General features: G+C 43.6%; 1 protein-coding gene across 2 annotated transcripts; it reads right to left on the bottom strand.

The window, feature by feature from the left end:
- Positions 1-20,161: 20,161 nt before the first annotated feature.
- Positions 20,162-89,392, bottom strand: TUT7 (terminal uridylyl transferase 7). Of its 2 annotated transcripts, none has more exons than XM_063454978.1 (29): positions 89,277-89,392; positions 69,226-69,728; positions 68,135-68,313; positions 67,376-67,492; positions 66,243-66,420; positions 65,533-65,621; positions 63,108-63,159; positions 61,224-61,293; positions 60,097-60,223; positions 59,132-59,251; positions 58,902-59,033; positions 58,131-58,311; positions 56,953-57,992; positions 52,450-52,600; positions 51,937-52,023; positions 51,197-51,297; positions 49,375-49,432; positions 39,041-39,144; positions 38,754-38,843; positions 38,551-38,664; positions 38,112-38,186; positions 36,172-36,349; positions 35,462-35,509; positions 35,278-35,369; positions 34,380-34,495; positions 27,362-27,675; positions 27,178-27,254; positions 25,327-25,384; positions 20,162-20,791 (listed from the first exon to the last, which is right to left on the bottom strand). In XM_063454978.1, exons 2-29 carry the CDS (start codon positions 69,698-69,700, stop codon positions 20,724-20,726), a joined length of 4,491 nt encoding a protein of 1,496 aa, XP_063311048.1. In that variant the 5' UTR covers positions 69,701-69,728; positions 89,277-89,392; the 3' UTR covers positions 20,162-20,723. The 2 variants fall into 2 exon arrangements, with proteins under 2 accessions (XP_063311048.1, XP_063311049.1); XM_063454979.1 differs by having other exon boundaries at positions 27,362-27,672.
- Positions 89,393-141,493: the final 52,101 nt, after the last annotated feature.

Below are 141,493 nucleotides of genomic sequence, written 5' to 3'. Positions count from 1 at the left end.
GTATGTTATGGTATACTGGAAGCGAGACTGAAATAAGGACCACCTAGCTGTCACATCCTGTTTTGTCTTGTATTGTTTTGTCTTGTACTGTTTTGTCTTGTATTCCCAGTTCATGTACAGTCCTGTCCTACCCTGTTCATGTTTCCCTCATGTCTTGTGTACATATTCTGGGTTCTGCTTTCTGTCCTGCTCCGGTTCTGGGTTCTTTTAGTCTTGTTTTCTTGTTAGGTGCCTGTTCTAGTCTTGCCTTGTTTCCAGTACTGGATACATATCTGCCGCAGAGCCTCCCTATCCAGTTCCTGGGAGATCTGCTTATCATCAAGCTCCTAGCTCTTGGGATCCGCAGAAGCTGCGTCAGGGCCCTGGTATGTGGTCGCACAAACGCTGGTGCTCAACATCAGGGGGTGTGTGGTTACCCTGCACCAGGCCCTGATAGTCTATTTCCACGCTGAGACTCCTCTCATCATCAGGCACTCAGGGATCCCAGTTTCCGAACCACCGCCCGTGACACTAGCCTGGTGAGAAGACAGACGTCTGGCCTCTTGTGGTTTGTGATCACCAGTATAGGGTGTTTGGAACTATGGCCAGCAATTCCCTGTTCCCCACATTATAGTTTCTCTGCATCAGACAGTTTCTTGGAGAAAAAACAACATGGGTGAAGAGGATCGTTGTGGGTTTTTTCTCTGAGAAAGTATTGCACCAACACCTGATTCAGATGCATCAACTTTGACAATAAAGGGCAGCAAAGGGTCAGGGTGGTGTAAAACAGGAGTTGATGTTAACGCTTCTTTAAGTGATTCGGAAGCCTCAAGGGCTTCAGAACTCCAAACACAGGGATTAACCCCTTTTTGGTCATCTAGGTTATTGGGGTTACTACAGAGGAAAAATTCTTTATGAATTTTCTGTAGTAGTTAGCGAAACCCACAAATCTTTGTATGGCCTTAAGTCCCTGTGGAAGCAGCCAATTCTTGATGGCTTCCGTTTTCTTAGGGTCCATACTCAAACCCTTTTCAGATATGATATACCCCAAGAACTGCACAGAGGTCTGATCAAAGAGGCACTTCTCTAGCTTGCAATATAGACTGTTTTCTAGCAGTTTCTTTAGTACTGATCTGACATGTTTTTGGTGCGTTTCCAAATCAGGTGAGTATACCAATATGTCATCCTGATATACTACAGCACATACATGCATGTAATCTCGGAGGACATCATTGATGAAGTCCTGGAAGACAACAGGGGCGTTACACAGGCCAAAGGGCATCATTAAATATTTATAGTGGCCACTGCCAGTGTTGAAAGCGGTTTTCCACCCATCTTGTTCTCTTATCCTGACCAGGTTATACACCCCCCTGAGATCCAGTTTAGTAAACCACTTGGAACCTTTTAAGCGGTCAAACAGTTCCGTGATAAGCAGAATTGGATAACCATTCCGCACCATTATCTTGTTCAGACCCCTATAGTCTATACAGGGTCTGAGATCACCCTCTTTCTTCGATACGAAGAAAAAGCCAGCACCTGCCGGAGATGAGTATAGCCTGATAAACCCTTTCTTTAGGTACTCCTCAATATACTCTTCCATGACTTTATTCTCAGACAGGGGATATACCAGACGTTTAGGTGGCATAGTCCCTGGTAGTAAATCAATTGCACAATCATAAGGGCAATGGGGAGGGAGTTTATCTGCCTCTTTTCTCGAAGACCTGGGCTAAATCAGCGTACTCTAGAGGCACGAGGTAGAGAGAGGAGGGGCTGAGGGCAGGTTAAGTGAACAAACAGGATGCATAGGTATAAGACACTGTAATAGACAGGTAGAACCCCAAGACACTATGTCCAAAGTGACCCAATCTATAACATAGAAACATAGAATGTGACGGCAAATAAGAACCATTCGGCCGATCTAGTCTGCGCAATTTTTAAAAATACTTTCAATAGTCCCTGGCCTTATCTTATAGTTAGGATAGCCTTATGCATATCCCACACATGCTTAAACTCCTTTACTGTGTTATCCTCTACCAGCTACTTCAGCTGGAAGCCTATTCCATGCATCCACTACCCTCTCAGTAAAGTAATACTTCCTGATATTATTATTAAACCTTTGCCCCTCTAATTTAAGACTATATCCTCTTGTTGTGGTATTTTTTCTTCTTTTAAATATAGTCTCCTCCTTTACTGTGATGATTCCCTTTATGTATTTAAATGTTTCTATCATATCCCCCCTATCTCGTCTTTTTTTATCCTGCAATCCATGAACCAGTTTAGTAGCCTTTTTCTGAACTCTCTCTAAAGTATCAATATCCTTCTGGAGATACGGTCTCCAGTACTGCGTACGATACTCCAAGTGAGGTCTCACCAGTGTTCTGTACAATGGCATGAGCACTTCCCTCTTTCTACTGCTAATACCTCTCCCTATACAACCAAGCATTCTGCTAGCATTTCCTGCTACTCTATTACATTGTCTGCCTACCTTTAATTCATCAGAAATAATCACCCCTAAATCCCTTTCCTCAGATGTTGAGGTTAGGACTCTATCAAATATTCTGTACTCTGCCCTTGGGTTTTTACATTCAAGATGCATTATCTTGCACTTATCCACATTAAATGTCAGTTGCCAGAACTCTGACCATTTTCTAGTTTACCTAAATCATTTGCCATTTGGCTTATCCCTCCTGGAACATAAACCCTGTTACATATCAGAGTACCATCAGCACATAGACATACCTTACCATCAAGACCTTCTGCAATATCACTAATAAAAACATTAAAGAGAATGGGTCCAAGTACAGATCCCTGAGGTACCCCACTGGTGACAAGCCCATGCTTCGAATATACTCCAAATGACTACAACCCTCTGTTGCCTGTCACTCAGCCACTGCCTTACCCATTCAATAATATTGGAATCCAAACGTGAAGATTGCAGTTTATTGATAAGCCTTCTATGTGCAACAGTATCAAAAGTCTTACTGAAATCTAGGTGTAGCGGAGCTGCAATGGTAAAATCCACGATCTCCGCTGGTACAATAGGTAATCCACAGTCAAGCGCTGAAAAGTAAAGCAATATCCCAAATCCCCTAGTAACCGGACGAAACACAGTTCTGGGAGTCAACTGAGGTCTTTATTCACAGCTTCCAGTATTTATGCAAGTCCCCATGCAAGGGGTTTCCTTACTGACATAGCAGGGGTAATACAGTAGGGGACTACATGGGGGACTTAACATATGGAGCATTTCTCCCATCAGGCACATCTGCGCGAGAGGGACACCGTTCAGTGGATTATCCCTCCGTGCAGCAGAACCGGCAATTCACATGAAAATCTATAACTTCCATAATATTCACTTTATTTGCACGGACGGATGTTCGGTAGATAGCTGGGGTCTGAGTGCACATTTCGTGAGAGTATCGCTCAGATCCCAGCTAAAACAACCGAACGCCGCACGAAATACACTTTATTACTAAAGTCGTCTGAAAGTACCGAACACCGATGGGGAACCACAATAGGGGAAGACCGGAGCTCCCGAACGGCCTGGAAGTACAGTGGTGTTTGTGCCGCCGAGTAGCCGTTTTCAGTTCCAGGCACTCGACGACAAAACACCGCTGGGGAGACAAAGGATCCAAGATGGCCGAACGCCGCGTGGTCGGTAGTCAAACGACGGACACCCAGGAAAGCACTTAACTACCGATTGCAACAATGTTGTAATCTGTTAATTGGTGCCACACGACCCTCAGTGTGTGGGCTTGGGTTCGGCACTTAATTTGTTTCACGAATAGCCGGTAAAGTTGCTGTTCGTGAAACAACCAGGTAAATGCTAGCGGCTTTCGGCTGCCAGCATACGAATGCTATAGGAATACAGGTAATCATACGGTTCAATACAGAAAGCAAATTACATTTAAACACAATATGGCAGCAGTGTGTAGGACAACCTTTAGAGCCACAGTTCTATCATCTGAAGTGGCTAGGTTTTGCCACACTAGGTAAGCAATGTGTACTGCACCACCCTTATCTATTATATTAATTACCCAATCAAAAAAATCAAAAGATTAGTTTGGCATGATCTCCCTGAAGTAACCCATGTTGTCTCTGATCCCAAGGACTATGGGACATAAAGGGGAACTCAAAATGTGAAAGGCAATGCAGTTGCACCTTCTGAGTTTCGTGAGTCACCTTAGGGTTCGTAAGTGGCTTGCCATTGAGTGCTTCCACGGCTAGATGTGAGGCCTTGCATACCAAGGTCATGGCATGGGATTCAGTGAAGGACTGGTTTATAAAGTTGCCAGCTGCACCTGAGTCTAGTAGGGCCTTGGTATGCATGGTCTCCCCGTTAAAGGTGAGGATAACCGCTAGAAGCAGTCTAGAATATTTGTTGTGATGGGATAACTCCATAATACCCAAGACCAACCACTCCTCTGGTCTTAGTTGCTGGCATTTCCCTGCAGGTCAGGACATGTTGTCCTTACATGCCTCGTTTTGCCGCAGTAGAGGCATAGGCCTTCTCTCTTTCTGCGTTGTTTCTCCTCTTCGGGTAACTTAGTGTTCCTATTTGCATAGGTTCTGGTGGTGGACCATAGGGAGGCAAAGCAGGTAGAGAAGTATAGGGCAAGGTGGGCAAGGTTTGATCCTGCATCTAGTTATAATACTGTCGCTGAGAGTATCTCTCTCTAATGCGATTGTCTATAACAATGCAATAGTCGATGTGATACTCTAATAAAACGGGTACCTCTCTGGATGTTCTCTCATCGAGTAGGTAATCAGTTAATCCTAACTGAAAAGCTGTTACCAGAGAGTCGTTATTCCATGCCACTTCCGCCATTAGAGTACGGAATTCTATGGAATAGTCTACCACTGTTCTGGAACCTTGTTTGATGCGTAACAAGGCTTTCCCAGCCAAAGCTATCCTACCAGGCATGTCAAACGTTCTCCGAAAGGACGACAGGAAAGATGATATTGGGACCAGATTCCCATATAGGATTTGCCCATGCTAAAGCCCTGCCAGAGAGATGGTTAATGGCAAAGGCTATTTTTGTCCGTTAATAGGAAAGGAGCTTGGGTTCATAACCATGTGTATATCAACCTGGTTCAGAAACCCACGACAAAGGGCAGGATCACCATTATACCTTTGGGGTGGTGTCATGTGTACCAAGTGAGAGCAACCTTCCTGTACAGGTATGCTAACAGTGGCCAGTGGATTGTCTTGTTGTGCCCCCTGTTGGAGGTGAGCGGTGCGCTGCAGAATAGTCTAATGCCTGGGCGAACTGATCCAAGCGGTGGCCTTACTCCTTCACCGTGGAATTCTGAGCAGCTAACTGCTGCGAGATGTCTGCTAGGTCCATTTGACCGGTTGTAATGTAACGTTCACTAGGGGACCCTAACACGCAGACAGGACAGAGTAGAGAGAATTGCAATACTGATCCTTAAAATGGTCGGGTTATGCAAAAAGGGATAGTCAAAACACGAGCCGAGGTCAAGGGAAACAGAGAGACGGAATAACGAGAGACAAAGCCAAATATCAGTAACCAGGAGATCCAAATAACAAGTGCTTAATGGTGAACCAAAGACCACAACAGGGCACTGAGGCAAGGGACCTTAGCTTATATACACACAGGGTGTGTCTGATTGGCTAATCTCCAATTAGTGTTAACCAATTGTGTGCCAGGTTACATGACCGGAAGCATATAAGGAAGCTGCTCTGGAGCGTGCAGCGTCAGACACACTGCCAGTTTGGAGACAGGGACCAGATGACGCTGCTCACTGTGATGAGGTAAGCAAGGTCGCCGCGAGCGGCGCGGGGGCAGGGGACCTGACAGACAGAGTTAGAAAAGGTGAGTGTGACAGAATTAGGGGGGTTAATTTGAATGTGGCAGTGCGAGGGCAGGTTTGGAGGGTGTGCGGTTAACAGGATTAGGAGTGGTTAATGTTAGTGTGGATAAATGAAAGTGCTGAAAGTGTGGAGGGGGGATGACAGTGTGGTGACAGTTGACAATGTGTGGTAATGTGACAGTGTGAGCGGAAGATGACAGTGTGTGAGATTATGGTGACACTCCATTGTGAGGGGTGATAGTGTGTATAATGGATGGTGACAGTGTGTGTAAGGGGGATGATACTGTGTGTGTGAGGGGTGATATTGTGAGGGATCAGGGTAGTGTGTGGGACAAAGGGACGATAGTGTGTGGGAGGGGTAATACTGTGAGGGACGGGGTGATTCTGTGAGGGAGGGGATATACTGTGAGTGAGCGGGGTCGTGGTGTGTAGGAGGGGGGATACTGGAAGAGAAGGGGGTGATACTGTGAGGGAGCGGGGTCCTGGTGTTAAGTAGGGGGGATACTGGAAGAGAAGGTGGTAATAATGTGAGGGAGGGAGCATACTGTGAGGGAGGGGAGTGGGGTGATATTGTGTGGGACAAAGGGATGATGGTGTGTGGGAGGGGGTAATACTGTGAGGGAGCGGGGTCATGGTGTGTAGGAGGGGGATACTGTGAGGGAGGGGGAATACTGGAAGAGAAGGGGGTGATACTGTGAGGGAGGAGGGTCATGGTGTATAGGAGGAGGGGTTAATGTGTGTTAGGGGGTATACTGGAAGAGAAGGGGGTGATAATGTGAGGGAGGATACTGGAAGAGAAGGGGGTAATACTGTGAGGGAGCGGGGTCATGGTGTGTGTGTGGGAGGGGGATACTGGAAGAGAAAGGGGTGATACTGTGAGGGAGGGGGTAATGTGAGGGGGGAGGGGGGTGATAGTGTGTGAGACAAAGGGGCAATAGTATGTGGGAGGGGGTAATACTGTGAGGGAGTCATGGCGTGTAGGAGGGGGAGATACTGTGAGGGAAGGGGGTACTGGAAGAGAAGGGAGTAATACTGTGAGGGAGGATACAGTGAGGGAGGAGGGTAATACTGTGAGGGAGGGGGTGGGATACTGAGAGGGGGTAATACTGTGAGGGGGAATAGTGGGAGGAAGGAGGGTAATACTGTAAGTGTGGAAATACTGTGGGGGGTGATACTGTGAGGGAGGGGGGATACTGGGCAGGAGGGGGGGTGATAGTGTGAGGGAGGAGGGATACTGGGCGGGAGGAGGGTGATAGTGTGAGGGAGGAGAATACTGGGAGGGAGGAGATTACTGGGATGGAGGAAGGGAGTGGGGAATACTGGTAGGGAGGGGGTTGATGTCTGGTCTGCAGCTCCGCGCAGTGTGCAGAGCTGCAGACCATGTGTCTTGCGAGACCCAGTCAGAGCGTTGCCGTGGTAACCCGCAGCAATGCTCTGATTGGCCAGATCTCGCGAGACACATGGTCTGCAGGTCTGCACACTGTGCGGAGATGCAGACCAGCGGCTAAAGGCGCTCTCCGTCCGGGCAGCCTGAAGGGGCCTTGCACCCGGTGGCATACTGAGCAAGCCGCCGGGTCCCCGGTCACTGCCCGAGGACCTGACAGGCTGCCCTAAGGTGATTTAGACAGCCGTGAGGCCCCAACCAGCTCGAGGCCTTAGGCAGCCGCCTCTGCCCTAAGGAATCCATGTATAAAGTGGATTTATGAGGCAAAAACTTGGTTCTTTGTGGAGCTCATTTGCATACGCCTACCCAGAATCCCTTGCAGTAGTGCGAGCACTGTTAAAGTGAGATTTCTGTGGGTAAAGCAAATATTATGGCTTGACTGGTTTGTGTTTGTGTTTAGCAATGCATTATCTATATATATTATTTTTTTTCTCCTCAAAATACCAGAGTATTGCAGTATGTAATGAATGTAATGATACTTTTTTTTATTAGACTAATATAATAATTATAAGACAAGTTTTCAGTGTTTTTCCTCTATTCCTCAGGTCTGAAATTTCCACCATTATGGCATACCAATTTCAATTCAGAATATTCCAATTTGGGTATTTCCGTTTGGTGTAGCTACTTTATTACAAATGCTGTAATATATTTTGTGGTAATACTTTCATTTGTGTTTTTGTTCATATACATTTATTACATTTCTACAGAAAGTTACATAATAATTTTACATAAGAATTAGAAATATATGTTAGTGGAAAAAAGACCCAATATTTTTACAGGGTATTCTCTTACAAATATAACCATGCCCCCATGTACTTGTTTTCCAGTTTTTCTCTCTTCCTCTCGTCAGAAGCAATACTCAGTACTGATATTTAAACAATGCTTTCCTAAAGGGGAAGACCTAACGCAAGCGTAGTATTTACTGTGCATGTGCAATAGGTCTCCCTGCTGGCTGACATTGGTGGGGGAGGAGGGGAGGCGGATCCTGAACCAGCGCCAAGGGACACCGGTGCTGGAATCAGGTGACAGAAGGGGGTGCCGCAAGGGACGGGGGCACTATAGTTTCTTTTTAAATAGAGAAATACAGTGATTGGTATCCAGGTTTGCAGTTGAGGTGGTGTTCACCCACAAAGGACAACAGTCCTTTAAACTTTAGAGCCAGGGATTCATAGGCTCTAATCAAGGTTAGCATAAGAACCCCCAACACATGTGATTTTAGCAGCCTGGAACTCAGTTCCAGACTGCCAACTGTCAATACTGTGCAGAAATTATGTTAGTTGCCAGAGCGCACGGCACAATAGCAAGACGTAATATAATTCATTTGCAGGCAGCACTGGAAGTGCGCATGCAAGTGAAGTCTATGGACCATGTATAGGAGTGGACAACCCTTGAATGGAATTACAAGTGTTGATCTGTCTGATTAGAGGCTCTAGACTAAGTATAAAGATAAGAGATGAGAGGGGACAGCCTTGGCGTGTGCCATTTGAGATCAGGAAGGCAGATGATAGAAAGCCAGTATTAAATACTTTAGCTGTTGGACGGGAATATAGCACCATTATCCTCTTGAGGAACGCCTCTGAAAACGCTAATAGGATTCCCCTTTGAGAGCTGTGGTGTGCCCAATCTAACAAGTCGATAAACCCCCCCCCCCCCCACCCCCCCCCCAAAAAACCTTGTATTGTCCCCCACTTGTTTCTTCGGAACAAACCCTGCTTGGTTGGCTCTGTAAGCTGTGGGGATATTTATGGGATAATAATAGTAAACAGTTGAGAATTGCCCACCATTTCAACTCTCAGATCCCAAAGATCGTTATCGTGTAAGTGAAATGTATTCCATATAAATAAAATCACAATTTGTTATAAAAATAGATACAATTTATTGTGACAATTTAAATAATAATAATAAGTAACATGCGTGACAATAATCAATGAATATTCAGTATAACATGAGTATGCAATACAATATGGTAATGTAAAAACATCTCCCAATGGCTAACACAGCCAATTGTCAAACAAGATTTATGACTGTACTTCACAGAGAAACGAAAGTGAAACTTACACACAGAGCTTGCAGCTTAAGGCCATAAAACTTTAGCTGACAGTTAGAATAACCCTTTCAATGCTGGCTAGACCTCCTAGGTAATTAAGAGCTATTCTCATGTAATTTTAAATAAAATAACATTTATACCAGCTCATTAGTCATTTCCTGGAACCATGTAATAAGAGTAATCTACCATGTTCTATAAGCAGAATTTTAACTTGCCTAAACAGATATTTTATCTTATTTTAGAGCAAATCAATACACCTGGATAAATATCACGATATGCTAACGTGTGAAATGTCACATTAATATATATAATTATTATTTTCCCATCTGCAGATTGGGATATTATAACTATATATCCTTTAGTTAACTAAGATTTCTAAATATCGAAATCTGATCGTGATTTATCCAGTCATATATCATGCTATTAGAAAAATTTAATTAAATTAGATTAATTAAATGAAACCAGTAAAATTACCAGTTGAGTAGATTTTCTCATCATATGAGTAGGTAGTAGCCAGGAACTGAATGAATGTGTGATTGGTGTGTAAGAAATTCTGAGTGCCCTGGAGTGGATATCTGTCTGCATTGCCCTCGACTGCTCACCTCTTGCTTCTTTGCTTCCTTTGTATACCTCTCTCTTCCCTTTGTCTTCAATTTTAAAGGGAATAATTCTCTGTTCTTCACTAGGTGATAGACCAATAGAAAACTGGAGGTGTGGTTACCTTCCAGATAGCAATTTAAGTATTTTGTCTATAGAGGGCAGTCTCGTCCCACTAAACATTCCTATCCAGGAAAGAGTTAACTTTTCCTGGTGGCTATTTTGACGTCATTTAGCTTATCTTTATGGTTATCTATAATTTAAGTTTACTGTCAGATCAAATAGTTTCTTTGGGCTTTCTTCAGACTATGTGTCTGGCAATTCTGCTATAATTTCTAAAATGACAGTTATAACTAAGTATGACCCCTAAACTTACAATGGGACGTTATACAATATCGAAAGTAAAATTAAATTATTTAATCTTCTCTGTCATAAATGTCTGGGTTTAGAATTGATTATATTCCATTAGCATTTAGACAGTCTGTCCATCCCCCGTTCTCATCTCTTATCAACAGGTTTGTATATACTAAGCATTCCTTTAGCTCTGGCAAAGTGGTTAGTTTTACAGAAAGGATAGAAATCTTGTGTCTTTTGTTAGCTTGAATATAACAAAATGGAGTCTGCTCTGTTCAGAATGATTTAGGCAATATACACTTTAATTTCTATCATAGCACAAAATGTCTGCCGATATAAATACCCTGACAAAGCAAGTTATCAGAGTATGTTGAGGCAGGAGATGGAACCGGCGGGTCACCGCCATCTTGGATCTGTTTGTGGAGGTCTTTCTTCTGTGAACGAATTGAATCCGTTCATTTAGTTTGTTTGGATGGTGCCATCATGTCCTGCACTAAATCCAGCAGTACTATAGTCGTTCTTCACTCAGTACAAGCTAATAAATGCATATATCGGCTTCTGAGGGCTCAGGAGACTTACTCCATGCATCCAGAAGTTGGCCACACCCCCTGTTCAGTCTATTTCAGCATGCCTTTTAAGCTGCCTGGGGAATAGTTTTTGCGGCATAATTTCAGAAACTAAGATGTCTGAAAATTATTGATATATAAAGAAAAAAAGTGCGCTGTGTCTTTAAGTGCTAATTTAACAATTTTAACAATCTGTGAACAAATATTAATATGATGAAACAATATTGAAATAAAGTGCGAATAAATGAATCCAATTTTTATACACTATGTAATTTTAGTGCACTTTGTGAAATGAACAGAAAAACACTTACTCCTCAGAGTATAGAACCAAAAGAAGGTTTGTCTTGAAATCACTCCACATATAGGTAAAAATTAGGGAAACAAAAAGAAAAAAAACACAATATAGTGTAAATCTGTATAATAGGTATAATCAATAAAGTAGATAAATTGGCAACTCACAATGGTAGAGCAGTATGAAGTCTGCTATAACTTTTAGCGCTTTCAAATCCTATCTGCTGGATTCTGTTGAAGCAGTAGGATAGAGTACTTGAAACAAGCAAGACGGCACCGGAATAAAAATCAAAATTTATTGGTACAAAATAAAGATAAAAATAAAAATATTTTGAAATATTACAGCTTTCCAGGAAGAAAGGAGAGGTCTTTACTTTATTTTATCTTTATTTTGTTCCAATAAATTTTGATTTTATTAAGACACGGAGGCTCCTATTATGCTGCACTCTTTCTTTATTTCCCTCAGCAGCAAAAACTCTATAAACATAACCAATAATAACATTAACAGTCTCAGGTGTATTCTTCCTAGTAACAGGAACAGCCAATCAGGTTCCACTTCTCCAGCATAATAGGCTCTGTCAGCCAATCCTGTTCCTCTTTCTTTGCTGCTCCCTCAGTTAAGTATATCTGATCCCTCAGGCTCCTTAACTGTGGGATTATTATTATCATTATTATTATTATCATTATTATTATGAATTATTAATTGTTATTATTATTATTAATTACTATTCATTGTTATTACTACTATTAGTTTTATGACTGTTTAGTATTATTACTGTTATTTTCTAATTCATTTATTGATTCATTACTGTTTTCACTTTTCCGCTATATTTTTCTCTGCCTTTAAATTTTCCGCGGTCCAGCCTATCCCCCAGAGCCTAATTTACGAGCGGGCTCGGGGACGTCGGCTGGAGCCGCATTCGGCGCTTTGCGCCCTTTTTCATTACTGACGCCGTGAGCGGCCGCCACCCACAGAGCTCACAGAGCTCAAATGCCGGTTCCCTGCTCGCGGCGCTGGAATGTGTACACTTTATAGTGATTACACATCTTAGAGATCCCTATGACTACCCCAGGCTATGTGAGCAACCTATTCTTAGTTGCCAAGAAAGGCGGCGGCGTCCGCCCAGTGATCAACTTGAAACAGCTCAACACTTTTGTTGCCTACAACCATTTCAAAATGGAAGGCATACACTGCCTCCAAGATCTCCTCCAACCGTCAGACTGGATGGTCAAGTTAGACCTACAGGACGCCTACCTCACAGTACCAATCGCACGTCAGCACCAAAATTCCTCCAATTCATATGGCAAGGAAGAAAATGGAGATTTGCCTGCCTCCCATTCGGACTATCCTCAGCCCCATGGTGTTTCACCAAGCTCCTGAAACCCGTGGTGGCTCTACTTCGAAGTCGAGGGGTTCGTCTCATAATCTACTTAGACAACATCCTCATCATGGGTCAGGCCAACCACATTATCAAGACCCATCTGACGTGGACTCAGAATCTTTTGCAGAACCTGGGTTTCCTTATCAATGGGAAAAAGTCCATCCTGACCCCTACACCACACAGAGTTTTTGGGCCTCGTAGTGGACTCTACTCTACAGACACTACGCTTGCCGACTGCGAAATTGGCCATCATAAAGAAGGAGATCAGACGCACTCTGAAGATTCCCCTGATCTCCCTAAAACAATTGTTGAGAGTGATTGGCCTCTTGGCGGCCTCCATTCAGGCCATCTTCCCGGGCCCTCTACACTATCGAGCGCTACAGCGCCTGCAAGCCTCTCATCTGAGAGACGGGTCTTCATACACGGACATGATCTCTCTGGACACAGAGGCAAAAACAGAACTCAGATGGTGGCTCTCCCATATGGAAGCATGGAATGGCCGGGCCATTTTCGGCACCACACCAGACATAGTTATAGAATCCGATGCGAGCTTGCACGGTTGGGGTGCACGCTGTGGCAATATCTCTACAGGTGGCAGATGGTCCGAAGTGGAATCAACGCTTCACATCAATTGCTTAGAACTCCTAGCCGGTTCTTTTGCAATCCGCAGTTTCTCAACGACTCAAGCCCGATGTGCCATCCTCTTGAAAATGGGCAACATATCAGCAGTCCGTTATATAAATCACTTGGGCGGCACGAAATCCAAGATCCTGGCGAATCTGGCACAAGACTTTTGGCAGTTCTGCCTGGCACAGGGCATTTCGGTCACAGCGCAGTACATCCCGGGCCTCTGCAAAACGGCGGATTGGTACTCAAAGCACCTCAGGGATTCCAGCGACTGGCACTTGGATCCCAGGGTCTTTCAAGACATCCAATCCCTATGGGGCCCTCTGGACAAGGACTTATTCGCCTCCCGTTTGAACAAACAACTCCCCAGATTTTTCAGTTGGAAACCGGACCCAGAAGCACTAGCAACAGATGCCTTTACCCAAGACTGCTCCTACACAAGGAACTACGCGTTTCCTCCTTTTGCATTGATTCCCCGATGCCTAATACATCTACGGCAACAGATGGGAACGACAGTGCTCGTGGCACCATTATGGCCGTCTCAACCATGGTTTCCTTCTCTGTTGGAAATGGCGGTAGACATACCCCGCACTCTCCCACACTTCGACTAGAGACCCGGACGGGTCCCCTCACCCCCTGATTCAACAGGAATTACTACATCTCACGGCATGGCTGGTTTCCGGGAACCCTACTCAATCAAAGGAATTCCAGAATCAACTCTCCAACTTCTCGAGAGCACATGGGCACCCGGCACGAGACAAGCTTATAAATCTGCTTGGAGCAAATGGCACAATTGGAGCATGGAACAGAACTTGGATCCCATATCGGCTCCTCTGAATTCGATCCTGCAGTTCTTAACTTCATTATTTGAAAGCGGCAAAGCATACCGCACGGTGAACCTCTACAGAGCGGCCATTTCTGCCGCACACCAAGGCATCAATGGCACACCGATAGGACGCCACCCACTGGTATGCCGACTCATACTCGGCATCAGATTCGCATGACCCCCGCTGCCACGCTATTCAGTGCTATGGGACGTCTCCATTATCCTCCTTTTCGTCGAATCTTGGCCGGATAATGCAACACTATCTTTGAAACAACTGTCGGCAAAACTGGTCATGCTCCTATGTCTCATATCCTGCAAAAGGGTCTCAGACGTTAGAGCTTTAGACATCACCGCACGGTCCTACACTCCAGAAGGGGTCACTTTTGATATATCACGGAGAACAAAAAGCTCAACAAAGAGAGTGACATAACCAGCCTTTCCTGACAAACCTCTCTTATGCCCGGTTAAATGCCTACAAACCTACGAAATGCACACCATGACGTTGCGAGACCCAAATAAACATGAACTCTTCATCTCTTTCCAAAGACCACACCTACCGGTGTCTACTCCGACCCTGGCCCGCTGGGTCAAATGGATCATGACTACGGCAGGAATTGACACCTCCATATTTTCTCCTCACTCCATACGAGGAGCAATGGCTTCCAAGGCCTCTTCCATGGGTTGTTGCCTGGAAGACATTTTGAAAGCAGCCGACTGGTCCTCAGAATCTACCTTCCGTGATTTCTACTTCAAACCAATACACCACTTCGCAGGAACGGTAGTTTCTCAGCTTTAAACCAGCATAATAGGAGCCTCCGTGTCTTAATAAAATTCAAGGATTTTACTATTACCATGACGTAAAGTCATGATTTTATTAATGACACGGAGGCGAGTATTATCCCTCCCTCCCACCCGGCGGCGGTGGAAAAGTAGACGGAAGTTGGGTAAGTTGACCTACGGTAAGTCATTTTAACAGACTATTAAATTACAGTTATACTTGGAACCAGGTAAGTCTTCACTATGATAGTCATTTGCCTATACGGTCACCAATATGTATAGATTAAACAACAATATTCCCTTTGACAAACACTGGCCAAACACTCTCTCAAATACCTATGATTATGCGTATACCCAGTTTTATGCTAAGGTATTACCATATTTCTCCTCTTTTACAGCCTAATCTACCCCCACATCGAAAGGGAAAACCCCTTCCTGTACAGTTCAATGTTTGGTTGGATAATTTTACTTCTTCGGGACTGTAAATAAAGAGGAACAGGATTGGCTGACAGAGCCTATTATGCTGGAGAAGTGGAACCTAATTGGCCTGTTACTAGGAAGAATACACCTGAGACTGTTAATGTTATTATTGGTTATGTTTATAAAGCTTTTTCTTTGCTGCTGAGGGAAATAAAGAAAGAGTGCAGCATAATACTCGCCTCCGTGTCATTAATAAAATCATGACTTTACGTCATGGTAATAGTAAAATCCTTGAATTTTTATTCCGGTGCCGTCTTGCTTGTTTCAAGTACACTATCCTACTGCTTCAACAGAATCCAGCAGATAGGATTTGAAAGCGCTAAAAGTTAGAGCAGACTTCATACTGCTCTACCATTGTGAGTTGCCAATTTATCTACTTTATTGATTATACCTATTATACAGGGAGTGCAGAATTATTAGGCAAGTTGTATTTTTGAGGATTTTATTATTGAACAACAACCATGTTCTCAATGAACCCAAAAAACTCATTAATATAAAAGCTGAATATTTTTGGAAGTAGTTTTTAGTTTGTTTTTAGTTTTAGCTATTTAAGGGGGATATCTGTGTGTGCAGGTGACTATTACTGTGCATAATTATTAGGCAACTTAACAAAAAACAAATATATACCCATTTCAATTATTTAATTTTACCAGTGAAACCAATATAACATCTCAACATTCACAAATATACATTTCTGACATTCAAAAACAAAACAAAAACAAATCAGTGACCAATATAGCCACCTTTCTTTGCAAGGACACTCAAAAGCCTGCCATCCATGGATTCTGTCAGTGTTTTGATCTGTTCACCATCAACATTGCGTGCAGAAGCAACCACAGCCTCCCAGACACTGTTCAGAGAGGTGTACTGTTTTCCCTCCTTGTAAATCTCACATTTGATGATGGACCACAGGTTCTCAATGGGGTTCAGATCAGGTGAACAAGGAGGCCATGTCATTAGATTTTCTTCTTTTATACCCTTTCTTGCCAGCCACGCTGTGGAGTACTTGGACGCGTGTGATGGAGCATTGTCCTGCATGAAAATCATGTTTTTCTTGAAGGATGCAGACTTCTTCCTGTACCACTGCTTGAAGAAGGTGTCTTCCAGAAACTTGCATTAGGACTGGGAGTTGAGCTTGACTCCATCCTCAACCCGAAAAGGCCCCACAAGCTCATCTTTGATGATACCAGCCTAAACAAGTACTCCACCTCGCTGGCATCTGAGTCGGACTGGAGCTCTCTGCCCTTTACCAATCCAGCCACGGGCCCATCCATCTGGCCCATCAAGACTCACTCTCATTTCATCAGTCCATAAAACCTTAGAAAAATCAGTCTTGAGATATTTCTTGGCCCAGTCTTGACGTTTCAGCTTGTGTGTCTTGTTCAGTGGTGGTCGTCTTTCAGCCTTTCTTACCTTGGCCATGTCTCTGAGTATTGCACACCTTGTGCTTTTGGGCACTCCAGTGATGTTGCAGCTCTGAAATATGGCCAAACTGGTGGCAAGTGGCATCTTGGCAGCTGCACGCTTGACTTTTCTCAGTTCATGGGCAGTTATTTTGCGCCTTGGTTTTTCCACATGCTTCTTGCGACCCTGTTGACTATTTTGAATGAAACGCTTGATTGTTCGATGATCACGCTTCAGAAGCTTTGCAATTTTAAGAGTGCTGCATCCCTCTGCAAGATATCTCACTATTTTTGACTTTTCTGAGCCTGTCAAGTCCTTCTTTTGACCCATTTTGCCAAAGGAAAGGAAGTTGCCTAATAATTATGCACCCCTCATATAGGGTGTTGATGTCATTAGACCACACCCCTTCTCATTACAGAGATGCACATCACCTAATATGCTTAATTGGTAGTAGGCTTTCGAGCCTATACAGCTTGGAGTAAGACAACATGCATAAAGAGGATGATGTGGTCAAAATACTAATTTGGCTAATAATTCTGCACTCCCTGTACAGATTTACACTATATTGTGTTTTTTTTCTTTTTGTTTCCCTAATTTTTACCTATATGTGGAGTGATTTCAAGACAAACCTTCTTTTGGTTCTATACTCTGAGGAGTAAGTGTTTTTCTGTTCATTTCACAAAGTGCACTAAAATTACATAGTGTATAAAAATTGGATTCATTTATTCGAACATTAACTACAGAACATATTGTATTTGCACTTTATTTCACTATTGTTTCATCATCAATATTTGTTCACAGAGTGTTAAAATTGTTAAATTAGCACTTAAAGGCACAGGGCACTTTTTTTTCCTTTATATATTATTGGGGTGTTTTTAGAGCAATTTTAACTTTCATTAGTGTTTGCTAGCCTTTTCTGTGGTTTTTAAATTTATCTTCACTAATTTTATAGCGCCATTTTTTACTTGATTTTTATATATTGAAAATTATTGATGAAAACCTTTTTACCTTCAACTTTTTGTCCCCAGCTTATATATAGATAAAAACTCATGGTCTAAAAAAGTTTATTAAAACCCAGCAAGACTTTTTTTTCACCTATATGTAAAAGACGGCAGCTTGCATTTTTTTTTTGTAAATCTTTATTTTTGGTGCTTTTGTAATAATACATACATGGTCAGAAACGCCACAACAGCGTTTGCATTTGGTTCAATATCAGTTGAGTTGTTGTATTATGCGGGTTACAATCTCCTTTGCACAAATTTTTTTATTTTTAAGACAGGGACTGTGTGTTCTAGCGAGGTATCTTGCTGTACCAGCGGTTAGTGAGGCGGGTATAGCTAGTGTTATCCCAATGGGGCGCTTAAGCCGCGTCGGGGCCCTGGTACAGGGTGTGAACTTATAGATCGCCTTGCCCTGTACACCGTTTAGGCTATGTTGGGTGTAGTAGCGAGTGAGGGACCAGGCGTCAGTGTTTCATCTGTGTTAGAATATACTATGATACGGAGCTTAGGCCTCTGTGCCTTTATAGGGTTGAGACTATGTCGTTGCAAGGCTATTTTGTGAGGATGCTCTTCGATATGTCATGCCTTGTAACCTTAGGCATTAAGGGGGGTGAGTATCGTATTCTAGTCTACAAGTACCTTTCCATGGCGCTATGCGACTGTGTAACTGAGTAACTTAGCAAATGAAGCCAAACAAAACAAACAACGGGAATGACATTACTGTTTAACTATCAGTATAGTCCGCCTGGGTGTCAGGACGTGGGCCCCGGGTGGGCAGCGGTTGGCACAGCGGCGTCGGTGGGTATTACCAGCGTGGTCAGTAAGGCTGGGCCTTCTTTCAGAGTGGAAACCTTGTAGTGTTGGTCGTTCTTGGTCACCCACAGTGTTCTGGGGGTTGCCCATTTGTACGTGATTCCTGCTGTTTGCAGGGTGGCAGTGAGGGGTTGTAAGCTCTTGCGCCACAAGAGAGTGTCTCTGCTTAGGTCCTGGAAAAAGTGAATTTGGTGCGTTTTGAGGTTGTATGGCGATTTTCCTTTGATGGCTGTCATGAGGGCAATTTTATCCGTCAAGGATTGGCATCTCAAGATGGTGTCATGTGAGGCTGCTTTTGGTGCTTTCTGTGGTTTGGCTACGCGGTATACACCGTCAAAGGTGAAGTATTTCGCCTGCTTGTTAGGGAGGAGTGAGGCCACTAATTGACTTATAAAGTGAGGCAATTCTTCCAGTGGCACCGCTTCTGCTATGCCCCTAATTTTAACGTTTTTACTCCTGCCCCTGTCGTCCAGTATGGAAATTTGTCTGCTGGTGGTAGCTTATACCGTTTGCATCTGAGTGACTGTGTTCTTAAGGGAGGTGAGGTCTTGGCAAAGTTCTCTCACCTCCTGTTCTGCTGCTTGGGTGCGGGCCGACACCGTTTGTACCTCCGCCGCTAGCCCCTTCAGCTGAATGTCCTGCTTAGTTGCCGGTTGTGATTCAGTAGCGGTTTGTGCGTGTGTGGCGTCAGTGCTTGCAGCAGCCATGCCGTGTGTGGAGTCCCCTGCTTCCGATCTCTCCGGTGATACCGCCTCAGCAGCTTGAGTCCGTGCAGGAGGGGGGGGATTGAAGCATGCTGCCTATGGACCGGTGCAGTTTGGGAGCGCTCGAGGTCTGTTTGAGGGTTCTCCGTCCCATTTCTTCTGGGGTGTAGAAGTCCTCCTCGGAGTATTGGGAGTTTGCCCCGAGCCACAACGGCAGCTCCCTGGTCTGGAACTGGTCGCGCATGCGGTAGGCCCCAGATGCTTTGGTGCAGCATTTTGTGCCAGACGTCTGAAAGAAAGGCATCTATGGGTTCCGCCAGGTGTCGGGAGTCAGATCCCGTAGCTTTTGTTTTGCTATTGGTCCGTTTGCGCACTGTTTTTCGGTGATTTGTGCGCTGGAGAATCGGAGCGGTGGTAAATGGCGACCGCCGCGTTGCTCCGCCCCCGCCTTTTACATTTTTATAAAGGTTTTCAACCACTACCAGTGTACAGTTTGGGCCCATTGCACTCTATGGGGGTGAATCTCCACATTGCACCAAGTTCCCGGTTTAAAAAAAAAAAAAAAAAAAAAAAAGGAATATTGCTGGCATTATATTTAGTAACATGCAAGCTTACTTTGCATATATGGCACTTAATGAAAGACAAATGGGAGTTCCTTTTGGATGCATAGTGCAGGTACGAATTATTATGTTTTGAGCGAACGTAAGCTTTTGTAATTTCATTCATTTGGAGGTATGATGTAAACAGAGCAGTGCTCAGGTTTAGTGCTTCCATCATGGATTTTAATAGAAAAGCAGGATCTGACAGATAATGTTGCCTATTGATTGAAGTAAACCTCAGCAGACAAACATCAGAAGTAATGGACATTCTATCTCAAAATTTTAAAGTGAGGAACGTTTCCCGATTATTTTGATTAAGTTCAATTCTAAAAACCAAAGTTGAGGAGGGGGCGGAGATATGCTTAACATCCAAAATCCACACATTCACCAATGTATGCACACACCCACACAGCAAAAAAAAAATGGACAAAACACAACTTTTCTCCCACATAGCGTTCATTATAATAAAATCATGTATGTAAATACATCAGCAGTCCACAATTTTACATAAAGTAAACAATAAACATCATTTACCTTTCAAAAATATTTCTGTTGTGGAGGAAAAAAAAAAAAAAAAAAATCCAAGAAATTATTTAAATCTGCGCACAAAACAGAGGACATTTTATGATTTACTCTGCAATTAAAATTGAACGAGCCAGCGATGTATACACTCTATGAGCCAACCATCAGCTTTCTTTGTAAACAAACATGGATGTCATGGCTTTCTGTTAAAATTGTCAAATAAAAATAAATTAAGAACAGTTGTCACAGTAAGAGGACTGCATTAAAACAGGGATTCTCAATTTGAAAAACTCAATGTCTTTAAAAAGTAAAAATTAAAAGTTTAAAAAAAAAAATTGTTTTAGTTTTAATTAAAGTCTCTTCATTACTGCTGCCCAATAACCGAGATGCTTTACAAAAGTAAACTTCATTTCCAAAAAAATCCACAGAGGCATACACATGGACGGATAAATCAATCTCTGGCAGTAAACTTCTCCCTTCAAGATTCTTGTATTGCCCTCTTCTGGGAGGCTTTTCCCTGAGACATGTATTTACTTGAGAGGCTGCCTAAAATAGAGAAAAAGAAAGAAAGAATGTAAAATCAATTGTTATTTATGAAAAGGTCATCAAGCACAAGTGTAAAAGGGCATGGTGCTGAGAGTACCTTTCACCCACGCTCAGTGTTTAGTGCCAGGTGTATTCACTAGGGGTGAGAATTTAAAATGTAAGGCCAAAGTAGCAGAATTGGAAGCATGATTGTACTGGAGATGTTTTCCAGTTTGGCTATTATGGCCTTACTTTGGGTTAGTAAAGTGATAATTCAAACTACAACTAGCTCCACAGCCCAACCTCCTCAGATGAGTCACAGCAAAGGGTTTTTTGATTAGTTTATTAACTTGGAGTATTTTTGGGGTATAGAAGAGCCTTCCAACTACTGACACCTGTTGTGCAAAAATGCAATAAAGGTAATGCAAAAATGGTCTTAAAATCATAAACCTGTTAATTTTGTTCTGCACCATCTATGAAAATATGATTAGGACAATTCACATTTATAACACTCCTCCCACCCCGATTTATTGAATTCCCTTGTGTATTATTAGGGTTATCGATTGACAAACCAATATCTTTAATGCAACCACAACTTGCATTTGGCTACATAACCGGTAAATGAATTAAAAAAATATGCCAGAAAAAGCAAAACGGCTTTAATAAGTAGACGATCGGGGGTATCTTTTGTATTTATGTATAGGTTTGCAAAAATGTTAAGAAAAACACAATGTGTTAGCTGAGAGGAGTGGGGCTTGATTGTCCTAGCAAGCTTGTGCTCCTGGCAAATGACCAAAGAGATTTAGGGGCAAAAATACCCTGCCAATCGATTCTTTTGCAGGCACCATGTTTGGTACCTCCTGGGCCTCCTTGGAGAGGGTTCCAGGTCTCGCCACTCCTGAAATCATGAAACGGCGGTCTCCAGTGTATTGCGGCTTGGTGTCTTTCCTCGGTGGGAGAAACAGTCGATCTCTAATTTTTGGATACTCAGAGCCCCTAGCAGCCAATTAGGGTTATCCTGGTGCCCCCCCACAAAGCATTGATCCTGGACAAAGTCTGTGCAGGTGGCTCCCACAAGACTTGCCAAAACTGTAGATGGCAGCACTGATGAGCAGGCAACTGTCTGAAGCTGGGAAGGCGGCTTTTGCAGGGTGTTTGATGCCATTTGCTAGAGCATTTGGAAAATCTGGTAGGATCACAAGAGGCAACCTAAACTGTTCACTCTTATGGTACAGCTTAATTTAAAACTCCCCGCCCCTTCCCCTTTTAGGTGGGGAAACAAGAAGTTTAATGCAACCGTGCGCAGTCCACACACGTGGGGAAACATCACTGCTCATGACTTAGAGGCTCAGCCCTGGTTGCGGTAAGAGAAGCATGTGGACATTGGGGGCAGGTTTCGGTCAACACTTGGGGCTGGAGTGATGCTGCAAACCACTGAATCTTGGGAGGGTCAATCTACAATATAAACCAGTCTGGACACTACCAGACCCTTTTTATTAGCACAGACATGGGTTAAGTGGGCAGCTTTCATGGGGTCACTTGATCTGAGAGAGTAATTTGGCGGTTTCCTTTCATTCCTTTACAATACCATTAAGCTGCAGTTTGAAGTTTCATTTAAGTTTTCTTTCTCTGAGCTTCTCACTTACTGTAACAGTCATGGCAAGCATCTTGAGTTCAGCTTGCAAGTAACCTGGTGGTTCTGCTCTCATGTTTTATTCCTTGTAATTTCAGCTAGCCTACTCTGAAACTTATTTTGCTTTATTCTTATGCTTTTTCTTCCCCCCAGGTTTACACTCATTTAATTTACTTTATAAAAAGTGCAGTATTTGACTTTTCATGTTACATCCGTAACCATACATATTCTTGTTCAAATGTCAATGCAATCCGGTTTGTAAATATGATTGTAGGAACCGCACTCAATCCCAGCAGCCACCGGTGCACTGGAACAGGACCAGCAATCACAACATGTTAAGGCAAAAAAGGATTGCAGGCACTCCGTGTTAAAGCTGCAGGCAGATTTTAATGGAACAAAAAGAGCAACAGCGTTTCAACCTTCTGAGATGTCTTTTTCAAGCTAAAAAAGACCTCTCAGAAGGTCGAAACGTTGCTGCTCTTTTTGTTCCATTAAAATCTGCCTGCGGCTTTAACACAGAGTGCCTGGAAATTTCTTTTTTGCAATCCTGTTTGTTTGATTCTGCACGGCAAAAATAATGACACCCCTCCCCCCACACCCCCCAAAAAAAACTCAAAACAAAAAACCCACAAGAACTGACCTGACATATAATTACAATATTACAAAATGTTCACAAAACATCTGTACTGAATAATTGTGGCCACTGTAAATGAATACTTGGGTGGATGATCAATACCTCGATGGATAAAGAAGCCCATTGTTACACAGATCTCATTTTTTTTTTTTTGTCAATCTTTCTTTTATTAAAGGCATGTAAGATGGGATACAGAAGAGAAATTGGAGGAAACGTTTGAGTGAATTACAGTATAGGGTTGATACATATATACGCAAAAATTAGATTACATTTTCAGAGTTGCGATGCCTCATTTTTAAATTTTTTGTCGTTAAACTTTCGTTGAAAACACAAGCTATGGACCATAAGATCCGCTAGGTAGGTAGATAGTAAGCTAACCGTTTAAAGAAACACAAGAGTAAAAAAAAACAAAAAAAAAACGAGTAAGGTATTAGGCAAACGCATTAGTTTAAGTAAGATTAAATGGGAACAGGCGATCTGAGCCCATGCCTACTGAGTGCTGCAGAGGATTATAAAGCATAAACGTGCAATATAAAATATTCCTGCTGGGTCTGGGTAAGGAGCTTTGTTTTAGCATGAAAAAAAAAACTAAGAATAAACAGGCTATGGGACATCTGCCGTTTGCAATAAACTCGCCAGGTTACATGTATACATAGTAAAAATATTCACGCTTGGTGGTATGGTTAGATGCGCAGCTCTGTAAGTTATGGCAGATTAGTATCTCGCTGTATTAAGTACGTCTGTCGCATTAAGTCTCGCTGGTATGTGAATGCTTGTTTGTGTGTAGCTAAATAATTAAACAAAGGCTATGCTGGCTGACTATTTGAGAGTAAGCTTTAGGAATAGGCTAACTGGTTTAGGCAGTGTTATAGCATATTACTTGCGTGTCAAGAAACCCTATAGGGTCGTGCTAGGCTGGTCAACGGAGGCAATGTACAGGAACAAACTTAAGGAACTCAATAGGCATTGTTCAAATTTTACTTCCCAGGTCCTAGCTAAGCGCTAGTCATGTCGCCAGGCTGTAGCCGACATGTCCGTTAGTGTCTATCAATGGGCTCAGCCCACTCCGCAGGGTATGAGTGCTGTTCGGCTGCCGGGGGCTCGTCTGCTGTGCCTCGGGGTGGTAGCCTCGTGGAGCTCTGCCATGTCGGAGGTCCGTTCCGGTCTGCAGATGTGTCTTCTCCGATGGTGAGGTCGGCTGATTTTCGTCGATGCTGCGGTGTCACTGTGCTCAGGGATCGCCTGTCTTCGGCCTGAGGCCTTAGTAGGTGCTCGAGCCCGTTTGCCATTGATCCCATCAACAGGATCGTGGGCCCAGGGTTCCGCCGGATTCCGATCGTTTCCCTGGGTATATGGCTGGCTATGGAGGAGTTCCTCCTGATGAGCGCCCAGCTCAGATGAAGGACGAGCGGTCACAGCAGCAGCTTCAGCCGCGTGGTAGGTGCGTCTTGTGGGGACACTAGTGCCTTGCATTCGGTGTGTCTCCGGACTTGGGAGCTGCTGTACGTTTCGGGTTGTCTGCTGATGCCTGTTCCCTAGGTTCAACGGCGGCTGTATCTTTGCTGCACGGGCTTCAATCCGGCCCCAGAATGCTGCACATATTCTGTCAAAGGTTGCGTTGAACCTTGCTTCCCATGCTGACATCTGCGTGTTCCCTTCCGCAGTCGCCATTTTAGTTTCTGCTTGTTGGGAAGGAGTATCCTGGGGGATTAGGGAATCACTCGTGCTCTGTAGTTGCTGCGTCCCCAGGTGGGACCGGGATAACCCCCACCGGTCTTGGGGGGGGGATCGGGTCGGTTATGGTGCTGTGACGGCGGGTGGCTGGAAGACCGGCCGTGTCTCCCATCCATGTGGTCCGCCATTCAGGTAGGCCGCTGTGAGTATTTCTGGTCGCGGATAGTGGACGGTGCTCCTCAGTCGCTTATAAGAGTTCCCCTTCAGTGTGCGATTTAGGTTTAAGTGCTTTAGCCTCAGTTTAGCGGTTTCTGAGCTGTCTTTTTGCAGATTTCGCTTTGATTGTGTGAGGAGCTCCCCTCAAACACGTCCGTCGGCCATGTTAGCTAGGCCCCGCCCCCCCACAGATCTCATTTAAACTGTGCCAAGCACACAGCCAGTTCACCAAAGAACTTTGAAGATATGTCTTGTACATTATTAGTTTCAGTGGTGTTACAGAGCTTGTCCTCAAAACTAGTCTAAAATAAATCAAACTTATGTACAAACATAATAAGTAACAACATTTTACCCATTTTAATTATGTGGTACACATGTTTCTTATACAATATATTTTACCTGACTGAGGAGTGAATACTACTTTCTGGTTCTTTTTATCTTCTTGTGACGACATCACCTGCAAAACAAAAATATTCAAATTTTAATCAGTTTTAAACACCATATATAACAACAATTTGTCCAGTCAGTAATGAAGTGCCATACGAGAAGTACATGATTTGCTTCTATTTTTTCTATTTACTTCTATTTCCTGTACCCGGCCAGACCGGAAGTGCTCACTGAGAGAGCACTTCCTGTCAGTCCGGCCAGGTACAGAAGTCAGAAGCTCCTGTAGCGTGGCCGAGCGGACCGTGGTGCAAGATTGGTAGGAGGCATGCAAGAGAGTGAGGGAAGTGGACCACTAAGGGACAGGGAGGGGAGGGGACGGAAGATGAATACTAAGGGGCAGGGGAAAGGACCACTAAGGGAGGGGAGAAAAGAGCAGAACACTTAAGGGACATTGAGGGGAGAGGACCAGTAAGGGACAGGCAAGAGAGGGGAGAGGACCACTAATGGACGGGGAGGGGAGATGAACACTAAGGGACATGGAGGGGAGAGTGGCACACAGGGCGCCTGAGTGGAGAGAAACACACAGATGGGGTTGGGGATGTAAGAGGGCTGGGGGTATAAAAATGGGCTGGGGGTGAAAGAAACACACAAAGGAGCTGGGAAGAGTAAAAGACACAATGAGGCTGGGAGAAGGAGACACACGGACTGGGGGGGAGGGGGAGGGAGTAAGACATTTAAAAGAGGGTGTTAAAAGGCACAGAGTAGTGGTTATGAGGTGAAGATTTTTTTTGGGGGGTGCCAAAATCATCTTCGCCTGTGTATACAAAATATCCTTGCACCGGCCCAGTCTGTCTACATGTGACAAGCCTCCAGCAGTTTTGCCTGTGTAAATGCTTCTATTCTTTAATAGAAGTTTCCCTTGTTTATGTTACATAAAAACTTGTACTAAACAAGACACATAGCATCTACACAAGACTGTACATCAGTCAATATACAAATCTAGATAAATATGCAATGGATAAAAGTGAGAAGAGCCATGTTAAGACACAACTAGTTTGTAAGGTGATGAGACATCACTTGTCACATTCTAAGTAATCCAATAACCAAGCCTTTTCCATATAGAGATTATGACTAGAAGGTATACCATATAACATGCAATAGTTTATGCTTTTTCATTATCTAGAAATTAAATTGGCAGCAATTAAAGATAAAGTTACAACTTGCAGGTGTTTTAGGTGGCTAAATCCTTAGAACAACGTTCAACAAGAAATTAGGTTATTAGGAAACCTCATCCCACTGGGAAGCAATATCAACCATATATTCAAAGAACGTGTATCCACATATATTGCTTTGAGTAGTTATGGATTTGGAGTTTAGGCAAGAGATTAAGGGGAGAAAATAAACCTATTCTTTAAAAAAAAGTCAATTAGGAATATATAGAGACTGCACTATAATATAATAGCAATAGTTTTAGAATGTTTAGGCTTTATACCCGAGGTCTGCTGAGAATATCTCCTCGCTAATTGAAACCTAGACAGTACAACCCCAAGGAAGCACAGATCTCATTTATTACTCAAGAGCCTTGATTCCTACATTGACAAACAGCGACAAAAAGGGGCACATGCACTCCTACACCCATCTTTTTCCACAACATCTAGAAAAAGTGCAATAAAGAAGCATGCTTTAAATAAATAAATTACCCATAAGCATACATAGTTTACAGTTCCATTTTTCAATTTGAAGGTTTTGCAACTTCATAATGAAGCCAATTAATCGTATTTACTGACGGTTTCTGTAGCTTCAATGCGCTAACAGAAATAACAGTTTCTCTAAAAATGTAGTCAAAATAGTTTAAGTACTCACCTGATTGAATCTGGCTTGATTTTTTAAAGGGCTTGAAGCAGAAGGAGATCCACACAGAACATCAGACTCAGGACTTCCTGCGTTACAAAAATGTAAAAAAAAAAAACCAAAACATTTATTTGGTGACATCACCAAAAGCGATGACAAGTGAATAGCGGCAAATGATAGAGGGTTTTTTCCTCACCTGCTAACCCTTTCAACTGAGGACAGTCTTTCTTAATGTGGCCTTCTCTTCTACAAATAAAGCAACGCTTCTCCCTAAGTTCTCTATCTTCTTGCCACCTCCATTTTTCATTAGTGGTTTTTCTATCTCTGGAAGTTTCATGTGTTGCTCTACCTCCAAGCCAGGGGCTTTTCTGATTGCCGTTTGGTTTTCCATCTATACAAAAGTTTTCACTGGGTATATTTTTATTTCCCCCATCTTCAATTTTCCTTGGTGTCCTTTTATCGATATATCTTTGGTTTATAGCACCTTCATTTTGTCGCCTTCTTACTCTGCTAAAAAACAAACAAAAAAAAAACATTGTTTGGCTAAAAAGCTTTATATAAAAATTCTGCACCAATACCATACTGAACACATTGTTATCCATAAACGTATGGAGGATCTTCAAATTAATATAAATTTTCATCTGCAATAAGGTTTCACCTACTTACCTTAAAGGGACACTATAGTCACCTGAACAACTTTAGCTTAAAGGGACACTGTAGGCACCCAGACCACTTCTGCTCATTGGAGTGGTCTGGGTGCCAACTCCCACTACCCTTAACCCCGCAAGTGTAATTATTGCAGTTTTTCAAAAACTGCAATAATTACCTTGCAGGGTTAACTCCACCTCTAGTGGCTGTCTACTAGACAGCCACTAGAGGTCACTTCCTAGTTTCTAGCACAGGTTTCCTGTGCTAGAGCGTCGCTGGACGTCCTCACGCTGTGTGAGGACCTCCAGCATCGCTCTATTCCCCATAGGAAAGCATTGAAATGATTTTTCAATGCTTTCCTATGGGGAGACGTAATGCGCACGCGCGGCATTTCCGCGCATGCGCATTAGGTCTCCTCGGCCGGTGGGCGAGATTACTCTCGCCCACCGGCCGACGTAATCACCAGGAGGAGCGTCGCGGAGGCAGCGGCGAGGGACATCGCCGCTGTCCCAGGTAAGTGACTGAAGGGGTTTTCACCCCTTCAGTAACCGGGGATTGGGGGGTGGGAGGGAGAGGGACCCTCCAGTGCCAGAAAAACGGATCGTTTTTCTGGCACTGGAGTTTCCCTTTAATGAAGCAGTTTTGGTGTATAGAACATGCCCCTGCAGTCTCACTGCTCAATCCTCTGCCATTTAGGAGTTAAATCCCTTTGTTTATGAACCCTAGTCACACCTCCCTGCATGTGACTTGCACAGCCTTCCATAAACACTTCCTGTAAAGAGAGCCCGATTTAGACTTTTATTGCAAGTTCTGTTTAATTAAGATTCTTATTTCTTGCTATGTTAATAGCTTGCTAGACCCCGCAAGAGCCTCCTGTATGTGATTAAAGTTCAAATTAGAGATTGAGATACAATTATTTAAGGTAAATTACATCTTTTTTTTTTTTTATTCTTTATTTTGGTCGTGCAGGTGGTTACAGTATTTCAATAAGCGCCACAACAGCGTGGTTCAGTTTACGTACAAGTTAAACAGTGGCATGACAGTTTGCACATTTTTTTTTTTTTATATAACATGCTTAACTAAACAGTTGTCGCCTATGCTATGGTAAAGATTGCATGGACACGTTTAAAACAGAGCAGTATCTGGCTACAAAGTACAGAAAGGTACCTGAGCTATGAATGTTGAGGTTATAGAAATAATAGTACATGCATTGAGGAATTCAGTATACCATACATGTGGGCATAGCTTGGTAGATTGGTAACTATTAGCAGTACCTCCTTATTTGTATTAATAAAACAACGTTAAACAGTGGCGGTAATGCACTTAAGAAACAACATATAAACACAATAAACTACTTGTGAGGCTATATTGACTTGAGCATGCACAGTGAGTGCAAGGTGAGCAACCGCTTAACATTTTAGTTTGAATGTCACACTGTAACAGGTCAAGGCAATTGTGTCCAACATATTGGGCGAGAAAAGCAGGTAGTAGAAGGCATACTAAAGGAATAATGTATAGGACAAACTTAAACAGTCAAAACAGGAGCAGTATCAGGATACACCTGAATAAGTTCGGCTGTGGCCTGTCGGTGACCTCTAATGTTAGGGGTCTTGCAGCGTGGATGGCAGAGTTGCAGTTTAAAATAACAGGACATGAAAATAACATTGCTTTTCTGTGAGATTCTATATATGTAACAAAGTGGTATGTGTTGTAAGGTTTGTGTAACAGTGCGACTACCTGGTAGCGTTTTCGGTGCTAATGTGGTAGTTTGTCATAGTCAAAGAAAGGGTTAATGCGTCCTAGTGAGATTTGTTGTGAGGGTCATAGGCGGCCTTTGGCCGAAAAGGGGGTGGCTCAGTGGCTCATCGTCTCCATTTAATGAGGCTGGTGGCAGAGCTACGGCTTATTTCTTCAAGCTACAGCTGAAAAGGTTGTGTCCCAAGATTAGGTGCAATTGTAACGCAATAGCATATAATAAGAGACTGGTACTTGGCTAGCGGTAGTACTGCACATTTTTGTATTAGTACTTAACAGGCTAATTAAACATTTCTAGATCAAGAAAACATTTAAGTTGTCGTAGGCGAACAATTTAGAATGGGTTATTCGGTCGGGCAAAAATTTATGCGGCTACATCCCATACGTGTGAGAAGAGTGTTCAAGTGGCATTAAAAAAAGAGAGGACATATAAACCTATAGCAAACATGGAACGTGTGGTAGTGCTAGTTGTAGTTTCATCGTGTTAGTATGTAAGTGTTACCCTATATTACCTATTACCGTAAGAGTAGGCTCAGGTTGGCCGCTGAGTGCGATGTGCGTCTTAGGTTGGGCTAGTTTAAGAGCCCTAGAGGCAGGCTAATGCTGGGGTGGATTACTTAGATTGGGGTCCCAGTATCTGGCCCAGAGGTGACCCGTGGCAGGATACCCTAAAGGTCAGCTGGATGTCTGTATTGAGCTTAAGAGCGGGTTGAGATTTACCGCCAGTGTGTATGCCTGTGCATGTCCCCTGTGTGGTGTTGTTTTGCCATGTTTGCTTGTGTGTTATGTGCTGCAAAGAGGGTGTGTATGCTCATGGGCATTGAGTTGTATAGAGCGAACTGATGCGGTTATTTGAATATTAGTATCTATCTTACTGTAGTGGCAGCGGCTATGGTACTAGGTGTAGTTTGCACATCTAGTTGTGTGCTCAGGAAGAGATGCAAAAGGTTGTGTCCTCTGGGGTCAGTCCTGCAGCTAGGTTGTGGCTAGAGCGTATGAGTCCGGTGTAGAAGTTCTTGGGACAAATGTGGGGGCCCCTGCCGGGTTCCATGTGTGCCTTTTCCTGGGCCCTGTGTTCTGTTCTTCTTGGGTCAGTGCTGCAGCTGGGAGTCCCAATTTCTGGAGGAGAGTCTCGCTGTCTTGTGGGTCGTGGATCGTGAGCGTCTCGTCACGTGCGGGACAGAGCTCGGGAGGGTCGCCACCTGTATTGAATAGCGTGTTGTCGCAAGAGAGTAGTGAGTGGGAGGAAGGTGCGTCTCCATGCTAGGGTGTTTGCCGAGAGATCTGTGAAGAGTGTCAAGTCCATCCCCTCAAAATGATATGGGGTCTGCCCTTTTGTGGCGGCCAGCACCACGGCCCTGTCTCTGCTCGTTTGGAACTGGAGTATAACATCCCCGGAGGCAGTGGGTGGCGCTCTGGTTGGCCGGGGTACCCTGAACAAGTTGGTGAGCATTACTGTTTTGGCGGTTTTTGGTGGCAGCAGGGTTGAGAGTAGGCGCCTCGCGAAGTGTGGTAATTCAGTTTCAGGTACTTTGTCTGAGACTCCCCGCACTTTAATATTGTTTCGGCGCCTGGCATCCTCTAGGGCAGTGAAGCGGTGATCATGATTTAGGTTCTGTTGTTGCAGCTCCTTGACTGCTTGCTGTAGTGATTCTATCTGCTGGGTGCCCTTGGAGGATGTGATTTCTAATTTGCTTATCCTGCCTGTTAAGCCCTGCAGGTCTCCCCTGAGTGCTGTCATATCTGCCGAGATTTTCCTGTGTAGGTCTGCCAGCAGGTCTTTTAGGACCGCAGTGGTGACTGGGGCAGTATCTGCTTCTGTGCCTGTTTGTGGGGATGCTGTGTGGGGCTTAGGCTGCTGGATTGGGGTAGGGAGAGCGTCCTCTACCTGTTCGTATAGCAGGTCTTCATAGAAGTCGGAGCTCTCATCCCCGAGGTACGCCATTTTGGGTCCGCGTGCGTCTTGGGCCTGCCGCCACAGATCTCAAATTGTCGCCCCAGACCTGGGTTTATCAGGTTTCGTTTTCTTTGTTTTTTTCCCCATCTGGTCCGGTGGGGCTGTGGGGGTCCTGGGCAACTTGTTTGACGGGATTCATAGTGGGGAACAGGCTTAAAAAGGCTTCTTTACCCGGAGCTCCGGAGATATGCGGCCGCTCGCTGCTGCTGTTAAGCCATGGACGCGGTCTGTAGTCTCGTACGGCCCATCTCTGCCCCAGGGGGAGTCGTTTCTGGGTCGGGTGAGTAGTAGGCCCAGTCGGCCAGAGTCTGCGCACGTCCCGCAGGGCTCCAGAGGTCGCTAGTCCTGGGTGACCGCCGGGTATTGCGGGCAGATTGGCTTGCGAGCGGTAAAAAATAATGGCATGTGTCTGCTCCTTAAGTCAGTGCCCAGGTGAGGCTGGCACTTTTGGGCTTGGATGGAGCTTGAAGGTGGTGGATTTCCTGAGATTTCGATTTTCAGGCCCGGAGCTTTGAATTATGGCGTCCGCTCCGCTTGGCTGCTTGGCCCCGCCCCCCCTAAATTACATCTTTTTGAAAGTGAAACCAGTTTTTTTTTTTTTCATGCAGGCTCTGTTAATCATAGCCAGGGGAGGTGTGGCTAGGGCCGCATAAACAGAAAAAGTGATTTAACTCCTAAATGACAGTGAATTGAGCAGTGAAATTGCAGGGGAATGATCTATACACTAAAACTGCTTTATTTAGCTAAAGTTATTTAGGTGACTATAGTGTTCCTTTAAAGAAAACCTTTCATCCTTAACTCATTCGAGCGATGTATGATGTGCAAATATTTAATAACTTACCGTACATTTTATAGCTTCCAAATGTGTTTCGGTTACATATAAAAAAATTCATCCAATATGCTACATCATGCTCAACAACACTTCTCTATAAGAAGCATTTCACTGGACACTACCTAGCAGCAAAAAAAACAAAAAACAAAAAAAACAACAACAAGGTTTCTGCTGGGCAAAAGGCAGTGCAGATTATCTTAAATGAACAAAGCAATGCTGGAGCCTTGAATTAATTCAATTGCTGCACGCCACAAGCCAGTTATGTCATGAAGCCGTACTGCACCCCTACAGTCCAGAATGAACGCTGCCGCTAGACTGATTTTCCTCTCTAGTCGTTTCTCTCACACCTCACCCCTCTGCCAGTCCTTACATTGGCTTCCTGTATGCTATAGGAGACAATTCAAGGTACTAACTCACACCTATAAAGCACTGAACAACTCAAGCCCCTCTTATATCTCCTCACAGATCCAGAGGTACCGTATTTATTGGCGTATAACATGAAAAATAGGGGGCAAATGATGTGTGCGTGTTATACGCCGATATACATATTTTTCGCTCCATAATACGCACTTTTTTTGTGGTGCGTCTTATGGAGCAAATGTGAAGGTTTACTTACCCGTCTTGAAGCGTGGGCCGGTGTTCAGCGCGCACCGCGGTACTGGAACTTCAATTTCAGGTTCCGGTTTCCGGCGGGACTGAAAGGAAGTGCGCACTCAGTGTGCACACTTCCTTTCAGTCCCGCCGGAAACCGGAACCTGAAATTTAAGTTCCTGTACCGCAGTGCGCGCTGTGAAGCCGGCCCACGCTTCAAGACAGGTAAGTAATTATGGGACGAGGGAAGGGAAAGTGCACTATGGGACAAGGGGAGGGGGGGGACACTATGGGAGGGGGGGAGAACACTATGGGATGAGGGGGGGGAACACTATGGGAGGGGGTGGAAAATACTATGGGAGGGGGGGGAGAATACTATGGAAAGGGGGGAAACTATGGGATGAGGGTGGGGGAACACTATGGGAGGGGGGGAAATTTCCTTCTTAAAATGAGGTGCGTGTTATACACCGATAAATACGGTATGTCCCTTCTCGGTCTCTCTGCTCTTCCCGTGACCACCTCCTGTCTGTTGTCCGCACCCGTACGGCCAACTCACGCTTGCAAGACTTCTCGCGGGTGGCTACCTTCCTATGGAATAGCCTGCCTACTGCCATCAGACTCTCCCCTAGTCTTGCATCTTTTAAGAAGTGCCTTAAACCCATCTCTCTAGGAAAGCTTATGGCCTCCAAGACTAACCCCTACCTCACATACCTGTCTCTTGCCCTCTCCTAAAGGGCAGCCCACCTTATTTGACTTCAAATTCCTGCCCTAATGTGTTTTACCCCACCTCCTATAGAATGTAAGCTCGATTGAGCAGGGTCCTCTTCAACCTATTGTTCCCGTACGTTTAATTGTAATTGTCCTATTTATAGTTAGATCCCCTCTCATAATATTGTAAAGCGCTACGGAATCTGTTGGCGCTATATAAATGGCAATAATAATAATAATAATAATGAATGTCAGAGAGTCAATTTCGTATTGAAACAGCGTACTGCGGCAGCAGCATAGCCCTAATCTTAAAGGACTATTACCTGTAATTTGAAGTGGTCATTATACATGAGTTTATATGTATGCTTAACTCCATCTCTAGCAGTGTCATTAACCCAGAACGAGAGTTCCAGACAGGCTAGTGTTAAATTGATGGCACACTGCCCTAACAATCACCTCTAGTAGCCATCGGAAGAGTGGCCACTATCCCTAGGCTGTAATGTAAACACTGCCTTTTCTCTGAAAACACTGTTAAATAAAAAAAAAAAAAAGTCTGAAGGGACTGATTACACTCACCAGAATAAATGCAATACGCTGGAGTTGTTCTGGTGACTATATAGTGTCCCTTTAAGCACTGGATATTTATACGGCTGTTCCGAGTTCAACGTCTATATAACTAGGCTTACAGAACAGGGGTAAGTACAGACCAAAAATAAATCTTACTTTCTTCTTTTAGGGCATTCTTTCATAAAATGTCCAATTCTACCACAAATTCGACAACATCTGTCATTGGGAGCAAGTTCCCCTTCAGTCAATACTTCTGGATCGAAAAAGTATTCCTATGTAGAAAGGCAAGAAACAAGACTATTAATAGGGAGAACTCCCATTTCTGTGGAGTACAACGTTTGAAATGACCAGAAGGACATATTTAATGTATTGCTGTTCTAAACAGAGAGTATAAATTAATGTTTTGTTTATGGCTCAATGAGCAGTACCACCAAATAAAATTCTATACTTGCTATAGTACAAAAGTTTATTCAGCACACATTTTAGGTTTTAGATCTATAAATACAAAAATGCCAACACTCATTTTTGTTGTTCTTTTAACCCTCGGGTGCCCAAAATGTAGATCCTAGATATTTTATAACTTCAAATCCTATGATGCTTTGCATGCCTTTAGATTGATAACTTTTGCACCCCTGTTTTAACCCCTTCATTTAATTTAAAATGGCAGTCAAAAAAGCAGATCTGGCGATACTATTGACAGCAGGGTGCACCTCTGGCTGAATGCATCACTATACATCTAGACACACCTGATAAATGACTGCACATTGAATAATTTATATGTGAGATTATAGACTATATGGGGAAAAATGTGTTGCAAATTGAGAAATTTGTATTATTAAGCGTCATTGTTGGGTAAAAGATTTTATTAATTAAAAAAAAAAATAGTTCTGAACCTCCAAAACATATTTTTCAAAAATATTTTCAGATTGACTCCACATATACAAAAATTTGATTCTAGAACCCTGTAGAGCTTGGGTGTTTTCAAATCATACTTCAGACTCTCCAAAATAATTGAAAACAGACCAATTTATTAGATAAAAGGAAAACATATCACCATTTTGCTTGGATATTCCTTGGGGAAATCTTTTACAGTAGTACCAAATACACGCCTTCCATTGATAAAAGCCTTCATAATAAAATTTGTCACTAGAAGGAAAAAGACCAAAATTATAAAAATAACAGTCAAGCTATTATAAGTCACTAAACTGTATTTAAAGTTAAATTAAATCAAGACTTACTCTTCCGTGACAACCCAGCCCCAAGGTTATGGTTGAGATCAAAAGGGTCTAAAAGATAAGAAACCAAATAAATATATATGAATAAGTCCCACATTCTCAAACTTTAGAACAATTATTTTTATAGTTCTTGATAAAGACACGATCCAAGCAGAGGCTGATCAATGTATTTGTACAGAGCATAAACAAAGCAGAGGCAATAGGTTCAAAAAGGCATGATCAGCTTCTGCTTGTGGTATCTCGTCTGTTCCCATCACTTGTGATGGAACAGGCATATAGTGTGATGCACCTTGGATGCATGTGGTATCTCATTATGTATACAGAAGATCAACAGAAAATTCTGAACCATTAAGGTACCTTCCCAGATCCACATTTAAACACTTTTGAGCACAATCCAGATTACAAAAATGACCCGGTTCACCCACTTGTTCTACCAAGAGCTGTAGATTGTGGCAGCTTTAGGTAAAGCCATCTCATTCTTCTAAATCCAGACAGCACTATGCAATCAGACATCTCAGTTGAGGTGGGGATCTTATAGATTGCCATACTCACTTCCCTCTCCTCCCCCCCAGAATTTAAATAAGTGTTATAAGGTGTTAAGTGGAAAGTGGGTAGCACCACAATTTTAGATAGAAACACAAGAAAACTGCAGAAAAAAAAACTGAGCTCTAATGGAATTTGGAGTGCTCACTGATAGAAATAGTCACATATACCTTCAATAACAATATACTTTGATGTCCATTGCTTCTTAAAGGTAGTCAGCAAGCTTTTTCTTCTGATACAGATGACATGCTCTTTAAAATCAAAATCTTCTGTATAGTAACGGAGAAGGCCAAGCCACAATTCGCCAACAGATTCTTTGTTTTTTCCAAAATCAGGCCAATAATGTCTCTTTAAGGAGAAAAGGCAGGGACAAAAATGGACAACATAAAAACTTGATTAAGTGTTTGATCTTTTTGCACTTCTGATAGATTTATAGTGCAACCCTAAAGCAGATAAGTATACACCGATTTTACTTAAAAGACCACTATAGTGCCAGGAAAACACTCGTTTTCCTGGCACTAAAGTGCACTGAGGGTGCCCCCACCCTCAGAGACCCCCTCCCGCCGGCCTCTGGGGAGTGGAAAGGGTTAAACACTTACCTTCCTCCAGCTCCGGGCGGGGAGCTCTCCTCCTCCTCCTCTCCACCTCCGATCCTCCCTTTCGGCTGAATGCACGGCATGAGCTGCGCCCGCATTCAGCCGGTCGCATAGGAAAGCATTTACAATGCTTTCCTATGGACGCTTGCGTGCTCTCACAGCGATTTTCACAGTGAGAATCACGCAAGCGCCTCTAGCGGCTGTCAATGAGACAGCCACTAGAGGATTTGGAGGCTGGATTAACCCATTTATAAACATAGCAGTTTCTCTGAAACTGCTATGTTTATAAAAAAAAAAGTGTTAATCCTAGAGGGACCTGGCACCCAGACAACTTCATTAAGCTGAAGATGTCTGGGTGCCTAGAGTGGTCCTTTAAAGTCAAGTGAGGTCTCCACCAGTATAACAACGTGCCAACTTAACTACACATTAAGAGGGAAGCCTTCACTTCTCAGGAACAGTACATTCAATGATTTAAAGCTACTCTATAGGCACCTAGATCACTTCAGGTGAATGAAGCGGTCTGGGTGCCAAGCTTCATCAGTTATTACTCAGCAGCTGAAAACATTGCTTTTCTGCAGGAATTAACCTGCCTCAAGTGGCTGTCTCAGAGAGAACATCTGATTGAAGTAGCATTTTGCCATGAAGAAGAATACATAAAAATTAAGTTTTAACCCTGGCTGCGGGGGCAAGTGAGCTAAACTGTGACTAGGGAAGTATGTGAAGTACTACTTACTGAAACAATTTTCTGATGATCACTGTATATAGTTTGAGGCAAATCCAGAAGTGTGGATTTCTACATGTATTTTGTTTTCACATTCAAGTTTATTTTTTTTTATTTTTTTTTTTAAGAATGATGGATAAGCAAACATAAGTCATGTGATAGGAGGAAATAGACACCATTTTTGCAGAGGGTCATAAATATCTTTCTTAAGAGCAGAGTGAGGGGGGAGAGGGAGAAGAAAAACAAACAAGCTGACAGTGAAGAAGATGGTACACTTTAGACATACACACACACTTAAATATGTATATGCGAACGCATGAACACATGTACTTATACACAAACACATATGTGTTTATGTATATGTACGTGTGTTCATGTGTTTGCATATACATAATTATGTGTGTGTATAAAGTGTACCATCTTCTGCACTGTCTGCTTGTTTGTTTTTCTTCTCCCTCTCCCTCCTCACTCTGCTCTTCAGAAAGATATTTATGACCCTCAGCAAAAATGGTGTCTATTTTCTAACAAACCTGTGTCTTATCTGCACTCATGTCGCTTTAACCCCTGTATCACAACTCAACTTTGAATTCTATGTGTCGTCTTGATCAGAAATGCTTTAGAATTGAGAAAGGGAGGTTCTCCCGAAAGCTTGTCATTAAAAAAATTCTGTTAGTCCAATAAAAAAGGTATTACAAGATACAAATTGTATCTGTTTTTTTACATCACTGGACTAATACGATATACACACACCTTCCAATAAACTACAAATCACAAAATAGAGGCTCATACTTACCAATTCATCTAGTTGTGAAAAAAAGTATGCATTCCAACCATCAACAAGAATTTCTGGCTTTTTGTCTTTGTAGATCTGGAGTCAGAGAAAATATATATATAAGTGTTATGAATTGTGCAAAAGTCATGCACCATCCAGATTTGGTAAATAAAGTTTAGAGTTGGAATGAATAAGATATGCATTCTTTAATACCAACAAAAGAAAATTTGGTAACTAGAGTAGAATAAAGGAAAAGATAATTTCCCTCTAATCTGCTATATTTAGCAACATAAAAATGTAGTCTACAGATAAGGAGACACATAAAAAAAGGTTTTAGAAAAATAGAGTTTGTGCACACTATGCATAGGTCTACAATCTGCTGCCTTAAGAGGTTGCATCAGTTATTTTATTTGTAAGGGAATAGACAGTTACCATAGAATACAGAGTGATTGCTACTTGCCTCTTGGAGAACAGGGATGACGGGTGGATTCCTTTGTTGAAGGAAAAATAGCACCATTAGAGTATATGCATAAGATGATAGACTGCCTCTTGAAGCATCTCCAATGTCACAGATCTGTAAAACATGGATTTAATACTTTTCAAAGGACCTTAAGTTTTCTTACCAACAGGTTAAATACATGTTTATTTTTTAACAAACCTTACTTTGGTAAAGACCTTCATGGTGTAGCAAAGGTATTTGACTCGTGGATCAATGGCAGCATAAGACGCGAGTAATTCAGTGTTATGAAGAGCCTACAAAGTGGGGAGAAAACACACGTAAGAAGAGGAAAAATAAATAAATAAATAAATAAATAAATAAATCGAATTATCAATACGGACTAGAATACATTTATTTTATTGGCCTTTAGGTTTCCAGCTATTTTAGTATGCAGACTATTAATAAAATGCATTTCCTAGATATTGCCATGGTGCAAAATTTCACAACTCACCAATGTATTGTACAGACTGATGTCTCCTTCAAGGCCACTCCTTCCATGGTAGAATTTTACAATTGGCACTTTAGCAGATGTAATAGGCAAAATGTTTCGGAGTCCTAGAAACAACAAAAACAAAATAAACTTGCGTAAAAGAGCCTTGTGGCTTCATGTTGCCATAACAATTTGTCAAAGTTCTGGATGGAATCAGAATGCAAGTTTACTTGTAGACATAGGATGGATTTTCCAAATATTGCAGAAGGTCTTGATGGTAAGGTATGTCTTTTTTCTGATGATACTAAGATATGTAACAGGGTGCATGTTCCAGGAGGAATAAGCCAAATGGCAAATGATTTAGGTAAAACTAGAAAAATGGTCAGAGTTGTGACAACTGACATTCAATGTGGATAAGTGCAAGATAGTGCAACTTGGACGTAAAAACCCAAGGGCAGAGTACAGAATATTTGATAGAGTCCTAACCTAAACATCTGAGGAAAAGGATTTAGGGGTGATTATTTCTGATGACTTAAAGGTAGACAGACAATGTAATAGAGCAATGGGAAATGCTAGCAGAATACTTGGTTGTATAGGGAGAGGTATTAGCAGTAGAAAGGACGTGCTCATGCCATTGTACAGAACACTGGTGAGACCTCACTTGGAGTATTGTACGCAGTACTGGAGACAGTATCTCCAGAAGGATATTGGTTCTTTAGAGAGAGCTCAGAGAAGGGCTACTAAACTGGTTCATGGATTGCAGGATAAAACTTACAAGGAAAGGTTGAAGGATCTTAACATGTACAGCTTGGAGGAAAGACGAGACTGGGGGATATGATAGAAACATTTAAATACATAAAGGGAATCAACACAGTAAAGGAGGAGACTATTTTTAAAAGAAGAAAAACTACCACAACAAGAGGACATAGTCTTAAATTAGAGGGGGGGGGGGGGGGCAAAGGTTTCAAAATAATATCAGGAAGTATTTACTGAGAGGGTAGTGGATGCAGCCTTCCAGCTGAAGTGGTAGAGGTTAACACAGTGAGGGAGTTTTAGCATGCATGGGATACGCATAAGGCTATCCTAACTATAAGATAAGATAAGGCCAGGGACTAATGAAAGCATTTAGAAAATTGGGCTGACTAGATGGGCCGAATGGTTCTTATCTGCCGTTAAAATTCTATGTTTCGAGCAGTAAACTGACTGTTTTATGCATGAGAAAGAATAGCCATAAGACAAACTAAATTTTATTGTAAATTATTTTTTCCTTCATATAGCAGCAGTACAGCACCGGTGGTATTTGTACTTTCTGTGGACAGGATACTCTGAATAATAAGCTTAGTAAAACTTGCACTTTAAAGCAGCAAAAAAATTAATTGTGGACATAATTAAAAATTGAATCATTTGGCTGAACACCATGAAAACATTTATGATCCCTACACAAATCAATGAATTTACTCCATAACCCAAGGTAAACCTTGGATGTAGATTTTCTTGTGGAATTAAGGCTGTCTATCATGTTCTTCTGAATCCTATGATTTTGAAGAATTCACCTTTTCGTAGCCAGGCTGTCAGTCTCATCAGAAGAGTGTTTGCAAGATCTTAATTTTTCACAAGAGGAGCAGAAGCTCCAAAACAGTCGGTTCAAGAATTGAGAAAACTCGTGAGTGAACAGGGATGCAAACACCAGAACTCTGTTTTTTCCGCAACGCCATCAAATCTACTTCTGGTAGACCAAACTTTCTTACAAGAAATGCAAAAACCTTGGGGTGTAGTGAACATTCTGCTTGCGACCATTGAGCCCTACTTAGATTGTCTGCAATGACATTATCTGTACCCTTTAGGAGTGGCTATGGAGAGATTCAAACTTGTTGCGCCCAAGTCATAATCTGAACAGAAAAGCTGAAGCGCTCAGACAATTGTTCCTCCTTGCCTGTTTAAATGTGTCACTGTAACGATGTTGTCAGACTTTATCCCGACGACCTTCCTCAAAATCCAGGTTTTCAAAAGAGTAGAAGACGGCCTGTAATTTGAAGACTGGTTTGACTTCCTTGTGGACTAAATGCCCTGGTGGGTGAAGAAGAGTGTGTAGATGTGCACCCCAGTCAAACTTTGATGTGTGTTATAAATGAGCCATTCTCTTTGGGTAATGGTAAACCTAAGGACATGAACCTTGATTGCTTCCACCATGCCAGTCGTTTCCCACAACTGGTAGACAGACTGAATACCACATCTAGGTCATAGCCCTTTCTTAATTTTCTAGAATGTCCCATTGTAGACTTCTTATTTATGCATTCCCCATTTTACAGCTGGTATGGAGAAGGTGAGGATACCCAGAATACTCCTAGCTCCTTTTGATTAAAGGACCACTATAGGCTCCCATACCACTTCAGCCTAGTGGAAGTGGGACCCTGAAGGTGGGGGGGACCTAAAGATCCCATAGTGCCAGGAAAATGAGTTTGTTTTGCTGGAACTATAGTGGTCCTTTAAATACGTTCGTTCCTTTTGAAGAAAAAAATCTCCTTTTTTGAAAAGGCAGACGAAGGGAAAGAATTCAAATCCAGTAACAGACTCAGGAACTGAATCTCTGTAGAAGGCTAAAGTTGAGACTTTTCTCTGTTGAGTAAACCCCTTGGTTTAGCCTAGGACACCACTGATGTGCAGCTGACAAGGAAAGATTAAAGGGATACTCCAGGCACCCAGACCACTTCTGCCCATTGTAGTGGTCTGGATGCCAACTCCCACTAACCTTAACCCTGCAAGTGTAATTATTGCAGTTTTCATTGCAGGGTTAAGTCCTCCTCTAGTGACTGTCTACTAGACAGACACTAGAGGGACTTCCGTGTTCATATAACACGAAAAGTTTTTCAGCGACGCTGGACGTCCTCACGCTATGTGAGGACCTCCAGCGTCGCTGAAATCCCCATAGGAAAGCATTGCGCATTAGGTCTCGGCCAGCTGACGTCGGCGTGGGGGGAGAGTAAGCGGAGCCTGACCCAGCGTCGAAGGACATCAGTGCTGGGCTCCGGTAAGTCACTGAAGGGGTTTTAACCCCTTCAGCAACTTGGGATGGAGGTGGGAGGGAAAGGGGTACTACACAGTCCTGCAGTACCAGGAAAACAAATGTTTTCCTGGCACTGGAGAATCCCTTTAAGTCAGACGCACAACGTTTCGCCCAGAGAACCAGAAACCTGGAAATTCATGGAAGGCGCTGTGAACTTTAATGTTAGTTTGGACTTAATTTTAGGAGACTATCAGATAGATGAATCATGCACCTTGAGGAAGACCTGCGAGTCGAAACGCTTTGTGCGGCATGTGATTGTGAGCTTATTCTTTTATGCTTTGTCTGTTGTAGTTCTAACACAGATTTTTTTGCTGCAATACATTAGTTATACTTGCCTTTACCATTTGTCTCCTATGGTTATTTTATACTTACCTGTACAGTATTATGCTATGAGAAGTGTTTTTTATTTTCTAGAAGTTTTAGGTCTATCTGTATCTCCAACAGTGGATCAAAGTGATCAAGTATATATTTTTACATTTGTTTCTCTACATTGTGCCCCTGTTTTTTCTGGTATTCTTTATTGAAGTGTGTCTAGTTAGTCGTGATAGACACCAAGGAGCTGTATTCACTTGAGTATGAGATACTCCATGAGTATCTTATCTTGGGACAGTGCTTTCTTTATTTCATACATCTATATGATGATTTCTTGCAAGGGATCACCAAATAATTTGCTTCTTTCGAATGGTAACTTGCATAATGCCGATTTTTATGTCATATTAGCTGTCCCTGCCCTGAGCCATAAAGCTCTTCTGGCAACCAAAGATAAATCCATTACTTGCACAGATAATTTTAGGACTTCAGACAGGTCATTAAGGTATACATTAGCCAATTTGATGTTATTTAGTAGAGGAGCCATATTGTGCTCTGAACCTACATAACCGACAATCTTCCATCGACTAGCCATAAATTCTGTGCCTTCACAACTGATGCTCTAACCATAGCTGCTTTTCAATTAAATTATCCTGAAACAAAAACATTCTCCTGCAGGATGTTACTGCTCTTTTATCCATAGGGTCTTTTAATCCTAAAACTTCATGAATTGGGATTGTGGCTTTTTTGAGAGTTGTTCCACTTTAATATCCACTAGAGGCAACTCTTACCATTTCTCCTCTTCCTGCAGCTTAAAAAGGTTATAAAATAAATAAATACAAATAATGAGTTTAAAAATGAAAACCCATTTTTTTTTCTGGCTACTTCCACTCCCTGTGCACCAAAACAGGAACTTGGGCTGAATTGGAAATGATTTACCTCAGCACTTAGAGGGTTCGTCTTCTTGTAGAATTGATGCAATTTCCTTGATAAGCTTCTTAAGCTAATCTGGTGGAAAACCTGCATCCGTACGAGGTTTGACTGGGGAAATCTGACAGTAGAACCAGAGCACTAGCTGGAAGATCACCCTGAACGAGAAGACCTCTACTTGTCTTGCATCGTATTGGCATGGTCTTGAACTGCCACAGGTACACTGGATCTTGCAGTGATTCAAGTGTCTGGGCAGGATTATCCTGAAACCAACTGAGAAAAGACTGCATCTCAGGTTTTGATTTCTCCAGCAATTCAGCCAAACAGTTGTTGCATATCTTTTCTTACACCCATATGGGAGTGGCGTAGCACACTCACATCAGGATATAGATTTAGCTTTATAATATGCCTTCTTTGGTGCAGGGAAGAGCATTTTCTCTTTATCCTGTGTTTTTGGCAAGGCAGGACTAAACATCTGAAGAAAAAACAAATCCACAAACAGAAGCCTTTAAAGACAAAAAAACAAAAACTTGCCTTAAATACTTCAGAATGTTTGGAATATGATGAAAAAAAAAAAAAAGAGAGAACCACTGCCAAGGAAAATAATAATGGTAGAAAAAATGTTAAAACATAACTTAATAGTGAATCGAAACAAGTGATTGGATATATCAAAACAGATCCAATTACTCTCAATAGACCTCAATATACAAATAGGGAATATATAGAGAAATATAACTAGAGAGATAAAGTGTAAAATTATAAGATAGACAGATCTAGTGAATAGTAGTGGATTGTCCAACTCTAGATAAGCTATAATATAAAGCCGAGTTAGGACCCATCAATCATATTGCAACATAAAAGATATAAACTGATGTTGCAATATATATATCAATGGTTGCAAATTAGACACTTATCTGGATTGTAACACTGTACAGAGAGGTGTCCGTATAGATACAAAGGTTAGGACATTATATTCTGTGATAGGCCTGTAGATGTAGGCATTTCTTTAAACACAAATGAATAAATGTACTAGACCTAAGGTAGTCTGTCTCTTAGACTTGTTTTTTCATATTTCTTTTACTTATATCCATTTATATCAGTTTGCAGCTGTTCAAGTCGAATGTCTTTTGCCTAATGTAGTTAGCAAAGGTCTGCCCTAGAGTAATTGAATAGATGCATATAAGTAGATGTGCCTACAAGGGCACCTAGTATTATATAACATATATTATATACAAAATAACTCTAGTATTAGTGCAGACTTGGCAGAGAAAGAGAGAGGTAGGAGATTTGTATCAAAATCTAACTGTGCCTTCGAGGGCACCTACCTCTAATGAGGAGACTGAACTAGCTGACTGCAAGGTGAGAAGAAAGCCCTGATAAGCTAAGAATAGGATATCTAAAGTAAAGCTCTGGTAGGCATGTGATAGTTCTCTAGTCCTAATGCGCTATGCGCAAATGCCGAGAATTTTAGGCATATATAAAGAAAAGATACTCAGACTACCTTAACCTAATATCGAAGAGAATCACAAAACTGTTGTATAAGTGACAACAGGTAGTATAGTAGTTCTAAATAAAGGCTAAGGCTGTTAATGATCGAGATGAAAATCTCCCAGAAACCCCGACACGCGTTTCGCCGGTAAAGCTGCTTTTCAAGGGGGACTGTATGACTGTCGGCTGAAGTTTTAATAAGGCGCTCCAAATTGTGATTGGTCGTCTGAAAAATGACGTCATGGGCTGTAGCTGACTCAGAACGGTGGTCAGCGAGGGACAAAGCTCTGTTGTAGAGATGTTAAATGTAGATTTCCATTTTATGCCTATACACCCATTAAGGACTAGTATGTAACGAAAAAAAACTTTATCATGATTGTGCCAGCCTGTTATACAATCAATCCATTCAATGTTATATATATATATATATATATATATATATATATATATATATATATATATATATATATATATATATATATATATATATATATATATATATATATATATATATATATATATATAGATAGAACAAGTAGAAATTGTAGCCATATTAGTCCAGTGATGTAGATGTAAAAAACAGATAAAATTTGTATCTTGTAATACCTTTTTTATTGGACTAACAGAATTTTTTAGTGACAAGCTTTCGGGATAACCTCCCTTTCTCAAGTCTGAGCATTTCTTATCTACACTCATGTCGCTTTAACCCCTATATCACAACTCAACTTTGAATTCTATGTGTCGTCTTGCTCAGAAATGCTTCAGACTTGAGAAAGGGAGGTTATCCCGAAAGCTTGTCACTAAAAAATTCTGTTAGTCCAATAAAAAAGGTATTACAAGATACGAATTTTATCTGTTTTTTACATATATATAGAACATAATTGTATCAAAATTAATGACATATGAATTAATAAACAATTATTAATCTACATCTACTTATATGCATCTATTCCCACTGATCTATTCAATTACTCTAGGGCAGACTTTTGCTAACTACATTAGGCAAAAGACATTCGACTTGAACAGCTGCAAACTGATAGACTTGTTTGTTCATATTTATTTTACTTATATCCATTTATAAGAGACAGACTAACTTAGGTCTAGTACATTTATTCATTTGTGTTTAAAGAAATGCCTACATCTACAGGCCTATCACAGAATATAATGTCCTAACCTTTGTATCTATACGGACACCTCTCTGTACAGTGTTACAATCCAGATAAGTGTCTAATTTGCAACCATTAATATATATATTGCAACATCAGTTTATATCTTTTATGTTGCAATATGATTGATGGGTCCTAACTCAGCTTTATATTATAGCTTATCTAGAGTTGGACAATCCACTACTATTCACTAGATCTGTCTATCTTATAATTTTACACTTTATCTCTCTAGTTTTATTTCTCTATATATTCCCTATTTGTATATTGAGGTCTATTGAGAGTAATTAGATCGGTTTTGATATATCCAATCACTTGTTTCGATTAACTATTAAAAGTTATGTTTTAACATTTTTTCTACCATTATTATTTTCCTTGGCAGTGGTTCTCTTTTTTTCCCCATCATATTCCGTTCTATTTAGGGTTAACCCCTTCACTGCCTTTCTTACCCATCATACATTGCGCTTCCACTTTTCTTTGTTTTCTACTTCAGAATGTTTGCACCAAAACTGAAGTTCCAAGATGCGTATGCTCAATAGCACCGACTTTGGAACTCAAGACCTCTTGGGCTTGAGCTCCACCATTGTGCGCAGTCTTGAAATGTCTTTTCCCTTGGCACACCACCCAGAACTGCCTGCTATGTGCTGGGAATAATTGCATAAAAACATGCAAGCAAACAGTGCTCCGCAACCACAAGGTTTTTGGATTATGTCCATCAGCTCTCTGCCCAGGAAGCTATCGGACTCTGGATGCTGCAGGCTTGTGAGGCATATGGGTTGCTGCCTGGGGGACAGATCGCTGAGGGCTACTAAAATGTATATGGCGAATAGGAGGGATTTAACTCTTAAGTTTTAGTTTTTTTCAGTGTCTTGTCCACAATGAGAAAGTATATCCCTACTTGTGCTACACTGCCACTGTATGCCAGGGAGAAAAAAAAATTATATATAAGAAACCAAGTTAGACATTTATTAGCAGTACATTATGGGTCTTGGATAAAGGATAAGTTTATCTTTTTGGTTCTGGTTTTAATCAAGAAAGTTTCACTTATTTTCTCTGAGAAGCAGCAGATATCTGCTCCCCCACTCCTCTAAAGCTACATTTCTCTGCAAAAAAAAGAAAAAAAAGAGATAGACTTTAAAAGATTTCATTCTGAACACCCAAGATTTAATTATTGGGTGAAGTCTTATATTTGATCAAAGTGGTAAAGAGAATTTGCACTCTAAAAATTATGGCCCAATCAATATGGTAGATTAGGACAAATCCAAATGCCACATGCATTTGCTTTTCCCCCCAGATGGATTGCTAGAGAAACTCTGACCCACTATAAACACTCATGGATTTCCAGTTCACCCCTAGAGCGATAAAATGGCTTAAACTATGCAAGACTGCAGAGGGTGTCGCTGTCAATCTCTCATTCCTGCACATGGTGTCAAAATTAACATCTACTTAGGGAGTCATATAAAGATTTAAAAGCATGTGCCCATTTAAGATCGCTTTCTGCATCTCATCTGAATCAAAAATACTCTTGAAGTTTTTCAGTTGGTATCTAAGTGTAAGCATTAACCATTGATGTTTTTCATGGGAGATCAATTCCTAGGAATCAATTACACCTTTCCTCATTTTCAACTAATGCCAGAGTGTTGGTTCTGATCTCTGTTAAAAAAACAAAAAAAAAACGAAAATGCCTTGATGACAGTTTAGGGGGCAACACCTCATTGGATTCCCTCATCTTCTAGGTATGGCAATAAAATCTACTACCGGTACTTAAAACTAGGATAGATCCTCAAGAAAACCCACATCCTCCAACAACGTTAAAAACAACCAACTCTATTAGCTTCAAAAATAACTAAAATGGGAGCTGAAATATATGTAAAGGAGTAACCCCAAGTGTGTATTAACAAGAAACATGAGAGGAAATAGTCCAGACAGTTGGTAGTAATAGGTAAAGTTAAAAATTAAGTTTTATTAAAAAGTTTAATAAAAGCACATAACACAAGTTAAAGGGAATCTCCAGTGCCAGGAAAACAATCCACCCCCCAATCCCCAGTTGCTGAAGGGGTGAAAACCCCTTCAGTGACTTACCTGAGGCAGCGACATGTCCCACGTCGCTGCCAGCTCCTCCCCCGCCGCTCCACCTTCTGCCTACGTCGGCCGATGGGCGAGACTGATCCCGCCCACCGGCCGAGGAGACCTAATGTGCATGCGCGGCAATGCCGCGCATGCGCATTAGCGCACCCCATAGGAAAACATTGAAAGCGATTTTCAATGCTTTCCTATGGGGAATTGAGCGACGCTGGAGGTCCTCACACAGCGCGAGGACGTCCAGCGACGCTCTAGCACAGAAAACCTGTGCTATAGAGCGGGAAGTTCCCTCTAGCGGCTGTCTAATAGACAGCCACTAGGGGAGGACTTAACAGTGCAAGGTAATTATTGCAGTTTGAAAAAAAACTGCAATAATTACACTTGCAGGATTAAGAGTAGTGGGAGTTGGCACCCAGACCACTCCAATGGGCAGAAGTGGTCTGGGTGCCAACAGTGTCCCTTTAAGTTTTAACTTTACCTATTACTACCAACTGTCTGGACTAGTTCCTCTCCTTTGTTAAACTCTGGTAGCTTGGCTTATTATAGATTTCAACAGATGCAACACATACGGTTTCACAATCACTGGCCCCAGGTAATGAATTATATAGCACCTAGGAAATGTAGGTTTGTTGTCGAACAGAACAAGATTTGAAACCCATGTGTCACTGACTTTACCCATATCAAAATAATGAGATAAATATAAAGCTTACTAAAATTATAATAACTTTTTCCACAGTGGTATATGATATAGAGTGGAGAGCTAAATAAAATTAACAATTTACAAAATTTGGCAAAAGGAATATGTTGAGAAGGACCCTGCTCAAACAGGCATATAATCTAGAAGTGGCGTATAACAACACAAGATGAAGGACAGAGTGGGAGATCGCAACCAAGAGAGAATTGGAAATTGAGTGATGGGAGTGTAGACCTACTAATTAAGTTGAGAGAGTAATATAGGTCTGAGAACTGAATTACTCAACAAGGCTTTTCTAAAGAGATGTATTATGAGGGACTTCTTATAGGGTCACTCCAAACCTCTAAAGCACTTCAGCTTGAAAACTCAGCAATATCAGCAGGCACATTACAGATTATTGTTATTTATATAGAACAAAAATTCTACACAGTGCTTTACAATATTATAAAGGTGGAAATGTAATCAATGAGGCAATTACAAACTGCTACAAGAATAGATTGATGAGGACCTTGGTCGAAAGATCTTACAATGTCACATAAGTGACATTTTAGATTTTTTGCACTTCTTATATTTAAGAACAGTACTGATCAATACTCCCAGTTGTATTCCGTGTCAGTCTTTGTACCTTGGTGTTTTCGAAGAAGTCTTGCCAAGTCTTCAATAGTTTTTATGCAATCCAAATCCTATAAAACAGTAGAGGGTACATAAACACATAGCCCTTCATTTGAGCTTCCAGTGCAAAGTAATGTTTTACACTTGTGACATTCAATGTATGGTCCAATGTCACAAATGTCACCTTGCTCAAACAATTGTGTAGCCTTTCTGCATTGTTCTAAAATGTGGAAGATAATCCAAGTATGCTGGAGCAAAGTGGAAGAGGACTCAAATAGTGCTCAGCAACTTTTTTTCAAGCAACTTTTAAAAATTAATGGACATCCATTAAAAAGGGACAGTCTGAGTTGAGTTGCTAAATAAATATTTAAAAAGGAATTTAAATAAAAGTATGTAATATTTTATTTAGTAAGTGACCAGCCTTCTGTTTTGTCCAGCATGAACTTCCTTGTTCATATGCTGGGCATGGTCTTAAATGCCTCCAATATAAAAGCATTGTGTTTGACCGCTATTGTCCAATCATCCAATTCAGAGATGCTTTTGATTAAAAATGAGCCAAGAGGGAGCAGGATGAAGCTGTGTGGCCTCGAGCCATCCTAAAATAGCAGAAACAGTCATAGTACAGTGTCTGTGAGTGTAAAGACTGTTCTTCATTAGCATACACTGCATGCAGTCTGTGAATGAACACAAATATTGCACATGAATTCTTGTTCTGGACTGGCTGATAACAGCTGCTCAAAGTGGAGTTACACCCAGCAGATAAAATAACTCAGCATTGGCAGCATTTCAAAAGAACCACTGCACATACAGCATCCTTGCATCATAAACATTTCAACAAGCAGAAGTAGTAATAATGCCTAGAGTAACCCTTTAGATTTGCATCCAGTCACCCGTGATGTAAGTCCAGGGGCAACTATTTGCATGTATGCAGGAGAAGACAAACATTTCCACAGTCGAGTGCAAAAAGTAAATTATGCATTAACTATGGGGATCATGCAGTGTTTGTGGCAGATTTTTTATGTACTTGTTGAAATGACATTATAAGACAGGGCTATGGGGGATGGGGAGGTTACTTTACTACACTTTAATTAAGCCGATACATTTTTAAATACCCAGAAGATGAATTGACTAGCTTACAAGAAACTGCTTCGTGGAGGACTTTGGACTGAGACAACTAATATTTTACCCTTTTATCGTCTAGTCTTTTTTAGGATTTGAGATAATATGTTTGCATTAAATATTTAATTGTTTAGTGAATATACCCCTTTTTCTTATTTAGCCTTTAATTAGTGGATTTATTCCTTTAACACCATTTATCTCCTATTCCTGGTTTAAGCAGTGAAACAACTTCTTGCTACTTCTTTTCTTCTAGCCTCAGGTGGGGGCTTTTTATTACTCACCGGTTGTAATAGGAGATTTGGTACATGTATTGATTTTAATACTGTATTCATTGCCCACAATCTGTTCTATCCTCTACTTTGCACTTTATTGCCATATCCTATATAGCCTGTCTACTCTCCCTACCCAGTACTATACCATTGTACCAAGGATTTCACTAATATTACTCTATAGGGGGTGGGAGTGAGGGCTGGTGTGTGGTGTGTGGTGTGTGGCTTTCCCCTAGCTTGTCTCAAAATTTGAGAAACTGTTTAACAGAAAAACAGGGTGCATGACAAAACAAAAAAAAAAAAACTCATAACTCCTAAATTAGTTAAGTGTAAATTATGGTGTACACACATACACAAAAAAATAATAAATGAATAAAAAAAAATACCCCACAAGAAACTTTACCAGTTTGTAGATCATAAAAAGAAAAACAAATTGTAAGCACATACCTCTGCATTTTCAATGCCATCAATAGTCATGCAAATATCTAGGTCACTCTGTTTAAACCCAAATCCATTTTTGGAAGATCCAAATAAACTAAGTCTTGCTCCTGTAAGCGAGTCATAAAATTAAAAACCAAAAAGACACAAACACAAAAAACATTGGGAAAAAAAAAAGACATTTTACAATTATGGAAAAAGTTATGTTTTGCAAGCAACATTGTTAGACGCCTAAAATGGACAACAGTAAGATGTCTAGTAGACAAACAGAAGCAGTAAGTTTAAACATTCTGGAGTTACAGGTAGGTCTCGTAGCCAATCTAAGAGATGGCAGAATTAAAGACCTATGTGAGTAGATAACTTACTTTTATAATTATTAGAATTCAGCTTTACAGAGAGCACTATTTTTTGCCTTTTGTATCTTTCTATAAATCCACCTACATACCGACTTCCAGAACATCATAACGGTCAGTGGGTATTGTACCGCTGCACGCTGTTATATTGAGAGCTAGGTTTATAGCTCTACTAAATGTTGCGGCTACATCATAAACCTCTTTGTTTATTCTGCACTTGGTACTAGATACTCTTCACTATTACATATACCTGCCACCATCAGAAGCCTGGACAATTTACAAAGAATACTCCAAGCAACCGCTATTCTATTGGACTTTTTACTTTGGCGCAAACTGTACTTTTAAAAAAAATACTAAATATAAACACCATTACAATGATTTTTCACCAACACTTACCTTGAAATTCACGCTTAATTAATTCTTCCAAATCCAGACGGATACGTTCACGCGCTGTATCCTCTAGGGCTGACGGGGAGAAATCATCTGCAATATAAGATTGGAAAGCATAATAAGGCAGGGCTGAAATTGTACCTTATAAGGAAGTAAAGAGTACGTAAGAGTAAAAGGCATTTTCAATACCATGAACATTCATGCAAATATCTAGGTCGTTCGTTTTATATCCAAATCCATTTTTGGAATATCCAAATGAACAAAGTCTTTATGACACCGTCAAAATACTTAGCTTATATAGAAACCGTCAATGTTTTGTTGAAGTCGGTTCAGGTTTAATTTTTTTTTTTTTTTTTTTTAAAACAAATGAATAATTTGCATCCAGCAAAATTTGGTTAGGCAAAACATAAGAGTGACTAGCACTAACTGGGTTGGTAAGACACTTAAAACGTGCATCTATTTGTCTGTAAACACAGAGATAGCAATAATAGTCAATAGAGTCATAGTCTGTATATTTACCATAACACTTGATGCAAACGTGATCCAAAAGCTTTCGAAATTTATCTGTAAGTGGAGGCAGTGGGTCAAGCTCAATTTTTTTAAAGTCCTCTGGACAATCTTTTCTTCGGTGACCTTCGCGTTTGCACACGTTACACACAACTGTAGGCAGCTAAGTTAAGAAAAAAAATTCAAGTTAAAAAAACTCAAAAACTATTGAAGGTAAAATTACTATATATGAAATCTCTGATCTAGAGAATCCAGGGGGGAAATCTCAAGTATTATAAGAGAGACAGCAATAGGGCAATATAGAAATACTCAATTAAAACAAACTCTCAAAAGAGGTGCGCTTTTGACAATGACAAACCAGGAAGATGACGCTTTAAAAAAAAAAACCAAACAAAAAAAAAAAAAACTCGAATCAATCCAGCTTGTTTTTAGAGAGGAAAAAAAAAAAAATCTCTTTATACTATATAGGGTTATTCACACATTAGCAGAAAATAAAATGGTGGGCAATAAAGACTCGACTAATATCTGGATTTTTATACCATGTCAATTGTAAATACAATCTCTGTATTAGAGAGGATGTAGGCTGGATTTTAGTCCGTCCAGATGCAACTGAATGATGGCAACCCAGAATTAAATTATATACGCAACCAAAAACACTCCTATATAAACATACATATACAGAATTGGCAGTGGTCTGCTTTTAACTTGGTCCAACTAAATTTACACAATTCACTTGGACTGAATTTTGCAGGCATGCAGTTGCTAATACCAATGGTGTTTCTCTTCAGCACTATTTTCACAGCCAATTTGCCTCCATAGATGGGTCCAGTAAGCCTCCAAGAAAAAGGTTTAAGCCCTTCAACAGCTAAATTAAAATAATGAATTGTTAAAGTGTTTTATTAGTCTGGTTGCTTGCCCTGCCAGTAGGCGAATACTGCTTGATTTTTGCAGTAGAACTCGGACTTATAGGATTTGCACAATAATATACCAAATGGTACTGAACAAGATGTGCTATTTTTGCTGCAACAGGCAAATTTAAATATGACAATTGCATATTTGTTTGAATTTATTTGAATCATAGACAAGATTTTTAAGAACAACTCTGCATTTTCTTTTTGCTCAACCTTTTTCTTTCCTTCTTAATAAAAAATAAGTTCACAAAACTAACAACATGCAGGATTTTCCTTTATCACAATAAAGGTATTTGAGGTAGCACAAAAAACACCCCCAAAAAAGCCAAAAACAAATCATCCATTAAAAGGTACACTAGTCACTAAAACAACTTTAGTTTAAGGCAGTTTTGGTGCATAGATTATGCCTCTTAAATGTAACTGCTCAATTATTTGCAATTTAGGAGTTACATCACTTTTGTTTCTTTTATGCAGCTTTCGCCACACCTCCCCTGGCTGCGTGACACAGCCTGCAGGGACATAAAACGTTTTTTTACTTTCAAAGTTTTTATCTCCTGCTCTGTAAATTTAACTTTAATTACATACAGGAGGCTAGCAAGCTATTAACAGGGCAGGAGATGAGAAATTCAAAATTTAACAGATTCTGCAATAAAGGAACCGTAAACATTACATGACTCTTTAAAGCAAGTGTTTTGGAAGACTAAGTCACATGCTAGATGTGCCTTGGATTAACAAAGTGATTTACTATAAAATGGCAGAGAATTGAGCAGTTAGACTACAGGGGCTTTATCTATAAACCAAAATGGCTTTATTAAGCTAAAGTTGTTTAGGTGACTATTGTGTCCCATAAAACCAATGCTTTCCTATGAGGAGTGTGAAAAGGTTAGACGTTGGTCCAACCTAAATTTCGTGGAGTAAAACGATTAGGTAGCAGAAAGCGCCTCTAGTGACGGTCTTCCAGCTCTATCAGGAAAATAACCATGAACTAAAAATAGAAGAAACGTTATGAGAGTCTATAGTTGGAAGTTTCACCAAAATGCATGCCAGGTGCAGATATTATGCCAAGCACTCTAGTTATCTTTAGAGTGCTTAAAGGACCACTATAGGCACCCAGACCACTTCAGCTTAATGAAGTGGTCTGGGTGCCAGGTCCATCTAGGGTTAACCCTCTCTGCTGTAAACATAGCAGTTTCAGAGAAACTGCTATGTTTACATTAGGGTTAATACAGCCTCTAGTGGCTGTCTCATTGACAGCAGCTAGAGGCGCTTCCACGCTTCTCAATTATTTTCACAGTGAGAAGACGCCAGCGTCCATAGGAAAGCATTGAGAATGCTTTCCTATGAGACTGTCTGAATACACGCGCAGCTCTTGCCTCGCATGCGCATTCAGCCGATGACATCAGACGAGATAGGAGAGTCCCCAGTGCCGAGGGAGCCCGGCGCTGGAGAAAGGTGAGTGTTTAACCCCCTTCCTTCCCCTTCAGCCTGGCGGGAGTGGGACCCTGAAGGTGGGGGCACCCTCAGGGCACTATAGTGCCAAGAAAATTAGTTTGTTTTCCTGGCACTATAGCGGTTCTTTAACATAATAGCTGCGTCTGACATGTTTTGGTGCTCCTAATTGCACCTTCGTCAGACTCTGCAGAATGTGCCATAAGAAGCACAGAATTGAGCTTTTTAAGCGTGTCATGGTTGTTTCAGATATCCCTACTCCTATGAGGTGCTACAGAAACTTTAGGTTAGTCCTTTTTATTTTATGTGTATATGTTACCTTTTTCTTTATTACTTTCTCATTGCAATTTTATTAGCAGTTTTGTACAAACAAATACATTTTCACTCTGTTTTGACTAGCACCTCAGTTGCTGCTCTCATTTCCTTTTTAGACCTGATCCAGTTTCTATTTTGGGTTAACAGGTTTAAAAGCTCAGCCTCTAATAACATGCATTTATAAACCAGAGCTGGGGAGACTACATAATCAATGAATCGATGCGCTCAGAAAACCATATAATTCCCTAGAGCCGTAAACTAGCCTCTTGTGGAGCGGAAGACTGCCTCTCCTCATAGCACAAGGTGACAGACTAAAGTGTAACACAGATACAGTGCAGGGATTTAATTCCACCCAAGTTAACACTTTAAATGAAACCATATAACAATGATAGATGGCTCTGGTATTACATGCACCAGGAACAGGATGTGGTCAGTGAATACTAAATGCAGGTATTGGCATACATTTAGGGTAGAGGAGTCCTTCCAGAAGTCATTCTCTGCTCTCATGTGAGCAAAAAGTTAAACACTGTAGTGACTGGAATACAAACCAGTTTTGCAATCACTAGAACTGTAATAAAACAATGTAGACCCTCAGCTCCCTTGTTTTTAAAGCAAAGAGGAGTTTACACCCCTTTAATCCAGCGCTGTGCAAGCCCGCCGGTGCTGGCCCTGCCCCAATCTGCCTCCTTGGCTGACCATTAGAATTGACAATCTCAATTGTGATGATCTCAGCCAAGGAGGCACGGTGGGGAGCAGAATCACATGCAGCCCTTGCCAATCAGCATCTTCTCAGAGATGCATTTCTATAGGGAAAGTTCAGTGTCTCCTTGTAGAGTGTGGAGACACACTGACCCAAGAAGCAGCTCTAGTGGCCATCTGAAAGACTGCTACTGAAGGTGTCCCTAGGCAGCAATGTAAAGACTGCCTTTTATCTTAAAAAAAAATAAAAAAAAAAAATCAGTGTTAACAGCAAAAAAACTGCAAGGACTGATTACAAGCACCTGAACAACTACATTAAGCTGCAGCGGTTCTGGTGACTAGTGTCCCTTTAATGGCTTGTGTTCGAATAGGAGATATGGAGAGGAAAAAAAACAAAACATAAATTAGAGCGACAGCCATACAGCCAGTGGTGTATTTAGGATTTGTGCTGCCCTAGGCAGGACGGTGCTCGGGCACCCCCCTAATTTAACATTTCCCCACCCCTTCCTGTCAAGGCTGCACTTTGACTGACAGACGCACACTCACAATTAAATTATTTTATTTTTAAATTTAAATCCACCCAGCCTCCCTACGTTTGGGATAGCTGGGTGGATTTTTCACCTGGGGTCCAATGGGGCTGCTGGGCAGGAAGGCAGACGGAAGTGTAGTTTTCAGCGAGGGAGCACTTTCCCCTGAGATCTCTGCTCAGCTCCCTCGCGCACCGCAGAGTGATGCCGGCTCCTGGCATTATTGCGGGTCGTGTGAGGGAGCTGAGCAGACAGCTCAGAGGAAAGTACTCCCTTCTGCCCGCCCGAGAAACGACTGCCTGTTGCCCCAGGGGAGCCCTAAAGGTGGCCAGCCGGCCAGCTCTTGGGCTCCCATAAAACGAGGCAAACAAGGTATTTGCCTGGGCATTTTCGGGCACCGTTTTTTGCCACCCCTTGGAAATTGCCGCCCAAGGCAAATGCTTTGTTTGCATCGCGGTATACATCCCTGCATACAGCCATACTCACAGTGTGTCTCCATGGCTGTCCTCTTACTGCAGTCAAAGCCCCAACACAGCTCCCACTAACTAGGGATGACCTAGCTTTTATCACCCCCACATAAGGCATGATAAAGTTGAAGGAAAATATTCACCTACCTTGCCTTTTGTGAAGATTGGTTTGTTAAATTCATAAAACAGCGTGTCCTTATCCAGAGGCTTTGCGGTTTCAATTTGTATAGACTCTGTTACTGGAACATCCACGTCAAGGTGTAAAGGAAGGTCTTTGAGGCAAGTAGCAGTGATGTTTTCTGCAAGGTCATCTTCAGATAAGACGTCATCTGCTAAACCAGTGAAAGTATAATCAAAATCAGCAGTAAGACTATCAAGATGAGGTCGCTCCAGAACCACACCGACTTCATCAGCCTCAGAGATATTTAGATCTGTGTGGCCAAAATCTTGTGTCGCCAAGTCGTGAGAAGGATCTTCAAGTTCATCTAAGCTTTCCTCGTCTAAATCAATTTTGCCTGCAAGTCTTCTGCATCGATCTGAACCAAATTCATCGCTCTCTGTTACAATGTTGGCAACAACCTCACAATCAGACAGGCTGTCTGTCTCCTCATTAACTGCATCAATGTCTTCTCCATTCTCACTATCGTCATCTAAACTTTGAGCAGTTCTTGGGAAATTTCCTTTACGGTTTTCATTTGGGATATCGTCATCTTCAGATTCTTCGGGATCACTTTCTAATTCTTCACAACTTAGAAGAGACTCCTCAAGATTGCATAGGTTAACCTCTTCAGTAATGTAGTCATCATCCTCATCAATTGCAGAACTAAGATTTGTTGAATCAAACACCTGATTTTCCTTTATGAGGCCACACATGCCATCAACCTCACTTAGCTGTGATTGTTGGACTGTCTCACTTATGCAAGAAGAAGCACCACCCAGCACCAAGTTTTCCAGTTTTTTATTTATAGCAGTCATATTGTTGGTATCTGGTGTCTGATTGGGAACTTTTGAATGCCCATCTTTGTTGGAAACTTTACTACGAGTCACAGGCTTTGCACTGGACTGTGCAATATTTTTTTGGGGCATAGCAAAGTATTTGTATGTTGCTTTCAAGCAGTGAATCATGTAGTCATATACAAGCTGACTGTTCATGGATCTAGCCACATTTCGTTTTACAGAGTACGGATCTAGGATTTAAGATTGAGATCTTATGAACCATATTTTACATAAAATCTCACCTTTACAATTTTTTTGAGAACATAAAAGTGGTGAAAGATGAAAAGAGGAGATGAAAGTGGTGAGAAAGTGAAATAAAAAGAAATTACCCTCAACAGCAATTCGTTTTTTCGGCCAATCCTTAGATTCCCTAGAAAGCTTTTCCTTGACACGAATACTGATAATAAAGTCTGCCACGTTGAATTCCAGTGCATAGAACCTCAGCATTTCAACCCAGAGTTGCCCAATTGATACTAGACACAATAGGTCAGCAGCAAAAGCCAAGGGAGCCTGTAGACAGTTATAGTATTATCAAGACAGGTTTCATATGATCTTTGGGTTCATAATCAAATAAACTTTCTAACACACCAAAAAAAAACAAAAAACACCCAAACACATCAGATATTACTAGGATGTGTTTAGGGGCAGTTCTGTGGGTGGCCAGGGAGGGACCCTCATTCAATATTATCCTGCTCGAAAACGGCTTCACACTTAATGGAGGGACAGTGCCAGGGGACAATATTCACTATAACCCATTTAATGAGATAAAAAAATAAATAAACAAACAACAAAAAACACACAGTAATAGTACTGTATATGTAGCTTGAGAAAGACACACATACGTGTCAAAACATTGGCCCTTCACTTTGATTGCTGAACAAACCACCTAAATTTATTGCAGAGCGCTGAGGACCTTTATTTTTGTTTGCCTATTACCATGGATCCAGGTGAACAGGAACCTAGCAGTGGCACCATAATTTGGTATTTGTTTTGGAGTGCCTGCAACACACTATTAGTTAAATATTACAGTGCCTGTAATATACCTTTAACACCCCACACCTGACCACCACAACTTTGCATGCCAAATTATATTTCCTTACATTTCCCTTTGTAAGGTATTCATGGGAAGGATTCTCTTGGTCTCCATTAGCAGTATGCTCCCACACCACAGTATTCTCCTCTGTTTTTACCAGGTTAAATTGGCTTAGTTTGGGAATGGTGAATCCTTCAACCTACAAGAATATGGGAAAAAAAAAAAAAAAAAGCTTCTTACTAGACTATCTTTAAAATTAGTTTTCTCAGCCTTTTCTTCTAGAAAGTGTACACATACCCATGTTCCAAAATATACAGGGAGAAGAGGTTCTTTTCTTTGCTGCAGGAAGAAAACCACCATGAGGCCAAACACATATGGCGGTAACCCCCCTTCCTCAGGTTTATCGATACAACATAGCTGTAAGAGAAGAGCAAGGATGGAAACAGTAATATGTGCAACATTGGTAGATCTTGATTATATTTAGTACTCAGAATATTATACCAACTCATTCACTATATTACAAAAGCGGTTTCAATGATTAAAAACCTAGCCAAGAAACTTGTGCAAACTTTCAGAAAAAAATTAAATAAATAAAATTAACAAATGCATGTGGTTTATGGAAGTATTTAAATTTGCATTTTCTCTCCAAATGCCTACTTTCTGCTCCAACCTAACTTCCAGTCAGTAAGGAATTTGCCTTTTGCTAAAAAAGAAAATAAAAAAGAAAATAAAAAAAAAATATAAAATTGGAGAGCTGATCGGACACAGTTTAATGTAGTTCTGAGCAAAATTAATGTTATAACATGCAAAATTAATCATCCATAGCTTGCAGCTTTATGGCATTATTGTAAGCTCCAATATTTCTGTATTTCCACTTTAGCGGCTCTTGATTAAAGTTTGTGGCCTACTCAACATGGGCAAGAGTGAAGCGGCTGATCCCTCTTCCCTTGGATTCCCTGCCATCAGCAGAGACCACTTGAGCTTAATTATCGTATAATAAGTAAGCATCTATTTTCCTCCCCTTCTAACCTTAGCCAGCATCAAGCAGACATATGACCTAGGGGTCTTGGCAAAAAAAAATGCAAGCAACCCAAAACTGACAGAATTGTGATCTACTGCAATATTAGTTTTTTTGCCATCCAAACAATGATCCTATTACAACAGTTTGTCTATAACCAGTTATAAAAAAATGTTTTAAACAAATTAAATATATATATATATATATATATATATATTTTTTTTTTTAATAAAGCAGAATATACCTTTGCCCAATATCGGAAAGCAACAACCAATGAAATAAGTCTTGGTTCTAGTCTGCCCAGTGCTGCCAGCAGTTCAGTGGTCAGACAGGTGTTTTCATTGCCTGCACTCACTTTACACAGGAGACCACTAAGACAAAGAAGATAGGTTGGTTAGTTTTGGAGGAATGGTTTATACTTACAGTACTAACAGACTTCTGTAAAAAGGTTTCTGTAAAAGCAAGATATTTCAAGATACCAAATTCGACTTGGATAAGCAAAAGATAATTTATTCAAATATTACAGATTTTAAACTTCTTGAATTGGCAAAAAACAACGTTAATAACCAAATAATACCGCTGAAGAACATTTATAAGTCAGGTGGTCTTGTTTTATTCTGATGTAAAGAACAATTCAGGAGACAGGTCCTAAATATTTAATTAATGCAAGAGCTGACCAATAGCCAGGTTCTCTAGTGTAGTTTGAACTAGGAAAAGATCCTTTGCAGAACTCAACTATGAGGACTGTATGGGGACCCCTACTGGTGACATTTTGGAATTGTGAAATAAAGTATTCTATGTTGAAATAGTGAGGAACATATGTGTTTTAGAGTAATTTTGAGACTTTGAGCACTTTCAATAAAAAAAATATATATACAAAAAAAATGGATTTTGGGAGGTTATGGCCATTACATAATGTTTTGCAATATTTGTAATACAATTTCCAATTGTGCCGGTCTTCATTTATATTTGTTTACAGGAATTTAGAACATGTTTTTATGTTCCCAATGAATACCTTGGGAGTTAACAAAATTAGCAAGAAAATGAACACAGAACTAACCCTGACCAGTAAGATAGCTTTCCATGCCCTTTCAATAAATGCAGAGATTATGAACATACAATTGGCATCTATAAATATAAATAACAGCATAGCAAGGCACTATAGAATTAAATTCTTATCGAATGACCACCAAATAGAAAAAATAAAATTAGATTTGTCATATGTCAACTATGGCATATGAAAAGTAATGACTGGATTTCTGATCAGGGTACTGACCAGTCATGCCCCAAAAATGAATAGCATGAATAACACCTTTTAAAATAAAATAAAAAAATAACACACGACAGACATTCTATTTTCATTGTTCATACCTTTTCCTTTCCTTGAAGACCACAACAGGCACTCTGGCATGGTAATCCACCTCAAAGTCTGTAAACATATCTAGAACGGTAATCAGAGTACAAAGACATTACAAAAATGTCTTTATATTGCAATATATGGTTTCCCCACCCTCCCTTTTTATATAGATATATAACTTAGCCACCTAAAAGTGTCAGAACCATCCCCTCATTGCAGTTTGATCCGCCTATGTAATCTCACCAAGACTGAGGAATGTTTCTCCAACTAGAAGCTTCTCAGAGAAATAAACAATGAGGACATGCTGTGCATGCATGGCATGCTCAGCAATCTGCCAATTCAGTTCTACTTATGAAAAGTAGTAGAACCCAGTACTTGTCAGAAAAGCAAGGCACTAGTAGCATCCAGAATTAGCACACAGACACTGGATATTATCTAGACTTAACAGCTAAAACCTTTTAGCTTAAAGTTCTTGGTGGCTTCCAGAATAACAGGTGCCAATAGGTGTCAAATTGGGCGGTGGGGGGGAGATGAAATTCATGGATTGCTCAAAAGTATATTTACAGTGAAATTCTATTTCAGATAAGTGATCTATGGGCTCAACCTGGATTTTCTTCTACTCTAGATAGAGTGGGTCAGAGATCTGTGTATACCATACACATGGTAGATGTTTCTATGTATTTTCCATCCTCCCCCACCCTCTAAAGAGTTGCCCAAGGAGCATCCATCCTTCATATCCCCTTTGTAGAGAGGCGCATGAGTGCCTTTCTAGGCCATTAAAGGAACATTCAATGAATACATCTTTTTCAAAAAAAAAAGCAGGCAGTCAAAGACAAGTGAATATTAAAGTGCTTGCATAGAAACATAGAATGAGACGGCAGATAAGAACCATTCAGCTCATCTAGTCTGCCCAAATTAAAAACAAACAAACAAACAAAAAAAAGCTTTCATTAGTCCCTGGCCTTATCTTATAGTTAGGATAGCCTTATGCATATCCCACGCATGCTTAAACCCCTTTACTGTGTTAACCTCTACCATTTCAGCTGGAAGGCAATTGCATGCATCCACTACCCTCTCAGTAAAGTTATCCTTCCGGTTTTTATTTATAAACCTTTGCCCCTCTAATTTAAGACTAAGTCCTCTTGTTGTGGTAGTTTTTCTTCTTTTAAATATAGTCTCCTCCTTTACAGTGTTGATTCCCTTTATGTATTTAAATGTTTCTATCATATCCCCCAGTCTCGTCTTTCCTCCAAGCTATACACGTTAAGATCCTTTAATCTTTCCTTGTAAGTTTTATCCTGCAATCCATGAACCAGTTTAGTAGCCCTTCTCTGAACTCTCTCTAAAGTATCAATATCCTTCTGGAGATACGGTCTCCAGTACTGCGTACGATACTCCAAGTGAGGTCTCACCAGTGTTCTGTACAATGGCATGAGCACTTCCCTCTTTCTACTGCTTATACCTCTCCCTATACAACCAAGCATTCTGCTGGCATTTCCTGCTGCTCAATTACATTGTCTGCCTACCTTTAAGTTATCAGAAATAATCACCTCTAAATCCCTTTCCTCAGATGTTGAGGTTAGGACTATCAAATATTGTGTACTCTGCCCTTATCTTGCACTTATCCACATTAAAGGTCAGTTGCCACAACTCTGACCATTTTTCTGGTTTACCTAAATCATTAACCATTTGGCTTATCCCTCCTGGAACATGCACCCTGTTACATATCCAAGTACCATCAGCAAAAAAGACATACCTTACCATCAAGACCTTCTGCAATATCACTAATAAAAATATTAAAGAGAATTGGTGCAAGTACAGATCCCTGAGGTACCCCACTGGTGACAAGCCCATGCTTTGAATATACTCCATTGACTACAACCCTCTATTGTACTTACCACTTTCCTTTAGTTTTTCATGAACAAGCAAGAGTACATCTGGTTGTTTCATCTGTAATTGAGTGCATAGACAGTGAACAAACAATATCAAAGATCATCTATTGATTGTGTCATAGTTTTAAGATTATTGCAAAACTGGGTTCTTCCAAAACTAACACTAGGACAGGCTAATTTCAAGCTGTAATATGGGTTATCTGCACCACAGCACCAAGCCTCCTGCCACCACTCCCTCCCATACATGTACTCACTGAACACAAAACAAAAGTCAGATTTAATTTAAGCAGAGAAGGCTGGAAACTTTTAAACAAAAAAGTTTGACAATTTGATGTCCCTAGTGCATTTCAAAGCAATGAGATGGGCGCAAGAATGGAAGGGTGGAAACTTGCCGTTACCAATAGGACTTCCATAATAGGTGGCACTGCAGGGTATTCTCTAGTTTTCCCAGGCACCATGTCGTCAAATTGGTCATCAAAAAAAAAACACCCTGGGTAGTTTGTAGCACTTTCAATTACACAGTACATGGTAAAATAAGGGACTCACAGTTTATTAAAGCAGTAAGGCTGACCAAGTTTGACATCGCTGGAGAGTTAGAGTAAACAAAAAATAAAATAAAAAATAAAGCCATCCCAAAAAAGGAGATTTTATATATCTTGCAAACAAAATTCTACCGTTAGAGCATTTTTGTAGGACTGCTCACTCCGTAACATACTGCAGTTTTAGTGGTCACTGTTAACCTGGTTCGAACACTACACTTTTTTTTTTAACTTGTGTTTTTATTCAGTACTCTTCTTGCCTCCTTCTCCCTTTCCTCATTTCTCTCACCTACTTTTTTTGTGCAGATGAGTACATAACATCAACAAACGCCACAACAGCGTATAACATACAGGTGAAACAGTGCCATAGGAAATCACACTTTTTTTGTTTTAGGAATAGGCTTAACAGTGCTTACATGTCTCATAATAAAGTAGTTGGTGTTCACTATTAGGGAGACAGGCATGCGTTTCTATAGTGAGTAGATTGGGGTGAAACATACATGGCACGCCTTACGATGGCATGGTAGAAGTGTGAATGAGGAGTGTAGCATATATGGGGTCTGAACACATGCAGTGAGGTGCAAGGAAAATGTTAGTGCTTCCATGTATAAAACAAGAAAATATAACCTTCTAGCTAAGCATAACTGGTTTAAAAGAGAGGACCACTGGGGCTAAGCAGACTGCTGTACCGTTACATGCATCTGTGTGAGACCAAGTAGAGGGAAGTGGTTTGGAAATACAAAAAGGGTGCATTTTATGTCGAAGGAAAGTTAATCCCAAGTGGCAAATGTGAAACCAAGAGCTGCTGTCTCTGGTAGAGCCCACGTCATGTTGTGCCATGAGTGTCTCTGTGCTTGCATAGAGTCTCCGGGTGGTGTCACCCCAAACTTGCAGGCATTGACATGGTAAGTCAGCAGCTCAGCACGTCGCAGGTAGCTGGCGAGTCCCTGGCTCTTTCAGGTGGAACCGATGCTTATCTGAGAAGTTCGATATTAGGCAGGCTTGCTAAGTGTGTGTTAAGTCCGCGTGAGAGATCCGCGCTGCGGCATAGGCAACTCCTGCTCCTGGCCCCATCAGAGGCATCTGTAGCAAGCAGAGGATCCAGTGGCTCTCACTGTCCCGTTCACTTCCCTGCAGGGGTGATCGGTGAACTCGTTGCTGGACACATTTTGCGATCTTTCGGTGGGCCATCTTGCAAGGTAGGCCTTGGCTGCCATCTTGCAAGGTAGGCCTTGGGTGTGTAGGGCCCCTAAGTCTCTCCACAGTGCGAGCTCTCTTTAGTGGGGACTGGGATGACCCCACCGGCCCCAGGGGTGAGAGAAATAGGACCGGCAGGCGTTTCAGTAGGCCGGTATGTGGTAGATGGGAAGGGAGGCAGCCGTCCACCCTGCTCTCCTCCCGAATAGGCCGCAGCCTCCGAAGCTTTGTGCTTCCCACAGGGGGCAAAACTTCCAATCACTGTGCCACTACCTCTTCCACAGCCATGTAGGTATCTCTTGGGCTCAGTTTGAGTGTAAGAGCCATGAGTTGTAGCCCAAGAGGCCAGATTTCTCCAGAGCCTCTTCTGCATGGGACCCGTCAGCATGGGGGTCTGGCCCCACCCCCAACACTACACTTGTATAATTGTATTTTGTTTTTTTAGGATAACCAAACTGCCCTGCCCACGCCAAAAAAAAAAAAAAAAAAAAAAAAAAAAAAGTAGACAACCACCAAAAAGGTACACAAAGTGGGCAAAAATATTTAAAAAATGTCTGCTACTCATCAATATTGAGAGTCATGTACAATTCAAATATAGCTACACATGCACCTATATCTATCCATACCTAGTTACAATGTTGGCCTGCATGACAGTAAAGTATTTTGTGGACATGGATATACTTTGTTATACTTACACTAGGTGGAAACTTTATGTCTATATTTAAATCAGATTTTCTGAAACCAAATCTGGTGGAGGATGATCCATAAAGTCGCAATGAACAACCTGATATGCAGAATACAGAAAAGAAAGCACTTAAATTGCATTAAATGTAAATATTACATCCGAAGGTATAAAGTACAAGCTGGAAAATTGAGAAAGAAAAAAAAAAAGGAAGAAGGCCAAACAATAAATAGACGGTTAGTTCTATCTCAAAGATTACATGTGCAAGCAAAAAATAAGAATACATACAACTCCAGTTTAAATTATGGAGATAAGTGCTAGGAAGGAGGTAGGCATTAGAGCATTAAGTGTGGGATACGTTAGGCGTAACAAAAAGACATTCAGCACCAGCGGTTGACAAAGCAATGTCATTCCAACCACAGAGAAGGTAGGCTCAAACAGGGAGCCAGTGGAGGTCTGCAACAACAGATTGTTGTAGACAAAAAAAAAAAAAATTATTTATGCAAAGATGGACAAGCTGTGACTATAGCAATTTGGTTTTCAATTCACTACAATTTGATTTTTAGACAGTGAAGGTGAGGGAATAAAAAGGTTCCTTCTAAAAGACTACTAGTTTCTACACTACATTGTGAAGTATGAACATGAAATGCATTTGCTGTATTTTATGCAGTTTAGAATTGCATCATTTTACACTACTTTTCCTCAGAATAGGCTTTTTCATACTTGGAAGCTTCTGTTGAATGTGTGTTTCCATGGCTTTCAGAATAGCAAGTCTTTCAGCTAGATCTTCTGCATTCAGTCCATGCTCTTTTTCGATTTTATCAATGGCTGTGCCAATTGCTTCTATCTGAGGTAATGTTGGAGGAGGTAGAGTAGTCAGAAGTTGTTCTTCTTTCCTTTCCTATAACAAATAGCACCAACATGTTAGTTGCTGTAAGCATATCAGTTTCTATGTGTGAATATGTATATATAAATTAAGTAGGTCAGCTCATATGGATCTTTCATTGGCGAGGGCAATAGTGTGGGGTTATATTACAGAAGGCTTCAAATGCCAAGATCTGTGTGTGCACATGCACATTCGTTAGTCTTACAGTCTTCTGTGACATAACCATCAATGAGAGATCAATGTGAGGCAACCCGCTTAATTTACTCCTCGTCACAGTCCTCTTATACGTAACAATATAACAAGAAGTTATTGGCTGTGTTTTCACGATGGCAGCTCAGCATACACTAATCTCTCATTGGATTGGAGTCCATTCCTTCAAATAGCGAAAAAGCCTTGGGAAAAGAAGACATCCAGAGAACACCGTACCAGGCGCAGGCAGCTTTTTTTTCTGCTTTTAGCACTACTGTGGGCAAGCAGCAGGCTGCCACGATGAGTGAGAGAGCATGTACTAACATATTAGTGGTCCAGCACGTAAGTCAGAGCACCAATATTCCCAGACTGCACTCTGACTCACTGAGTGCTGGGACCTCGAGAGAGCAATTACCACGGTCTGCACACTCAACCAATTTGATTTTAACTCCCGCTAGACCACTGAGAACTAGGATTTTCATATTCAGATTTTAGAGAATGCATTTCTGCCAAGGGTGCAAGGTTACACCAAATAAGGCTCAGATTTAATTTTAATAGTAAAACTAGATATTTTAACAAGGTGAAAAAATACAGTATCAATTGCACTCAAGTGATGTTGGTGTCCATGGTTTGTTTACAATATGACAAGAGCAAGTCTGCACATTTGTGATGCTACATTTTTGAACAGGTCCCAGGTATTTAATCTAACAGCTGTGAAAACAGCCTGGTTTCATATAACCCAAGAATAGACACAGCTTTTATTAGCACTTTCCATACTCACTTTTACATTTCTCCTGTGTCTCCTATCCTTCGTATGCTTCTGCGCTGATGACAGAGAGTCAATGAGAACATCACATAGCTTACAAGTATAATTTGCTGAGGGACACCTCCGAGGACGCTACAATACAAACAGGATGAAAGAAAACTATTTTAGAGAGTTTGTGGAAAAATTAATTACCGCATAAACCAAACTGAAAGATTGCACCTCTCTTAATTTGGGGATCCTGAGACACCCCCCTCCCTCCCCCCCCCAAAAAACAAAACAAAATATACACCCCATAGTCCCCAGGAACTGGAAAACTCATGTACTTTCAATTTCAGAGCCTCTACAACATAAGTAATAGATAGAGGTCCCAAGTTATATCATGCGCCTCCTCCAGAGTTTTTGATAGTGTATTTTATTGACCTCATGCACACTTTGCATGTGGGAAAAGTACCCAGGGTATTTATTATAAGGGATTTGAGATTGTTCCTTAAACTGAAATTAAATTTAGGTAAACACAGCAATATTCAAAATGCTCTAAGTCTACAGAGTGCAAGAGACTTTGATATATGAGGATACCATTAGTTCACACTCCAGTAAGACCTCTCTAGTCATTCACTAGAATTTTACATTTCATTCAGATGGGTTCTCAGTCAGGGCAAAACCATGTTTGTCTCTGCACTCTTCCCCTCAACATACAGTTTTTATAAAGTAAAAGTTCGTGCCATGATGAAAATATTTCTTATTTAAAAAGTTCTACATCAGTGGAATACATACTCTTTTGAGCCTGTAGATACAGTCTTGCTTGAGGCCTTCCTCAGCCTCCTTGATAGCCTGCAATTCTGTCTGGGACATGGTTTCTTCCTCTTTGACTGGCGCATCCTGGTAGTCATCTTCATCGAGCTCGGACTGACAGCGCCTCCGCACATTCTTTGGTTTTCCTTGTAGCGAATGGTCTGTAAAGCAAGCAGTATTAAACAGATTAGTTTTAATATAAAACCGTAACAGAAAGTTAATATTAAAAAAAAAAAAAAAAATGAAAAATACCCCAACAAAAATACCACTACATGCTGGCACATAATCAGGGGCTGCTCATTCATGCTGTAGGATTTAATCTGCTCTCAAAGATTAGCCCAGGTTGTGTTATGGGAAATATGTAGTTCAGCCCCAGCAGCAGATATTATATGCGGTACTTCTGTGCAAGTCCATAACTATATTGCAGCTGCTATTAGTTTAAGGAGGACCAGTTTTGCTTTTCACATGCGGCAGAGGCTCTGAGAGCTGGAGAGGGAAGTACAGAAGCACAATATATGTCAGTCTGCTGTATTCACAAGTTTAATGGACTTTCATGGCGAGTGAGGTACAACTTCCTCCTTTGACTCTAGTCCCTGCAGAAGCAGCAGTTTTTTTGATAAATCTTAACCGGTATAAGGAGCAGTGTGCATGGACACGGACACCTTTCTGCAGTGCTCAAACTTTCCACTAGCGAGCAGAAACACTGATGTGTATGCAATGCTTTGCACTGACAAATAGCTTTAAGGACTGGCTAGTAGCATAGGACTTCAAATTTGAAACCCTACTTTCGGTATAGCTTATGAGACCAACAGGATCTAATTAAAAACAGAAATATCATCTGGCACCATCCCCTAACATTCCAAAGCAGCATTAGATGTCTTTTTGACGTACTATTACTACACAGTTTCCAACTCAAAATCTCACTGACAAGATGGGGTGGGCAGACATCTTAATTTATAGGTCAGCATTCCATCAGTGCTTGCATGGATATCAAGAACATATTTATTAGTTCTATGCAAAAAACAAAACAAAAACAAGACAAACCACTTGTAAAATATGAGCGCTGTAATTACCTAGTCCTTGACTGTGTGACTCAGATGCATCTTTAGTTTGCTTCTTCTGCCCTGGTTGCCTTATTCCTCTATTACTTCGCTCTTCAGCATCCTGCTTCCGGATATCATCTTCAACTTCGCGTGTGAAATCCTTTCTAGATTGACTAAATGTATGAATAGAGCCACGATCTCTCCAATTCTCTGAATAACCTCGCTGTTCCTCAGCAGCCCATCTCCGAACACCATTTTTTTGGTGGAAGACCATTCTGCCACTAGGACTCTGACTAAAATTTTTTGAAGTATTCGGACGAGGCCCGTTTCTGGGGTTGCTACTTTGTATTATTGGAATCCCTTTCTTTGGGAGGCCTCGCTGAGGTTTCTCCACATAGGTGTTTCCATGTGCTTCATTGTTTGCATAGTGCTTGAAAGAACTTCTCTGCAATTCTTCCTCATCCATAAAAGCACCCTTTTTAGTTTGTTTTGCAGCATCTCCCATTTTAAAATTCTTCAAATTGGGTTCATGCCTAATTGGGGAGAAGAAAAAAAAAATATATAAAATCAATAAAAACCCACAAGTTTCAATTAAGTTTTCAAAATCAGATCCAATATACCAACATAGTAAGCATATTAAGAATGGTTACAATTTATAGAAAATAAAAAAATGAAAAAAATGTTTGGACACTTTGCAACAGTAGTTATCCACATCTGGCAGCTTTAACCCTTTCAGAGTTTTTATGACCTTGTCCACACATACCCAGTGTCTGTTCAGTCTGTTCTCTTTAATCAACCTGAAAGTGGTCAACGGTCAGAGTTTTAAGTTTTCTTTAATGGGCTTCCATATTGCCTCAAAAGGTGACAGGCTCAGAAAAATCCAAAATTTGGCATATTTCAATGTTGTTTCCAAACCCTCCCCCCCCCCCAACAGAAATAATGTTCCTTGCCATCAACTCCTTTTTTTTCTTAATATGGTGGCAGTACACAAATGGAATGTACTACCCCATGTTGGGACAAGCAATCTAAAAGATTTAAGATTGTCACTCCTACTTACAGTTTAAAAACCCATGAGAAGGCAATTCCGAGGCAGTTAAGGGCAAGAAAGAAATAGAGACTCCAATCAAATAACCCCCCCCCCAAAAAAAAAAAATGAATAAAAAAAAAAAAAAAAAATCATGAAAATAATAATTTACAGTAACATTGTTTTGCCTAAAACATTGTGGCAGTACACAAATGGAATATAGCAAGATTCCAGGTAACCAAACGAAGGGCGGGGGATTCATGAAACTACAGCTTGGAGCACCTTATGCTTGAAAGCAGCCGAGGATGAATAGGTCTATCCTGTAATTTATAAATATGTTGAACTTTGACCACACAGCTACCCAGAAGATACATTCAGGTGGATAGTTGCTCGTTCTGCACAAGGAGGTACACATAGCTCTCGTACAGTGTACTTTAATTGAAAGTAAAGACTGCTAGAATTATATGACAACTTGACGGTTTCCGTAACCATCTGGAAATTGTATTTTTAGAGGCTTCGATAACTTGAAATTTCCCATTGAAATGAACAGATGGTTTACTTCCTGAAAGAAGCAGATCTATGAAGGTATAGCTGTAAAGCACTTCGGACATCAAAACTTTATCTGGATGAAAAATAGACTCCTCTGATTAAGAAAGGGCTTGGATTTCCACAACTTTCTTTGCCAAAAGACCTCAGGAGTAAAATAGCATAAAAGGATCTTTTAAAATCAATAAATTACATGCTAAATCTTAGACGAGGAAATAACTCAAAGCTGATTAAAATCCATCTTTAAAGGAAACCTGAAAAGCAATCAGGATCACTACACCAGTGAAGATCTTTTCCCCAGATTCTCAAATAAATATTTGATGTCAATTTCCTAATGGAGACCAAGAGCAGATTAAGTCAGCTGTCCTGAACACAGTAAGCTTTACAAATCAACCTTTCAGCAGCCATGCTCGAAAGGAAGAGGTTTGTTCTCTAGCAGAGGAATTTATGCTGGAGGCTTTCAGAATGTTATAGCCATCGTCCTTCATTCTAATAACCGACTTCTGTTGGTCAGTAAGGAATGATTGAAAGTACCAAGGCTTGGTCGGTCCTGATTTTCTTGAGGACTCTGGGAATTAAAGCCACTGGAGGGAACACATGCCAATCTGAAATCCCACTTGGATATTCTGATTAAAAAGTGCGGCTGATCCTGCCTGTAAAGGCAAGCGAAAACTGGCACTTTCCAGTTTTCCCTTCTGGCCATAAGGTCCACAACTGGTATAAACTTATTTTCGGTTCCCTATATATGTGTACAGCTGCTAAAACTTCTAATTCTCTGGGCACATCAGTTTATGAACAGAGGAGAGGAAGACTCCTGATTGTCTGTCGCCCCCCTGTTTAGATATGTGACAGTTGTGCTTATATCCGAATGGATTCTGACAGCTTTTCCAAAAATCCTTGGTCTGAAATATTGCAGGGCATAGAAAAGTTATTTTCCCTGAAGTTTGATGACCGGCTTGCGTCTTTCATAGATGCATATGGGACTGCAGATGTGCTCCCCAACCTAGCTTTGAGGCATCGTGTTTGTAAGCCAATCTTTGTGAATGAAAGAAAGGCCTCAAGAAGAAGCTTGATTCTTTTCACCAAGAAAGCGGTCTTCTGACCAGAATAGAAACCAATCTCCATATCTAAATCCTCTTCCTTTTTGGACCATTTTTCTAGGATCTAGATGCTCTTGATCATTTGAACGCTTGGATGGAGGATGTTAGAATATCCCAAACACTCATCACTTTCCTAATGGAACAACTCTTCTCTGTAAAAAAAATAAAAAAAAAAATGATACTTCCTTTCTAATTTTTCTCCTTTTATCTAGAGCAGGGGTTCCCAATTATTTTTTCCTGTGGAGCCCTTTGACCTAGTGTATCAACATCCTCAAATCTGACACACAGATACACACCTTGACCCACAGTGTGCGTGCGCATGTATTGATCTGTTTGTAGGTGCCAGTGTGAGTATCTGTATCTGTAGTTGTATGTGCCGGTGTGTGTATGCGTGCGTATGTATCCGACACACAGATACACACGTTTAAGTTTGCGGTTCACATCTTCAGTGCTGCTGGCTGAGGTTGGAGTGCTGCTCAGTCCCCGCTGCTCTCACTCCCCCTTCAGGCGGCACGCTCTGTCACTTCCTTGCAGCATCCAATACTACAGGGATCTGGTCGCGGTTTTAGATGACTGAGGTGCCTGACCGGACCCCTGTTTAGCAATACCCATCGGGTGGCCCAAAATCGCTGGAGAACCACAATTTTGTTCTCACGGAGCCCTAAGGTTCAGCAGAACACCAATTGGGAAACACTGCTCTAGAGTAAGATGCAGGGATGCTTGAGTTTAAGAAAACACAGAAATTGTACCACTATAGAAGGTTGGAGCTGTGATGCCAATACAACCATGATTTTTTCATAAATTGAATTTTAGTTTTAATATTTTTTTTGTAAATGTTTTAACTTGGCCTTTAGCAAGCAGTCATCCAGGTAGGACACTATTGATTTCCCTTTTTTACTTAAGTATGCAGGGAGATGGATCCAAGGATCTTCCTGAAAATCCTTGGATCCAAGGTTAATCCAAATAGAGCCTTGAATTGAAAGTGGTCGATTTTTCTTCACACTTTTATAGTGAATTTTAGAAACTATGAGGCCAACATCATTGGAACGTGCAAACAAGCGCCCTTAAAGTCCAGTGTGACCATGAAGTCTCCTTTTTGCAGACTATGTTCGGCCACTGAATAAAAAAAATAAAAATAAAAAAAATGTTTGTACAAGAACAATCTTTGTTTTGGAACTATAAATAAATGAGAATAAACACATTTGAATGCCTGACTTCTTGGAACTTTCTCCAAAACTCCTTTCTTTTGGAGAGAAATAGCTTCTGCAAGAAGAGAGAGATTTTGCTTTGATTGTGATGGGGGAGATATCAGAAAACGTGTTTCTGTAAACCTGACTTGTAACCCTCAGCAATAATTCTCAGTACCTATAGATTTGTCGTGGTCTACTCACATGCACGCTAAAACTCTAGTCGTCCTACTCTCCTGATGTCAAAATCTTATCTGGTCTATTGCTCGGTTTGTCAAATTTGGCATTGTTTTAGTGTCTCCTAAAGTTTCTGAACCAGTCTTTGGATCCATAAATTTCTGCACGTGTGAAATTTAAGATTCTTATACCCCGGTTCCATTAAAACATGTTTTGTGGGAGTGCTTTTTAAGCTTCAGGGATCTGTATGATTATCTCTTCCAAATGGTGTTCCTAACAATTTACTCCTTTCAGAAAGGGTAATTTGCAGAATGCCAATTTAGAAGCCGTGGCGGCCATTAGGATCTTGGCTACAGAGGAAAGAACCATAATCCAAGCTGATAATTTAAAAACAAGATTCATTGGTTAACCCCAAAAGTATGCACAATATGGAATATTTCTGTGCTTTCAACCAAACAATCCAAGGATTGTAACCAAAACATTCTTGGCATTTGTAACAGAAGCCCTTGCCATTGCTGCCTTGCATTGGAATCCAAGAGACTGAAACTCTTCTACAGTACGTTTTTGCTCACTTATCCATAGGGTCTTTTAACCCAGATACCTCACCAATCAGTAGTTTTTTGTAAAGCTGTGCAATGTAAAAGTCCACTTTAGAGAATTCCTTCCACTCAACATTACCTTGACGCTTAAAGAGGTCTTAAAAATGTCTGGAGATAGAAGTTCTCATTTCAGGCTTTCTCCACTCCTTCAAATTGAGAAGTTCCTGCGGAACACATAGGCCTTTCTCCATAGGTTTGGAGGATGAACCTTAGTTAAAAATTTAAAGTCACCTCCTTTGCAAATCTTCTCAGTTCGTCTGATAGGAATCCCATCTCCACACTACATGATGCACTTGAGTTATCAGACAGAAGTTATTGAGCATTCACCAAAAGATATTTCAGATCTTGATGAAAATTTCTCTCTTTTTTTTTAAAGTATGTACATGCGTCGTAACCGGAATACTGGAACTTTAAGAAGACTCAAATGGTTTGGGCCCAATTATCTTGAAACCAGATGAAGGGACCAGTTTTAATGGGACACTACAGGCACCCAGACCACTTCTGCCCATTGGAGTGGTCTGGGTGTCAACTCCCACACTACCCTTAACCCTGCAACTGTAATTATTGAAGTTTTTTTAAACTGCAATAATTACCTTGCAGGGTTAACTCTTCCTCTAGTGGCTGTCTAATAGACAGCCACTAGAGGGCACTTCCAGGATCATAGCACAGATTATCTGTGCTATAGCGTCGCTGGACGTCCTCACGCTGTGTGAGGACCTCCAGCGTCGCTAAAATCCCCATAGGAAACCATTGAAAAGCATGGGCATTAGGTCTCCCCAGCCGGCTGACGTGATGAAGGGGAGGAGCGGCGGCAGACATGTTGCTGCCTCTGGTAAATGAAATGTTAAAATGCTTATATTAGGGGCATCTCAATACCGGCACATCACATACTAAACTTGAGTTGTGCAGTTCAAGCTTGCTAATCTGCTCCCAACAGATTGTCCAACGTAAAATGTTAGAACGGCTAGGCTTGCAAAGTCCACTGTGTCAACTGCGATTGGCTAAAAATAATGCATACCACCCTAGACAAATATGTATATATTCTTTTTGCGGTGTGTAATTGGAGAGGCTTGATTGTAATACATTAGGTTGGCCTGTGTGTATTATTCTAATGGGCCTTCTCACAGCGCTGCAGCTATACAAGAAGAAAGCAGATATCTGTTGAATCAGTCCATGGCAGTTTGGGGTCTCAAGTACCCAAGTACCTGGAGCAATATCCAGCCTTACACCAGGATAGAAAGGATTAACTATACCTTTGTTCCCCCCTCCCTAAAACAATGCACGCAGTGCATTTGTGGGATCGCATTGTTGGTGGAACGCTGTGTGCAGGTGCATGACCTAAACCATAAGTGCGCCACCAAGACTGCCTCTACAGAATGCCAGAAACTTCACTCAGCAGAAAAGGAGGACATTCGTCTAGCGCCGTAACCCAATGGATCCGAGCACAGCCTCTCAGCTCTCCACTGATTCCTGGCAGCATCCAGTGTGTCTCAGCCTGCAAGTTTGCTTGTCCGTCCTTTGCTGGGATAAGAAAGAAACAGATTTGGAATTCCCCTTCCGCCCGGCTCCTCTCCTGCTACATCATACCAAACTTAAGACCACAGTTTACCAAAAATCCCCAAAGATCAGGATCTTAAAGTAAAAGTCTGATAACCCTTTACTGGAGACAGGATCTAGCTCTTCCCATGATTCTATGGCTTCCAATCCGTTTTACTGGCACTGCAGGTCCCCTCTCCCTCCCACCACCCATCCCCGGTTGCTGAAGGGGTGAAAACCCCTTCAGGTCACTTACCCGAGACCCCGCCGATGTCCCTCAGCGGTGGTTTCTGCTCGCTGCCGCTCCTCCCAGTGATTACGTCAGCCGGTGGGCGAGACTGATCCGCCAGCTGAGGAAATCTAATGCGCATGCGCGGCAATGCCGCGCATGCGCATTAGAGCTCCCCATAGGAAAGCATTGAAAATGCTTTCAATGCTTTCCTATGGGGAATTGAGCGACGCTGGAGGTCCTCACACAGGGTGAGGATGTCCAGCGACGCTCTAGCACAGGTTTCCTGTGCTATGGACACGGAAGTGCCCTCTAGTGGCTGTCTAGTAGACAGAAACAGAAAACTTCTGAGGCTATGAAGGGAGAATACATTCATACATAGTTATTATGGAGTTAAAGGGGAACAGCCACTTCTTATTTTTATTTATGAGATGTGCTGTATTTTTAATATTTAGATTAAAGATATAGCAATCAAGATCGCAGTTCACACAAGGCGATGCTATGTTGAATCTTGCAAATGAGGAGGAGAAATAGAAACAAGCAGTTTTATTTCTCGGTCTCTTGTCTGCATGCGATTGCTTGGTACAAAGGACAGAGTTAATGATTGACAGGGAGCGAAGATTGAGGTGCCCAGATGAAGGATAAAGAGTTATGAATTTCTACATTTAATTTTAGTTTTCACTAATCAAAAACACATCTTCTAAAATAGGGATGCACTTTTTTTTTTTTTTTAAATTGTTCAGAAGCTGATACGTGCTGGAACACCTTTTAGTATTTCTTCGGCAGGCAAAACCACAGAGTTTCAAATGAAAATTTATACTCCCATTAATTTGACTTAGATGCATTTAGAATACATATTGATTGAAGATTTAGGCAAACTTAATTCACTACAGGCAGAAGTTAGATTTAGTCATTAGTTTTTAACAGATCTACAAGGTAGGTCAACAAAAACTTGACTACAGTGTGCAAATGTGCCAGGATCAGAAGTTTATAGTTAATATAGGGAATGACAAACTGCTTTGCAAACTAAATATGCTCACAGAACATTCACAAAATAGTTTAAGCAACCACTTTGTATCTTTCTTTGGCAACAATTCTTTTCAGGTTTATTATAGTAGGAATTTACCTAAATTCTGTGAAAGCGGCACTATCATGCCGAACTTACTTTTCCCCAATCGATTCCTGTTCTTTTCTTCCTATCTGCTATAATTTTCTTTAAAACTTAAGAAAAAGTAGGGACTATTTCTCTTCTGGAGGTTTCCTACGCAGTGACCAGCGGAGGAGCAAAGTGTGCTTCGTTTCCGGTGGTAACAGCAATTTTCCAATGATCCTTAGCTTTCCTCCCTGTTCCCACAATGCTTCCTGTCAGTTAGACAGAACGCCGGCAAAACTGCCGAATTGCGTTCTAACAGTTTCTCCATTCGTGTTAGAACGCAATTTGGGACTTTGTTCGGATTGGAATTTCATTCGAATGAATTAAACTCCGATCCTATTCATTGCTCTAGCTGCAGCATCTTGCAGCCGCTTAGTAGATAGCTCCCTAATACCGTGGGAATTAGGAAGTGCTCTACTAAAAGGCTGAAAGACCTAAATTGGCCTTTCAGCCAAATTTACTAATACTAAGTAAAGATTACTTCGTATTAGTAAATAATATGCCCCTACTCGCTATACCGAGAGTAGGGGCATGTCTAGTAAGCAGTGAGCAGCCTGTGGCTGCTCACGAAAAACAAAACAAAACAACAAAAAAAAAACCACAAAACCTATTGTCCCCAACCCCTTTGCGACGGGTGGGAGCTATAAATCACAATGGGGGGGGACCTATTGTCCACCCCCAAGCGGCGGGTGGGGGCCCTAAATAAGGATAAGGGGGGGGGGGGACCACCTACTGTCCTCCCCCCGGCCCCCACCCCTGAGTGGTGGGTGGGGGCCCTAAATAAAAATCCCCCACAATCAAGGTGACTAGGGGTCCCAAGCCCCTTAGTCAATAATAAATAAAACTATCCCCTTCCTACCCCCCTCAACCTAAAAAAATTGTGAGGGGGATAAAATAACGAACCTGTAAAGAAAAATTCAACTTACCATTTGACGTCTTTTTTCTAAAATCTTCATTTTTCAGCCCCACCCCGCCCTGCAATTAGGCCAAGAACACTCTGATTGGCTGGTTTAAGCCAATCACAGTGCTCTGTGTCATTTTACACAGCGTGGGAAAATCCCAAAGAACTTTCCCACACTGTGTAAAATTACACAGAGCACCGATTGGATGGATTTCAAGCCACCCAATCAGAGTGCTCTTTCTCATCTTACACAGCGTGGGAAAGTTCTTTGGGATTTTCCCACGCTGTGTAAAATGACAGAGCACTGTGATTGGCTTAAACCAGCCAATCAGTGTTCTTAGCCTAATTGCGGGGCAAGGCTTTATAAGCCTTCCCCCGCCCTGCAGAGCTCAGTCTGCGTGGAGCCCTCCATGGGTGAAGATCGATTAATTTTTTTAGCGTCGGGTTTTTTCTTTTTCGTCTGGATTTTTTTTTGCGCTCTTTTTTTTTAATTTTATTTTAAGTTCGACGGGTATGATGTTTTTTTATTTGGCCTTTTTTGGGGCTGAAAAATGAAGATTTTAGAAAAAAGAAGACGTCAAATGGCAAGTTGAATTTTTCTTTACAGGTTAGTTATTTTATTCCCCCCTCACTATTTTTTAGGGTGAGGGGGGTAGGTAGGGGGTAACTTTTTTGGGGGTGGGTGACAAGGGGACCCCTAGTCACCTTTGATTGAGGGGGGGGCACCCTTTGTTTTAGGGCCCCCACCCGCCCCCACCCGTACCCCCCCCTCATTTTTATGGCCCCCACCCAACGCTCACGGTTGGGTGCGGGGGGAGGACAGTAGGTCCCCTCCCTGATTATTTTTATGGCCCCCACTCAATGCTCACGGTTGGGGGCGGGGGAAGGACAGCAGGTAGCTCCCTCCTTGTAATAAACTGAACGAACACCGATATTTGGTATTTGTTTGTTCGTCTGATTTTTTCTATTCATTCATTCAGCTTTCTGATGAATGAATGGATGAAATTCCCGTTCGTATGTCCAGGTGTTTCACTGGGCATGTGCGGGAATCTCACAGTCTGTCTAGTGTGGGCAGATGACGTGTCCCACAGGGACTTCCTCTACCCACACAAAGATGGCGGCGCCCTGAATATAGATCGGGGCAGAAAATAAAGATTAAAAATAGGTAATATTAGGGGCATTTGGGGTTGACTAGGGGGTCAATTGGATGTAGTGGAGGCGGGAGGGGGGTTAAAAAAACAAACAAAAAAAAAAAAAAAAAAACACACGGGATTCGGCCATGACAGTGCCGCTTTAAAATATCATCTTCTGACAAAATTACAATTTAAATAGGTACACCGTGCTGGAAAGGTCTGCATTCAATAAATATTATAGTTATCCTATTATTTTTCATGCAGCATATGGTATACTAGTCACACCAGAGGTGTATTCTGGTTTTGTGCTGCCCTAGACACAACAAAACTTGGGCACGTACCCCCCTCCTTCCAAATTTGTCTTCTTGACAGACACACGCCCTCCCTGATGGATGCACAGACATACAGTCATTGACACACATTGTTTAACCAACACATTTTCACACTCACTGACAGACATATATACACACACACACACACACACACACACACACATTTACTGACAAATACACACACTCCCACTCTTTAATGTCAAATCAATCAAGCCTCCCTACCTTTGGGAGCTGGAGCTGATTCTTCCCTGGGGTCCAGTGGGACTGGCAGGCAGGGCAGAGAGGGAGCTCTGATCCTCCTGCTCAGCTCCCTCACGCGCCTCTCACTGATGCTGGGGCGACGTCATATTCTGTCTCCGACATCACTGCAGTGCGCGCAAGGGAGCTGAGCAGGAAGAGTTCAGGGGCGAGTGCTCCTTCGCCATCCGCGCACAAACAAAATATATGCCAGCCTCGGGGGGGTCCCTGAGGTGGCCAGTCGGCCACTTCTTGAGAACAAGAGGCCGACCAGCGGTTTTGCCGCCCCCCCCCCGAAAGTGCCGTGCTAGATACAGCACAGAGTCACACAACTGCGCAGAGTCTATATACAACTGACGGACCGCCTTGCACCCCGACCGGGTACCTCAGTCAATCGCTGCTTCCTAGCACCATAAGCACTGCAACACCATAACCACCGTAATCCCCACAAACCGCCACAGCTTGGTTGGGGTCTCGCTGTCCTTCACCCACCCTGGATCCAAGAACAGGATCCAGCTTCCAGCGGGTAGACCTCCTAGTCCAGAGAGTGAATTAGGCTGCTCTTATAAGAGCAAGTGTTGTGATTCAAGGAGGTATAGTGATTATAGCTCTCCAATCCCCCAAACATGTACCTAGACTTCATAAAGGGTAAAAGGAATCTTTAATTGTAGCCACAACTGGCCTTTTATGACAGTCCCCATGCAAGGGGCACTTCCCCCAGGACCCAAGAGTAAAACAGTAGACATAAATACACAATCACATTGGCTCTCAGGTCCAGGACACTCCCATAAAAACAAAAAAAACCAAAGGGGGCATGGCCTGGCAGCTCGGAGAGACGGTCGCATGAGCTGTTAGCTCCTCCGTACATTGACCCTCCACAGCGATTAAACCAGCATTATTTGCTCCCAACCGACCACAGCAATCTGCACTGACCTTACTGCAAGACATGGCATCCAGGTCAGCAAAAAAATTAAAGCACAAACAAACTTTACTGCAAGTTCGGGCGCTCACCCCGCCACGTTCGCAGACCCAAGATGGCGCTGGCACACCGAGGTCGCCGACGGCCTACTCAGACCATAGTGACCTTACCTCGGTCTCTGAGCCAGTAGCAGCCCCAGCCACAGACCTTTCAATCCATAAAATGCTGAAAGCAATGCAAACTTCACTAAAATGGCGCGGGACATTAGGTCGGACATCCAAGCGCTAGGGGAAAGAACTAACCGCCTTGAGGATAAAACGGAGGAACTTATATCAGCCCACAACACCTTGACAGATGCCTACACGGAATTAAAAGAAAAGCTGTAACAACTTACCGAAAAAGTGGCGGACCACGAAGACAGAGACAGGCGCAGCAACATCCGCCTCCGCGGCATCCCTGAAGAAGTCCTACCCCAGGACCTCCAAGCATATGCCACATGTCTCTTTCAACATCTGGTCCCAGACCTTACACAGCACGATTTTCTCATTGACCGCATTCACCGACTACCGAAGCCGAGATTTCTCTCTGCGTCGGTCCCAAGAGACACTGTCGCAAAATTACATTATTATAGTACTAAAGAAAAAATCATGAGAGCTTCCAGAAGCCCCCACAACTTACCGGAGAAGTTCACAGATGTCCACCTATTCACGGATCTATCAGCATCCACGCTATCAAAGCGGAGAGAGCTTACCCTCATCACAAGAGCCCTGAGAGATGCCAACATTCTCTATAGATGGGGATTCCCAGCCCGCAGAATTATTCGGCGGAATGGCACAGACCGGCATGTTACCAACATCGAAGATGGCAAAAAGCTCTTGAAAGAATGGGACATACCCTTACCACAACAGCCTGACCGAGCCACACAAGAGGATCACCGAAGATCACCGAGAAAAGTCCAAAACGACTGGAATGTTGCAGCATCAGCTAAGTGATCATGCCGCGTTCATATTGCTTTAGGCCTACACTCCAGGGCAGGCCTGCCTGGTGCCCCTGCCCGCAAGAGTCACAGACTATTCTCTCCCACTGCAAAATTCACAGTTACAATTGTTAATTATTAATAATTTATTATTTGTATAAGAGGTTACAGCACGGACACCCAGAGGTATCTGGATAAGCCTTGCAGCAACGGTGAGGCCCCTGCTGTTTGGGACCGGCCGTTGCAGCGATGCGCAGAATCGCTAATTGTTTTCTCTCTATACAAAAGTCAAAGTTATGATTGTTAATTGCGGATTGTTTAGTATTTTGTGCATGAAACTCTAACTTGAATGCCTAAGGGGTGTCTGGCTAGGCCTTGCGGCAATGGTGGGGCCCTTGCTATTTGAGCCGGACCCGGCCGTTGCAGTGATGCGACACGCAGCCTCAGCTGGGTGGCCCTCCCCCGTTTACGTTGCTCCTAGCCTATACTCCAAAGCAGGTCTGCTTGATACCCCTGCCCATAAGAGTCACAATATGCTGTCTCTCTACGAGATTTACACCTATGATGGTTGACTACCGAATGCTCACTACTCGTATATGAGGTTCCGTTTTACATGTTCAGGGTGTATATAGATAAAGCCTTGCGGCAGCAGTGAGGCCCCTACTATCTGGGCCCGGCCGTTGCAGCGATGCGAGGGGTGGGGTTGCACACAGCCCCCACCAGCCCCTACCCTGCCCGCCTCTCTCACCGCACCATTCACCATACCAGAAATAGAGAAAACAGTAAAACAACTGCCTAAACACAAGGCACCAGGCCCAGACGGTTACACAAATTTGTACTACCAAACATTCACACACATACTATCCCCGCACTTAACCGCACTATTCAACCAATCCTTCGGGAGGGTATCACTGCCCTCTGAGATGCTGAGAGCACACATCTCTACCCTTCCAAAACCAGGCAAATCCCCCACACAATGCCACAACTTTCGACCGATCTCCTTGCTAAATGGAGACGTGAAGCTCTACGCTAAGCTCTTAGCAAACAGTAACACTAACTCATAATGACCAATCCGGATTCGTTAAAATGAGACAAGGTTAAGATAACACCCGAAAGATCCTAAACATTCTCGCACATGCTCACACTAGTCGCAAAGAAGGCCTTCTCTTGGCGCTAGACGCAGAGAAGGCCTTCGACAGGCTTAATCGGGACTATATGCAACGTGTACTCCAAGCGTTTGGCTTCACTCCACCAATAATATCTGGAATCATGGCTCTATATAACAACCCAACCGCACAGGTAGCAAATGCAGGCTTCCTGTCCAAACCATTTAGCATCACCAACGGTACCAGACAGGGGTGCCCCCTGTTACCATTATTGTTTGTTCTATCATTGGAACCGTTAGCGCATATCATTAGACACCACCCAGACATCAAAGGCATAGAAATAGGCCCAAACGAATACAAACTATCCATGTTTGCTGACGACGTTCTTATCACGCTGAGCAAGGTTACCACGTCGTTACCAACTCTAATGCACCTCTTAAAAGCCTATGGCAAGGTGGCATATTACAAACTAAATCAAACTAAGACACAGGCCCTGCCCATCGGACTCCCGCACACTCTGATCCGGGACCTTACACGGAACTACAAGTTTGATTGGAGGGAAGACCACATAACCTACCTAGGGGTCAAAATAGCGCCTACAGTAGAACGTATGTACCACTATAACTATAAACCACTAATCCACCTGTGTAAAGCAGAATGCCTTAGATGGAAACCGGTTAAATTGACATGGTTAGGCAGAATTAATACCATTAAAATGGTTCTTCTGCCAAAGTTGCTATATATATTCCGCCTCCTCCACATACATGCTCCACCCACTCTCTTTAAGCAGCTCCAACAAATTCTGTCATCATACATATGGGACTCGCGTAAACCCAGGTTATCCCACCGCTTATTGCAACAACGCACAATAGAGGGCGGTGTAGGCCTTCCGGATATATATACCTACTATAAGGCAGCCAACTTAGAAGCTGCAGTAAAACGGCATACCCCTAAGGGTGAATATCAGTGGGTGGATATGGAGACAGTAAAATCTGCCGCGACACCCCTGGTAGATACCCTATGGACTCCCAAAACACTTCGCCCCAAAGACTGAACCCCTGTTCCCAACCACATCGCTCACCTTGCATCACTGGGATGTACTAAGACACAGGCAAAACGCCACCTACAAATTTCACCCTCGGACACCACTGTCGGCCTTACGAGCAATCTCGCCATGGCTCTCCCTGAACTCTTGGGCCAAATTAGGTATTCACCACTTAGACCAAGTCATGCAACACAACCTTGTCAGGCCCTTCCCAGACCTACAGCGTGACGTTAAACTAACCAACTCCTCAATATTCCCCTACATGCAACTTAAAAGTATCATACCCACTCATGTGGCACAAACCACTACGGATGCTAGCCGAGACACAAAAGGTAATAGACACATTATATGACAGATGCTGGCAAACCCCAAACAAACCGAAAACACTTGCTCTATGTTACCAAGTAGTTTTGAAAACAGCACCACACTACTCTCCACCCTTTGTGGACCAGTGGCTCACTGACTGCGATGGGCTGATAACTGATGAAGTGGTGTTGGCGTCCCCCAATGCCCTCAAGGGTCTCACACAGTGCTACTCACACATAGAGGCCCACAGGAAGTTGGTTTACAGGTGGTACTTAACGCCCCACAGGCGCCATACCATATATGACTCTATATCACCGCTCTGTTGGAGATGTGGGGAAAAAAAGGGCACAATGTTCCACATTTGGTGGGCTTGCCAACACATACGCCCCCTATGGGAAGAAGCACAGTCCACCCTGCGGACCATTGGCGTCACGACACCACCGCTAGATGTACATACAGGGTTATTTCTTTCATACCCGCACTCGACCCCAAAGTCGGTTAAATGCATATTAGCAATCACGGCATTAGCAGTACGAAATCTTATAGCAACACACTGGAAAAGACAGGAATGTCCTTCTAAAACCCAATTGTTAGCTACAATCCATCATTACCACATATATGAAGGCTTGACGGCCAAAACGGCCCCACAAAGAAAGTCCTTTCAGACGGCCTGGGCACCATGGGCTGATTTTTGGGACAAGGGGAATGCTATCGAGGCAACGTAACACCAACAAAGTGGTTACGACAAGGGAATGTCAAGGGCACTAATAAGGTATATACCATCAATACCACGCCCACAGAGTCCTATACCCGGAAGAGATTCAATCCCCCATCAGATGTGATTGACGCTTCCACGCACAGAATGATAAACCCACCTAGAATTCAAACCTACTGTGGTGTGTATCCCAACTCTAGAACACACCCGAGCATTAATACTTACTATGACCTAGGGCTATACTGAAGTAACAAACACACTCCCAACACCCCTTCCCTCTCCCCTCCCTTTTCTCTTCCTATAACCCCCCATTGTTCATTCCCAGTTGAAAAGCCCAAACCCAAGCTGCAATGTCCTCTACCAGGAATGAGATGTTATGCATAGGCCAATCTGAGTCTGGTAAGGCTCGGCAAACTCGGGACACAATGTGTTATATATGGGGAGTAAATACATGAGGCCTTAGTGCTGTATACGCTATAAACTAGGTACTCTCAATGTATACTGGGAGTCCAGGTTACGCGGATAGGACTGAATGCAAGTATTTTTCATTTTTTTTTTCTTTTTTCTTTACTCTAGAGGCATGTTGTGATTGGTGAAAAATGTTGTACAACCTAACAACCTATTATCCTCCCCTTCTTCTTTCTGTACCCCATTGACTTTATGGAAAATAAAAATGACCAATTTAAAAAAAAAACAAAAAAAAACAAACACACAGACATTTTTACAATCCCTCCAAAAGTTAAATCCCATGATAGCCCTGATCTGGGCTAGCAACATATCCAAAAATCACCCAGATCAGTTCAGAGGTACAGGAATTTCCTGGAAGTCTTAATTTTGACCGACCTCCCGCATGGTCCATGCCGAATACAGTTCCAGAGAATCAGGGCTTGTGGTCGGTCTAGTTCGGTAGTTTAAAAATGAACAAACTACCGAACAGAGTCAATAGCTTGATCCCCTTGTTAGTGGGAATGTTTCCACCGAACAGCGCTTTTCCAAGTGTTGTGGAACCGACCACAGGCGATGCTAAAGTCCAGCGGTGTTCGGGAGTTTCTGTGTCAGTTTTCAGTTCCATGGAGATTCATGCCCAAACACCGCTGCCGGCGTTCTTGCGAACAAGATGGCCAGCACCTCGTGGTCGTCCATAAGAATTGCGGCCACCCAGACGAAACACTTAGTACACTACGGTGGAAATTCAGCTTAACAAGCTCCAGGGTGGTCTCTGGTTCGTGCGGCTGTTCGTTTCCTGAACCAAATATAAAATCCCACGAACAAAGTCTGTTCACAGAGGGTGTTTTTTTTTTTTTTTTTTTTTTTTTAAAAGGGCCCATAGTCTTTCGGCAAGAGGCTGGCCAGCAGTCCCCTCCAAGAACACGTGACAAGGCTCAGTTCGTTACAACAGCGAACTAACAAATATTTAAAGACAGAAATTTTGGTACTTGTCTCTTAAAGCACAGTCACTATTCTGTTCTAGAAAACTGAACCACCCGGCATGTTCTGGGTAGAATATAATGCATTAGAATATCTTTAAAAAGGGACACTATAGTCACCAGAACAACACCAGCTTATTGTATTTGTTCTGGTAATTATAATCAGTACCTAGGCTTTTTGCAGTAAACACTGTTTTTATTCAGAGAAAAGGCAGTATTTACATTACAGCCTAGGGAGACCTCCACTGGCCACTCTTCAGTTGGCTACGCTAGGTGCTTCCTGGGGCAGTGCTGCATAGTGTGCAGCACTGCCATTCAATGTCTCCACCCTCTCCATGGAACTTTCCTCAGATGCACTGATTCAATGCATCTCTATGAGGAGATGCTTACAGCCAATCCAATGCTTTCCACTTCGGATCAGGTCAGCCAAGGAGGCAGATCCAGCAGCAGTAGACTGACATAAAGGTAAGATTTCACAATATTTAAAGGGGCAAGGTGGTGGTTTGACACTATAGGGTCAGGAATACATGTTTGTGTTACTGACCCTGAAGTGTTTCTTTAATTCTATGTTCTAGTATAGTTGCATAATGAGGTCTGCATCTAGTTTGGCATTTTTCCCCAGGTAAAAACAGACTACAATGTGGCAGGTGAGGTCTACAAGATTTTTGTGCAGCCCTAACATGAAATATAAATGTACACACGTAAATACAGTCAATAACACAATGCAAAGTTCAAATGATTACAAAAGGGAAAGCAGTGGCAGTCAAAAAGATTTTCCTGGCAGGTAAAAGATATCAGTACAAAGTGAATGTAGTCATTCTTACAGGTAACAAAGTTAGAATATCACAAAAATGCTAAAAATTAAATAGGTGAACATAACAGGTAGGACTGCTCTCAGTCCCACATAGATTTTAAATGTATAGTCTGGACGCATGGTTATTGAGATGCCGTCCGGTAAATCCTCTTGTGCTCCACTCAGTTTACCATCACTTTTTAGACAGGCAGTTTTAACCGGTTTGTGACGGAACAGTTTAAAAAACGTAACACATTCATCAGGGAGGCCTTTTTGCTATCCTTAATGTACAGCCATTTAACACTTTCTCTTTAAAAAAAAATAATAAAAAAGAGGAAACATCCCAATGGATGTTCCATTTATTTTATATGAAATATTTAGGAAATTACACCATTACCTAGTTCAGACACAGCAAAAATCAGATACAATTGAGTGGAAATAGAAACATTGTTTCACTTCTCTTGGCCTGGTGAAAGGACAGAACATACAATGACTGACAGGGAGCTAAGATAGAGGCTCCCATGTGCAGGATAATAAAAAAATAAAAAAAAATAAAAAAAGTTAATTTTATTTTTCACAATACATATTTGTTAAATGAAGGGATAGATAAACATAATGGAAAAAAAACATGGGAAATGACAATTGCAGATTAAAGGAATACTTCAGCAATATAAATACAAACCAAACAAAGTGTTTTCCCAACATTATATTGTTACAATACCTATTTAGGTCCTGCCACAAACAGAAAATCCACAACATCGTGTGTTCTAAACTGCAATCATGTGATAACACAAGTGGAACAGTCACGAATAAGATTTTAGCACAACTCAAACACTTACTAAAAGTTAGCTAGGGTTTTGCATGTATTACTTTTCGTAATATGTTTATTGCCTTTTTTGCTCTAAAGCAATGCCAGGCATCACATGTAAATTGCATCATTACTGACTTTATAAAGCACCAACATATTCTGCAGCACATTAACCATTGCAGTGACATGTCTGCATGCAGCGTTATTGACTGAATGCCCAAGCATTAAAACAAACAGCATTTTTGGGTCACCTGTAGAATCATGGTTGACTATGTCCCATGAATAGTGTGTGAAGGCACGGGGTTTATCACTACAACTGCACATTTACCTCTGTAGACTGGTCATCCCCAATAAAATGTTTCAATGACATTCACTTAGGAGAGGGATGACACAAATGTACTTCTAGACTAGTGACAGTCTGCCTTTAACCCCTTAAAGGGACACTGTAGGCACCCAGACCACTTCTGCTCATTGGAGTGGTCTGGGTGCCAACTCCCACTACTCCTAACCCTGTAAGTGTAATTATTGCAGTTTTTTTTATAAACTGCAATAATTACCTTGCAGGGTTAACTCCACCTCTAGTGGCTGTCTACTAGACAGCCACTAGAGGTCTCTTCCTGGTCCATAGCACAGGAAACCTGTGCTAGAGCGTTGCTGGACATCCTCACACTGTGTGAGGACCCCCAGTGTCGCTCAAATCCCCATAGGAAAGCACTGAAATTTGTTTTCAATACTTTCCTATGGGGAGACCTAATGCGCATGCGCGGAATTGCCGCGCATGCGCATTAGGTCTCCTCAGCCGGTGGGCGGGATCAGTCTCGCCCACCGGCCGACGGAGCCAGTAGGAGGAGCGGCGCAGAGGAGGAGACAGCGACGAGGGACATCGCCGCTGCCTCAGGTAAGTGACTGAAGGGGTTTTCACCCCTTCAGTAACTGGGGATTGGTGGGTGGGAGGGAGAGGGACTCTCCAGTGCCAGGAAAACGGATAGTTTTCCTGGCACTGGAGTTTCCCTTTAAGGACACATGACATGACATGACATGATTCCCTTTTATTCCAGAGGTTTGGTCCTTAAGGGGTTAAGGTAGCAGGCCAGCTGCTGAGTGTGTGCTGCCATCAGAGGTCAAGCGCTCACACTTCACATAAACAAAAAGGTGTGACCATCCTTTGGGACCATTCCCTCTTATAGATGATGATGACCTGCCAACTTTCCAACAGACAGGAAAAAAAAAAAAAAAAAAAAAAGGTCAAGGGTAAAACAAGACTAAGCAGATGCATGCTTGCAGGAGAGGCTAACAGGGTTATTCAATAAACGTTAAATATTATTTAACTGGAATCAAAATGGAAGTCACTAAAATTACCCATACCCCAGTATTGGTTTGACTTGATTTAACATGAACTTTGTAGGCAATGATTCCAATTCAATACAAAAAAAAATGGACATAAAAATAGGTAAATCTTCAGAAGGAGCAGATCTTCCTGGACACCTGGCAGGGCTGTCCAAAATATACACAAATATAATATAATATCAGGACAATCACCGATCTCTGAGTAATGAATTATGAATCAGGATAATGTTGACATCTGACACAATACACAGCATGGGGGTTTCTAATGGTGGGAGCACAATATCCGGATACAATGGCTGAATATTAATTAATAAAATACATTGCTATTCTCCATGCTGAGCCCTGGGATAGGAATAAATACCCCCACCGCCCCCCGGACAGAGCCAGCTGGCAGGACAGACAGACAGGGTGAAGGTGGGAGCACAGGGTCAGTGAGGGGGTACACACAGAGCCCCTCCCCCCCCGGCCTGCCCCCCGATACTGACCGCCCGGGCCGATCCTCTCTGTGTGTATTGTGTCTGTCTGTAGCGGCTCCTTCCAGCCCGGCTTTTAACTACCTATCTCCATCATGCCTTTCGGCAGCCTCCGCCCGGAACCAGGAAAGCGGCGACACAGGAAGAAATCCTCGGATTAGCATGTAAGACCCTCCCCGCCGGCAGCCGGACCGGCTCACACTGCGCATGCGGCAAACTGTCATCTCCCGGCACTGACACCGGGCACACAGTGCGATATACCGGGTATTATACCGGGCACACAGTGCAATATACCGGGTATTATACCGGGCACACAGTGCAATATACCGGGTATTATACCGGGCACACGGTGCAATATACCGGGCACACAGTACATTATACCGGGTATTATACCCAGGGCCGGCATTAGGCCTTTTGGCGCCCTGTGCGAAAAATCTTCACAGCACCCCCCCCATATCTATGTATGATGTAATGTTTGTGTTGTCTGTGTATGTGATAGTTGTGATGACTGTGTGTGGTATGTATGCTATGTGTTGGATGTGTGTGATACTTGTAATGGGTGTATTAACAGTGTGTGATATGCGTGTATTAGTTGTATGTGATATTTGTGCTAGGTTTATTGCCTGTGTGTGATGGTTATTTAATTGAGATAAAAACATGCATTTAGGCCTGTGTGTGAATGCAGGTGTATATTTTTGCAGAGTTATGTGCACACAGTCCCACAGTCAGATGCACACAGCTATACGTATACACTATCAAATCCACCACATGCACATAGTCGCAGGCAGATAGTCACATACACAGGATTAGGCAGACACACACAGGTACAGGCAGTAACACACATACAGTTACAGGTAGATAAACACACACAATTACAGGCAGACAGCCACACACACACACACACAGGCAGACAGCCACACACACAGGCAGACAGCCACACACACAGTTTTACACACACCACCCACACATACAGTCTTACACACACATACTTATATGCAGACAGTCATGCACACACACACAGGCAGACAGTCACACAGACACACACACAAACACAGACAGTCATACACACAGACACACACACAGGCAGACAGTCATACACACAGACACACACACACACACACACAGGCAGACAGTCATATACACACACACACAGGCAGACAGTCATACACACACAGACACACACACACAGTCATACACACACAGACAGACAGTCACACACACAGGCAGACAGTCATACACACACACAGACACACACACACACACAGTCACACACACACACACAGGCAGACAGTCACACACACACACACAGGCAGACAGTCATACACACACAGGCAGACAGTCATACACACACAGGCCGACAGTCATATACACACACACAGACACACACACAGGCAGACAGTCATACACACACAGACACACACACAGGCAGACAGTCATACACACACACACACAGTCATACACACACAGGCAGACAGTGTCACACACACACAGGCAGACAGTCATACACACACACAGAGCCATACACACACACACACAGACAGTCACACTTATACTGACAATCACACATAGATACCTCTGTTCAGTGTGGAGACTCCTTCCCTTGCAGCAGTTATGCAGCAGCTTTAGTTCCGCCGGCCATGTGTGAGCTGTGTCGGCCACACGGCGCCCCCTGCTCCATGGCGCCCTGTGCGGCCGCACAGCTCGCACACCCCTAAGGCCGGCCCTGATTATACCGGGCACACAGTGCATTATACCGGGTATTATACCGGGCACACAGTGCAATATACCGGGTATTATACCGGGCACACAGTGCAATATACCGGGCACACAGTGCAATATACCGGGTATTATACCGGGCACACAGTGCATTATACCGGGTATTATACCGGGCACACAGTGCAATATACCGGGCACACAGTGCATTATACCGGGCACACAGTGCAATATACTGGGCACACAGTGCATTATACCGGGCACACAGTGCAATATACCGGGCACACAGTGCACTGACACCGGGCACACAGTGCAATATACCGGGCACACAGTGCATTATACCGGGTATTATACCGGGCACACAGTGCACTGACACCGGGCACACAGTGCAATATACCGGGTATTATACCGGGCACACAGTGCACTGACACCGGGCACACAGTGCAATATACCGGGTATTATACCGGGCACACAGTGTAATATACCAGGCACACAGTGCAATATACCGGGCACACAGTGCACTGACACCGGGCACACAGTGCAATATACCGGGCACACAGTGCACTGACACCGGGCACACATTGCAATATACCGGGCACACAGTGCACTGACACCGGGCACACAGTGCAATATACCGGGTATTATACCGGGCACACAGTGCACTGACACCGGGCACACAGTGCAATATACCGGGTATTATACCGGGCACACAGTGCAATACCCGGGTATTATACCGGGCACACAGTGCAGTGACACCGGGCACACAGTGCAATATACCTGGCACACAGTGCACTGACACCGGGCACACAGTGCAATATACCGGGTATTATACCGGGCACACAGTGCAATATACCGGGTATTATACCGGGCACACAGTGCAATACCCGGGTATTATACCGGGCACACAGTGCAATATACCGGGTATTATACCGGGCACACAGTGCAATATACCGGGTATTATACCGGGCACACAGTGCAATATACCGGGTATTATACCGGGCACACAGTGCATTATACCGGGTATTATACCAGGCACACAGTGCATTATACCGGGTATTATACCGGGCACACAGTGCATTATACCGGGTATTATACCGGGCACACAGTGCATTATAGCGGGTATTATACCGGGCACACAGTACATTATACCGGGTATTATACCGGGCACACAGTGCATTATACCGGGTATTATACCGGGCACACAGTGCAATATACCGGGTATTATACCGGGCACACAGTGCAATATACCGGGCACACAGTGCAATATACCGGGTATTATACCGGGCACACAGTGCAATATACCAGGCACACAGTGCATTATACCGGGCACACAGTGCAATATACTGGGCACACAGTGCATTATACCGGGCACACAGTGCAATATACCGGGCACACAGTGCACTGACACCGGGCACACAGTGCAATATACTGGGCACACAGTGCATTATACCGGGTATTATACCGGGCACACAGTGCACTGACACCGGGCACACAGTGCAATATACCGGGTATTATACCGGGCACACAGTGCACTGACACCGGGCACACAGTGCAATATAACGGGCACACAGTGCAATATACCAGGCACACAGTGCAATATACCGGGCACACAGTGCACTGACACCGGGCACACAGTGCATTATACCGGGCACACAGTGCACTGACACCGGGCACACATTGCAATATACCGGGCACACAGTGCAATATACCGGGTATTATACCGGGCACACAGTGCACTGACACCGGGCACACAGTGCAATATACCGGGTATTATACCGGGCACACAGTGCACTGACACCGGGCACACAGTGCAATATACCGGGTATTATACCGGGCACACAGTGCAATATACCAGGCACACAGTGCAATATACCGGGCACACAGTGCACTGACACCGGGCACACAGTGCAATATACCTGGCACACAGTGCACTGACACCGGGCACACAGTGCAATATACCGGGTATTATACCGGGCACACAGTGCATTATACCAGGCACACAGTGCACTGACACCGGGCACACAGTGCAATATACCGGGTATTATACCGGGCACACAGTGCAATATACTGGGTATTATACCGGACACACAGTGTATTATACCAGGCACACAGTGCAATATACCAGGTATTATACCGGGCACACAGTGCATTTTACCGGGTATTATACCGGGCACACAGTGCAATATACCAGGCACACAGTGCACTGACATTGGGCACACAGTGCAATATACCGGGCACACAGTGCACTGACACCGGGCACACAGTGCAATATACCGGGTATTATACTGGGCACACAGTGCACTGACACCGGGCACACAGTGCAATATACCGGGTATTATACCGGGCACACAGTGCAATATACCGGGTATTATACCGGGCACACAGTGCAATATACCGGGTATTATACCGGGCACACAGTGCAATATACCAGGCACACAGTGCATTATACCAGGCACACAGTGCAATATACCAGGTATTATACCGGCACACAGTGCATTATACCGGGTATTAAACCGGGCACACAGTGCATTATACCAGGCACACAGTGAAATATACCGGGTATTATACCGGGCACACAGTGCATTATACCGGGCACACAGTGCACTGACACCGGGTATTATACCGGGCACTGAGTGCACTGCACCGGCCACTATACCGGGTATTATACCGGGCACACAGTGCAATATACCTGGTATTATACCGGGCACACAGTGCACTGACACCGGGCACACAGTGCAATATACCAGGTATTATACCGGGCACACAGTGCAATATACCAGGCACACAGTGCAATATACCGGGCACACAGTGCTCTGACACCGGGCACACATTGCAATATACCGGGCACACAGTGCAATATACCGGGTATTATACCGGGCACACAGTGCACTGACACCGGGCACACAGTGCAATATACTGGGTATTATACCGGGCACACAGTGCAATATACCAGGCACACAGTGCAATATACCGGGCATACAGTGCACTGACACTGGGCACACAGTGCAATATACCTGGCACACAGTGCACTGACACCGGGCACACAGTGTAATATACCGGGTATTATACCGGGCACACAGTGCATTATACCAGGCACACAGTGCACTGACACCGGGCACACAGTGCAAAATACCGGGTATTATACCAGGCACACAGTGCAATATACCGGGTATTATACCGGGCACACAGTGCAATATACTGGGTATTATACCGGGCACAAAGTGTATTATACCGGGCACACAGTGCATTATACTGGGTATTATACCGGGCACGCAGTGCATTATACCGGGCACACAGTGCAATATACCAGGCACACAGTGCACTGACACTGGGCACACAGTGCATTATACCGGGCACACAGTGCATTATACCGGGTATTATACCGGGCACACAGTGCAATATACCAGGCACACAGTGCACTGACACTGGGCACACAGTGCAATATACCGGGCACACAGTGCACTGACACCGGGCACACAGTGCAATATACCGGGTATTATACCGGGCACACAGTGCACTGACACCGGGCACACAGTGCAATATACCGGGTATTATACCGGGCACACAGTGCAATATACCGGGTATTATACCGGGCACACAGTGCAATATACCAGGCGCACAGTGCATTATACCAGGCACGCAGTGCAATATACCAGGTATTATACCGGGCACACAGTGCATTATACCGGGTATTATACCATGCACACAGTGCATTATACCAGGCACGCAGTGAAATATACCGGCCACTATAGCGGGTATTATACCGGCCACACAGTGCAATGACACTGGCATTGTACTGGGCACTGCCTGGCACACAGTGATTGACATCGGGTATTAAACCGGGCACACTGCACTGACACTGGGTATTATACCGGGCACTGCCTGGCACACAGTGACTGACACCGGGTATTATACCGGGCACACTTCACTGACACTGGTTATTATACTGGGCACTGCCTGGCACACAGTGACAGACACCGGGTATTATACCGGGCATTATACCGGGCACTTAGTGCACTGCACTGGCCACTATACCGGGTATTATACCGGGCACACAGTGCACTGACACCGGGTATTATACCGGGCACTGCCTGGCACACAGTGCACTGACACCGGGTATTATACCGGGCACTATACCGGGCACACAGTGCACTGACACCGGCACTATACCAGGCACTGCCTGGCACACATTGACTGACACCGGGTATTATACCGGGCACTGAGTGCACTGCACCGACCACTATACCAGGTATTATACCGGGCATTATACCGGACACGTGCAGGCGTTATAGCAGGCATTGTACCCGAGGGAGGGATTCTACAACAGCCTCCCTCTAATCCTGTGCGGTCCGATTTAGGGGCTTATTGACCGAGCTCAGCATTTTTGGATTTTTTTTTTTAAATAGTTTCCCTGAATCTGTAGCAAAACTTGCACCACTTAATCGGGCATTAAATAGGGTTAGCCAGGTTTCCCATGTTGTGTGTGTGTGAAAAGTGTGACTGCAATTTACTCAACCTCAAGTATTTTTAAAGGGATATTACATTGATAGGAATACAAATCTGTATTCCTAACACTATAGCCCCGCTGCTTACTCCCTCATTCACGCCCCCGACCAAAAAACAAAAGAAAAACCTTTATTTAGATCCCATCACTGATGTCCCTCGGCACTGAGTCAGTGCTACGCCTCCTCTGACATCATCCAATGGGGGACCTAATGCTTATGCTCGGTGAGTGCCGCAAGTGAATTAAGCCTTTCCCATAGGAAAGCATTGCATCAATACTTCCCTATGAAGGTTTTACTGACGCTGGATAGCCAGCTTCAGTTAAGAGACCAAAATTTGCCTAGCATGCAGAAAGTGCCTTAAAGCTTTCTTAGTGCTGCAATGTATACATTGGAATTTCTCTGGAACTGCAATGTTTTACATTGCAGGACTAATGGCAATAGGGACACTGCACTGAGACCAATTCAATGAGCTGAAGTGGCCTAGGTGGCTTTATTATCCCTTTAATGGATGCACTTTAGGGGATTTTCCTGGTAGGAAAATAAAGAATGCAAAAGTTGAATAAAGCCCAACAAACTCTGTCTAGCTCACAGCTGTAGAGAAATGTGGCAATCCTTTGATAGAGTAGCCATTTCCTATAGAACTATGTCCAGCAAGTTTGCTAGGGAACCTACTGTGTCATGTCATAAAATGAATGGCCACATGTTCTTTCTCACTGCCTCCAACTGCAGCCTTGAAATTGTGTTCTTTATAGTAATTATGTAGCAGTTATGGTGCCAGGAGTTCTCTTGTGCCCTTCCATTATAAGCTGTTTGATAACTTACCTGAGGTTCGTTATGTGTCAATCAGTACATCCTCTGGAGTCCATCAGTTTCTTTAGATCTCTTGAGCAAAGCCATACAGTGTAGGGCCAGCGAATTGACTGAGCGTGTCAGCTGAGCACTGTCACGACACTCCTTAGTTGAATTGCCCTCGTGCAGTACCCACATTCACCACTATCTTTGTTTGGCACTGTTCCTAATTTCTTTTCGTGAAGCACTTCACCTGGTCCTTGTTAAGCACCTATATAGTTTGGTTTCTCCACTCACTCCTTGCCAGATCATTTTCTCTTGTCTCCTGTTTCCCTGGTGCCTGGTTCCCTGTGATTCTGGCTCCTTGATCCTGCTAATGTTCCTTGGTCCTGTGTCCTGCGCCTCCTGGTCTTTGTTCCTGTGTTCTCCTGGTTTTCGTCCTGTGTTCTCCTGATCCTGCATTACTGTGTCCTCCTGATCCTGCGTTACTGTGTCCTCCTGGTCCTTTGTTGCTGCGCCCTCCGATCCTGTGTTCTGGTTTCGTGATCTCTGCTTTACCACTGATCCTGACCCTGCAGCCTTGTTAATTTATTCTACTTCTGATTTTGCTTCTTGGTGTCAGTATATTAATCTTGTGACTCTGGATTTGTGCCCTACCTGCTACTCGTGGTAACTGCACAACTTGTCAAAATTCCGAAAACTGTGTTATGTGGACTTATCACTGAACTTCTTCAAACTTGTCACAAACAAATATATGACTCTTTGCTTTCTCAATTACCTGATTGTGAGAAATGGTTGAGAGACTCCTGTGATAAGTAGAGTTTATGAGCTTCTCCGTGTTTCTCTTAAAGAAACATCACGTAAAAAATCCTCGTCATATTTGCAGAAGCAGTTAAGAGTAATGTACAATAGTTACACTGCCTTCTTACCCGAAATGAATTTTCTTATTGATCTTATACAGGAAAGGATGAGTGTCTTTATGCCTGATAATGATGTTTATATACCCTTTCCTGTTTTGCACAGCATCCCTAATCCTCCTAACTCTGACTTGGACAAATGGCTTGTTGATCCTCCCGACTGCAAAACCGAAGTTCCTCATGAATTTAAAGCTGAATGCTTTCCAGCCCAAACTGAAGACGACGATGTTGAGGGGTTATATAGCACTGGTGATCCCCTCATGGACCTGATCTTTGATGAACTGGGTGCTCATTGCATAGTAGCTTTGGAGGACGAGCAGTCTGAATGTGAAGGTAGTACCAGTACACAGTTTCCTAATATTATCTCGGTACCAGAGACCCATAGTACCCTTATACCACCGTCTCTTTTCTGCAAGATCCACTCGCCTATTCCCAGAGTGAATACCGACTACCAAGATGAACCTACCAACCGACGGCCAGGGCTCTCAACTGACCGATGCCCTTTTTATTCCGCCAGACGGGACGGAAAGCACGCCGCACATCCAAGGCCTACCCAGACTACAGGGCCTTCGAAACGGCGCTTCACAATGCGGTCTTCTCCACTGCCTTACCGCCCATGGAGCACACAGCCACCGACCCGGCAAACATGGGACGAAAATCCCAGCGGATAGCAACAGGTGCGTGCAAAAATACACAGGGCATTAGCACCATGCTCCAGCACACCGTGGCCCCGAAAATGGCGCCCACACCCAAACCAAATACAAGCTCCACGTGCTAGGAGCTCGCCATGGGGGACACCCTAGACCATCAGCCATCCCAAGGCGCACAAGCTGACCCTGATGCACTGACACCAGCCACAAAATTAGACATTAAAAACCTCCTAATGGAGCTAAAACAAATGTCCGCGGCAGACCGAGTGAAGACCACTGAAGAGGACATCATAGACATCTAAAACGAAGTGAGGAGCCTCAAAGAAACAGTGTCCCATTTAAAAGCCTCACACACAAACCTGATCAACAAGCTGGATGCAGCAGAAGAGAGAAGTCGTAAAAGCAACGTGAAAATTAGGGGTATCCCTGATGAAATAAGTCAGGCGGAGCTGCCACACTACATTAGACGCCTGGTCGCCACCATATTGCCACACGCACAGGCCAAAAAATTAACTATAGCAGGGTTATTCCGCATCCGGAAATCACCACAGGTACCCCCCCCAAGCAACCAAAGATGTGATCGTACGGTGCCATACCCAAACAGACAGAAATGCCATCTTCGCTGCCCTAAAAGGCAAGACACCACTGGACTTTGAAACCGCGAGTCATACCTTTTATCAGGACCTGACACGATCCACACTCCAATGGAGAAGAACCCTGCGCCCTATGACCCGTCGCCTCCAAGACGCCAAGTTGATATACCGCTGGACAGCACCAAAAACGCTATCGGTGGACCACAACGGCACCACTCTACACCTCAACTCCACTCAGGAGGTGAACTCTTTCCTCAGGGCACTGGGACTCCCACAAGGATCTGACTACACAGAAGAGCCCGCCAGCTCCCATACGTGGGACCCTACCAGGACTGTCCCTTTTGTACCAAGGGGAAGGGGAGCCCCTGAGGCAGCCACCTGACACCACTGACTGCCTTTCAACCCATAGGCGCACTTCACCAATGAAACCTTTGCTGTTATAATTTGTTATTTAACTTGTTTTCGAATTATTTTTAATCGTTTATTGCTTTGCACCTAGGCACCACTGTGAGGCACACAACCTCTTCCTGGATTAAAGGCCACCGTAACGGCAAAAATCCCACACACCGCTACAGCCACAAACGAGTAGTACACTACACGGTAAACCACTCTCATGTTAGGGCCAGCAACAGGCCGCTGGTATATTCCGCCCCCCGCGGCCTCCCTGGTTAGGGGTCACTAACCACTTGACACCACACGAGTATCAATGAAACACATGGGGCATCCCAGGAACAGAGTTACTTACGCCCACACCAAGCAAGCCAGAACCTGGGGCCCTAGACAGAGCCACACCAACAAGGAGTGGGGCAAAATTCTTTATCGCTTTAGCTAACATTTAGAACCACTCACACGGAACGAGGAATTGTTGTTTAGAACCCTACACACACTGGACATACAGAGTATACTACACATGTACAACTTCTTCCTCCAAACAGGAGACTATGGCGATCTAGCGTTAATTCTAAATAGAATGTTGTAACGTAAGAACTTAATTTCCTAATTTAAAATTGTGCAACGTATTTCAATGCCAAATGTCTATTTATGTTTTGAAGCCTGAGACAGCTGTTGTGGCATCTCAAGCGACTATGTTAAGCAAATGCGCCACAAAAATAAAGAATAAAAATAAATAAATTATGCTCTGGTTGATGCAAGTGACGACAAGGCTGGACCATTTAAGGTGGGAACCAATCTCGTTGAAGGTGATCCTCCTGTCAAAAGGCCACCACGTAGGAAACGTGGTAAAAGACCTACTTCTTTCAAAACACTGTCTGAGAATGCTGAAAAACCTTAGGTGAAAGCTTCAGAGCAACCAGTGGAAGAAGAGGTTATTGTGCCAAAGGCAGCTCATGACTTTGATGTGGAGAGGCTTGATTCCAATTTTAACCCTTCTACCTCTGGGGGTTCGAAGAGTGGCACCTCTCTTACAACCACAACTGTGAAAAATGAGTTGTCGCCAAGTAAAGAAGACTGTGATCCTCAAATGGAATACAAAAGAGTCAGACTTGGTGCAACATTACAAACTCGTGATGGATCAAGCCCAAGAAAAGGATCTAAATGAGACCGGGCTTGTTCAGAACCCACAGTCTATAGTCCTATGTAAGTTTAATACCGTTCTTCAACTTACATGCTCTGGTAGAATAATTTCTCTGCTGCAAGAGGAAACACAAACTACCACACTTGTACTTGAACAAAGCATCGAAGATTCTTTAAATCAGCCGCTTAACCAAACTCTCAAGGAAGTGAGTGAAACCGAACAAGAAGGTAGCCTTCATGAAGGAAGCTCCTTCTTGTTCAGCCTTGATGAAGGAAGCTCCTTCTATGACTCATCAGTTGCCATGATGTCTGTGTGGCGGAACCAACCTCGCCACTGAGAACTGGAGAAGCCTGGTTGCTAGCCTCCCGCCCAGTGATTATGGTCCCTGGGAGGTATTGCCCTTTAAGGGACTGAATTTGGGGCTTATGGACTGCTACCATAATGTACTGACCCTTTTGAACTATATTTGGGCATGTTTTAGTTTATATTGCTGCTGCTGGCCCTTTTAGAATCATCCGTGGACATATTGGGACGTTTGGGAATAATGTCCCTTTAAGACTTTGTAACATATCACAGTAATACTGTCTTAAATATTATGTAGGTATTTATGTGTTCAGTTAAACTGGGGATATGTAGAAATGTGTGTTTTATGTGTTAAATGTATCAGTATGTAATTTTATGTCTTTTACTGTCTTTTTGTCTGCCATGTGGGTAATGGAGTTTTGCCTCAGTCTTTGGAGATAATTCGATTCCTTCCCCAATTATCTCCAGGCCAGAGGGGAGGGATTGTGAGGCATTGTGGGAGGTAACCGGTCTGAGCTGGAAAGTCATGCTGACAGGGGTTTTAAAAGATACTATTACTAACTTTTGAACCCCTGGTCTGATTCATGCCATTTTTTTAATATGTTGTTCCCCTGAATGGATTGATTGTGGATATGTATTTTTATGTGAATGTGATGTATGGTTTTGAAGTTACAGATATTGTGTAAAAGTTATGTTTTAAACTGTATAATAAATGGGTTATCTCTCAGGCTAAGGGGAGGGGATGTGTGGGTTGTACCATATCTCGGATTGCTTATTTTATGCCTCCCCCTGGGTGTGGCCTGTATGTGTGAGATGGAAATAAAAGCCAGGCTGGATGAGCCAGTCCAGAGTTCCTGTTTTACCCTCAAAGTGAAGTGTTGTCTCATTATTGGGGGAGGATTTATTGCATGCTGTTCCAGTTTGACTGCTAGGAGTGCAAACCTATTCGTATGGTTCCTATTCAACTGTCTACAGCATTCAGAGGCTTGAGAGGATTCATATGCTTCTCAGATTCGGTGATTGTGGTGTCTGCCAGAGTGCTTGGAGTCCTCAGGAAACGCTAGGAGCATCCTTTAACGGAGGTACCCAAGCGGGGTGCCAGGCGATCCGTTACAGTCTGTCACTTCACCTAAACCTCAGCAAGTAATAAAAGAAGACTTGCCTTCAGTTGAGAGAGAATCAGTTGAGAGAGAATCATCCCTACTTCGGGTAACCTCAAGTTCCGAGAAATTAAATGAGCCATCCCTTAATGCATTTCTGCAATCTGGAGAGGAAGGTTCGCAAACTACTCCTGATCCTGTGCTCGTTGATCTATGGGATTCTCCTCGCTCGATTCCAGTGGTACCTACCCAAGATAACTCAGAGACTGTTCTCACTTCTACAAAAGTAGCATTGCAGTCTTTATTCCAAGGATCTTCCAAGCCAGAAACCAAGTCAGACCCAGGACTCCTGAGTGATGCACCTGTTACTAGCAATAGTCCCAGATCTAGTGGGTTAGCACGTCTGTCGGTCACTGGTAATGAGTGTTTCTTATCGTATGTGACTTTTAATTTCTGTTTCTGTGTCTACCCTTCTAATGTTACTCTACAGTCCTTGCTTTTGTATGTTTCTATCCTGCCTCGTTGATTTCTCCCGTGGGATTCTCCACCTCTCATTCCTCCTGAACCTCCTCCTTGTTTTCCTCTACTGGTTGGGTGACAAAGATTTTCTTCTGTCACCCGTGGGGGGCTTTGGGGGTTTGGAGCGCCAGGAGTCGCTCCTTAAGTGGGGGGTACTGTCACGACACTCCTTAGTTGGATTGCCCTCGTGCAGTACCCACATTCACCACTATCTTTGTTTGGCACTGTTCCTAATTTATTTTTGTGAAGCACTTCACCTGGTCCTTGTTTAGCACCTATATACCGTATATACTCGAGTATAAGCCGAGTTTTTCAGCCCATTTTTTGGGCTGAAAAACCCCAACTCGGCTTATACTCGAGTCAGAGTCTGTATTATGGCAATTTGCATTGCCATAATACAGACAGGGGGGAGAGGGGGGCTGGCAGAGCTGTAACTTACCTGTTCTGCAGCTCCTGTCAGCTCTCTCCTCCTCTGCGCCGTCCGTTCAGCACCTCGGTCAGCTCCCAGTGTAAATCTCGCGAGAGCCGCGGCTCTCGCGAGACTTACAGTGTGAGCTGATAGAAGGAGCTGCACGGACGGCGCAGAGGAGGAGAGAGCTGACAGGAGCTGCAGAACAGGTAAGTTACAGCTCTGCCAGCCCCCCTCTCCCCCCCACTGAACTGCCACTGGACCACCAGGGAAGGAGCCCCCCTCCCTGCCATATATCAAGCAGGGAGGGGGGACGAAAAAAAAATATATAAATAAAATAAGAAATAATAATAAAAAAATAATAATAAAAAAAAAATTAATAATAACAAAAAAAAGGGGTATAAGGACCACTATGGGAGGGAGGGGGGGATAAGGACCACTATGGGAGGGAGGGGATAAGGACCACTATGGGAGGGAGGGGGGGTATAAGGACCACTATGGGAGGGAGGGGGGGTATAAGGACCACTATGGGAGGGAGGGGGGTATAAGGACCACTATGGGAGGGAGGGGGGGGGGGATAAGGACCACTATTGGAGGGAGGGGGGTATAAGGACCACTATGGGAGGGAGGGGGGGATAAGGACCACTATGGGAGGGGGGGGGATAAGGACCACTATGGGAGGGAGGGGGGTATAAGGACCACTATTGGAGGGAGGGGGGTATAAGGACCACTATGGGAGGGAGGGGGGTATAAGGACCACTATGGGAGGGAGGGGGGGATAAGGACCACTATGGGAGGGAGGGAGGGGGGGATAAGGACCACTATGGGAGGGAGGGGGGGGATAAGGACCACTATGGGAGGGGGGGGGTAAGGACCACTATGGGAGGGAGGGGGGTATAAGGACCACTATGGGAGGGGGGGGGGTATATGGACCACTATGGGAGGGATGGGGGGGGGATAAGGAACACTATGGGAGGGAGAAGGGGGATAAGGACCACTATGGGAGGGAGGGGGTGGGATAAGGACCACTATGAGAGGGAGGGGGTGGGATAAGGACCACTAGGGGAGGGGAGGGTAGGGACCACTAGGGGAGGGGTGAGTCAGGACCACTGGGCGGGGGGTGAAGGAACACGGGGGTGGGGAGGTAAGGACCACTGAGGGAGGAGGAGGGGAAGTCAGGACATATGGGGGGGGGAGGGGGCGGCAAAATGTTTTTTGCCTACGGCGGCAAATATCCTTGCACCGGCCCTGCACACACTGCATTCACACACTGCATTCATACACACACACACTGCATTCATGCACACACACACTGCATTCATGCACACACACTGCACTCATACACACACTGCACTCATACACACACGCTGCACTCATACACACACGCTGCACTCACACACACACATACGCACACACTGCATTCATTATACACACACTGTAAATAAATATTCAATTAATATATTTTTTTTAGGATCTAATTTTATTTAGAAATTTACCAGTAGCTGCTGCATCTCCCACCCTAGTCTTATACTCGAGTCAATAAGTTTTCCCAGTTTTTTGGGATAAAATTAGGGGCCTCGGCTTATATTCGGGTCGGCTTATACTCGAGTATATACGGTAGTTTGGTTTCTCCCCTCACTCCTTGCCAGATCATTTTCTCTTGTCTCCTTTTTCCCTGTTCCTGTGTCCTCCTGGTCCTGCGTTGCTGCGACCTCCGATCCTGTGTTCTGGTTTTGTGTTCTCTGCTTTACCACTGATCCTGACCCTGCAGCCTTGTTAATTTATTCTACTTCTGATTTTGCTTCTTGGTGTCAGTATATTAATCTTGTGACTCTGGATTTTTGCCCTACCTGCTACTCGTGGTAACTGCACAATCCTGCCCTTGTACCTAAGGACTGTTCCAGTATATGCTGCCTGCACGATTCGTGCTTGTGGCGAAACCAACCTCGCCACTGGGCCCTGGAGAAGCCTGTTTGCTAGCCTCCTACCTGCTGACTATGGCCCCTGGGTTATTTGGGGCATATTGTACTGTATATTGCTGCTACTGGCCGTTTTAACAGCATCTATGGACATATTGGGACTTTTGGGACTACTGTCCCTTTAAGACTGTGATACATATTCTAGTGTACTGCCTGTAATATTATATGTGTATTAAGTTTAACCTGGGATATGTATGTAGCATTCATCTGATTGTTCGGTAGAATCACTCCATTTATTATATTGAGTGAAACTACCGAACAACCAGACCACCCAGGAATAAGTGTGCCTCCAATTACAGTTTGCAACAATGTTGCAAACGGGTAATTGGCAATCCGTGTAATGTATTCTTTGTCCTCTGGGTGGCCGCCATTCGGGAAACAAACACGTGGCGGCGGCCATCTTAAACTACCGAACAGCGGTGTTTTGCCGTCGAGTGTCTGGAACTAAAATTCATACACCGTGATCTCTGCGCCCTGCCTACAGGGAGTACAGAGGGTCAGCCCTGCTCCCCAGCTGCTGAAAGTGTGTAAGGGAGAGGAGTTTGTTACCCCCTCTCCCCAGCGGCAGCTTAGCGCACCAAGGGGAGACAGTAAGCCCCACACCAGCGCAGATGGGACCGTGGTCTCTGCGCCCAAGTTACAAGGAGCTGAAGGGGCCGTCCTCCCTCCCCAGCGGCAGTGTGATTTGTTGGGAATTGGGAGCCCAGTCTCCATTCCCCAGCGGCAGTGTGAATTGCAGGGAATTGGGAGCCCAGTCTCCATTCCCCAGCGGCAGGCTGAGTTACAGGGGGCAGAGGTAGTTGGTCCTACCCCCCAGCAGCAGAGTGATATGCCGGGAAGGCAGTGTGAAGTGCAGGGAGAGGAGAGCAGCGTCCTCCCTCCCCAGCGGAAGGCTGAGTTACAGGGGGCAGAGGTAGTTGGTCCTACCCCCCAGCAGCAGCGTGATTTTTTGGGAATAGAGAGCCCAGTCTCTATTCCCCAGCAGCAGGACACTGAATTGGGAGGAGAGACAGTTGGTCTCCCTCCACAAAGACTGAAAGTAGGCATGGGAGAGGAGATTGTTACCTCCTCTCCCCAGCGGCAGATCATCGATGGGCAGAGTGTTCTAATGGGAGAGGAGCTGGTTACCACCTCTCCCCAGCGACAGCTTAATGTACCAGGGGGAGACTGTAAGCCCCACACCTGTGCAGATGGGACCGTGGTCTCTGCACTTCCAGCACAGGGGGTAGGGACGGTCGGTCCTGCCCCCCCACAGCAGGGCTCTTTAGCCAAAGGGGAGACAGTCTGTCTCCAGCAGCAGAGCTGTGTAACTAAAGGGGAGACAGTCGGTCTCCAGCAGCAGAGCTGTGTAACTCAAGGGGAGACAGTCGGTCTCCAGCAGCAGAGCTGCGCAGCTAAAGGGGAGGCAGTCGGTCTCCAGCAAGGCTCCAACCAGACTACTCCCGGGGTAGTGCTGGCACCAGGGCAGAGTACCGCTCGGCTCTGCCCACTCAGCAACCCACCAAAACAGCCTACCAGTCCCCCACACAGCCATGGTGAGGCACCTGGACCTGGACAAGTTTTTCTCTTACTCAGGTGTAGTAACCATTTATTGTGGGTGGGCTGTACTGCTGTTTCTGTTTTGTGGGTGGGCTGCTGGACTAACAAGGGCACTGACCGGCAAGAGGTCAGGTACCCTGTTAGTCTGTTTGGAAAAGGGGAGAAATGTGGCGAAACCAACCTCGCCACTGGGCCCTGGAGAAGCCTGTTTGCTAGCCTCCTACCTGCTGACTATGGCCCCTGGGTTATTTGGGGCATATTGTACTGTATATTGCTGCTACTGGCCGTTTTAACAGCATCTATGGACATATTGGGACTTTTGGGACTACTGTCCCTTTAAGACTGTGATACATATTCTAGTGTACTGCCTGTAATATTATATGTGTATTAAGTTTAACCTGGGATATGTATGCAGCATTCATCTGATTGTTCGGTAGAATCACTCCATTTATTATATTGAGTGAAACTACCGAACAACCAGACCACCCAGGAATAAGTGTGCCTCCAATTACAGTTTGCAACAATGTTGCAAACGGGTAATTGGCAATCCGTGTAATGTATTCTTTGTCCTCTGGGTGGCCGCCATTCGGGAAACAAACACGTGGCGGCGGCCATCTTAAACTACCGAACAGCGGTGTTTTGCCGTCGAGTGTCTGGAACTAAAATCGGACACTTGACTAGGCAAACACCGCTGAGACCTCCATACTTCCAGAAATTCGTATGGAAACTACCGAATGACCCGCCGTTCGGTAGAAAGAACCCCATAAACAAGGGAATTCATTCAAACCCTCTCCAGGCTCTATAACACAGGCAATTCGCCTGTTTTCATTCCCTTGTTTGTGACCGACCGCAGGGCCAAAATGCATGGAACTGTTTTCGGATACTTTACCCATGCGGTCGGTCAAATCTTTGGAACCCCATATCTCACGAACCATTCATCCGAATTACTTGAATTTTGGATATGTTGTCCCCCTGAATAAGGGCTATCCAGCGATGCTGGATTTAAAGGTGTACCCCCGGGTTTTGGGGTACACCCAGAACTTGGCTGAAAAAGTGTACCGGATAATTGAGTTTAATGTTATCTGAGGGGAGGGGATGTGTGGGCTGAACCATGTATGTGATTGGTTATTTTATGCCTCCCCCTGGGTGTGGCCTGTATGTGGATTAGTGTAATAAAAGCCAGGCTGGATGAGCCAGTCCTGAGTTCCTGTTTTAACCTCAAAGTGATGTGTCGTCTCATTATTGGGGGAAGGATTGATTGTATGCTGTTCCAGTTGACTGCTAGGAGTACAGGCCTATTCGTATGGTTCCTATTCAATGGTCTACAGCATTCATACGCTTGGGAGAATTTAACGGTTTCTCGGATTCGGTGATTATGGTGTCTGCCAGAGTGCTTGGAGTCCTCAGGAAGCACTAGGAGCATCCATTACTGGAGGTACCCAGTCGGGGTGCCAGGTGATCCGTTACAGTGCTTAATCTGATTTATTGTATATATATGTGTGTGTGTGTGTGTGTGTCTGTGTATATATATATATATATATATATATATAAATATTATTTTGTCTTTTGGTTCTATGTAAATATATATATTTCTTGATTTACCCTATTCATTTGTGTCTTGGCATTTATTTCTCTGCTGTATTGGTTCCCACATTTAAAGTGACAGTGCTGTTCCAGGGCAGCACCCCTTCATGTCATTACAAGCACTCAGCCAGTGAACCAAGCTCTGTTCTGCAGACTGTAGTGATTATTGGATTTGGAGTGGAGTTAAAGGGACACTATAGTCACCTGAACAACTTCAGCTTAATGAGGTTGTTCAGGTGAGAACTATAGCTTCCTGCAGCCTTTCTCATGTAAACACTGTATTTTCTGCAGGGGGAGGAGAAGGGAATTAAGGGTAAGAGAAGGAAGCAGGGTCGAAATACAAAGCCGAATCAATAACCAGATACACAACAGAAATAAGAGCACTGAGTGACCAGACTAGCTAGAACCACGACAGGGCAATAAATCATTGCAAATGCATCTATTTTATACCTTGGTTCCTTAATTGGTGACCACGCCCCCAAAATGTCCTGATTTGCTGTTTCTGGCAGGTCATGACGTGATTGACGTCATGATGTCGGCTATTGAGCGCCGCGTCATAAAAGGAGGCGGAGCTATCGCGGCCGGCGTGTAAACAGCCGGAAAGGCTGAAGCAATCGGGTGTACCAGCCCCCTTCTGAGAAACCACATCTAGGTGTCTAACCTCCTCTGAGGTAGACACCACAAGTACCATGACAGTTGCACAGTGTTTGGACCATGTTATACAAGGTGTGTGGATAAGGGAAGGTACAATATTACCATTTTATTGTACGGAATTAAAAGTCATTTTCAGGGCTATTCTTCACTTTAGAGGGTTGCTGAAGAACAAGTTGATCCAAATTTGCTCAAATATCAATGTGACTGTATCCTATATCAATCATCAAGGTGGGTGTCACAGCCACTTATTGATGAGGAAATTACAGCCCAGGATGATCAGGGCACAGAAGAACAACCAGGGGTTCAGAATACAATGGCTGATTACCTGAGCCGAATAACTGTGGACAAGGTGGAGTGGCAACTATGTCCCGACGTATCCTCAGGGTTGACTCAGATTTGACTGATACCCTACGTAGATCTGATTGCAATTTCTCTGAACTACCAGGTCGAGAAGTATTTTTCTAGATTTTAGGATCAGAATGCTCAAGGTCAGGATACGCTGACTCAAATTTGGAATTTTAGTCTGATGTACATATTTTTCCTGTTCTCAACTTTCCTAAAGGTAATTCAAAAGGAGACAGTGGAAGGCCACGTCGACTCTAAATTCCTATAATGAGTAAGATGAATCTGGAACCTCCAAAGGAAATTCCAGTATGTCCAGACCTATTACAAGGTCCCTTGACACACCAAGATCCTCAAGTTCTGGTATAGGCATCCCTGAGACAGTCATTAAGATCCTCATACAGTCCTATAAATACTTTGCAAAATTTGGCATGCATTTGTCTGTTGGTCTCAAGAATAGAGGTTGGAATTACTCAGTTAGGCCTAGAAATGGTCCGAGTTATAACACAGGAGCACAGATCTGCAGTTTCCACATTGATGGGTGCCCATCGAACATTGGAGCCCCTGGTGCTTTGCTTCATGTAAGCAGCAATTACACTCAAGCCTCCACTGAGTGTGTTGAAGCCAATATGTGACGTACCACTGGTCTCATGGACTCTGACTAAACCATTATTCAAACCTCTAGCAGGAGCTTCCATGGTGGTAGCACAGAAAGTGTTGTTGCTGGTGGCTGGTACCTCAGCAAGGAGAATGTGTGAACTCCAGGCTTGGTCCTGTGAACCCCATTCACTAATTTTCAACAGGATATGGTTGTCTTATATTTGGTACCTGAGATCCTGCCTGAGGGGAAAGCTTATTAATGCCATTCTCTACCTGTGCTGAAGGGTATCGGGGCACTCTCCACTCATGCTGTTACAGCATTGTGGGCTTCCATGGCAATGGTTTAGAGCTTGTTACTGACTGAGGACCGTAGGAATGGAGCCTCCTTTTAAAGCCTTTGAGTTTTTCCTGTCCTATCGGCTGTAAGGGACGGAGCTAACCCATGATGTATATGCTGACATGAAAAATAGCCAGGAAAAGAAAATTACGGTAAGTATGAATAACTTTCCCACTTTTTAAATGGTCTTCCAGTCCGTCCGATGTACAGTAAAGTATAATAGCTATATGACCTCTATTGAACATTAACTCATTTTGTCTTAAAACTGGCCATCATTTTTTTAATATATATTTTTTTAAATATGTTTTATGTGTGTCTCCATTCCTTCTTCCACTAATTTCACTGTTGTTCTATATTCTGAAAGGCAATTTCTCTCTATTGTTGCTACTTCTTCCAGTGCTCGTTCTATATTGTTCTTGTTGTATTCTTTCTCCAAAAATCTTTATTTGAAAAAAAAAGTCTTTAACTGAAATTACAACTCAAATTAATCATCAAGGGGTTATGGAAAACTTTTTTTTTTTCTCAACAATGGAAATATTTTGAAATATAATAAAATATGGTCCAGATGGTTTGAATATTATAACTTGAGAAACTGACCACAAAGCAACTAACTGGCATGAAAGATAGCAATTAGATTCTAAGGCTATATCTGGGTCCCCAAACTGATAATAATTATTTAACGATAGCTTTAATGACTCTCGCCCTTGTCTTGGAAATACCCCAGCGCACAGGTAACCCATTTACAATCTATAAAATTATCTTTGTTAATACCCAGTTAGATTTTATGTATGTATATTAGGCAATACTTAGAGTATAACTACTGTAAACTAAATGGTCTCACCTATATAAGAGACCTTATAGAACGCATGTATTGTGGTCATCATCCATATAGATTGGAAGACATGCTTTAGTAAATGCCTACATATGTTGTGTTACTTTTGTCTGTTTATAATAACATTGAAGCAATATATGATATTTCAAATGTTATATGTCTTTTTTTTTATAACTGAAAATTAACAAAAAATAAAGATATAAAAAAGAAAAAAAAGTCTGTCATCACGGTATAGTTCCTCTTGATTTTTGTAAATTGACTCTATGGTATATTAGCAAGCCATGTGTTGTGGTGGCAACTCGTCTTGAGAATATAATTGTAGACTTCCACATTTGTAAAAAAAAATTCGTTTTCAAAGTCCCTTTATCCACAAAAATCTCCAAATCCAGATATTCAATTTTCTCGGTACTATGTTAAGCTTTATTATTATTATTATCAACATTTATATAGCGCCATCATATTCTGTAGTGCTTTACATTATTATAAAGGAGGGAGATTGAACAATAAAGTAGACAATTACAAAAATTACAGGAACAATAGGTTGAAGAGGACCCTGCTCAAACAAGCTTACAGTATAGAGGAGGTGGGGTATAAAACCCAATAGGACAGGAGAATAGAAGTCAAACAAGGTGGAAGTGAAGCAGAGCTGGAGGAGAGAGCTGCCCTTTAGGAGAGATCAAGGGACAGATATGTGAGGTAGAGGTTACTCTGGGAGGCCACAAGCTTTCCTGCAGAGATGGGTTTTAAGGCACTTCCTAAATGAATGAAGACCAGGGTAGAGTCTGATGGTGGTAGGCAGGCTATTCCAAATGAAAGGAACGACCTGCCAGGAGTCCTACGAGCAGCGGACAGGAGAAGGTCATGTGCAGAGCAGAGAGGCAGAGAAGGGGTATATGTACGGATCAATGAAGAGATATGAGGGGCTAGAATTATTCAGTGCTTTATAGGTATGGATTAGTTCTTTGAATTGACTCTTATAGGATACAGGAAGCCAATGTAATGACTGACAGAGTGGTGAGGTGTGAGAGGCACGACTGGAGAGGAAAATTAGTCTGACTGTAGCTTCCATTACAGACTGTAGTGGGACAGTATGGCTTCTGGGAAGACCAATTCGTGGAGAGTTACAGTAATCAATAGGGTTGTGCATGGGCAAAAAAATTAGGTTTGGAAATTTGGGTAAGTGAAATTTGTCTGTTTCGGCAATTTGGACCAATGGTATTCGGTTCGGCACTTCGGAACTGCCGAATGGCATTTGGTTTAGACATTCGGCATTCTGGCATGTCATTCGTTTCAGGCATTTGGCAGTTCGGAATGTCCTTCGTTTTGAAAAATAAACATTTGGCTGTTTTTTCTTAAAGGGAAACTCCAGTGCCAGGAAAACAATCCGTTTTCCTGGCACTGCAGGTCCCCTTTCTCTCCCACCCCTCCAATCCCCGGTTGCTGAAGGGGTGAAAATCCCTTCAGTAACTTACCTGAGGCAGCGACGATGTCCAACGTCGCTGCTTCTTCCTCCGCGCCGCTCCTCCCTCTGATTGCAGCGGCCGGTGGGCGAGACTGATCAATTGCGCTCCCCATAGAAAAAGCATTGAAAATGCATTTCAATGCTTTCCTATGTGGAAATGAGCGACGCTGGAGGTCCTCTACTAGACAGCCACTAGAGGTGGAGTTAACCCTGCAAGGTAATTATTGCAGTTTATAAAAAACTGCAATAATTACACTTACAGGGTTAAGGGTAGTGGGAGTTGGCACTCAGACCACTCCAATGGGCAGAAGTGGTCTGGGTGCCTGGAGTGTCCCTTTAACCCCTTAAGGACCAAACCTCTGGAATAAAATGGAATCATGACATGTCACACATGTCATGGGCCTTAAGGGGTTAAACAGCAATGTTTTACATTGCATAGTGGACCACAGCAGCACTCAGACCACTTAATTTTAAATAAGTGGTCTGAGTTTAGTAAATAAGTAGTTGTGTTAGTTTAGTGTATATATACATTTTACAAAATGATATTTTTACTGCACAGATAGTGCCGCCAATCAGGGAGCACTACCAGCATGCAACACTTCTGCACACTATATAGTCCCACCCCTGTGACACCATCTTTGTGGAGAGTTTAGGAGCAGAGTGTGAGAGCAGAGTGAAAGCAATTTGTGTGGGTGAGAGTATGTGAGAGAGAGAGCAAAGTGAGAGCAAGTGATGGCTGGTACACAAAGTTAATAACCACAGTAAAGTCTCAGTGCAGCAGAGAGACACCCTGGAAATCAGACTACCTGGCTTGCACAGCCACACACTCTCTCACCCAGGGCTCGAGTCCTGCAGGAACGCGTGGGAACGGCGTTCCTGCACTTTTTTTTACAGCGGGAACGCCGTTCCCGTTGCTCCTGCAGGAGCCCCCGTGTTCCCCCTGTTATGGGGTCCAGTGGGGCTAAAGCCCGGCGGGCGGCTGTGGTGGCTGATACACGCGGCGAGGGAGCTGCTGGTCTGTCTCCTCTGCTCCCTCGCACGCTGGCATTAATAGACAGCCTGCAAGGGAGCAGAGGAGACAGACCAGCAGCTCCCTCGCCGCGTGTTTCAGCCACCACAGCCGCCCGCCGGGCTTTAGCCCCACTGGACCCCAGGGACAAGTCCACGCCAGCTCTCCAGGTAGGGAGGCTGGGTGGACATTTTAAGCATTTTGTAAAAAATTATGTTTGTGAGTGTGAGTCTGGGAGTGTATGTGTGTGTGTGTGTGTCTGGGAGTGTGAGTTTATGTGTTTGTGTCTGTTAGTGTGTTTGTTTGTCTGTGAGTGTGTGTGTGTCTGGAGGTGTGTGTGTTTGTGTGTGTGTGTGGCTGTTAGTGTGTTTGTCTGTGAGTGTATGTATCTTTCTCTGGGAGTGTGTGTGTCTGTGAGTGTGAGCTTATGTGTGTGTGGCTGTTAGTGTGTTTGTCTGTGAGTGTGTGTGCCTGGAAGTGTTTGTCTGGAAGTGATTGTCTGTGAGTGTCTGGAAGTGTGTGTGGCTGTGAGTGTGTGTATGTGTCTTTATCTGTGAGTGTATGTATCTTTGTCTGTGAGTGTGTGTTTGTCTGTGAGTGTTTTTCTGTGAGTGTGTTTGTCTGTGTGTCTGTGAGTGTGTGTGTGTATTTGTCTGTGAGTGTATTTGTGTGTGAGACTGTCAGAGTGTGTGCGCATGAATGTCATCAGCATGTGTGTGTGTGGCTTCCGAGGTAGACTGGACTAACAGCGGATTAATCTCAGCATTTAAGAAGGGATTATCTGAGACTATGTTGGATGAGATTGCTGCCAAAGAACTACTCAAAAAACTCAATGAGTTTATTACGTTTATTATGCTAATTGATAATAGACTCAGAACCAGAAATAAAACCAGACGTATGGCTTTGCCATTAGCACCTCATTTCTCCAGACCAGTTGTTCCTGACCTCTCTATACAGTACGAACCTGAACCTATGCAGTTGGGGGTCACTAGACTGTCCGAGGCAGAAAGACAACATAGGAGAAGAGAGGGTCTATGCATATACTGTGGTAAAAAAGGACATATCAGGAGGAGTACTTGCTTGTCCCATACGCTACCGCACCTAAGAACCTTAAGGGGACAGGTCTTAGGTGTAATGGATACATCCTCTGGGAATAAAAAATAGATTTCTCCTTGATATTACGATCATAGTTGACAAAAATAACTTTTCATGCAAGGCCCTGATGGACTCAAGTGCGGCAGAAATTTCATTGATGTTCATTTTGTTAAAAAGAATGCTATACCTATCAAGGAGAGAATATCACCTCTGGCTGTTGAGGCTATTGACGGGAGACCAATCTCTTAACCCTTAATTACCCATGAAACCTTTTCCATTACCATGTCTATTGGTGCCTTACATAAGGAAGATATGATATTCCAAGTTATTGCATCTCCTTCTTGCCCTATCGTATTAGTCTTTCCTTGGCTTAGTAAGCCCAACCCTCATATCGACTGGGCTAATGGGGAAATATTGGAATGAGGAAAGGATTGTAATGGGAAGTGTATGTTACACCTCACCAAGAGAGTGGATACCAATAAATTACCCACTACTACACCTCAAACCCCCGAAGTTACCATACAATACCGGGAGATTAAGGAAGTATTTAGTAAGCGTCAGTCCAATATCTTACCTCCTCACAGGTCATATGACTGCTCCATAAATCTGTTACCCGGCGCTCTGCCACCTAGAGGTGCAGTATATGCCGTATCGCCACAGGAGAATAAAATAATGGAAGAATATATCAAAGACTCACTAAACAAGGGCCATATACGGAAATCATCCTCACCTGCTGGTGCAGGCTTCTTTTTTGTAGAAAAGAAAAATTGAGAATTACGTCAATGCATTGACTACAGGGCATTAAATAAGATTACTGTTAAGAATGCCTATCCTGGTAGGGGCGTGGTCTGACCGCAAACGAAGATGGCCGCATAGAGCGAGTGCTCCGCACCCCGGCGCTCAAAACCGCACAGTAATCTGCTAACTACCCGACCGAGGGCACATACACCCTGCCCCGAACACCCCGATATCCCTACCGGCCAAGGGGACCGGATGTCCAACCAAAGACCGGCCAAAAAGACCCCGAAAGTAGCCCTGTCAGTGGCGGACATGCTGTCTGCACAGAGGCCTACAGCACGTGGGGCGCCTGCGGCCGCGAGCCCTAAATCCACGGACCCCATGGACCGGCCCGGAGGGGGGACTCCACCCACAGAGGCAACCTCGAGTGCCATACTACAATCTCTGGCCGAGGTAAAGGGCTATCTAGCCGAAGAAATTAAAAGAACTGCGGCTGAAGTAAAGGCTGAAATCGCTGCGATAGGCACCCGCACCAGCCAGGTGGAGGAAAAACTGGAAGCAGTGGTGGTGGCCCACAATACGGCAGCAACACTCACAAATAAGCTCCTCACCCACATGACCGAATTAGAGCCGGAATTGGAAGATATCTCGAACAGATCACGGCGGAATAATCTGCGTATCCAAGGTCTGCCGGAATCCATCGCAGAAGCAGACCTCGAAGAGACCCTGATGGCCTGTTTCAAGCGAGCCCTGCCTGAGATTCCAGACCATCTTTGGGTAGTGGATCGTGTTCACAGGGCCCTCAGGGTCAGGGGACCGAAGAACAGCCCGCCAAGAGATGTAATCACGCGGCTGCATTATTACAAGACCAAGGAGGCCATACTGCGTCACAGCAGAGCCCAGGCCTATGAGCCAGAAGGACACCCCATCCAGATATATCAGGACATTGCACCTGCCACCCTTCTCCGGAGAAAAGCCTGGAAGCCTGTCACAGACCTGCTGAGATCCAGTGGCATCCGATTTGCGTGGGGCTACCCTTTTTAAATCCTCGTGTTTAATGGCCCGAAACCAACCGTCCTCCTACCGTCGATGAACATTCCCGCCTTTTTTGCAGAATTGGGCATTGAGCCTCCACCGGACTTTCAGGTACCGCCAGCCGCCACGGACACCCTCGCCCTGATAGAGGACCCGGGGGAGACACGCTGAACAAAGAGAGCCCTACCTGGAGACACCGATGCCTGCCCGGGACCGGGAGCAGGGACCGCACGCAAGTTACCAGCCCTCTATCATCCACTGTTCCTTACCTAACAGACTGAATAGCTCATATTACCACAATGTCATACCACATGCAAAGTGCTTTTTTATTATTAAGTCTACATTACTTAACTTTAGGATGCACACTCTGAGTTTTAGAGCAGATGATGTGATGTAAGGGGTTTGGGGCGGGAGGGAGGGGGGTCTCGGGGGGGATGAAACTCTTCACTGTAGGGCGATAGGCGGTGCCCCTCCATAGATAGTGGCGGCAAGGGAAAGAGGCCGCATGTGCATGTGAAAAGTCAGGGGGGATGGGACTAATGAGGAATGGGGGGGTGAGGGGTTGGAGGAATTGATTGGACAACCTCGTGCCATTGTGTGCACCCATACCGACACCTGGTTAGGGCCGGAGAAACTCTATTCCTTTGTGATGGGATAGGGTAGACTGCCCTTCCAAATGCCTGGGCGCTGACACTGTTGACGTTTAGCTCGAATTTGCAAGTTTAATATTGGTACAGGAAAGCTCTCATTAGGCCATGTCTACACCATGCCAGGGGGGAAGAGAATGCAGTTATTTAAATTCCGTTAGCGTGTTTTGCTAGAGTAACAAGCCATGCTGACATTTTTTAGCAATGTGTCACAGCCCACTTTTTCGCACCCACTCCCATAGCAGCGGCCCTGAGGTATTTTTGTCTCTTACACACATGTTTAGACGCAGCTATGGGTCTCCGTGATGGCCCAGGTTGAGAAGCACTACTCAGGTGCTACAGTCTGAGGACTGGGGACGCTACACTACACGGCCTTCACGGATTACCCTCTGAAAGCTCGCAGTCCAGCAGATGCAGGGGGCTGCTTTGGATGTCTCATGGTCATAACCCTAATACGAGGCCAATCCTGTGGTTATACCCTCGTAACAGTCTCTGTAGTCGTGGCTTAAGTTACTCGCCCACATTAATTTTGGCGTAAATATTGCCAGCCGTACTGCCCGAAGTTTCTGCCCAGAGCTTCCTTGCAGCAATCTGCAAATAGGCAGACGCAACCACCCCTGTCCCAAGCCAAGGCCTGGCGCCATCCCAGAGCTACTGCTCAAATAGAGCTGACCCAACCCCCTAGCCCCCTGCGGTGCTCACACCTGAGGGTTATCTGTCACCCCGCCGTAGCAACATTTTAGGGTCCGCTGTAGTGGGTCCCTGGGAGAATCGTGAAAAATCCCTGATATGGCAGCAGTGTTTACGCCCTGCAAGCAGTAGGGGTCTATTGTCGTGTCCCCCCCCCCCCCCCCAGTGTGCCCTAAGGGATCGGGATCTGTGAAGCCCTCTCACTTGAGCGTTGCCGGGGTGCTCTGCGGCTGAGTTTCCCCCCCGCCAGAGGTGACCCCCTCGGTGCGGTGGATGCCCACCCCCAGACCTGTAAGACCTCGACGACTCACAGTACTGAAAAGACCTAATTACTTGTACCAGTTTACCATTGTACAATTTACTGTTACGTTTTATTTTCTGTTTAGAATTTTAATTCAATTTGTGTGTATACGTGTTGATTGATCCTAACTCCTTTTTTTTCTCCTCTCAAGGGGAACAGAGAACTCTCCTACTCTTTTTTTTTTTTTTTCTCTCTCCCCCCCCCCTGCACCTACGCCCGGAAACAACCTAAGGGGCCTGCTGCCGAGGGCCGCAGACCTTATCGACCCACCCTCCTCAAACAGGTTAGCGCACCGCGTCGGACAGATAAGGTAAGCTGACACCACAACACCACCATGGAACTAAAAATCACCTCACTTAATGTCAATGGGCTCAACAGCCCAAACAAACGGAGACTTCTCTTCCGTGAACTTAGAAGGCACAAAGCAGAGATAGCCTTTATACAGGAAACACACCTACCCCGCACAGCCAAGACACAATTAACCAACCACCTATATACCAGGCCATTTACTTCCAGGGCACTCTGTAAGAGGAACGGTGTTGACATACTTATACACAAAAAATGCCCGCTGCAAATTACCAAGGTGCAGAGTGACACAGAGGGCCGGTACGTGGTTCTGACGGGTACACTTCATGCAAACACATATCATCTAATTAACGTCTACGCCCCTAACACCCCGAGCAGAGATTTTTGGTCCACCCTAGAGTCGCTGATTCAACAGCTTCCTAGAGGGATCTTAATCTTAGGAGGGGACCTTAATGCAACGCCGTGCCCAGCCTCAGATCGTGGAGGGGGGCGTCATCTTCCTAGGTCACAGAACAGAGGGGGACAGGACAGACTCTTACACACCTTTATGAACCAAACAGGTCTACTGGACCCCTGGAGGATCCAGCACCCGAGCGAGCGGGACTATACATTCTATTCCGCAGTCCACGCCACCTACTCCAGAATAGATCTCTTCCTAGTCAACCAGCTAGCCATGCCAACTGTCAAGACCTCGGAGATAAACCTGATATCCTGGTCTGATCACGCGGACATCGCACTCACCCTCACAATACCAGGCCCACGCGCCCCATGGAAGTGGAGACTGAATGCCTCCCTACTCAAGGACCCCCAGACGAGGGAAGACATACAACAGGAAATAACTCGTTATTTCCAGGAAAACTGCTCCCCCGAGATATCACCCACGACATTATGGGCAGCCCATAAACCGGTGATCAGGGGAATTTTGATTAGGAAGAAGGAAAAAAACAAACAGTTTTTAGCCCTCCAAAAATTACTAAGACAAACTGAAATGCGAAACAAACAGCAAGCGACCCCCCGCACAGCTAGGGAACTGACCGACATTAGGAGACAAATTAGGGAACTAATGCTGGACGAGGTGAGCAGGGACATGATCCATGCAAAACGTCTGTTTTATGAAAAATCAAATAAAATGGACACATTACTAGCACGAGCTCTTAGACCTAAACGGACCGCCGCCACCATCACGTCCATTAAAGATGCGAAAGGCCAAGTCCTTAATAGCCCCACTGACATTAATCGGGAATTCACAAAGTTTTTCACTCAGATTTACAATCACTCCCCAGCACTCACACCCGATAACGACGCATACATGGCACAAATCAACGACTTCCTACAGAGCGCCAACTTACCGCGCCTCTCGGCAGAAGCCACAGCCCATTTGGGGGAGCCCATAGAAACCGCTGAAATCAGCAGGGCCATAGCGGACCTCAAAGGGGGTAAAGCCCCGGGTCCAGATGGCTTTGACGGTTCCTATTACAAGACCTTTAAAGACCAACTGCTACCCCACATGGAAGCTATGTACAAAGCCTGGACTGACGGAGACTCACCTAATGCTGACTTGTCCACAGCTGACATAGTACTCATCCCCAAACCGGACAGAGATAACACAAATGTAGCAAATTACCGCCCCATATCCCTTATCAACTTCGACTTAAAAGTGTACGCAAAGATCCTTGCCATCAGACTCAATTCGGTACTAGCTAGACTCGTGCACGCTGACCAGGTAGGGTTCGTCCCGACCAGGCAGCTCTACGAGAACACAAGACGAGCGGTAGACCTAATGTGGTGGGCAAACAAGACACAAACACCTTCTCTGGTCCTCTCTCTGGATGCAGAGAAGGCCTTTGACAGGATCCAATGGCCATATATGTTCGCAGTATTAGAAAAGATGCAGCTGCCTCCCATGTTTGTGAGGGCCACCCAAGCGCTTTACGCGGTCCCAAGAGCCCAAATCTCACTTCCGGGCACGTACCCCCGGCCCTTTGACCTCAAAAATGGTACCCGTCAGGATTGCCCCCTCTCCCCCCTCCTGTTCATACTGGCGCTTGAACCTTTACTGCACCTGATCAGAGCGGAGAGGGGAATTGGGGGCATCAAAATCGCGGCGGAGGAGTTCAAAATATCGGCTTACGCGGACGACGTGTTGCTCACCATTACAGACCCCACAAAGTCAATCCCGCATGTTCTACGCATCTTAGGCGCGTACCAACTGGTGTCGGGTTATAAAGTAAACATAGAAAAGTCGGTTGGCATGCCCCTGGGCCTCTCTGAGGACGAGGTCCGGTGGCTACGCCATGCGACTGTCCTGAAAATCAGTACACAAGCCATTAAATACCTGGGAGTCAAACTCACGCCAAACTATTCTGACTTATATGCCGAGAACCACCACAGGTTACTCACCACCCTACGACAGGACCTAGACAGGTGGCATGAAAAACCTATCTCGTGGCTGGGTAGATTACACACTATTAAGATGAATCTCATGCCGCGTCTATTGTTCCTGTTTCAGGCGTTGCCGGTAGCAGTATTCAAAAACAATCTACAAGCGCTCCAAACCGCGATAGATAATTTTGTCTGGACAGGAAAAAGACATCGAGTGGCACGACGTACAATGTACACACCTAAGAGCAAAGGAGGCCTAGGCCTTCCAAACCTCCACTTATATTACCTCTCAGCTCACTTAGCGCAAATAATCGAATGGCACTCGCCCCCGGATAGACACAGATGGGTCGACTTAGAAACGCTCCTTATGAGAACCGACCTACCGCAATTTTGGATATGGGTGCCCAAAGCAGACCGCCCCGACCTGCACACTACCTGCCCGTCCATCCTAAACTCTATAAGAGTCTGGAATGCCACGGCACATAAATACGCACTTACCTACCCTACATCACCCTTGACTCCATATCTCCGAAACAAAGCGTTCCCACCGGGAATGTCCCCGAGGGACTTTCGGCGCCTAGAGGATACGGGGGTACAACGCTACTGTCATATGTTCCAGGCAGATACCTTCCGCACATTTGAGAACTTGAAAACCTTGGCCCCGCTCGCCTCAAAAGATTACTTCCGCTATATCCAGCTCAGGGACTTTGCCAAAACACCCATCGTAGCAAAGGCGGCTAGACTTAATCCCACATTTTTTGAAACACTCTGTATGGCGGAGGGACCACGTGCCGGCCTCATCACACGCATCTATGTCCAATTAAGCGCACCCACCAAAGACACCCAGATACCCTCTTACATGCTGCAATGGGAAGCGGACCTCCAACAGACACTAGAGGGGGGGGAGTGGCAGGACATTTGGGAAGCTGCAGCCAAATCCTCAATATGTGTTGTACACCAAGAACAGTGCTACAAGACACTCATGAGGTGGTACACAACCCCAGTTAAACTTCACCGTATGGGTAAGACCCCCACGGATGTGTGCTGGAGAGGCTGCGGGGACAAGGGGACCTATTTGCACATGTGGTGGACATGTCCGAAACTTACCAGTTACTGGGAGGACGTGGCCAGACTCCTGACAAATATACTCAAAAAACCAATCAGGCCAGATCCCTGGACATTTCTCATAGCCAAATCAATAGACACTTTAACCAACAAAGAACAAAAGCTTCTAAACAAAATAAATTTAGCAGCCAGGAGGGCCTTAGCACTGACGTGGCTCCAAACGGATACCCCGCACATGGACAAAGTAGTACAGAACATTAAAGAGGCTTGCCTCATGGACAAGCTGACGGCTCAGTTGCGTGACACATACCCACACTTTCTCAAAGTATGGGAACCCTGGGTGGAATACAGCGACTCACTAAGAACAACATAACTGCGTGGACACCCTGTCCCCCTCTCCCCCCCCCTTTCCCCCCGGCAGCAGAGCCCACAAATTCCTTTTTTTTTTTTTTTTTCACCCTCAGTGGATTTCTCTCCCCTTTTACCCTATCATTCCTACTTTTTACGGAACGATGATCAACAGCTGTGTAATGAGCGCTTGCATTATTCATTATTCATTGTTAATTGTTTCTCTAAAAAATGAAAAACTCCTTGGCGGACAGCGACGAAGTTATGATGTAAGCTGAACAGACAGTGTAGGTGGTTGCCTATTCTATACCACTGTTCAAATGTATGACATGTAATTCGGCTTTTGCACAAGCCACTATGCTAATGATATATCGCTATGTCTGCCAAGATGGAAAAATAAAGAATAAAAAAAAAAAAAAAAAGAATGCCTATCCTATTCCTCTCATTTCCGAATTGTTTGATAGACTCCAGGGTGCTAAGATTTTTACCAAACTGGATCTCAGGAGTGCATACAATTTGGTAAGAATCAAGGAAAATAATGAGTGGAAAACGGCATTCAACACTAGATGCAGGCACTATGAGTACCTTGTTATGCCTTTTGGGCTATGCAATGCATCGGCCGTATTCCAGGATTTTATTAATGATGTACTCAGGGATTATATCTATTCATTTGTCCTGGTTTATTTGGATGATATCCTTTTTTATTCCGCTGACCTTCAAACCCACCACAAACAGGTCAAACGAGTATTGCAGACTTTACTGGAAAACAAACTTTATTGTAAATTGGAAAAATGCTTGTTTGATCAGACTGAAGTACAGTTTTTGGGGTATAACATTTCTGCCTCTGGTTTTTAGATGGACCCTAAGAAACTAGAGGCTGTTATAGAGTGGCCAATACCTAGCAGACTAAAAGCCATCCAAATATTTATTGCTTTTGCGAACTATTACAGAAGATGTATCAAGGGGTTTTCTTCTGTAATAGCCCCCATCACCAATATGACACGTAAGGGGGCCAGTAGTACAGTATGGTCTAAAGAAGATAGCGAGACTTTTGAACTTCTTAAACAAAGGTTTGCTTCTGCTGACATACTGAGACACCCTGACACCAGCAAACCCTTCATATCGGAAGTCGATGCCTCCGAAACTGGGGTAGGGGCGGTTCTTTCTCAAAGGGAGAGCCAGGACACCCCTTTGCATCCTTGTGGTTACTTTTCCAGAAAGCTGTCTCCCGCTGAGCGCAATTATGATATTGGCAACAGAGAATTGTTGGCCATTGTCCTAGCACTTAAAGAGTGGTGACATCTTTTGGAATGTTCCAAGGATTCCCTTTTGATCATTATGGACCATAGGAATTTGGCTTATATAGGGGATGCTAATTGTCTATCTTCTAGACAGACTAGATGGTCTTTGTTTCTGTCTCGCTGTAACTTCCTTATAAATTATAGACCTGGTCCCAAAAAGGTGAAGGCTGATGCCTTGTCTTAACAGTTTGATACTGCGTCTTTAAGGGAACACGAGACATCCCCTATCGTGCCTCCTGAATGTATAATCGCTTCTACTGTTCTTTCACTGTTTTCTCCCTTGCTTGCTGGAGGCTAAGTCTCAGGCACCGTGCAATAAACCACTGGACAAATTGTTTGTTCCATTAGATGAAAGAAAGAATGTGCTGAGGTTGTTCCACGACAATGTGACTACTGGACATCCAGGTATCAATAAATCCATATCTGCGAACACAACATAATTTTGATGGGATTCCCTTAAAAACGATGTGAAGGACTATGTGCAGGCTTGTTCAGTTTGTGCTGTTTCTAAGTCCCTAATAAGCTTCCTTGTGGTTTGTTGCAACCACTTCCTTAGGATTAACCCTATGTCATATTCTCTGGCCCTCCCGGCCTCATTACGTATTCCAAGTACCTTTCATGTGTCGCTACTCAAACCTCTTGTTTGCAATAAATATACTGTCTCAAGTGTCCCTCCTCCTCCCTTAGTTGTTTCTGGACAGGAAGAGTATGAGGTCTCTTCCATAATTGATTCCAGGTTTTCTCAGGGCACTTTACAGTACTTGGTGGATTGGAAAGGTTATGGACCAGCCGATCGTTCTTGGTTTCCGGCATCTGATATACATGCTGGCCGCAAGTTTCGCTATTTGCACGCCAAGTTTCCTCTCAAGCCCGGTGGGTGTTCTTCAGGTGGGTTGTAATGTCACGTATCCATCCACATATAAAAATGGGATTAATTACATTTACTGTACTGACAGGAAAAGTTGTGCTGAGCAGCAATCAAATCCACAGGAGGGTTTATGCTGAGCAGCAATTATGCAAATGGGAACCTGGTAACAGCCCTTGCGGTCAAAGGTCAATTACAGCCTATCAGATCCAGAGGAGGGGTATTTAGGCCCAGTTCTCATCCTGCTCAGTGCCCTGTCATGGTTTCCCTAGTGGTTGTCCGAGAGCGCGTTCCTGATTCAAGTTTCTTCTGGTTTTTTACTTTGACTTTAATTTTGACTTCCCTGTATTCTGGTATCCCTGAATCTGGCTTTCCCTTATCGTTGTGTCTCTTTCTATATCCCCTGACCTCGGCAAGTATCCTGACTACTCTTTGGTATGTTAAGTCCGGCCATTCTAAGGCCCGGTAATACGTTACCTATTAGTCATCTGTGTGACACAATTCTACGTGCTGGATCAACTTGTAATCCTGACACACACACACATATCTATACATGGAGAAAACTGGCACTGGCACACACATACACACAGAGGACACTGTCAAACACATACACAGAGAGGGCACTGACATACAGATACACACACACAGGACACACACATAGGACACTGACAAACACAAACTTACTGACAGACACACTCTCACTGATATGACATATACTAACAGACACTTACTGACACACACACTTTCACTGACACACATACACACTCACTGATTTGACACACACTGGCAGACACACACATTCACTGACAGACGCATATACATTCTTTCACACAGAATCAAAATAGTTTTTTTGTTATTATTTTTATTTAAGTCCCAGGAGGTACACATACCAGAGGTTAAGAAACCACTCTAGACCATTTATTATTTACATTAAAGTTAAACTGACACTATAGTCAGCAGAAAAGCTTAATGCAGGTGTTCTGATGTCTATAGCCCATCCCTGCAGGCTGAGCAATGAAAATGCTGCCTTTTCAGAAAATTTCTGCCTAGTAACAACTGCAGTGGCAGTCACTCAGACGGCCACTAGAGGCACTTCCTACTTTTAGCGTCTCCACGCTATGCCTGGAAATGCTGAATACTCTCTATAAAGATGCAATGATGCAACGCATCTCTGTGAGTAGATGCTGATTGGTGCAGTGATGCATTTTGCTGCACTTGTGCAATACCCTCCCAATGCTTTCCTATGAGAAGGCTTTGGATTGGCTAAGCTCATAAGGACTGATGATCTCAGCCATTGATGTCGGTCAGCATTAGTGAGACCAGCGCGACAATGGAAAAAAGGTAAGTTAAAAACCTTTCTACTTTGAGGGGGGCCCAAAATCTAAATAGCTAGTCCAACACTATAGTGTTCCTTTAACTTATGATATTCCCCTTACTTGGAGGATATAACTATAAAAGATACAACATGAAAATGTATTACTGGTCTCTAGGATACCTAACCTTAGGGTTACTACAACCACCATGATCACTTCAGTGATTTGAAGTGGTCATGGTGTCAGGAACGTGTTTCTGCAGTGTTTCAGATTTAAACACTGCACATACTGTGATATTTTTTAGCTGTGTGCCGGGTGCTAGTTGCATCCCCAGCAAATGTTATACTGGCAGCCCAGAACTCCTTATGTGCATAAAAATGTTTGTCATGTTTGTATGAATCTTCCCCTTGCAGACAGAGCATGTGTTCTGAGGCGACACATTGGTCCAATCACAGGCTTCTCTATGAAGACCACAGATGGTGCCTGTGATGTACTTGTGCAAACATGACAAACCAGTGCCACAAGAATAATGTAAGCCAAATTCCATAATAAAGAGAATCAAGTATCCATAATCTTAAATGACTCCATGTGATATTACAAACGGTGGCCCTAGACATTGCATTGATTGACTGTGCATGCAGGTATTAGCCTATTGGCTATAAATCAGTTTGTCACAAAATGACCATCAGAAAAAATCAACAAACACATTTATTTACTCAGTATCCTTACAGAGCATATTATTTATTGGCAAAATGCACTGCGGCGAACAAGAATATATCTGCATCACTTTGGGAGTGGTCTCACTTAGAAATGCCATATCTATGCGTTCAGTGCTATAACAGTTTCTGGTAATCTTTAGAAAGCACTGAATTAGTTGGATATCCTGGACAGTTCTGTACATGGATAGATAGTGAATGTGTTTAGTGCTTTAGCACATGTTTTTAAACTCCTCTCTTTTATGTGCCTCTCTCTTGTCAACTGCAAAAAACAAAACAAATGCAAAATGTTGACGCCAACATATATTTGCGATAAAAATTTTTTAATTACAAGTGTGACAATTGCATACACACACTTCTGGGTTTGAAATTGTACCAAACATGTATAAACAATATCCTTATACAATAATTAACTGTCACTAACAAAATCTTGTGTACAAGATTTGCAAACATGTATACAAGATTTTGTTAGTATGCAAAGAAGGGTGCCGGGAGGCAGTGCCTGTAGTGTTGTTCTCAGATCCAAGGCAGTATGTAAAATAAGAAGAGAGAACATAATATAGTGTAGTATGTTATAAATTACAGTTAAATATGAATAATCAAATGACACTTAAAATTTTCTGGAGCTGATGTTCAGCTCCAGATTTATGCGCGTGTACGGAACAATCCCCATCTGTGGATATAGAGGTGGGTCCTTGTGCTTGTTAGCAGATGTTGTTCCCAGTGTTCTTAGTTGTTTTGCTGCAGTTTGGCAGTCAGATGTCCTCAGGATACAGCAGAAGGAATACAAATGGAATATAGTTCTCTCTATGTATTGAACAGGATAAAAGAAAATAAAACAAGATATATTCACAAACCGCATCCCACCGCTCACTACAATCGTACCAATAAACTCACTAATAATTACCTGTCTCCTCCTAAGAAACGGATCACGACTATCCGTTTCTTGAAACCCAAAACTCCAAATAGACAAATTTTGAAAGATCCTCTATCACCAAATGAACTCATTAAAAGAAACAGATTTTACACCTTATCATCTTATTGCACTGACACTGAGGACCATTTTTTAGAAATAGGCACAACACAATACCCATCATATGCCCATATAGAAGAAAAAAGGAGAAAGAGAAGCCTAACACCAGTGGAAGAAGAGGTGGGAGAAAAAGGGAATAAACAATACTATCAACATAATAATAAACTCAGAATCTGATATCTTCAATCTATCCTATAAAATCTTGAACGCCACAGAATTAGCTGTTCTTAGTAAAGGCCTAAATTATGCTCCAACCCACAAATTCAACCGATTCTCAGCCTTCATTGATAAAAATAAATTTGTCCGAAAAGCAACCCTAAAAAGGTTTTATATAAGCAAAAAATATGAAAATCCAACCAACATCTCACAGCAATTAACTGATGACAAATACACCAATCTAAAACCCATGTCCACTTTGTACCCCTCCAACTTTAAATCCAGTAGCCTGGACACATTTGAAAGGCTAGTAACTTAAAAAAATCACCACCAATAAATATGATAAGTTTAACCTAACCAAAAAAGAAAAGACAACTTTGGACAACCTAAAAAACGATGAGAGTATTGTAATTAAACCTTCAGATAAAGGAGGTAGTTTGGTAATTCTCCCTGCAGAAATGTACATGAAAGAAGCCCTCTCACAACTAAACGACTCCGTATACAAAACACTCCCATCAGATTCCGCCCCCAACATTAAAAAAACATTAACCACATGCCTAAAAACAGGATGAGAACAACATGTAATCAACAACGAACATACATATATGAATATAACGCACCCTCCTATGCCGGTCATATAGTTTTTACCTTAAATTCACAAAGACGAAAAAAATCATTATCGTCCTATAGTATCAGGCATAAATTTGATTTTATCAATTCTATCAGCATATCTAGTCACTTGCCTTCAACCCCTGGTTTTTAAGATGAGGTCATACCTAGAAGACAGTATGTGTCTTTTAGAAATTTTCAAAGATTTTAAATAGCAACAAATTTATATTTTAGTCACTAGTGATGTCCAGTCCCTCTACCATTATACCCCATGATCTTGGATGTGAAGCCATTAAAAAGGATTTTAGAAAGAGAGAAATACATACCTCTAACTCTAATCAATTTTATTTTAAAGGGCCTGGACATCATTTAAAAAAAATAATTACTTCTGGTTTTATGATTCCTTTTACCTTCAACAGAAGGACATTGCAATCGGGACGAAGGTAGCACCGAGCCACACTAATCTTTTATGGCTGATTGGGAGGATACTTTTATCTGGTATAATCCTAACTGGAGTTCGAATATTATTTTATACCGCAGTTATATTGATGACCTGTTTTTTTAATCTGGCAAGGCACCCACGATGATCTTAACCACTTTTTTTTTTAAATGTTTTATTTTTTTTATTGTTATGTCATACTGATATATGTGTGTAATGTAAATACAAATTATATATATATAATATCTTTTACACAAAAATAATTTTATAATTGATTTTATAATATACGTATATATATTAGTTTTTATTAAGGTATGAACAAGATTCAATACGGTCCTGTGAGCCTAAGATGTAAACAGGGCCGGACTGGCCCACCGGGATACCGGGAAATTTCCCGGTGGGCCGCGGCACCTGGGGGCTGCAGAGGTATGTGCCACCGGGTGGCCGGTCCGGTGGCACACTCAGAGGGGGCCGGCCGCTTTCCACGCTGGTGCCGCCGGCCCAGGTGGCAGCCTCGCCGGTCCGGCGGCACTTCTAATGCTGGGGACGGAGCGAGGAGGAGGGAGGAGCATGTCTCTGTACCATGCTCCCTCGCGGTTCCCACAATTCACAGCACAGGAACCGCGAGGGAGCATGGTACAGAGACATGCTCCTCCCTCCTCCTCGCTCCGTCCCCAGCATTAGAAGTGCCGCCGGACCGGCGAGGCTGCCACCCGGCCCGGCGGCACCAGCGTGGAAAGCGGCCGGCCCCCTCTGACTCACTCCTCTCAGGTAAATGGAGGGGAATTATAGAGCCACAAAGAGGGGGGAGGGGGAATTATAGAGCCACAAAGGGGGGGGGAGGGGGAATTATAGAGCCACAAAGGGGGGGGGGAGGGGGAATTATAGAGCCACAAAGGGGGGGGGAGGGGGAATTATAGAGCCACAAAGGGGGGGAGGGGGAATTATAGAGCCACAAAGGGGGGGGAGGGGGAATTATAGAGCCACAAAGGGGGGGGGAGGGGGAATTATAGAGCCACAAAGGGGGGGGAGGGGGAATTATAGAGCCACAAAGGGGGGGGGGAGGGGGAATTATAGAGCCACAAAGGGGGGGAGGGGGAATTATAGAGCCACAAAGGGGGGGGAGGGGGAATTATAGAGCCACAAAGGGGGGGGGAGGGGGAATTATAGAGCCACAAAGGGGGGGGAGGGGAATTATAGAGCCACAAAGGGGGGGGAGGGGGAATTATAGAGCCACAAAGGGGGGGAGGGGGAATTATAGAGCCACAAAGGGGGGGGAGGGGGAATTATAGAGCCACAAAGGGGGGGGAGGGGGAATTATAGAGCCACAAAGGGGGGGGAGGGGGAATTATAGAGCCACAAAGGGGGGGGAGGGGGAATTATAGAGCCACAAAGGGGGGGGGAGGGGGAATTATAGAGCCACAAAGGGGGTGGGGAGGGGGAATTATAGAGCCACAAAGGGGGGGAGGGGGAATTATAGAGCCACAAAGGGGGGGGAGGGGGAATTATAGAGCCACAAAGGGGGGGGGAGGGGGAATTATAGAGCCACAAAGGGGGGGGAGGGGGAATTATAGAGCCACAAAGGGGGGGAGGGGGAATTATAGAGCCACAAAGGGGGGGGGGAGGGGGAATTATAGAGCCACAAAGGGGGGGGAGGGGGAATTATAGAGCCACAAAGGGGGGGAGGGGGAATTATAGAGCCACAAAGGGGGGGGGGAGGGGGAATTATAGAGCCACAAAGGGGGGGGGGAGGGGGAATTATAGAGCCACAAAGGGGGGGGAGGGGGAATTATAGAGCCACAAAGGGGGGGGAGGGGGAATTATAGAGCCACAAAGGGGGGGGAGGGGGAATTATAGAGCCACAAAGGGGGGGGGAGGGGGAATTATAGAGCCACAAAGGGGGGGGAGGGGGAATTATAGAGCCACAAAGGGGGGGGGGAGGGGGAATTATAGAGCCACAAAGGGGGGGGAGGGGGAATTATAGAGCCACAAAGGGGGGGGAGGGGGAATTATAGAGCCACAAAGGGGGGGAGGGGGAATTATAGAGCCACAAAGGGGGGGGGAGGGGGAATTATAGAGCCACAAAGGGGGGGGGAGGGGGAATTATAGAGCCACAAAGGGGGGGGAGGGGGAATTATAGAGCCACAAAGGGGGGGGGAGGGGGAATTATAGAGCCACAAAGGGGGGGGAGGGGGAATTATAGAGCCACAAAGGGGGGGGGAGGGGGAATTATAGAGCCACAAAGGGGGGGGAGGGGGAATTATAGAGCCACAAAGGGGGGGGAGGGGGAATTATAGAGCCACAAAGGGGGGGGGGAGGGGGAATTATAGAGCCACAAAGGGGGGGGGGGAGGGGGAATTATAGAGCCACAAAGGGGGGGGAGGGGGAATTATAGAGCCACAAAGGGGGGGGAGGGGGAATTATAGAGCCACAAAGGGGGGGGGAGGGGGAATTATAGAGCCACAAAGGGGGGGGGAGGGGGAATTATAGAGCCACAAAGGGGGGGGAGGGGGAATTATAGAGCCACAAAGGGGGGGAGGGGGAATTATAGAGCCACAAAGGGGGGGGAGGGGGAATTATAGAGCCACAAAGGGGGGGAGGGGGAATTATAGAGCCACAAAGGGGGGGGAGGGGGAATTATAGAGCCACAAAGGGGGGGGAGGGGAATTATAGAGCCACAAAGGGGGGGGAGGGGGAATTATAGAGCCACAAAGGGGGGGGAGGGGGAATTATAGAGCCACAAAGGGGGGGAGGGGGAATTATAGAGCCACAAAGGGGGGGGGAGGGGGAATTATAGAGCCACAAAGGGGGGGGGAGGGGGAATTATAGAGCCACAAAGGGGGGGGGGAGGGGGAATTATAGAGCCACAAAGGGGGGGGAGGGGGAATTATAGAGCCACAAAGGGGGGAGGGGGAATTATAGAGCCACAAAGGGGGGAGGGGGAATTATAGAGCCACAAAGGGGGGGGAGGGGGAATTATAGAGCCACAAAGGGGGGGGGAGGGGGAATTATAGAGCCACAAAGGGGGGGGAGGGGGATTATAGAGCCTTAAAGGGGGGGGAGGGGGAATTATAGAGCCACAAAGGGGGGGGAGGGGGAATTATAGAGCCACAAAGGGGGGGGGAGGGGGAATTATAGAGCCACAAAGGGGGGGGAGGGGGAATTATAGAGACACAAAGGGGGGGAGGGGGAATTATAGAGCCACAAAGGGGGGGGAGGGGGAATTATAGAGCCACAAAGGGGGGGGGAGGGGAATTATAGAGCCACAAAGGGGGGGGAGGGGGAATTATAGAGACACAAAGGGGGGGAGGGGGAATTATAGAGCCACAAAGAGGGGGGAGGGGGAATTATAGAGCCACAAAGGGGGGGGAGGGGGAATTATAGAGCCACAAAGGGGGGGGGAGGGGGAATTATAGAGCCACAAAGGGGGGGGGGAGGGGGAATTATAGAGCCACAAAGGGGGGGAGGGGGAATTATAGAGCCACAAAGGGGGGGGAGGGGGAATTATAGAGCCACAAAGGGGGGGGGAGGGGGAATTATAGAGCCACAAAGGGGGGGGAGGGGGAATTATAGAGCCACAAAGGGGGGGGGGAGGGGGAATTATAGAGCCACAAAGGGGGGAGGGGGAATTATAGAGCCACAAAGGGGGGGGAGGGGGAATTATAGAGCCACAAAGGGGGGGGGAGGGGGAATTATAGAGCCACAAAGGGGGGGGGGAGGGGGAATTATAGAGCCACAAAGGGGGGGGGAGGGGGAATTATAGAGCCACAAAGGGGGGGGGGGAATTATAGAGCCACAAAGGGGGGGGAGGGGGAATTATAGAGCCACAAAGGGGGGGGGAGGGGGAATTATAGAGCCACAAAGGGGGGGGGGAGGGGGAATTATAGAGCCACAAAGGGGGGGGAGGGGGAATTATAGAGCCACAAAGGGGGGGGAGGGGGAATTATAGAGCCACAAAGGGGGGGGGGAATTATAGAGCCACAAAGGGGGGGGAGGGGGAATTATAGAGCCACAAAGGGGGGGGGGAGGGGGAATTATAGAGCCACAAAGGGGGGGGAGGGGGAATTATAGAGCCACAAAGGGGGGGAGGGGGAATTATAGAGACACAAAGGGGGGGAGGGGGAATTATAGAGCCACAAAGGGGGGGGGAGGGGGAATTATAGAGCCACAAAGGGGGGGGGAGGGGGAATTATAGAGCCACAAAGGGGGGGAGGGGGAATTATAGAGACACAAAGGGGGGGGGAGGGGGAATTATAGAGCCACAAAGGGGGGGGAGGGGGAATTATAGAGCCACAAAGGGGGGGAGGGGGAATTATAGAGCCACAAAGGGGGGGGAGGGGGAATTATAGAGCCACAAAGGGGGGGGGAGGGGGAATTATAGAGCCACAAAGGGGGGGAGGGGGAATTATAGAGCCACAAAGGGGGGGGGAGGGGGAATTATAGAGCCACAAAGGGGGGGGGAGGGGGAATTATAGAGCCACAAAGGGGGGGGGAGGGGGAATTATAGAGCCACAAAGGGGGGGAGGGGGAATTATAGAGACACAAAGGGGGGGAGGGGGAATTATAGAGACATAAAGGGGGAGGGGGAATTATAGAGACACAAAGGGGGGGAGGGGGAATTATAGAGACACAAAGGGGGGAGGGGGAATTATAGAGACACAAAGGGGGGAGGGGGAATTATAGAGACACAAAGGGGGGGAGGGGGAATTATAGAGACACAAAGGGGGGAGGGGGAATTATAGAGACACAAAGGGGGAGGGGGAATTATAGAGACACAAGGGGGGGAATTATAGAGACACAAAGGGGGGAGGGGGAATTATAGAGACACAAAGGGGAGGAGGGGGAATTATAGAGACACAAAGGGGGGAGGGGGAATTATAGAGACACAAAGGGGGGGAGGGGGAATTATAGAGACACAAAGGGGGGGAGGGGGAATTATAGAGACACAAAGGGGGGAGGGGGAATTATAGAGACACAAAGGGGGGAGGGGGAATTATAGAGACACAAAGGGGGGGAGGGGGTATTATAGAGACACAAAGGGGGGGAGGGGGTATTATAGAGACACAAAGGGGGGGTATTATAGAGACACAAAGGAGGGGAGGGGTATTATAGAGACACAAGGGGGAGTAATATAGAGACACAAGGGGAGGGGGGGAAATAAAACAGAGATAGGGAAGAAAGAGACAGTGGGAGAATAGAGAGAGACAGAGGGGGAGGGAGAGTTAGACACAAAGGGAGAAAGAGGGGGATAGAGAGATGGTAGAGAGGGAGAGAGAGACAGGGAAAAGAGGGAAAAAGAGACAGAGTGGAAGAGAGAGATACACAAGGGGAGGGGGATAAAGAGGCAGAGGGGGAAGAGAGTGACTGGGAAGGAGAGGGGTGACATGGACACAGAGGAGCAGAGAGGGGGAGAAAGAAATATATATATAATATGACTGGTGGATCCGGGGGGGGCAACGGGCAATTGCCCTTTCCCCCCCAGATGCTCTCCCCTGCTGGCCAATGCAAGGCTGGCACTGTCCAAGCACCATGTGCCTTCACCGACCGGAGGGGAGATCAGAGATCTCCCTCCCTGTTCTGGAGGCACCATGCAGGCAGCCGGCAGGGGAGGGAGGAAGAGAGGACCCGGGAGCTCAGCCTACAGCTCCTCTGGGTCCTTCTTGTGCGAGTACAGAGCGTTGCCGCGGTTACAGTGGCAACGCTCCAGCTCTCGCGAGAGTGAACTCTAGCGCTGGAGCTACGGGCTAGAGTTCACTCTCACCACTGCGACCTCTAGCCCCATACACACACCCAGATCCCCCATACACACATTGCCCCACCCAAACACACATTGCCCCACACACCCTACACACTGAACCTTTCACACAAACTGCACTCCTCACACATTGCACCACTGCTCCTATACCCTACTACAGGCCCATATCCCAGCAGACCCCAGGTAAGTTGTCAAACTGTTCTTAAACAGTTTGACTACTTACTCTGGGAGCGGGTCCCAGCACTCCTGGCACCATAACCACTACACAGAGCAGTAGTGGTTATTGTGCATGGATTATTTCTTTAAATCTATAAGTGCCCCTCCCGAAATCAGGCTCTGGATCCGCCACTGGTGTGCGTGTGTGTGTGTATATATATATCATGTATATTAATGTGTGTATTAGTTATATATATATATATATATATGCCTATTATATTTACACATATATTAATGTACATATATATATATATATATATATATATATAAAATATATATGCGTAATACACAGAGAAATGCAATTGATATGTACCATATGTAATGAGCAGATATTGGCCCAGTCTTGTTGCTAGGTGCATACTCCAGCACGAAACAATATTTAACCCCTTAAGGACTGGACTTTTTTTGCGATGTTGTACATTTGCGACCAGGCATCTTTTTACACTTTTGTGGTGTTTGTGTTTAGCTGTAATTTTCCGCTCTCTCATTTACTGTTCATATACAAATTATATATTGTTTTTTTCAGGACAAAAGGGGCTTTCTTTACATACCATTATTTATATAATCTCATGTAATTTAATTTTAAAAAAATGAAAAAATATGATGAAAAATTGAAAAAAATACATGTTTTTTGACTTTTATGTGAAAAATCTTTTATTCATCTACAAAAGCGAATGAAAAAAACTGCTAAATAGATTCAAAATTTTGTCCTGAGTTTAAAAATACCCAGTGTTTACATGCTTTTTGCTATTTTTTTGCATGTTATAGGGCTATAAGTACAAGTAGGATATTGCGGTTTCAAAACATATATTTTTAAAATGTATCAATAGTGACATTGTAACACTATTAAGTGTCATAAATCGCTGAATAACACCCCACATGTACATATTTTTTTTAAAGTAGACAACCCAGGGTATTCAATATGGGGTATGTCCAGACTTTTTTAGTAGCCACTTAGTCGCAAACACTGGCCAAAGTTAGCGTTCATATTTGTTTGTGTGTGAAAAAAGTAAAAAACTAAATTGAACGCTAATTTTGGCCAGTGTTTGTGACCAAGTGGTTACTAAAAAAGACTGGTCATACCCCATTTGCAATACCTTGGGTTGTCTTCTTTCGCAAATGGTATGCCATCATGGGGGTAATTCTCATTCCTGGGCTACCATACGCTCTCAAAGGCAACGTAACCAACCTGGTCATTTTCAATGTAAAAATATTTGACCCATATATTTGACCCTGTAACTTTCAAAAACGCTATAAAACCTGTACATGGGGGGTACTGTTATACTCAGGAGACTTTGCTGAACACAAATATTAGTGTTTCAAAACTGGAAAATGTATCACAACAATTATATCATCAGTAAAAGTGCTGTTTATGTGTGAAAAATGCAAAAAAAGTCACTTTCACTGACAATATCATCGCTGTGATATGTTTTACTGTTTTGAATCACTAATATTTGTGTTCAGCAAAGTCTCCCGAGTAAAACAGTACCCCCCATGTACAGGTTTTAGGGTGTCGTAGAACGTTACAGGGTAAAATACAGTGCTAGCAAATTAAATTCTCTAGACTTTTGGCCTGGGTTGGCAGGCAGGTCCCTTAAATTGCAATCAATAAAATAACTTAATTATGTAAAAATATTACATAAATACGCACGTAGAATTTAAATATATATGCATATTTATATATTTGAAGTCTACGTGTATATTTATATAATTATTTATGTCATTTTGTATATGGACATATGAATAGTTCGTATTCTTTTTATTTATTTATATATACATAGATATATATACAATTTCATTCTAAGTGTATTTTGATATAAATATATATATATTAATATCAAAATACAGTTAGAATAACATTTCGTATAGATATATAATTTTTTTTTAATTTTTATTATTATTTTTAATTTTTTTAATTTAATTTAAATTATTTATTATTCGTATTTTATAATAATATATATATACAATATATATATAGTTATTATATATATTATATATATACGTGTGTAAATTAATTATAAGTGTATTTTTATATTAATATATGTACATATTAATATAAAAATACACTTAGCATGACATTATATATATGATATATAGACATATATTATATAGGTATAATATATGTCTATATATCATATATATATACACATATATAATAATATTTTTTTTTTATTACCTTTCACTTTAAATTTTTTTATGATTTTACAGTTGCAGGGAGACTGCCTGTCAGCACAGACAGTCCCCCTGCAGGCAGAGACTAGGACACCTATTGTGACCATGTGGTCGCCCTGTTGGGCGATCACATGGCCCCAGGGGTCCTAATCCGCCATGGGGAGACTGTCTGGGCTGCAGGCAGTCTCCCCACAACGGGAGCAACGCCGATCGCCGCCGGGGGAACGACGGCGATCGGGTAAGTACATTTTAAATTTAGGACGGTTCAGGACCGTCGTCGGTCGGCAACGCAAAAATGCCGATGACGGTCCTGAACCGTCTTGCGTCCTTAAGGGGTTAAAGTGAAGAGCGCACCCACAGGACTTCAAAATAAACAAGATATCGTCATTTTTTACAGTTGTGCCCTACATACATTCACCATTTCAGTCCCATTACCAAGCTTTTCTTAATATGTCAAGGTAGTTGGACTGAAACATTGGTTATATGCAAAGGCACGTCTGCTTAAAATAAATCTGCACTCTTGGTTTTTTTTTAAGCCTATATGTGCTTTTTTCACGTTGGAGTAATCATTTTTAATCTTAAATGATCTTTTCTAACGCTGTATTTGCACACTATGCTGGCGCGACGCATTATGGGGCTGGTAAATAATTTTTTTCCAGGGCTGCTTTTAATTCCCAGTCCGGCCCTGGATGTAAACATAGTATTGTGAAATTTTGCAGATACACTGTGTACTATGTGGCGTTCCAATGTCCCTGTTGCGACTCGAATTGTATCATTGCAATAACAACTGAAGCTCATTGTTACAACCAAATAATATTTGCTTTGCATAGACATCTTATGTAACCGTTTAAGTATGTCAGGTGAGGTACCAAGGTGGTTATGCAGACTTCCACAGATACATTACACTACACCCTATCCCTACAACACATTGATAACAACTGAATAAGACATAAGCCAATGTTATTTCACACTACATTACATTTGTGTTGCATAAAGAGGGTAATATAAAATAACGTCAAGTAGAATGGAAAATAAAGAATAAAGGTCCCCTCATATCGTGTGGTTCCTCTCCTCATGTTATTCCTGTCACCAATTAGGTCAATATTACATAGTGCAGTGGGTCTGTGGAGGATTATCCCATGTATTCCTGTGTTTGGGCATTTCCCGTTTTCCGTTGGGTGGCTTCCCAGTGTCTTATTTCCTGACTGGTCTATATAGAGGGGTTTCTAAGACCGGAGGCATGAAGTCAGGGTGCTTTGTCTCGAATACAGTGAATGAGGGGGGCGTGTATGTGGATCGGATAGTAGAGTTGTGTAGGGTGGGCAAGTAAAGTCTTCCATTGGGTGTCGTGTTACATTACTATGTGAGGTTCAGGGTCGTTCCTGTTGTCATGGGTGGTGATTAGTTTACCATGTTCCGTCCCCCTCGATGTTGCGGGTTGAGCGTCATGTAAGGTCCGAGAGGGCTGTCTCCCTTCTCTATTATAGTGTCAAATTTGACATAGTATGTAAATTAATTGCGTGAGTTTTTTGTTAAATCTGTTTTTATTAAGGTCATCACAATAATCTGTTCTCCCATACAGTATGCACTGTTTACGCTTCAACCCCTGCATGGGAAACACTGTTTATTATTATTTATTTTTTTCTTTCAGTTATCAATTTTGAATCAGCGTATAGGAAAGCTAACAGAATGAGAGCAATCATAGCAGCAGTGTCTCATAACAGAAGAGCAAAATGGCGCCATCTGGCATTAAAACTTATATACTGCGATACTATATGAGACTGCACCCGGTTAAATCCTATATTTGTATAAATCCACCATCATTAAATGGAGCCTGGAGGTAATCTGGTGGCAGCATGCGTCAACGAAGTGGCATGTTAATAAGTAGGCATTGCGACCTATATCTTTGTATGTTAGCAGGTCTTAATAACTATATGATTCCTTTAAGGACAATGTAATCAAAAAACATAGCCGTTTTTACACTGAATTATAACACAAATACATCAATTTCGGCATGGGCAATGGTATGCCTTTCTCAACATCTCGGTATCTATTCCGTGGGTGCATGCTGCAAGGGTTAGGGTCTTATATTTGTATAATACGTTGAGTAAAAAAAAAAAGAGATAAAAGGCATAATCATGACATTATGAACTGTAATTACAGAAACTTCACCCTGGACAATGGTGTGCTATACTCCATATCTGAATATCTATTCTGTAAGCGGTAATAAATGGCGTGCAACTAAAGCCCGCTGGGGCAGTTTAACATATAAAGCAAATTTGTTTTTAAGCTGAGTTATGGACAGAAGTATATTCATCATATAGCGTATCCATCTGGTGCAGGCAGTATCTATATGTGCAGTATGTGGAAGGGAACAGATAAAAAATAAGAATAGTTAACTATATGTCGTCCTGAATGGTACTCCGAGGGAGGTCTCACATGTCTCTGCTACAGTAGAGTCCCTGGGTCGCCGAGCCTCCTTTCGTCTTCTCCACACTGACCCCAGCCCACCGGCTGGGTCCTTCGTGGCGCCGTGGGCACTCAGGAGCTAAGACTGTCCACTGGGCCCCACCACAAGGTCCGCAGCCCGCCTGCCCTCTGCACCTCCCCAGCACCACGTTGTTCCCTATGGTGTGCGCACTCCCATGTCTCTCCCGGTGCCGGCCTCACACTTGGAGCTGGTACACGACCCCCGCAGCCACTGGTCAGCCGCAAGGACAGCGCACTCCCGCCCCACAGAGCTCACGGCAGCAAGGACATGGCTCTCTGGGGACCCCCATACCCACAGACCGGTGTACTCACTACTCCAGCGGGCGCGGGAACAGCGCGGAGGTTCCATCCGGCGCTCAGCTTTGCCTGAGCCTGCACGAGCCGTCCATGTCAGTCCCCCACGTTAAGTTCGCTGCTCAGCTTCTCCTTCTGGATCTCCATAAGCTCATGTGTCACTTCAGTCTCATCCTGGGTGCTTCCTCTTTTACTGTGCACCTTCTCCACCGTATTGGCCTCCACAACTGCTGGCCGGCTTTTTCGCATGCAGCCGTAGCCAGTGTAGGTGGTCAGCATACATCCAAAGCGGGAGCCGCCACCATGTGGCCGGGATAACCCCCGCCGGCCAAGGGGGGGGGGGAGCGGGGCCGTGCCCCAGGCCTGGTGTTGCTTCATGTTGGAGTGCCTCATTTGTGTGGGTGTCTCATCAAAGCGCAGTCCCGTGGCACATGTGTCTGCCGCATGCGTTGAGAATCTCGGCTGCTTGTAGGCCGGGGATGACCGCCTCTGCTCACCCGGTAAGCGATGGACTTCGTACGGGTAGCTGGTGGAAGCTGGGGCCACCCTCCATTCAGTGGTATCAGAGGATGTGCCCTTAAAGCGGTCTGGATCTGCATTTTGTGCCGTTTTCACAGGTTCTGAGCTGGAGCCTATGCATATGGCTTCCAGTCGGCCCGACGGCCCAGCCCGGCCCGGCCCCGCCGATCTTAACCACTTTTTATGTTTCTTAAACAATAACGATAGGGGCATAAAGCTAAATACAGACATCAGTACTAACAAAGTTCAATTTTAAGATTTAGATATCTATATTAAAAACAATCAGCTGTTCACAAAACCTTTTTTAAATAAGTTTCACACAAATACGTACATTGATTTCAGCATCTGCCACTACCCCCGTCGCTAAAAAGTATCCCAAAGAGCCAACTTATAAGACTAAAACATAACTGTAATAATAAAGATGTATTTAAAGCACAAGCTCATGCAGGGCCGGCGCGTCCATAAGGCGGCACAAGCGGCAAACTTAGGGCGCCAAAGCAGGGGGGCGCAAAAATCAGAATCCCCTTCATCTGGCTGGGAACTCGGATTTTTCAACTCACCTTACTCTCCCTGCAGCCTGCAGCCAGTGGAGTCGGCCGGCCCCTCCTGATGATGTCAGGAGGAGGGGCGTGACATCCACTGCTCTTCTTCCCAGACCACTGGGGAGTCTGGGAGAAGAGCAGTGTAAGTCACGCCCCCTCCTCCTGACATCATCAGGAGGGGCCGGACGACTTCAATGGCTGCAGGCTGCAGCAGGCTCCAGGTTCCAGATCCTGTCCCTCCTTCCCTGGCCCAAGGTAAGCTTCAGGGAAGGGGGATTACACTTTCTTTTGTTTTCTTTTTTAAGCAGCCCCACCACTACTTCTGTGCACTACTTCAGAGGGGGCAAAATTCATCTTTGCCTGTGTAGCCAAAATTTCTTGCACCGGCCCTGAGCTCATGACCTTAAAGAAAAACTAAGATGAAAAACACATAAATACTCTAATTGAAGAATTAGATAAAGCCGACAGAAACCAATTTTTGCAATACCACAACACCAACAAAGAAAATAAATCACCCTCTCGATTGTGCTAGACTATAATAACAAAGTTTATTAAGAAACACTGGAACATCGTAAAAGAAGACAAAATATTTTATATTTTTTTTATCTCCCAATAAAGTCAATTATTTTATAACACTCGGAGATTCCAGACCTATCTTTGCAGTTTTTATACAGAGGACTCACAGGGCGATATCTTTGGAGGAGAGTATACCACCCAGCCAATTGGGATTGAGCAAAACCTTAATTTGCTCTCCGTTTGTGAGTATATCTTGTTTTCTTTTCTTTTATGCTGTTCAATACAGAGAGCACTTTATTCTGTTTTTATTCCTTCTCCTGTATACTGAGGACATCTGACTGCCAGACTGCTGCAAAACAACTAGGAAGACTGGGAACAACATCTGCTAACAAGCACAAGGACCCTCCATATCCACAGACGGGGATTGTTCTGTCCACGCGCATAAATCTGAAGCTACACATAAGCTCCAGAAAATTGTAAGTGCAATTTGTTTTTTTATATATTTAGCTGTAATTTACATTATGTTCTCTCTTCTTTTTTTTTTTAAATACTTTTTATTCATAAATTTTGTTTTGATATTACAAGACAATTCATAGACAACGAATACATACACAAAATTATACAAATTACATCCGATTGACATCAATAAGTCATAATATATAAGAAAAGATTAAATTCATTAGGATATAACAATCAAACGTCCTTATTAGAGAAAGGAGAGGAAAAAAGAAAAAAAAAACACAGGAAGTCATTTATATCGCTTAGACAAAAGTCTGTGAGAATGTAGTTAGAAGTATATCCCTGAGAATAAGCAAAGATCTAGAAACTTGTTGACCGTGGGGTAAATTCTACTAGCCAATTCAAATTGCATCATCCATATCCCCTTCACCTAAAGGGTTTATGAGTTACCATAGAGTAGGTACCAGTTTTCTAACCAATTTGTATACCAATCTTTTTTTTTTGAGATCACTGACTGACTTTTAATAATTTCATTTTCCATTGTTAGTTGGAATTTGACTTGATTAATTAGGGAAATCTTCTGAAAAGGGACAGAGGATTTCCACTGTCTTGCTATGATGATTTTAGCTGCAATAAAACAATGAATAGCTAAGCAGATATGTTTACTTGATTTAAAGGGTCAGTTCAGGTGAAGAAGGGCTGAGGCTGGATTTCTATTTGTATCCTTAAATGATGCCTCATTCAGAGATATTTCAGATATAATGTTAAAGGTCCAGGCCCATAATGGTTTAAGTGCTGGGCAACACCACCATATATGAGTATATGTACCTGAGTAGGTGCCACATCTCCAACACATG

This window comes from Pelobates fuscus, chromosome 5, assembly GCF_036172605.1.
Source record: "Pelobates fuscus isolate aPelFus1 chromosome 5, aPelFus1.pri, whole genome shotgun sequence".
Taxonomy (NCBI): domain Eukaryota; kingdom Metazoa; phylum Chordata; class Amphibia; order Anura; family Pelobatidae; genus Pelobates; species Pelobates fuscus.
Note: the sequence above shows the minus strand (reverse complement) of the source record. Positions and strands in the feature narration are given on the sequence as shown.

Bases quoted from the DNA above. Each gene is read 5' to 3' on its own strand.
- TUT7 (XM_063454978.1), bottom strand. From the start codon at position 69,700: ATGGGAGATGCTGCAAAACAAACTAAAAAGGGTGCTTTTATGGATGAG. The intron at 38,665-38,753 runs GTAAGGTTTGTT...CATGTTTTACAG, and splicing joins CCATGAAGGTCTTTACCAAA to ATCTGTGACATTGGAGATGC. The intron at 20,792-25,326 runs GTAAAATATATT...TCTCTATTTTAG, and splicing joins AGTATTCACTCCTCAGTCAG to GCAGCCTCTCAAGTAAATAC.